Here is a 122925-nt window from a genome sequence, read left to right on the forward strand (position 1 = left end):
GGCGATCTGTTTCCTTATAAAAGACAGGGTCACGTTTGTTACTAATAATCCAACTCTTGTTTGTTTCTGCTAATACAATAAACTTTACTCTGAAAAAATATCTTTGATCGTCGTGATAATTAATAATCGTTGCCGCTCGTTTATCGTTCATGGTAGCATCGACGATTTTGTCGACACCATCGGTAATGCGTATGATTTTGAAAGTCGACCACACATCAGATGTACCATCCTTGCTAAATTCTTTTTTGGCGTCATGAATACTATTAATCAAACTTTTATTTGTCCGATCAACCACAGCTCGCACTGGTAAGTCAGAGGATATTCTGTAAAGATTAAATTTATTTTTAGAAGGCATAAGTTTAATCTGTCAATTCGTTCATAAGACAAGTATATATTTAAATTAATATTATACATACGATAGGCTCTACAACTCCATATTACAAAGATTGCGTAAACGAAGTCTGCGGATACCATTCACAAAGTGTACGGAGATGGAGTTTAGGACCTAAACCGTGTTTAAAATGTGGTGTTGGTGTTAGAGAAAAAACGCAGTTGTGTTTAGAATGTGGTGGTAAAAATTACAGAGAGCTCAAAAGATATCATGTTTAAAAAAATAACGAAAATAATGACAAAGCATAAGAAATGCAATAGACTATACGGATAGCTTTTCAAAATAATAATTTAGACAAATAGTCATTCAAACAAATGATATTAAATATATATATATATATATATATATATATATATATATATATATATATATATATATATATATATATATATATATATATATATATATATATATATATAAGAATTTGTGAGACATCCCATCATCAAGAATTATGAAGCATTTCGTAAGGGTGTAATCAGGAACTGTCGACTAAAACAGCCAGTCGATTTTGTTAATATTATTACTGGTTATGAAATGCTTCGTGTTGATGGATAGAAAAAGTATTACTCTCATAGATTTATTTTCGAATGTTTAAATGGATTAATCGAAGACGGTCTTGTGATCGAGCATACTGATTCAGATAAGAAAAATAATAATTAAGTAATTTGCGAGCTGTTACACAAAGTCGGAATTGCAGATTTGGAAATACTGTCTGTAATGATAAGAGTGCAAGATCAATTGTATTCGTCAATGTGGAGATAGGTGGAGAAATAATATTTCCATCGATAAATGCAGCTGGTAAATATTTCGATATTTGCAGGTCTTCAGTACATTATGTCGCAATTGATATAACCAGATCTGCTTTCTCTAAGAAATATAAACAAAAAAATAACATTTCATTATTGTTGAAGGGAGATATATGCCGCATGTTCTGATATTATCTTATTATTAATTTATTTAATTATTTGTGTTATCATTCAGTAATGAATTAATTATTCTTCATTCTGATGTTTATATCGTTAATGGAGAAACTTCGGTAATTACTATATATATTCAGGATGTTTTCCCAGTCACGTGATTAATCTATACTTCTATTGGTGTGACAAGTATAAAAATGCAGTATTATTGAAGGGAGATAATTCTGTCTCTATTGTAGAGTAATTCAGTAGTTACCTCGCTTGTTACTGCGAATGACCTCAAGAAAGGATATAAGTGGCGCTCTACAGTTTCGTATTTTGCATAGGATTAAAATTTTAAAGAAAAAGAATTTCCCCTGATTTCCTCAGTGGTTATACTGGCTATTTAAAAATAACCTTGCATATCTTAGATATAATTGAAAGAACCTTTAATTCCATTTATGTTGGTGTATGATTGATGGGTGTAATATGGGTTATAGAGTACACAGCTTGGGCTTATTCCAGATGTGTATCTTTCAAAAAAGTGCTAGCTCCAATTGGTCATTTTCACTTCCTGAACTTCAGAGGTAAATTGTATTTAAAAAAAGAGCCGATAACTTTTTATACATTTTATATATTTGGTAATTCATTCATTACACTTCAGAAGCTTGTACTGTCTAGTCTGGCAAATTCATTTTCCCTATTTTAATAGCTGCTATGGATAGTGTAGTTTAGACTAATTCAAGCTGATTTTTTAGCACAAGGGAGCAGTCATTTTAGTTAGCAGTGTACTTAGATCATGTACAATTTCCAAAAGTACAATATCCAAAGAAATATCATCCACATTACATTAATGTAGCATAGAGGTATGACAACATCCTCTCCACTGTGCATGTTTTAAGTGCCAACAACTTCACCTTACATACGTCATTCTTTCAAAAGTACATAATAACTGGTGAGCATCCCCACAACTCTGCAGCTTTCTTTCTCCGTTGAGCTTAATTTTTTTTCCTCATCGTGTTGTAAATATTATACCAAATCGGTATTTTCAAAGAAATACCAACAAAAGTGTCTTAACTCTATCGTAAGAGCAATTTTATGACTTCGACGATGATATACGTCAAGGGAGATAATTCTGTTAGAAAGGTAAAACCTGTAATCAAGCAAATTGTATTGACCAAAAAAGTTCTTTAGCTTGATTTTTTAAGAAACATTGTCCTTATTTTTCTGAATTTGTCAGGATTTTTGCTTCATCGAGATTTTATCGGCGATAGTAATAAAGAACAAAGAACAATAAATAAGCCACACGCCATTACATTAACTACTTTGAGATATATTTGTAATTTGGTATTTCATAACCTAAATGGCCTATTTTAAACTTGACTTTGTCAGTGCAGAAATAGAATTCACGCCGTAATTTTACTCATTACAGCAATTGGAATGGACTTGTATATGATAAAAATGGTACTGAAAATCAAGATAGAGGAGCAATCCAGCATAGGTAATTTTATAATTATTTATGAAACATATATCTGTAAGATATGTACAGTGATTCTCATACTCGAGGTCTGGCGATCGAAACCCGTGTTGGACATACTGCCGACATATCGCCATTTTTCTATATAAGATGGGGGTATCAGCCCGTGTACACTTCTCACCACGTCGAACAACGTGTATGAGTGCATTTTTGCACTCTCCGGGATTTGATATAGGGAGGTGTATGCATGAATTTGTGGAGCCTCCAAAAATAAACAGTAGCAATGATGAGCTCTCAGTCTCATTGAAGGGTATACCAATAAGGACATTCAGAAAGAATGTCGCCGGAAAGAAAAAGCCTCATGAAGGATGCCCCATACATCATTCAGAAAAATGAGGGATACCAATAGGGACATTCAGAAAGAATGTCGCCGGAAATAAAAAGTCCCATGAAAGATATCCCATACAACATTAAAAGAATGTCGGGACATAAAGAAAGGCCTTGTATAAAGGGATCTTTATGAAACGGCTAATACTGGCAATGAAGGATCCCCATAAAAAAGAATGTCGGGCCATGAGAAAGGCCTTGTATAAAGGGATCTTTATGGAACGGCTAATACTGGCAATGAAGAATCCCCATAAAAAAGAATGTCGGGCCATAAGAAAGGCCTTGTATGAATTGATCCTTTTGGAACAGCAAATACTGGTAATGAAGGATCCTCATAAAAAAGATTGTCGGACCTTGAGAAAGGCCTTGTATGAAGGGATCTTCATGGAACGGCAAATACTGGCAATGAAGGATACGTCATGGAATGATAACCGTTCATCATTGCTACTGTTGTTTGTTTTTTGGTTAAACATACAATTTTTCCTTATTATAATGATTTTTTTTCCTTATTATAATGATTTTTATTTTTTATTCATCCTAATGATTTTTCTTTATCTTTATTATAATGCTTTCTTATATATAATATAATGATTTTTATTTTTTTTATTATAATGATTTTTATTTTTTCTGAAATATTTTTATTATAATGATTTTTATTTTTTCTTTATTATAATGATTTTTACTTTTTATTATAATGATTTTAATTTTTTCTGACATATTTATATTATAATGATTTTTATTTTTTCTTTATTATGATTTTTATTTTTTGTATTATAATGATTTTTCTGAAATATATTTTTTTCTATTTTTTTCATGAAATTTAGTTAAAATTAATCATTTTTTTCACCATTTTTTAGTCATTTTTGTCATGGAAAATCTGTCAGATTTTGGAATTCATGACAGTGAAAACCCCAGCGATTCTCTAATTGGTTTTGACTATGTTTTGATAAATTTTTTAATTCGTCGTAATTATATTCTGGTATCATAGATGTTGGTAATTGTTCTTTTGTTATTTTATACTGATAGAGAAACAGTTGTCTAAGATTTTATATGTGTGATCTTAAAACAAAATTATGGTATTGTATCACTAGTCCAGTGATAGATTTATTAGTATGTTTAAGATGAGATGTAACCTGGTTTAGATGTTGTATCGTTTCAATAATCTGTTGTTTCACGTCGTTATTGTAATATTGTTTAATACTGGAAAATAAATTTTGTAGGTCGCCAAATACACGTGCATGTTCAAGTTTAATTACCTCGAAATGTGATTTCATAAATTCTTCATCGATACTTGTTGGCATATCATTATTGTCATATATGTTCCTGCATGCTAAGAAGTAATTCACCATCAAGAGAAAAAAATGTTATCGTGGACAACTTCCATGGAAATTTCTCGATATTTTGGAACGTTTATAAATTTTTCTCATCTGCTGTAAAATCAGCGAGTTTTGGTTCTGGTGGTCCTTTATACTCTGGTGTTATCTCAGGCCAACCTAACATGGATCTGATTGATGAAGAATAAATATCAACGGCGTAATCTGGTAAATATATTTCAATTGCAGCTGATAAAGTTGGTTCGTGCACTGTTATGGATTCTTTTCCTGCTATAGATTTTATTCTGCGCTGGAATTCACCACAGATTTGTTCGATTTGATAACTGCCTCTTGGAATTCCGACAACATTCCAGTTTGGTGTTCCATTATCTTTATTTTTGTTTGTAAATACAAGTGAATTATTCGCCTGCAATCCACCGAATGATTTTGATCTGATATTCGGCAAACTGTAATGTACTCGTAATTGTGCTGGAGCTATTTCTTTCGCTGAAATTGCAGTTGTAAAATTAACATTACATTCAGGATTAGTTAAGTTTACTGATATCAAAGTTGTTTTTGTTGTAGCTGTGTTCGTTACAATCTGCTGAGGTAGCTCGATCGGAGCTGACATTATTTAAATCCCGATTTTCTAAATCAATTACAGTCATTGTTTCTTCATAAATTTTAATCGTCTCCGTGAACTCAAAATCGGATATTTTCCCATCACTAAGACTTATTGATAATATCGAGGAAATTTGGAGTATTCTAGCATTGCTGTATGTCATTTTTTATATACAATCATGTAATTTTTTGTTTGTGCACGTGCATATTTTTTGCAACGATATTAAGAATACCGGCAATCTTTGTTGCAGCCAAATACAAATTATTACACCTGCTGATGCCATCGCTATTGTTGATAATAATACGCAGGTTCCGGCAATAACAGCAGATACTGAATAAACAATTATGTCAACGACAACTACACGTCTGCGATATTATTTTCCTTTTACTGTATAATCGTCAACGATATTTTTTAGTTTTGTTTGCCATTCACGTGCTTGATTATATCTATAATGTTGCGCTGCAGCATCACGTTGAGCGTTGATCGGAAGGCTCATTATATTTTATTTAGTAATCAGTTGAGGTGTTTCAGCGACAAATTCCAGACACCACCAGTAAGACGCTGCAGTTAATTTCTTATGAAATGATTCTAGTATAAATCTTTCTTCGTCTCTGCTATTTAACACGATAGACACGGTTCCAAGAAAAACTATCGGTTGAATGACGCCAAGGATACGTAGTAAATATACTAAATTTTGCACCGCTGTACACGGACAGCCTGTACACGCCAGTGACTTCTGTGGTATGTTTTAAAGTGTTATTTTGCTGTCACCATGTTGAGAATCCTGATAACACTGTGTATACTATGTTGGTAATCTGCTTGTGGGGAATTTAAATCAAAGTAATTGTATTAACGATATCAGGAATTCCACTTATAACATCTTTTAGTTTTGTTTTTTTTTTCTAGTCGTTTCAATATCTGATATAGCTGTTATAATATCGCAGAGTTTTACGTCGGCAGTCAACAGACTTCCAAAGAATTTATCTGCGATTTTATTGAGTTTTTGAAAGTTTCTACGAAGATTTAAAAACATATTTACGTGAGCGTCATACTCAGCTCGTATCCTGTTTAATGTAGTATCTACACTATTATAGTTATTATCTACAATTTTTTGTTGTTGCAGCATCTTCATCAGATGTTGGATCTCTTAAAACAACTATTTTATTTCCATTCATGCTGAGTTCACCTGTCATTATATCACCAGTATATCGTAAATGATTACCAACACTTTTTGCAATTTCATTTCAAATAGTTGCGATTGATATACTTGAGTCTCTGATTCTACCCCGTCAGTAAATACTGGAATATTATCAGTGGTAGCGCCGAGAACTCTACGAACAATGGCATTCCATTTAATATTACTCGTCTTTAAAATACCGAATTTATCCTGAAAAACAACAAATTCGTCGCGGTCAACTCCAGAGATTTTCATAATATCAGCGAGTTCATCTTTAGTCGCGTAATTTGGCAAATCAGTATCATCTTTTTTTCTTCTTGTCTTTGACAGAAGAAGATCTTCCGTAAATATCTACCATTATAATTTAAGATTTATTTAAATCGTCTACTTGTATGATCGTGAAAGAACCTTATGAGGTGGTAATGTTGATTATGATTTAGCGTTGAGTAGAGCAATTACTTCACGACCACATATTAGCGGATCTGTTATTGTTTGTGTTGGTAATGTTGAATACCAAGCTGGGGTTTTTATTGTTTTTCTATAATTTAAGAATTCCTTCACATCGGCTATTTCAGTACGAAGTTTTGCCAATACCCTCGAGTATTTCTTCATCCACAGGGGGAGGTTGTGCGGCAGCTATCTCAGTTGGAAGATCTCGTACAATATTTTTTGTTTGTTTAGTTCTTTTTGCTTTTTTTTTCAGTTTGCTCAGCACTTTGTCTTCCTGATGGAAGAAGACCCTCAGAAGCCTCTGCAACTCTTTCAGTAACTTTTGTAACAGGTTTAATTAACTGTTCTGTGCCTTCTGCAAATTCAACTTGAGATTCTCGACGTTCTTGTATTTTTGTCTAACAGAATCACGAACGGGAAGAATTTTTTTAATTGTTTCTAGTCTCTCTCGAGCTAATCAAGCTGTATAATACTCCATAGCTGGTGCCTTTATTGATATAGCAATGATTTAATTACAGCAGCAGAGAGGGTGCGACCTCAATGAGAAGTCACGCGGGTAAACTCAGCGCGTACTTGAAATAAAACACCGACGAAAAAAACCCAGTAACTTATAAAGTAACCCAATTAGAGAAACTCTCAGTCAGTCAGAGGCTTCGGTTTGACGTTATTGGCCTTATTTTTTTTACTTTTGTCGTAGGAAGTTTTATAATGACGTTTTGTTGAGGTCAGTTCACCCTCTCTGCTGCTCCTTAGGATATTAGAGAGATGCCAGATTTGGGAAATAATACCTTTGGGAGACGTTCCTTTCTTCGGCAGCGCCAAGCAATCATCAAGGTTATGATTAATCAAAGTACAAACGGATATGGTATGCGGCTGAAAAGAGGGTTGGTTTAATCTGGTACCAATTTATTTCCTTTGTGGTTCGGCGGGGAGGGGGATATTAAACGTCCAAGTCTATAACTAGTTGGAAATTATGTGGGTGACAGAAAATTCTTGCTAAACACCATTTGTCAGAGAATTCAGCGGGGTTGTATCGATGAAAGTCGGCTCTTATGCGACACTTTAATCTGGAGAGAAAGACAGATAATTGTGTGTTTGTGGTTACTATTTCTTTATGATGGTAAGATCTGACTCGTTTGAACCAAATTACTTATTATTCTGCTGTCAGCAGGAAGCATAGATTCTCAAACTCTGGCTCTGCGAAAGAAACCTCCTTTGGTAGGAGACTGAATTTCAGGAAAGTGTAAAAGGTGTTGAAGATGTTTCTTGAAAGCTTCTTGATCCACTTGATCACAAGATACTGAAAAGGGTGTATTAACGTACATTAAAAAAAGGAGGTGGTCGAGGGTTTCAATTTCGCCGCAGAAGGTGCACGTTTTAGATTGCGAAATTCTCTTCAGAAGCATATTGTAATTGATTGGAAGTATATCATGTATGACTTTGAAACAGACATCTCTGGTGATGGGGTCGATTAAATTGTTGTGGAGATTTCTCCACATGCTACAGAAGTCAATGTCGAATAATGCTTTAATCTTGGGTTCTAAAATAAAAAGTTTCAGGTCCAATTGATATATGATTTTGGTGGAGATTTTGCCGAAAGTGAGTCCTGGGTTGTTTTCTGTGAACCCTTTGAAAACTATCATGTATTTTGTATAGAATTTTGGGGCTTATAGGGTATGGGTATGCTTTTGTAGGCCTAAATTTGGGTTGAATCCCTTTAGTTGTTGACCAGTCCAATATCTTGCGAAAAGTTTCCATTTGGGGTGGTAATTTTTTAATGTGTTGAATTCTTAAGGCTCTTATTTTACATTCTACACTTGGAATGTCGAGGCAGCCCTCTTTCAAAGGGTTGTAGCATATAGCTCGTGAGAGTAGTCCGAATCTGGAATTACACAAAAATGTGAAAATGTTTCTGTTGATCAAGGTAGTGTAGTGAGGAGGTAGATCCATTGCACATGCCATGTACTAAATTTTGCTGAAAGATAAGAGCTTGATGATATTGGATTTTGAAACAAGAGATAGTTTCCTACTTTTGTAAAGGAATAGAGTGCGTTGAAGTTTTGTAACTTTTTGTTCCAATGATCGTCTGGCGTTAACCTGGTGCCGAAGAGAAAGCCGACCATTTTTTGTGTCTGTAGATCCAGGATATATCGAACGGATGATCAGTGCGGTTGCGCCATTTGCCCATAAACATGCTGTTTGATTTGCTGAAGTTCATTATGGCTCCCAATGTCTTTTCATATGCTTTTGCCCAGATTAAGTATTTCTTGATAGATTTGTCTGTGCCGTAGAAACCTGTACTATCATCCGCATAGAGGAAGATTGTACAGGCCTCTGCTACACATGGGGCTTGTATACCTATTATTTCGTTATTAGATCGAATTCTGACAGCAAAGGTTTCGTACACAAGTACATATAACGGAGGCGGGGGGGGGGATAGGCTACACATTTGTTTTACTCCCTTGAGAATTGAAAAGGGTTGCGAGATGAAATTGTTTACAAGAACGGACGAGGCTATATTGGTGTAAAATACTGAGACCCATTTAATGAAGTATGGGTGCAAACCAAAGGCTTTATTGTTTCCATCATAAAATTATAATTTACTCTGTCAACGGCTTTTTCTTGATCGAGGCAGATAAAAGCACATGGTAACTCTTCCTGCACTATAATATCGCATATATTTCTTATTAGGTGACCGTTGTCGAAGATGGAGCGACCTTTGACTCCGCAGGTTTGATCTGTGTGGACTAGTTTCGACATTACCTTTCTGAGTCTGTTAGTGATGATTTTAGACAGATTTTGTAATCTACACTGAGTAGAGAAATGGGTCTCCAGTTTTTCATATTTGCTAGGTTTTCAGAGTCTTTACAAAGGAGGGTGGTATACGAAAGTTTTTGGGTTTTATTAAGCGTATCAAGTTGAATATCTTGTTGTAGAGTTTTGTGATTGTGTCCCCGAGGACGTCGAAGAACGTCTTGTAGAACTCTTTCGACAGGCCATCGGGACCTGGGGATTTATTATTTTCCATACTATTGCTTGATTTCCAAACCTGTACCCCTACCGATTTCAGTAACGGAAATCTGTAATGTGATAAAAAGTGAACAGAACTTAGTAAATTTATTCATTGATTTATAATTTCTAGCCTGAATGTGACCAGAGTGGCCCTAACACGGCATTCTCTGCGTCTTTCGTGCTTAAACGACTTTTCATACTAACACGGCGCCATGCTGTGTGCACTATGGGCGAGTTTATGTCCTTGGATATTATTGTGACGTAGATCATCCTATTCGGTAACTGCCAGATAATTCCGTAAAATACCATAATGTTGAGAGTTTAGAGTTATATCCCTTGGCACACATGTACACAGAAATTACACCGCTTATTAAATCCATGTGAAAGGCACATTTGTAGCTGTCATTTATAGTTGTCATTCTTTTCACTTGCTTGATTCGACATTGTACATATTTGAAGCAGACAACATAGTATTTTCCTTCTATGTACATACATTGTAGTTGTCCTTACACACCTTCGCTGAAAATGGACTTTTCCAGGAACTGAAATTTCCGTTTGGAATGAAACGCACAGACGATAACGGTGTTAGGGTCCCACCTGGGTGTAATCAGGTTTGAAATTATTAATCAATAAATGTACTAAGTTTTGTGCATCTTTTATCTCATGTGTGCTTTTCGTTTTTTAAATCGGTAGGGGCATACAAACAAACGGGGAAGAATATCCAGACTATTGTAATAAAAACTTTTTTTAAAAAACAAACCAGTCAGACATTATGATGACAGTGATGTAACACTAATTTGATATTTATATATTTCACAAATAATTGCCAAATTCAGCGAGCGAAATGGTCAACAGAAATACAGTGCGCTGTATATCAATTGAGAGTTGCATACCTTGTTAGTATTACACATAGTGCAGGACTCAGAGTACTAATTCAGTTCCCATAGAAACCTATGCAAACACCATGATATTAAAAATTCATTAACTTAAAATTTTTGAGTGCTCATGATCAAACCTATATTTATCAGTATAGATGAAACATGGCTGTCAGCTTCTATGTAGAGGAAATGATATCAGCCGCGGCATATTCTGGACCTGCATGTGTTTGAAACATGTACTTTCAATTCCACAGCAAAGAGTCAGGTGCTAATTTTAGTAATGAGTGTTCCAAACTCAAGACTGTTAAAGGACTGAAATTCCATCAGTAAAACAATGTCTCTATTTTGTTTCACTTACAACTAGGATAAGTTCTCAAAAGATTCTTTTTCCTAAAACAAAACTTACATTATTACCCAATCCTGGTCAACCAAACCCATATATACTCTATTTTATGATCACCCATTTCCAGGCTGGTTCCCATTTTTCCATATCGTTAGTACGTGTGTCCTGCCGGTTCTAGCAGGTTCTAGCATAGTCGACCCTAGGTTATGTGTTCTAGATTTTTCAGGAAAATCGAAATAACGAATAAGATCATTTTAAAATTGAAAACAACCCAGTTAAATAAAGTATTGAATACTATATCTTTTGTGGAAATGAATCTCAAAAATGGAATGTCATATTTGTACAGATATCTGAAGAAAAATAAAACGTATTGAAAGCAACCACATGCGATTAAAAGTTAATGGAGACAATGACAACATAACGTATAAGGAAATTATAATCTTTCAGAGCTTAGAACCTCCTCGGTGTCTATAGAAGGTCACTTTTTCTCTCAGAAACTCAAATAACTCTTCTATCAAACTCCCTGGCACGGCCCTAGGACAAGGCGAACGAGGCAAATGCCTTGGGCCCCGCGCTTTCAGCCAGTGCAATTTTATTCCTTGGGCCCCGCGCTCATCGCTTGCTGCCTTGGATCAACTGTTTAATGTAAAACCAAAAATCACATATAAAGATGCAAAATATTTTTCAAAATACGTTGAAAATTTCTACATAAATAATTCAAAATTGAGACTTCGATACTTTATAAACCAGTATCAAAACAAGAAAACGCAAAAATTACATCCTATTTTTAACGTCTTTCAAGAAAAAAAGAATCAGAATGTATGAAGCCAAACTTTAAGCAGAATCACAACGAAAAGACAGAGATTTATTTCGTAAATCTTGAATAAGTACAGGTTTTACGGTGGAAAGCAAAACGTCACTTTCCACTGAATTAATAACTTGTCCTGTCTAGCTGTACGAAGTAGCAATACCCCGCTTTGAAGGTCCTATTTTTATTTTTTATTTTTTTGTCCTATGGAGATTCCGCTCTATAATAACTTGGTACATCGTATACGTATACATTTTGACAGTATTAGCATTAAACCCTATGGATACGTATACATGTTGACAGTGTTAGCATTGAACCCCATGAATGAATATACATTTTGGCATCTAGGACTAAATCTACAAAACAGTTGCAGTACGCCAATCCCTCTTCGATTTGTTTCGTCGGTCAGAAAATGCACAACTCAATACAGGTGCACAATGGTACGCATGACCCATGTGTTGTACCGTCACTATCATGCCAATAAATTAAGCCAACTCGGATCGTGCATACTGTAACTTAGGCAGTTTTTATAATTTTTTAAAAAATATTTATGTTGTTGTCCATTTACTTTTAAACTCGACACAGGCACTTACACCAGTACCTAAGTTTGCACCAAAATCTTCGTTGTGCATTTCCCCCTAATTAGCTTCCTGGGATTGCACTTTTCTCTGTCTGATGTATACTTTGCACCTTACAGTAATAGCTTACATATGGCAAAAATTTATATCAAAGGAATCCGGAGGTACTGTCGTTTTAGAGAAGAGTTAATTAGTAAACAGTCACGCGACTGTGTCTGGTCCCCATCAAAGCGTATATTTACGCTTTTTTTTCCATCTTTGTTTACGGTACTGTGCTTAATGCTATTGGTAATGCACAATTCAACACAGACTGGTTGGGGTACTCATATTGTGAAGAAATAGCTAAAAATTATGGTAATAGTGAAGTCAGATTTTTTTTAAAGTTAAGTATCTTGCAACACTTAGGAGTGCGTGTGTGAACAAATAATTTATAAACACAATTCCATACCTTTTTGTACACAGACTTTCATGCAGTGTAAATCAGTTTGGTCTTTGCATGTAATGAATATGAAATAGCCACTTACACTTATGAACAATCCACTGAGTGAGAAGGAAAAGTGGATTTTGAATAAAGCTTCAAGAAATTTAACATGAGCTGGAGTTTTTTCTGCACATACCGTTGGCAAATACAATGGATTCTAGTCAGTCCGGAACAACATTGTCAGTAGTTCCTAAAAAAAAGGTACGAAGGCCTGTATTGACCATAGGCAGCATTTTATGATAAAGACATTATTACAGTTCTCCAATAATAATAATAATAATAATAATGTCAAAATGCTAGTCCCAAACATTATGATGTTCAACAAAATTAAGAGTTAGAATATTCATCGTCGCTGCACACGTTTCTTTTTGTACCTGCTGAACTCGTAAATTAGTTTTCTAAACATCATTAATTCTTGAATTTTGGGTTGAAATCTCTGACCACTTTCTAATTATCCTGATAATGGGGTGAAGGTAAATTGTACGAAATATTTGTAAAGACAGCGAGTCATACCAAGGTTTCGTCTAGTATTTTCCCTTCATGCAGGCCACACGCCAGATTTAACTACTTCGTTTCTTCCTGGTGTCCATTGCTTATTATAGCTTACATAATAAATACATTGTCCGTAAACAGTTTGCTTCTAAACATTGGGCTGGCAGTTTGTTTTAAAGTTAATAATATATACCTTTAAACTAATTACGTACTATACGTGATATTTGACTATACGACACCCACCCACCTTTTAGACCAATTCGTGTTGCCAGTAGCCCTTAATAGAGAGAGTAATGGGGTTGGTGCGTTGTGGTAAGATAATGGGTGTCGAAAACTCGTAAAGCCTTGCTCCATCCTTATTAAGGATGAATATACGCCGACACATGGACGAATGAACATAAATACATACATACATACATACATACATACATACATACATACATACATTCATACATACATAATACGTGTTTAGGCGCTAATAAACAGTAACAAAGAAAAAGTGAAGACAACAAGCTTTTTAAAATTTAAAATATATTTATTCCCCTTGAAAAACAATGTAAAAATGAGGAAAAGAACTTACGGTTTTAAGAATCAAATCCAAAAACAATCCAAGAATAATCCAAGAATTAAAAATTAGAAGTCCTAATAATATAATATTCTAAAGAAATTTGAGTTTGAGTCCCGACGAAAATCCAAAATGGAAGACGCTAACGTATAATGTAGTCAGTATATCGCTGATGTGTTTACAGTTCTTTCTGAAACACAGAAAATAATATTCCAGTGTTTGAATTTCCAAATAAAATTTAAAGAAACGTCTTTGTCCAAGAATTATGTATGAGCACTCAAATATTTCCAGGAAAAAGAATGAATAATTCCAAAAACAACATTTCGACTCAACTGGTCACAACAAAACACCTCGACGGTAAAACGCCCAACTGACTAAATTCTCTATAGACATCGGTATAAAACCTGAATACTGCGCAAAACAGATGCCCGGATGAGGGTCAACCCTCCGGTAAAACCAGAATTTCTAGAACATCGTAGAAGTATTTACGTCTAAAGACACTTAGTCCCAGTCAGCCTCGATTTCACTATTATCAATTACACATTAAGAATGAATATTTAAAAAAAAAAGTTGTTTACTTGATCATCAATCAAGGTTAGGAACTAGGTCAGCATAAGGATACAACTTTTTTTTTTAAATAGGTGTTTTCGATAGAACAGTCAGGTCAAACTAATTTCTGTAAAATATCAAATTCCAGTAAACAAAATTACATTACTTTAACATGTAATATATTTTTTTAAACTTCCAGACAATTAGATTAAATCAAATATAAATTAAATCAAATATAAATAAAAATACACACATTGACACACATACACACACACACACACACACAGACAGACATACATACATACATACATACATACATACATACATACATACATACATACATACAACTTGACAATCATGACTACCGTTCAATAAATAAAGACAGCGAGTTAAACCAAACTGCTTTCTCTATCTATTCTTATTCTGAGCATCGATCGACTGATCAGACGCTATAGTCAGATTCATATAGGTCATGTAGTCGTTAAACTCCAATTATTTCAGTAATAGCCCATTTCATGCAGGCTTCGGTGAACTTCGTAATTTGCTCGGAATTTTAATCACGTGGCGGGTGGTCAGCTGACCGTAATAGGTGGTGGGCAAAATATGGCTAACGCTTCAGCATCTGCATCAAGTTCTGTAACTACTTCAACATCGTTTATCGAGTTGAAAAATGCATATTCAACAGCGATGCTGCCGCAGATATTGACGATATGTAATATTGGAACCATCCTTCTTATTTTCTGGAAACTAGGGCTGATTTTAAACCCATACGAGAGAGTAGCTTTGACCTGTTTACATCTGGACATGTACATGTAAGTTAGGAAACGGTGTCGAAGTAAATTTAATCCTGACAATCAAAGAGCAAGTTGTTCAAACTATTTCTGTGCATCCGAAACGTCACTATAATAAAATGCGTTTCATATGAGTTTATCAGATTTGTTTTTGGAAGTCTGTAGATAATTTACATATAAATTTCAATCATTTAATTAATTTTATTTCTGAAATATTTCTAAACAACAATGGACGTCATATTGTTATATACATGTGCCCACCAGCGTTTGATTGGCTGGAGTATAAAGTAACTCGGGAGGTTATTCGGATAATTACGGAGCAACTCGGTTAAATTCGGTATGAAATGGGCTATGGGTGTCCTTTAAAGAATTTGATTTTATATACCTTTAAATAGCAATTATTCACTTTATTTGGATCCTAATACATCAATATTCATTTGGAAGGCCATTATTTTAACGCCCCTTGAAGTAGATATGGTGACAGAGGCTCGTATTGTTGCGTAAAATTTACCTATCAGGCATACATATACTATATAATAATACAATAGAGGACATTTCTCTCCTTTCTCGCGCGACCTAATTAAGCATCAACTCTGGTATTTCAAACTATATTTCGCGTAGTGAAATAAATTTGGTACAGATGTTTAACACAGCCATCTGGCTTTGTAGGCCTATCCAAAGTTTGACTTACTTTCATACTTTTAAGGAATGCCAGACCATTTTCCCATGCTACCGCAGGCCAATGCCCATGTTAGCTAGCCAAGGTTCCAGAGTGATAATCCTAAGTACACTTTGGCGGATCGAGCAGATCTTTCTGTACTTCGGGTCTGTGAATTTCATTGGATGCGGCATCCAATCAAAATTAAGTTGTTCAAATTTGAACTCTGTTCCTACATGATCGATACATGGGGAGCATACGACTTGAATGGACCGATAAATAAGTAATTTTCCACTGCCGGTACGAGTTTGTGCAAATACATTTCACTCAAATAAATCTGTAATGATTTCCCTTTGGTATGTGGTCATACTTTTGATGTTAAACTTACACAGTATCCTTTAAAAATTAATTGCCTCTACCGTTTTTGGCTGATGCACATTGCACTGATGTTACAGACTATTGGTTAGTTGCTTGTATATACTAAGGGAGACAACTCACGAAATCCAATAGATGTCGCTAGGACAAAGTATTAAAATATAAGTTCGATTCGCAAAGGTGTATATAGGGTTATAATATCAGAACATTGGCCTGGGAAGATGAACAATGCCATGATCGCGCCCGTTTAATCTACAAGTGCAACGTGCTGAATGGAATACTGCCTTCTCATTCATCAACGAAAAATAAGTTATAAATGGGTGCAGTACTTCATCAGACATCATGAAGACATTCATTTAACACTAGTTTGATACTTTTAGACTTCAGAAATAATTGCCCAATTCATTGAACAAAATGATGAAGAGAGACAAGTCTCTTAGTGCGCTGTGTGTCTTATTAAGAGTTACGTACTTTCTTACTATTGCACATATTACCCGGCTCTAGCATAGTCGACCTTACATTATATATATACTTGATTTTTTTCATTAATAAAAGGAATATACTCATTGTAAAAGTAAAAACAACCCAGTTAAATAAAGTATTATTAGAATATCCTATGTTTAAAATAATTTAAAAAAAGGGAATGTATATTTTTACAGATATCTGAAGAAAATCAGAACGTATTTAAATGAACCACACATGACTGTGGAGACAAGAACAGGATAATTAATAAGCAAATTACGATCTATCAGAGCTCAGAACCTCCTCGCTTTTTATATGAGGTAAATTTCTTACAGAAACTCAAATAAACACTTCCGTCAAAAGAAATAGATACAAACTCCATAATAAGGAAAAGGTTTTAATGTGCAAAAGAAATATACAAAACATTCTTTAGAAGAAAGTTGCTTTGTGAACTCATGAAGTGCCATATTCAGTCAGAAATATTACAGGAGGGAGCTTGTCTTGTGTGGGGTTCATCCACAATAGCAGCGTGTCTCACTTTGAAAACTAAGCAAATGAAAGAAAGGCTGAAACCAAGACAAGAAATGCATTAATTACATCTACTTTTTAAAACGTCTTTCAAGAAGAAAATAATCAAAATGTATGAAGCCAAACTTTAGGCGGAATCCTAACAAAAAGAGATTAATTTAGCAAATCTTGAATAAATACAGATTTTGCAGTGGTAAGCACTCGAGAACTATACGAATTGTTTAAATACATTGAATAGTAAATCACCATTCCATTGGTTGGTTTTGTAAAAGTACAAGTAATCAGATTTATGAAGAGACCCATTCAAGATGTTAAGCACGTTGAGTATAGACATTTAAACCAAATAATAAAAGCATCTAAATATAATAAATGTAGGTAGAAGGAGTAATATCGCTGAACGTTTATTTGACATTCTCAGTTCCACATTATCCACAGGAAATAAGGACTAAACGGAAATTTGATAAGATAGAATATTTAACTTTGCACATAGATACCAGACGCTCATAAGAAACTTGGAAACGGATCCGTCTGAATTAGGTTAAGAAAAAAGAAAGCTTTATCTAACTGGAAAATGAAGACGAAACCATCAACCTTTATGTGATTATGTAAATAAACTTTCAAATAGTATTAAAATACAGTTTATGGTTTGAAGTCCTATAAAAATAAAACCCATTAAGAAAAATTTAAATAAATGATTTTGACATACCTGTAAATGTGTATAAAATATTGGATCGGTGAACCCACGATATGGATAAATATAATTTAAATATTTCAAAGTAACTTAAATAGAAAAATAAGGACATGTTAATTATATTTCAGTATCATGAACCTAATGAATATAAAGATGAAAGGCACCTTTTCTTAGAAATAAACGCTTTTGGAAAACAAAATATGTTTGAATTTGATCATTAAACCCCATAAAATTTTCCGTACACAAATAAGATGATACAATTTCGGTAATTAGATATATAGAATGCCTAAAGAGGGCTCGCAAGGTCGACATCAGAAAAGCGTTTGCCTATTTTTGCGATTTTGCTCTACCTGTGGATAACTCGTGCGCACCAACAACCTCAGAGCCCACGTTTGTCAAGGGAAGAAACGATGTAATTTTTGTCGCCAAATCGTCGACTTTGAACATGAATGTTACATTAAAAATATAATCCTGAACAGAAGGATGAAAAGATGAAAAGGACGCAAGTGGATTTCATCATTTTTTCTCGAATGTATGCAAGAGACCGGCATTCACATTCCTAATTTCTGCTTCACTCATCGAGCTTACGAGAAGTGCATTAAGGAACCCGTCTGTTATCATTATCACCACAGTAGTAAGATTCCAAGAAGACGTGAAAAAATCTTTCGAGGGTTCAATACGCTTCCCGATTTTGCCAAATTAATCTTAGAAGCTGTCGACTATACGTGGAATCAAGAATGCCATTACTATGCCACGGTGATGACTCACAATTTCTCGGGTTACGATGGACAATTTCTGCTGAAACTCATAACAAAGCACCCAATGATCTCAAGTCACCATGAACGGAGCTAAAATCATTCACATGCAAGTGGAATGATACAGTTAAAAGATTACTTGAGCTATTTGACCATGCATTTGAGTCAAATGCCTAAAACGTTTGGAATCACAGAAATGGCCAAAACGTATTTTCCACACTTTTTTCAATACCGAACCCAATCAAAACACAGTCCTACCGCATTTGCCCGAGGCTCACTATTAGGACCCCGACAGTATGCGCATCGAAGAAGGAGAAGCTTTCTATGCTTGGTACCCTCGCAAGCTTTTAGCCCCTTCTACTTTCAGGAAGAAAGTACTGTCTATCAGATACCGACATTTTTCACGGTTGCTGTGGAAAATTTCTACAACCGTTTATGGAGCAAGCCTCTACCAACGCCAAAGCATGTTCCTTAGTGTACCTCAGCTGATTCATGTTCGAGAACACACTTGCTATCGAACGCTCTCACACTTCTCGGTCTATCAAATGTTGAAACTCTGACAAAGCTATGCATTGGTTACATTACTTGTGCGGAAGACAAATTGATCCAACATGCTGAGATTTAGTCACCAAGAACGTCTACAAACTTCATGGATGCTTATTTCACGAATGCCCTACGTGTTACCCTAAATGAGACGCGAAAATAAACAATTCTCAGACGACACCTACTAACAACTGTACGAGAAAACTTACCAACGACGCTTGAGTTTAGAAAACAATGATACCCAGCGATAGAAATATGGGACCACGACTTCGATCGACGTTTCAAAACCGATCCCGAAATTAGGCGCAGCGTCGAAAGTTACGATGTCGCGACCATAGAATCTCTGAACCCCCCCCCCCCCAACAGTTTATTAGGGAAATGAACGAATGCCACACGCTTGCTTTAAGAATCTCAAGGAGAAAAAACTCAAATACCTCGACGTGTGTCCGCTGTATCCGTGGTTGTATAAATGTAGTCGCTTTCCAAAACGACACCCGGAAATGTTAACGGAATACATCCACGGAGATCACATTCGTCAGTCAACTGCAAAGTCGTACCTGCCATCGACTTGTACCATCCCGTTTTACTTTATCGTTGTATCATACCTGTGCCGAAATGTCTAACCGAAACCAGTATTATCAACATTGTCATCACACTCAGGAAGAAACGTGGAATTGTTTTGTGTTCTGGATCTGGGATACCAATTATTAAAAGTCTATGAAATTTACCACTTTACCAAAAAGGACGAAGGCTCACAGAAAGGCATTTAATCCAACTACGTCAATGCTATTGTGAAACTCAAACAAGAAGTCAGCGGCTGTCCATCCTGGTGTCAAACTCCTGAAGACCAAGAAAACTTTAAAGAATTCTGCCATTCCCTCGAAGGCGTCGCTTTATATCATGTAGAAAAGAACAAAGGAAGAGGTTCGTTTGCCAAAGTCATCCTGAATTGTTTGTGGGGAGAAATGGCACAACGACTGTATTTGACCAAGACGGAGTACTTTACAGATACCTCCCTCTACCATGCACTGGTGGACGACAAAGAAAAACGAATGAAATAAGTGGACGTCGCTCGCTACGATTTTATCTTGTCAGTTACAGAGAAGAACCAGAGTTTGTATCGGCCAACTTGTTTGTAATGTCATCATCGCAGCCTACGTGACCGATCATGCTCGCTTAAACTTGTACGAAGCCTTAGAACGTTTAGGAGAACGTGTCCTATACTTCAGATGCATTTAAATGCATCATAATAAGAAGCCTTACCTAGACATTGAAGGGGGCCGTTTAGGGACATGGACGGATGAACACCCGAAAAAGACAAGATTTTGAGTTTTGTTAGCGGCGGTCAAAAAAATTAGAGCTACCAATACCACGACCCCCAGCGCTAATTGGCACATCAAGTGCAAAGCCAAACGATTCGTGACGAATTACCGTACGAATCAAGTGACGAACTTTGACGTGCTGAATGGAGGTCCAAAGTCCGGAGAAGATCAAGACTTTAGCGTGGTCACCTTGAAGCCGCACAAAAATGTACGGTTACAAAACCACACAATCGTAAGTCGCTCCTTAGAGAAAAATCTATTAAATCGTGTACCAGAAATGAGTGCGATTTCCAACCCACAAAACGTTACCGCACAAATGAGCCCATATCGCCCGGTATAAAAAGGGAAGACTTCCAAGACCGACACTTCAATGCGTCTACATGCGCGTTTGTGTGTGTGTGTGTGTGTGTACGTGTGCGTTTGCGTATGTGATTTGGATTTTTAACGAAGCTTTATAAAAAAAATCAGTCACATCGCTACGATGTCTGCAGTGTGGCAGTTTATAGTGATGTCTAGCAATAGGGCATCATGCCGCAGGCATGTAGCATCATGTCCCACCAGTCACGTTATCCTGACACCAGGCCCATCAGTCATAACACTAACCTTTTAATGATGAATGTCTAACGAGGCAGCTGTTAGTACCATTTTTATAAGTCTTTGGTATGACTCGGCCGAGGTTCGAACCCGCAACCTGCCGCATCCGAGGCGGACGCTCTAACCACTAGGATACTGGAGCGGTCCGACTACACACGTCGAGCTAAAAATGAATCATTTCATACAAACACAAGCGAACGAGGGGATCAAGTTCAGTGATAGCTCGAGTAAACTGCTGTGCCTTGCTATCGAATTGATGCCGTACCCTGGATCAACATCGATGCAGCACGTCATGGCCACTTTACTACTACTACTACCACTATTACTACTACTACTAGTATCACCATAGAAAGTAATGGTGTGCATGTAGCACCATACGGATGCGAAAGCGATGACGTTCATTACCGTGTCTATTGCCTCTTTACTTGGTCGCATAGTCAATGTGATACCTTGCGTCTACCATCTTACATATCTCATCCATGTCGGTGCAAACAACTCGTAATGTTACCGTCTCCTCATCGAAATGCACCGGTGAAAGAAGAATACACGTTGCCTGTGGCTTTGCCTGGCTACTATGGCTTTGAAAGTCAATTCTAAACGTCCAACGGGAAGTGGCCACAACATCTGGCAGGACCTAGACCCTAACAATTAGTCAGAGCTGGATTTATCTGCTTGGGAGAAGAAAATTTGGTCAAGTGATTTAGTTATGGTGTGTCACTTCACTAATGGGAGCAGAAAGACTCGGCTTACCTGTTATATGCTCTATGATCTCCGCACTGTCAATACCTTTCTTTGGTGTGACCCAAGTAATATCTTCATGGATACTATAGAAGAGAACATTCGTGGTTTGCCTCTGGAGCTGAGAGAACGCATTTACGAAGACCTCGTCAAAATATAAGTGAAACTCAAGGAACAATTGCACCCCGTACGACATAAATGTTTCAACCATTGATCTCTGAATACTATAAGAACGCTAACTGTTTAAAATGTTTACAAATGGTCAGATAATCATTTACGTACATCCATTAAGGTTCTGAATGTCAAGACTTCAGCCTACAATGTGGCAGGAACACAAAGGATTTGATGGAATGAAATGCAAGGAAAGGTGAAAGAACTTAGAGGAATATAAAATAAACTTTTAAGATAAGTATCGCCTCAAGACGAAATTGCTTTGCGATGTGTGATGTCCGGTGAAATAGAGAGTGAAATTAAAATTTATTCGATATCCTTTATCGCTGGATTCCGTTTGGCAAATGTGTAAATATTTTGTCCAAAAAAGACATTCACGTGAAATGACGAGTTTAGCACATTCAGAATCTACCTCTGCAGCTAAGAAAACGTATTTACAAAGAGTTTGTCAAAATTCAAGTGAAACACAAACTCAGAACTATATCTCCATTTTCTTAAAACAAAATATTTTCCAGAGTAAAAAGACTGATTCTTGGAGGACACTTTCTATCACAAATAAAAAGGAGGTTATTGACCACTTCCCTGCTACGACGAGTAACAGAAGATTGATTCTTGTAGGACACTATTTCTATATTCAATATAAAACTAGGGTATACAAGCTTACCACTATGCAACGACCTTTGTCATTAGCTTGCAACAGATTCAGTGGAAGGAAGTTAATGACAGTATTCAGACCCTGAAGGATTACCAAACGTTTTACAATAGTTGCTTCCATTGAATTTTGAAAGACATGTGGTATATGTGTTAGTGACTACGTTTCTGGGATTTTTGTTTACTAGTAGATTCCTTATGGACTATTTACGAGCAGTTCCTGCAATGACATTTTGACCACTGCACCTTTAAATGTGCACAGACTCGTTCTGTTAAAAGCGTTAAGCTTTCATCTTGATACTTCTCTACCTCTGTGTGAAGATAAGATTCGTTATGTGTTATCAACTGTGGATGCTTACGAAGATGTATTTGTAGCTTGTTTGTTACACGAACTTTCTAAAGATGTAAGTGACTGGAAAAGTGTTGGCTTCGATGTTTGGACACAAGAAGTGGCTGACTATGCCAAAGTGAACATGGCATTTATACTCGTGTTAGAACCAGTGGCAGAAGAACCTGACACAGACGAAAATCCTTTATGGCAGGGAAAATTAGAGGCTGTGCATGGTGCAGAGAACATTTGAGCGTTTTTCCTTGAAATCCTGTGGTACACTTTGATCGAAAATGTTGTACATTGACTTCTGTGTATTCCGCTATGGTCAGCTTAATCTATATATATATTTTTTATCAACATATTTATTTGGCTCTTAGATATTTTTGTATGTGTTTGAAAACTCAGTAAACGTGTTCTCAAATTATGAAATTTCTTTTCTTGTCTATGTGCTTTTCAGAATTCTGAACACCTTCGCTATGGCTACATCTACCTCCTCTTCCTCTGCTCTCAAAGTCATTGACAGAACTTTAGATAATCCAAGTTGGGAAGTACTGTATCCTCGCCATTACTTTGACATGTTGATTATTGGATGGAATGTTTCAGGTAAAAACCCATGTGATCGATCGTCCACCCCAAAGAATCATGTGATATTACGAAGAGTGGCAATCGGTTTACATCCTCCTTCAAAAAGGTCAAGGAGAATCCATCGCCTTTTTGAAAGGCATTTCTCGCGGAAATGACGGGATCGTGTCTGTTGAGAGTCAAACACATCTGGTCATCTTCCATGACATGTTAGGAGAAGACGAAGAAAAAATGAAACTTTGGTTTACGTGCAAGGGCATCATCGTAATGCCAGTATCAATTACATTACCCACAGTAAAGCCCATCGTACCATCAGTCTCAATGCCCATTACATGGTCTTCTTTAAATGTCCCAGTGATAAATCGCAAGTGCAAGTTTTAGCCAAACAATAAGGAACTCCTTGGCTGACGTACGCCACTCAAACACCTAATGCCTATTTACGCGTCGATTTCCTTAAGAAATTATCGATACCATGTGTGAATGTTGTTTGATTGTCTTGAAAGAAACGGTACTTTTGTCGAAACATCAGAAAGAACGCTTAGGAAAACATCGGAACGCTCTTCCTCAAATGTTCTAAAAGAAAATATCCATCAGTCAAAAAGAAGATATTGGTGTAACTCGGAGGAATTCTACCCATGCTGGTAGGAGCCTTGCTCAAAGGAATGGTGCTCCCTTGTTTGTTCGAGGGATTATTGGACAAGTTTTAACAAGCACCAAGAGATAAGAGGAAGAAGATAAAAAAAAATCCCCTTTTCTGGAAAGAACTCATGCGTGTACTTTGGAATCTCTTGGAAGGACGAAAGCTGACTTTAGTGCACTACAAATGGTGGATGGAAGTCCATCATTGGCACGAACAGAACCCTCATTTACCTCCCAAACCAAAAATGACCGAGATGTTGCAGTTACAACAAGACTTACAATCGTTGATGAATCGCTCGCACCGATTTGTCAGAAACGGAAAAATACTACGGTACCGCCAAGTCTTGCAAGGTCTTCAGCTCTTTCTCCTGAAACAAACGAAACAGTAAAACCGACTCAGAAAGATTTCAAAGCGATGATGAAAAACGAAGCACCCAACGTGATCAAAGCAGTCGACAAATAACGTGACAAATAATTAAATTGAAATAAATATATATTAAATCAGATATAATTAAATCAAATATACATAACAGTATCAAACAACCGTTTTCTTCGGCAGAATAAAACAGAACAGAAGACAGAAGTGACAAAATATATCAAAATAAAAGAAACTCCTTTGCAACCACCCTCGCCTCCTACACCTAAGGCTCATTGGACACGCCAAGATACCTCATAATCATACGAAACTAAGATTAGTTTCTGTCAACAGTGGGTGACTTATTATACAGAGCCATAATGGAGAATCTTTCAGGCAGCATTTACTACAATCCTGTATATCCTGCGGTTACTACGGAGTTCAAAAATTGTATCGTGCTGAAAAACCCAATGGAAAAGTGTACATTTACCCCTGGTGCAACGATAGTTGCAAGAGAAAGCAATGTACACATTACACAAACCCATTCAACGAAAATTTTCCAGAAGTCAAACCAAAGTGGAGGGCATCGATCATCAATGAGAAGGCGATTTAGCCTATGTCTCTCATTTTGCCACGAACAAATGTGACTACAAAGATTTGATTTGTGTTATCGACGTCTCTTCCAAATTTGCCTGGGTCTAGCCTTTAACTTTCAAAACCAGCTCTGAGTAAGTGAAAGCCTTAATATTGGTGTTGAAACAAAGCGGTCGTCACCCACTCCGATGGCAAACAGACAAAGGCACCGAACTTTTTAACCAAGCTTTCCAAAAAGGAAATGAAGAAAATAGATGTCCTTCTTTTCAGCGCCGAGAATCCCGAAGCCCTAAATTCAAAAACATCAATATCATTGAGCGATTTTACAATTATTTTCGTTACTCTTTGGAACTGAATGAAGGAATGAATTTGATCTTCGTGTTTTCCGATGTATTGGAGTGAATGAATTTGTACATTATCACTATTTGACTGTCAGAAAGTCGTATATGGCTGTGTTAACATTGGTATAAAAGGAGATGTGGTACAAAATATTCCATTCTCGAAAGGACAAATCATGGTAGAACTACATGTTTGAAAAAGATTCTCTATCGACTTGTAAGTCATGTATCCTGTGTACCGAGGAGTCACTCAATTTAAGAGTACGTGGTTTTAGAAGATATGCTCAAATCTGCGTTTGTTACGGTGACTCAGTCTTACAACCGAGGATGTCCCGATGATTACACGCTTTGAATGATGCCGTTTTGACACAAGGAAAAGAATTTCCCCAAAAATTTATCATCAACAAACAAAATCCCAAAGAAACCTTCGTGAGAACATGCGAAAATATGTTGCTTCATACTGGAAAAGACCTTTTGGCACGTCGAGAGACCCTATAAATGATATGGAAGAAGGAGACTCCGTCACCCGTTCCGAGCTCATAAACACGTTGTGAGAAAGACTAAGAAAAAAAGAACAATAAGCAAATTAGACGTCTTTGATTACTAAGAAAATTATGTTCCGAGATTCTTGCAAATGTTCCAGGTCAGAACTGGATCTGCTTGCCATGACCCCAACCAAGATGACGAAGCAAGAATACAAATGAGTAAAATTTCATCCCTTCTCGTCTTTAACTACCTCAGCTCCTATCGAATTTGAAATCAAAGGACAGGCAGAAGATTACATTGGTCTGAATAGCAGTTACTTGTACCTGAAAGTCAATGTTCTGTAAACGGAAAATACCGTTCCAGGAGCAGCAGAGAGGGCGAACAGACCAAATGATTCCGACAAACAAATAAAACAAACAAAAAATAAAATCTGTAGAAAGGTCCAGATTTTCACAAATAAACGTTTCCTGGAGATGATTTTATTTTTTGTTGAAACCAACCCCATCAATAAAACCTAGTTCGAAAAGGTAGCTGAAAAATAAAGTACTCTACGTGTTTATTTATTTTTTTTTGTTTAATTACTGGACGACCAACATTGGTAGGCGCCCTCTCTGCTGCTATTAATTAAAAATTTTTATCAAGACCCACACGATATCTTGTTCTTGGATCATGTAAATTTATTGTTATAAACCCATGCGGAGTAGCTTGCGCTCGTGAGAAGAAATTTCTGAATTTAATTATATCCATGTCACCACCACACCAAGTTTGATGAATATTTCGCAGCGTGTGTGTGTCTACGCCATTAAACACAACTAAAATATTGCAGTTGTCCCTGATTACTTTCGGAATTTGTGTATATCGTTGAGTAACATAGATCACATCTGTATTTTTATGTCTACCTCGGGAAAATATTCTAGCTGGATTTGATTGTTTATCTAGCATCACATCGTCGTATACAACTAAATTATTGATAAATCCGTCTAAAACATCTACGGACGGTACTTCATCAATATCGGTTATAAACTCTATAACATCATTACCCTCGTCCAGTAATCGCGCGTTTTCACTGAAATCTTTAAGTACATCATAACATCGTTGATCATCAGCGGATGGTGCTACTAAATACAGTTTATCCCATTTCAACCATCTCATTATTAAATTAAGTAATAACTGCGTCTTGACCGATCCAGATGGTCCTATGATAATCATTCTGATGGAGTTCGGTAGCGCAGGATGATGTTTAACTGGCTCTCGTTTTCTTGTCGCTGAGAAATCAATTATATCCATATATATTATATCATGAATTTATATTGTTTGCGCTGTAGAGTTAAAACTCCAACTGTTGATTTAGCTACGGTTACAACAAAAAATAAAAAAATAGCGTATGGTGGAAAATGTTCTGTATGTGGTAGGAAGAAATTTTCGTTTTTACCTAATAAGCGCGGTGGTGATGTTGCTAATTTGATGTCAAAGTTTCCAGGTGCTCCATGGGCTAAATACAGCGGAGAAAAACATCTACCAGGATATAATTATTGCGGTCCTGGTACCAGACTTGATATCAGGCTCGATAATCAAGATCAACCAAAACCAGGCGAGGAACCAATAAGCGCTATTGATCGAGCTTGTCACGCTCATGATGTTGCGTATAAAAGTAAAAATCTACAAGATAGACATATTGCGGATGTGAAATTAATTCACGCGCTAGATTCTATAAAAAATAAAAATATCAAAGAAAAATTAGCTAATTGGTTAGTAAGATCCGCGATGAAAAGTAAATTAGCGCTTGGGGCTGGTAATATATAAATGGAATCGATTTATTATTCACCGAGAGGATACTGGAGAGGCAAAGCAGCAATTGGTAAACTTGCTGATGCAGCAGCGGTTAAACATTCTACTGCTAAAACGTGGTTATCTAAACAAGCAATATGGCAAATTTATCTACCACGTCCTAAACAAATTCAGTACGCGTATTTCGATGTCAGTGTTCCCAATGAAGTTCATCAAGCTGATATTCTGTTTTTACCGCATGATACTGTGCGTGGAAAAACGTACAAGTACGCGTTAACCGTAGTTGATGTTGCAAGTAGATATAAAGAAGCAGAACCGTTAACGACGAAAACATCATCTGAAGTAGCCGATGCGTTCGAGCGAATTTATCAACGAGGTGGTGGACCACGAGGTGGTCTACGATGGCCACAGCTACTACAGGTTGATCCTGGTAAGGAATTTCTTGGTCCAGTATCATCGTTGATGAAACAACATAATACCAAAATACGACGAGGGCATACTGCAATTCACCGTGATCAGGCAATTGTTGAGCGATTTAATCGAACACTTGCCGAGCGGTTATTTGGATACCAATACGCGAGGGAATTTATTCAGGATAAAAGATCTCGCGAATGGGTTGCAAGATTACCAAATGTGATAGCTGTATTAAATAGCGAGATCACAAGAACAACCAACATGAAACCCATTAATGCAATTACGAAAAAAAATATACCAACACAACGAAAAGATGTTGAAAAACAAAAAATATTGGGTGATGTCACAGTCAGATATTTATATGAGCCTGGTGAACTTGAAGGTGGTAAAGCGAGAGCGACTGATCCTATTTGGAGTGTTACCACACACAAAATATCCACCGTGACAAGATCCTCAGGTAGACCTGCAATCTACAGATTAGATTCGGCTGCTCCTCAACGCGGATTTGTACGTGAACAATTACAAATAATCCCCACGGATACACAATTACCACCGCGATCACTTAACTAGCGCCGCGACGTCGATTACATTCGAGACAGGTCAGCATGGTATTTTCTCGTGTATGACCGCGACCATTATCTTTTCGGTCTACGGTAAATTGTCTTGAATCATTACTCGAATACCGCCATAACATTATACAATTGCAACTTGTGCAATGATTATTCTGCTGCTGTTTTAACTCAATAATAAATTCAACATCAAGATGAAAGTCACGTTTATTTTTTTTATCAGATTGTTTATATCCGATTAATTTTTTTTTATTATATCATCATCGATGATGTTAAATTTATCAACGATTTCAGGAATTATAATTCTACGTAATTGAGATATCCTTCTGACCCTCGATACCGTTAAATAGACTAAATTTGACCACTCGATACGATCGTCCACAATCCAGACTCGTGTGTCAGAAATAGTTAATCCCTGAGACGAGTGGATCGTCATAGCGTATCCCAACACCCATGGAGATTTGTCAGCGCGTAATGCATCTTCGACCACACTGATATCGACGGCGACAATATCATTTAATACGAGATTCTGTTTTTCAGTCTGCCCTGGAATATCAACATTAATATTTTGTTTTCGTGTATCTGATGGTCTATAACACAACGGTACGGGTAATTCTGAATATTTTTCTTTATGTAGTTGAAATAACTGCTGTTGTAAATCGTCTCTGATTATTTTTCTGCTTGCTACTATCAAATCGGTGGGTATCCATAAATTTAAAAAATCACTCATTGAGGTCTCTGAGATCACTCCACGTATTATTTCACACTGAATTTTGTTTGATTGTAATCTGATTAATTTTTTAAACTCCTTCAAATTTGCATCGAGAGCTCTATGATCATCATCTATTTCTTCATAATAATCAACGAAATTTTTTAACCAATCGTGTGGAGATGGTCCAACAAAAGGCGGCGGCTGACCATGATCGCCACACATTATTATAGCGGTATTTTTCGTCAACAACCAATCAAGAAACGTTTTTAATGTATCTAATGACACCGTACATATCTCATCCCAAATAATTATTTTAGGTATATATTTTTCTCCCATTCGTTCAGGAGTCCATGTATCCCCGCGCCACCGAAAGAAACTATGATACGTGCACGATTGTACTTGCCGTTGTTTCATCTCGCGTGCAAGTCTATGTGTGGGTGTCAGCACGATCATATCTGAATTTCTAAAAACATTAATTGCTCGAGTCGTTTTGCCGCATCCACCAGGTCCATTGAGATATACTGTCTTATATCTGGTTATTGGATCACTCACCGGCGGCGCTTTCGACATTTCTGATATTTTATCACCCTTACGATAAAAATCTCTCATTGGAACATCTGCTGATTCTGTGTAATTGTGTAATATTTCTTTTTTTATTCTCCACGACCCATCGTTCATCATTACTTGTAAATTTCATAACAGATTTTAAATATTTACTCGAAATATAAAACGAATCTGTTGCGACTCTGACTGCGGTCTTGGGAAATCTATTAATCATCGATAATAAATTTATAGAAACATAAGCCAACATGGAAGATCTTAGATGAGTATACTGTGGGGAGACGTCATTTATGTAACTAACGATCGTGCCCAATTTTGTTCCGTCGGATAAATAAACATTTTCTCGATTTACAAATATATTTCTCGCTGTTGTATCAGCGATTATAAAATCGTACTCGGCATCATCTAAAATTAATCGTGTGTGATGTCTTTTATGATCATATGCACCACCTTGGGTAAATTTACCTATAATTCTTCTACCGAGATCTTTTGCGGTTTTAAGTTTAATCTCGAGAATTTTAGGAGCTTCTTTGATAATATCATCTTCGGAAACATCAGGACATTTTTCCTTAAACTCGCTAATAACTTCATCGAGATTAATATAATCTGGCATGGGTAACCAAACTTCGGTCTGTGCACGATATGATATAATTGCCTCACTGACCACCAACGATGTCAGTATCGCACAATCTAGCATATATCGTAACAAAACTATAGGTGCCCAAAGTTTTTCACAAAAATGTCTGCCAAACCAAACATAACAAATCTTGTGAAGATTTTCGTTAAACTCGAATGATTCAACACAAGCAAATCCAGTCAGATCAAAATCAGGTAATGGTCCATTAATTGCCACTCGCGTCATCTCGTTTGTAGGGTGACCGAATCTTTTAAAGTATACGGAACAATCTCCGTATCCTAGAAAACTTCCTGGATAACATGCAACCATATCAACCGAAATAACATCATCGTAATTATATTTGGTATTCCACAATCCACTGTGTCCGTATTCGACGCAACTTGCGCGTACGTCCTCGAGTAAATCAAATCGTGTTGGTTTCCATGAATTTCGTTCTCTGGCGAAATAAGCCGCAACAGATGGAACGGTAAAGCAATTAGTTAGTAATTTGTCAGTATTTTCCGCGTGTTTGCACTCTAAAAACCTATCCGCGAGATTTTTCATCTCGTCATGGAGAGATTCTGTTCGATATATTTCACCATTTGGTCTAACAAACTGATCAAATTCACCTTCCTCATTACTTTTAAATAACCATACCGATACAGGATCGTTTTTACTTATTTCGTCGATAAAATCAAACATACTGTCTGGGGGTAAAATCTAACAGTTCGATCACGTGGAATTATTGTTACTGCGCTGGTCCATGCATGCGCGTTGTGATCAATAATATTTATTGAAGCTCCCTTCGATTTATATTTAGATTCGTACAGTACCTCCCCCGTTATTGTCGCTACAGTTATTGGAAATTTTAATAGTTTTCCTAACTCAGCAACATCTTTTATTGCGGCACCTGTATCCTTAACTGAATCAGCCCACGAGTTTATTTTTTTACGTCTTAAATCAGTTAATCCATTTCCACGCATCGCGTTTGTGAAGTGTTCTATTACTCGTTCGGCTACACAATTTAACCTTGAAAATTTCATTGGTGCCAGTTTATCAACGTTGGTTTTCTTTATTTATCTCATAAATTCCATAAATAACCGCTGTTACAGGATACGCTCGCTCATAATACGGTTTGTCAATACCCGTCAATAGACCCGGTCTGGAATTTTTACTTAATATGACAGTTTTATTATTACCAAGGACAGGATCATATTTGTCACGGATAATCCAACTACCTGTTTCTGTTAATACAATAAATTTTACTTTGAGGAAATATTTTTGATTGCCCTCGTATTCATTTATGTAGTTAATGATAGTTGCCGCTCGCTTGTCATTCATTGTGGCGTCCTTGACAGTATTGCGAATAATCTTGAACGTTGACCAGGTGTGAGATGCACCATCTGTGTAAAATTCCTTCTTGGCGTCGTGAATTTTCGAGATCAGACTTTTATTTTTCGGATCAACCAGATCTCGTACTGGCAAGTCAGAAGATAATCTGTCGAGGTTGAATTTATGCTTAACAGGCCTAGCTTGGGATAATTTCTCAAAATCGTTCATATAATTAAAACAAATATTTAAATAAAAAATATTATATATACAATGTCTCAATGCAGATGGTTGATGATCGGTTCAGTAAATCGATGCAATAAATCCTGTAGAGGTGAATTTTGTTGGATGCACTTACAGGGTATACGGCGAGGAAGTCTAGGACCAATACCGTGTCTGCGGTGTGGTGTTGGAGTGCGAGGCAAAACAAAATTATGTGGAAAGTGCGGAGGAAAACGGTTCAGAGAGCTTAAAAGATATTATGACAAAAAAGATAATAATGGTGAAAACGCTATAAAATCCGTGGAGGATTATATATCAAGATTTCAGACAAACGATGATTTAAACAAATAATATTGTTATAATGGAGCAAAATATATTCGTCCCACATCCCACAATAACAAACTATGAATCAGATATTAATGGTGTGATCAGAAATTGCAGGTTGAAGAGACCAGTTGGTTATATTACTAATGCTGGTTATCTAATGTTCACATACAATGGAGAAAAGAAACATTATCTGTGTCATAGATTTACGTACGAGTGTTTCTTCGGAGTGATCAATGACGGTCTTGTGATCGATCACATTGACGGGAACACTCAAAACAATAATTTATCCAATTTACAAGCTATCTCACAGAGCGAGAATAATACACGTGGTAATACTGGAAGATGTAAGACAGTTTCTAGAAGGGCGGTAAATTCCACAAACACAGAAACTGGCAAAGTAATTATATTTCGTTCGATGTGTGCTGCTGCGAAATATTTTGATATTCACTCACATTCAGTACAAAAAGTAGCAGAAAATATATATAAAACCGCTTTCTCAAAGAAATATAAACAGAAAATCATCTTCCAGTATCAATAATTATCATCACCACATTATTAACTATCATCACCACATTGAATTAATTTTTTTAATTTATGTCACAGTATTGCCTCCATACACTACTGAATTTTTGATTATATAAGGGGGAGATTACTTTGTAATATATAGTTTTCTTCGTAGATTTTTTATTTTTTATGATCGTAATTAGTCAGTTTAACTAATTACGTCGTAATTAATTACTCGTAGAAGCATAATTATGGTTTTTAAATATTTCCCATCATACAACATTACGAGAAATCAGGGCAATTTTACAACCGCTGTTATTGATCCGCAGGTAGCTGTATACAATCAGCTTAGAAACCGTTGTTAGTGTACAGGTGTATTTCACAATCCGTTATTGATTTCGCAGGTATTTGCAGTCTGCATAATACAGATATATTCAGAAACCGCTGTTATAATTCAGAAACCGTTGTTATAATTCAGAAACCGTTATTTTAATGCAGGGTAGTTATTTAAATGTAGAAATTATCATTATTCAGAAACCGCTATTTCAGTGTAAATATATTTGAAATTAGTTCCTTAGTTATATATTAACTTCCGAAACATATGTTTCTAACAAGATTTGATAGCTCAATCAGTATCGTATTGGACTGTGACGCTCGCGGTCCAAGATCGAATCCCATGACTGACAATTGGTCGGGTGGTTACGCATATTAGCGATTTTTATAATTAATTGGGGCACCGCCAGCCCTCTCCGCTGTCAGAACACCATCCTATCATGTCAAACGTGGTAGATACATGTTTTTGTATTTCCCACGGGTTGATTATTGTGGGTGGGTGTTCTGTTGAGCGGAGAAAATGGCCTCATTTCATTCATTACATCTCATTTCATTCATTACATCTCATTATATATATTTCATTTCATTACATCTCATTACATACTTAATGAACCTGCTAAAAGACTCGAATAGAGGTTCCATTTCATAATATATGTTTGTGTCGTCATTCATTGCATAAACCTGCTAAAAGACTCGAATAGAGGTTCCATTTCATAATATATGTTTGTGCCGTCATTCATTCCTTCATTGCATAATGAACCTGCTAGAAGACTCGAATAGAGGTTCCATTTCATAATATATGTGCCGTCCATGCATAATCTGAGCTCGCTAAAAACTCGATAGGGGCTCTTCATTCATTAAATGTTCTGTGTGCCTGGTGAACTTGGTAGAATGCGAAGGCAATCTGCGAGTTCTTGGCTGTACTGTCCTTGAAACATCCCGACGAACTCTCTAAAGACTCGATAGGGGTTCTAGGGATAATTTTTTTTATTTTAAAGATTTATATATTATATAATGAACCATGAAAATATCAATGACATTATTTCTGCTATCAAAAAACTAGAAGAAAACGGAATTAATATATCTGATGAACTAAATCCTGAAAAAATAATATCTGATTTGGAAACGTTAGAAGAGCTTAAGAACGAAAATAAGTACGTTTTATCATCTCAGTATAAGTTCATAAAGCGGATTCAGTCAGCTATGTTTCAGTCACTGGCTATGGTGAGCGATGATCAAGTAAATAAATTTGTTCCTCTTTCTGTCGCAGTAGAAAAGGTCAGATCGGGATTATCCAGCGAGTATCAAACGAAAAAGATAATCAGTACCCGCATAAGATACTTAAGAAAAATTATGTCAGCGGGTAACGACCAAAGCAACTCTGTCTGAATTATTATTTATTTATTCTGGGATTATTTTTATTCTGAAATATTTTATTTATTTCTGAAATATTTTATTTATTTCTGAATTATTATTTATTTATTCTGAATTATTATTTATTTATTCTGAGATTATATTTATTCTGAGATTATATTCTGAAATATTATATTCTGAAATATTATATTTATTCTGAAATATTGTATTTATTCTGAGATTATATTCTGAAATATTATATTTATTCTGAAATATTGTATTTATTCTGAGATTATATTCTGAAATATTATATTTATTCTGAAATATTATATTTATTCTGAAATATTGTATTTATTCTGAGATTATATTCTGAAATATTATATTTATTCTGAAATATTGTATTTATTCTGAGATTATATTTATTCTGACATTATATTCTGAAATATTATATTTATTCTGACATTATATTCTGAAATATTATATTTATTCTGAAATATTGTATTTATTCTGAGATTATATTCTGAAATATTATATTTATTCTGAAATATTGTATTTATTCTGAGATTATATTCTGAAATATTATATTTATTCTGAAATATTATATTTATTCTGAAATATTATATTTATTCTGACATTATATTCTGAAATATTATATTTATTCTGAAATATTATATTTATTCTGAAATATTATATTTATTCTGACATTATATTCTGAAATATTATATTTATTCTGAAATATTGTATTTATTCTGAAATATTATATTTATTCTGACATTATATTCTGAAATATTATATTTATTCTGACATTATATTCTGAAATATTGTATTTATTCTGACATTATATTCTGAAATATTATATTTATTCTGAAATATTATATTTATTCTGAAATATTATATTTATTCTGACATTATATTCTGAAATATTATATTTATTCTGACAATATATTCTGAAATATTATATTTATTCTGAAATATTGTATTTATTCTGAGATTATATTCTGAAATATTATATTTATTCTGAAATATTGTATTTATTCTGAAATATTATATTTATTCTGAAATATTGTATTTATTCTGACATTATATTCTGAAATATTATATTTATTCTGAAATATTGTATTTATTCTGAGATTATATTCTGAAATATTGTATTTATTCTGACATTATATTCTGAAATATTATATTTATTCTGAAATATTGTATTTATTCTGAGATTATATTCTGAAATATTATATTTATTCTGAAATATTGTATTTATTCTGAAATATTGTATTTATTCTGAAATATTATATTTATTCTGAAATATTGTATTTATTCTGAGATTATATTCTGAAATATTATATTTATTCTGAGATTATATTCTGAAATATTATATTTATTCTGAAATATTGTATTTATTCTGACATTATATTCTGAAATATTATATTTATTCTGAAATATTGTATTTATTCTGAAATATTGTATTTATTCTGAAATATTATATTTATTCTGAGATTATATTCTGAAATATTATATTTATTCTGAAATATTTTATTTTTTTCTGAAATTGATGGGCTAGTTGGTACTCAGATTTATGTAAAATGATCAAATTTGCAATTTTGATGGGTTAGTTGGTACTCAGATTTATGTAAAATGATCAATTTCGTAATTTTGATGGGTTAGTTGGTACTCAGATTTATTATTTATTTTATTTTCTGAATTATACATCAGATCGTAGGGGTAAGTTGCTTGATTCTCTAATTGATTTCAATTGAATAAAATACCAAAACCAACAAAAATCAGTAAAATTAGCTCAAATATCAGTAAAATTAGCTCAAATATCAGTAAAATTATCTAAAAAAATATGTAATTTTTTACTGATTTACTGGTTTTTACTGTTTTTGATATTTTATTCAATTGAAATCAATTAGAGAATCAAGCAACTTACCCCTACGATCTAATGGACAAAATCACCCAAAATGGGTAAAATACCCATCAAAAACACAAAATTTTTTGATTTTTCACTGAAATTCAGAAAAAAATAAAATATTTCTAATAAAATAAAATAAAATAAAATAAAATAAAATATTTCTTAATCCGCTCCTTATTTTATTCATTCTGGAATATTATTTTTTTAAGTTGATCGACTTTAATGCAGGAGTGTGCATAATTTAGAATCTGATCTCTGCTACAAATGATCTCGATAATATGTTTTTGACGGAGCTCATCTAACTGTTCTTGTGTTAATAAGAAATCCTCACTTCCGTATTCATCAATAACTAAATTAACGTTAAATTGCTCCAAGTTTTGTGAAAACGCTGTTCTGATGGCGTTTTCAAGTACTTCTTTGTCGTGTATAAAAACCCTCACGTGTTGGTACATTATATAATATTTACTTGATTAATTAAGATTTCACATACAGATTTATCACGAGCTCTTCTCCACGTACGTCAATTAAGGGATTGAGGTGGTCTGTGAGTTTAAAATTTATTCGTGTTAACATATTATTGTGACACCGCAGATAAACAGGATTAGTTGGTTCTTGCACGATTAAACTTCCGGGGGAAACTTGTGGTGTAAATGTATATAAAATGTATCCTTCTTGAGCCTGATTTGATCTTCCGAGATCTATTTGATAGCTGCCATCGACTACGTCACAAACCAAATTGACCACGATAGTGCTGGTTATATTAAGGATTCCCGGAGAAACGTGTCTGCCGCCGCCATGTGGATCATTATTATGTCTGAGAACAGATGCTAGTGGTGCTAGTTTTCTCCATGCGTCGAGTATTTTAGGATAAAATTCATCAATGACATCATTGACAGATTTTCTTAATTTATCTGGATTATAATCAGGAAACTTAAACGTTACAATGTCAGCTTCGGGTATTTTGTATTTGGTTGCGAAAAATCTTCTATGATCGCCCAATGATTCAAAAACCAGGCTTATGATTCTATTATGAAAATATTCAATAGTATCAGCTACATTATTTAAAATTTCTACTCGCTTAATAATTTCTTCACGCGTAGATGTCAAATCAGACAAATATTCTCGAAAACTATTACGTAAATTGTCTAGTTGTTCTTCGTGATCTGAATTTAGGATACTGATGACATTATTGATATCACTGGTCAACAGTGAAATCATTACTGACTTGAAAAGGCCCTAATCTGTAGTATTTTGGTGTGCCGAACACGAATATAACCGTGAAAAATTTGTATTGGCTCTCGTTTTGAAGATATTCATATACTTCATTTTCTATGTTTCACTGTGTAAATTTCTCCAGTAGGACTGCAGCAACATCCGGAATAATGATGTAACATTGCATAATACCATCATGCTCACATCATCCACAGTTGATTGCATCATTTTCTGATGCAATGCAATACTAATGCCATGAGGCTGCTGAAGTAAGTTGACGTCAGCAGTGTACTATACATGTGTAGGCCTATTATACTAATGCCAGGCGGCTGCTGAAGCTGACGTAAGCAGTGTACTATATAAAGCCCAATCAGATAGGTTCAGCATTTAAAATATTTTAGACGTTGTGCGAGACAGTTCAAGCTACTGTTACATAAAACTTATTATTTTATCCATTTACGTACAATAAAGAACATTAATGCCTCGAAAGTGTGTTAATACCGCGGACAATTTTTGCTATATTTGTGGGGAAGTGACATTTGCCAACCAGAAGAAAAGTATCAATTCTCAAGTGAAGAAGGCATATCATCTTTACTTCGGATGCAAGGTTGGTGACCAAGACAAGCCTTGGGCTCCGCATATATGCTGTGCTACATGTACAACACAGCTTTCACAGTGGTTGAATTGCAAAAGGTCATCAATGCCGTTTGCAGTCCCAATGGTGTGGAGAGAGCCAAGCAACCACCTAAATGACTGTTACTTCTGCTTGGTTCCTCCTCTTTCCGGCGGAATAACGAAGCGAAAGAAGTCGAGAATAGTCTACCCAAACATTCCGTCTGCATTGAGACCAGTTCCACATGGTGAGGGACTTCCTATTCCAGAACCTCCAGCAGAATATTCTCTTGATTCATCTGACGAAGACAAAGGTGAGTCGACCTGTTCTTCTCCTGGTCCATCAGCATGCAGTGATCCAGATTTTCACTGTGGTGCATCATCAACCCCACACAGAATAACACAGGAAGAACTAAATGACCTGATTCGTGATTTGGACTTATCAAAGAACAAGGCAGAATTGCTAGGATCAAGACTCCAACAATGGAATCTTCTAGAAGAAGATGTCACAATTACTGCATATCGAAAGCGCCACCAGCAATTGGAGCCTTTCTTTAGAAAGGAAAGTAATCTGATATTCTGTTCCGATATTGAGGGCCTCATGAATGCTTTAAAAATCACTCATGACCCACAAGAATGGAGACTATTTGTGGACTCTTCGAAACTGAGTCTCAAGGCTGTGCTTTTGCACAATGGAAACATTCTTCCATCTATTCCAGTAGCGTATGCTGTCCACATGAAAGAGACATACGATAACTTAAGGCAGCTACTGAATTCCATTGAGTATAACAAGTACAGCTGGCACCTCTGTGGTGATTTGAAGGTAGTTGCCCTTTTAATGGGACTGCAGCAAGGATATACAAAATACATGTGTTTCTTATGCGAGTGGGATAGCCGAGCAAGGGAAATGCACTACATGAGGAAGGAATGGACTCACAGGCAGAATGTAGCCATTGGAGAGAAGAATATCCAACACCCAGCTCTGGTTGAGGCTCAGAAAATCTTGCTACCACCCCTTCACATCAAACTAGGTTTGATGAAGAACTTCGTGAAAGCCATTGACCGGACTTTGCCAGCATTCCGATACCTGCATGAAAAATTCCCTCGACTCAGCGAAGCAAAGATTAAAGAGGGAGTTTTTGTGGGTCCTCAGATTCGAGAGCTTTTCAAAGATGACCGGTTCAACAACTTGCTGGAAGGTGACGCGAAACAAGCATGGAATGCTTTTCGCCTAGTTTCTACAAACTTCCTCGGAAATGTTAGGGCAGAAAACTATAAGGAACTAGTAGAAGACATGTTGATGAAGTATAAGAAACTTGGCTGCAATATGTCTCTAAAGATTCACTTCCTTCATTCCCATTTGGATTTCTTTCCTAGCAACTGTGGTATTGTTAGTGATGAACACGGCGAACGTTTTCATCAAGATATCGCAACAATGGAACAAAGATACCAGGGAAAATGGTCCACTACAATGCTGGCTGACTACTGCTGGACACTCCTCAGAGATGCTCCCGAACAGCTGTACAAGAGACAGGCGAAGAAATCTAAGATGTAGTCAATGACTTGATTTTTTATAGGTAGGCTATTACAGTTGACCTTTTACTATTGGAATGCATTTCGTTATGTAAACATTAATTTCTTGCAGATTACAAAAAACTAGAGCCAATTTTGCAATTTGACTGTCATATTCGTGTTCAGCACATAAAAATTGATATGAATTGACTAATTTTATTTCAGTAACATGACTTTTGTAAAAATTTGTTGTCCAGTGTATTTATATCGTAAAATGAATTACCACCATCAACGTTGTGTAAGAGCCAGTAGTATTCACCAGTTCGCTCGAGACGAAATTGATCCCGTTTGTCCCATACACGTTTTTCTATGTTCCACCAGAAACTTGTATAATTCATTTTAATATTATGATGAAAACTTTTCGATGATGTAAAATCATCCCGAGTTGGTTCTGGTGGTCCTTCATACACCGGGGGAATTTCAGGCCAACCTAGTACGGATCTTATCGTGGATTGATAAATATCGACGACGTAATCAGGAGAATGTATCTCAACCGTTGAAGATAGCGTCGGTTCATGAACGTTAATTGATATTTTTGCTTCTTTTCCGGTTATTGATTTTATTCTACGTTGAAATTCCTCACTGATATCTTCAATCTCATAACTACCAGTGGGTATTCCAACATCTATCCAGTCAGGAGTACCATCTGGTTTGTTCTTGTTAGCAAATACAAGCAAATTATTTGCTGGTTTACCATGAAATGATTTTGATCTGATATTTGGCCAGCTGTAATATACCCGTAATTGAGCTAACGCTATTTCTTTTACTGGAATTGCAGTAGGAAAATTAATACTAAATTCAGGATTAGATGAACTTACCGAGATCATCGTTATCTTTGGCGGAGTTGTGTTAGTCACGATCTGCTGGAGTAATTCTGTCATTATTAATATTTGTATCTTTAATACCGATATCTTCGTCGTATATTTTAGTCATCATTGAAAACTCGAAATCAGATATAATTCCATCACCGAGACTCGCTGATAACAACGAGGATAATTTCGAGTATGCTACCGTCGCTGTGTGTAATTTTATTATGTAATCGGATAATTTTTCGTTCGTGCAAGTACATACTTTTTTGCGATGATATTAAGCACACCTGCAATCGTTGTTGCCGCTGAAATACAAATAGTCACAGCTACTGGTGCCATCATTGTCACCGCTGATAATATAACACCCGTTTCAGCAACAACAGCGGATACTGAATAAACAATTACATCAACGATAACTAATCGTCGTCGATATTGTTTTACTTTTACTGTATATTGTTCGACTTGATCTTTTAGCGCCGCCTGCCATTCACGCGCTTGATTGTACCTGTATTGTGCACCGTCCATATATTTTTAAGCAGTAACCAATTGAGGTGTTTCAGCTACAAATTCCAAACACCACCAGTAAGATGTTGCGGTTAATTTCTTATCAGCTGCTTCCAGAATAAATATTTCTTCAGTTCCGTTATTTAATATAACAGATACAACCCCGGAAAACCTGTCGGTGGAATGACGCCATGGAAACGTTGTAAATATTTCAAATCGCGCAGCACTGAACACGGACAACCTTTACAAAGCCAGTGACTGTTGCGGTATATTTGATTGTATTATTTTGCTGCGACCATGTTGCAAATCCGGATGATACTGTGTATACGATGTTTGTGATATGTCCGGGAGTTATTCCGGTTGGAATTTTGATCAGACCGGTTTTGTTAACGATCTCAGGAATACCCGCTACGATGTTTTGTTGTGTTTGTTTAATCGTGTCAATGTTGGTCTTGATATCTTGCTGTGTTTGTTTGATCGTGTCAATGTTGGTTTTGATATCAACGAGTTTTATGTCAACGGAGTGCGGAGAACCAAAAAAATCTTCAGCGGTTTTTTGATGGTTTCTGCGAAATCTTCCAAAAGCGCCCACGTGAACATCATACTCAGCCCGTAACGTGGATAATTTATTATCTACGGTACCATAGCTAATGTCAACATACTTTTTCGTTGCAGCATCTTCACCGGATGTTGGATCTCTTAAAACTACTATTTTATTTCCGTTCATGCTGAGTTCACCCGTCATTGTGTCGCCGGTGTTTCTCACACGATTAGCAACGCTTCTTCCAATTTCATCTCTGATGGTTGTAAATGATACACTTGAATCTCTGATTCTGCCGCCGTCAGTGAACACAGGAATATTATCTGTAACTGCACCGAGTACTCGTCGAACTATATCATTCCATTTAATATTGCTCGTTTTTAGTTTACCATATCGATCTTGAAAAATAACAACTTCATCTGGGTCAACTCCAGCCAGGTTCATAATATCAGCGAGGTCATCCTTCGTCGCATTCTTCGACAGATCAACATCGCCGGATGTTCTCCTAGCACGCGAGAATCTTCTTCCGTAAAAATCAACCATTATAATAAGATATGTTGTTTAAAACGCTTTACGCGAAACGAATCGGTTGCTTGTATAATCATGCACGACTTTATGTGGTGGTTTGGATGATTTTGATATAGCGTCGAGTACATTAATTACTTCACGGCCGCATATTGGCGGATCTGTCATTGTTTGTGTGGGTAGTGTTGAATATCAAACTTTCGCGTGGAGTGGTGCGACATACTTGATAAATTCAGCAGGTGGAGCTAACCCGTACGAATCAAAATAAACGATTCCACGTGGATCAACCGCGTATGATACCCAATGAGTACCGGGTCCAGAACGTTCATCGAGATTAATAATACCCGTTTCGAGTTTATTCGGTTGTTTTGGTAATTGATCTCGCATAAAAACACCTCTAAAGGCTTTTATTTTTAATTTTTTAGCAGCATCAAGTAAATCAAAATTTGATGCTGAAGTATCTAACGTGGAAGCCTCAGACCTCTTCCCCAACGAGATCCCGGTAATCTTAGACCGCGTCCTTTTTTTTTGTATCCACTTCCAGTTGCTTTCTTTAGAGCCATTCCAGCAGCTGTTCCAACAGCACCTAACGCGGCTGCTTTTGCTACGGCTGGAGCAGCAGCAGCTATTAACGCTGGAATAGCCGCAAGAAGTGGAAACATACCACCGGTTTTAAACATATCTTTGATGGCGCTCGGGGAAAGATGAAATTGAACTCCAGTTTTTGATTCCAGGGCTTTATTGAAATGTTTAATCTGATTATTTGTCAGCGATAATTTGTTTGGACCACCACCAATCTGATCTCGTTTTAGTGATATTTTAGTTCCGCATTTGTTGGCGGTTTTTGATTGAAGCTTTTTTACCTGACCAGGAGTCAGAGTAACATTAACATGACCATACGACATTTTTATATAAAATATATTTTTCTAAATAACATGATTAAATATTTTCCACCGGTGCATCAACGACCCTCATTCGACCACTACCGCCTTCAAGTAACATGGCTTTATCGCTAAGTATGACCGCGATTGCTCTATAATCAACACCACCTGTATTCAATGTTGCTTTAAGATGTATATCAACGACAGATTGTTTTGATAGATCAAGGTGCTCCAATGAAAAATAATAAATCGGATATAAAGTTCTGAAATCTAATTGTGATATTTGCAACCCAGTATCTATATTTTGATCACGTCCCATGAATGACATTAAACGATGATATGCACGCGCTATGTGATTTTGTTCATAATTTAGTTGTATATTCTGTGTTGGTTCTTGTTGTCCGTTTATCCGTAAAGAAATATCTGTGACACCTAATTTACCAAATATCATATGAGAGCGAACTTGTGAACCTAATCGATTAGTTTCCTGAAACGCAATAAAATATGTCGCGGTGCAGAAACACCCTGTTGTGATGCTATATGCCATGTAAACTGACCGTTAACGTTAGTTTGCATACTGTCTGTGCTTGTTGTTAACCATGACAACAAGGATTTACCACCAGTGTCCATGAAAGAAATTAATTTTTGTTCTACTGCGATCGTTGGAGTCATTACCGGCATCCATAGTGAAAGTTTAGACAATATTACTTTACCAGCATCACCAGCAGGTCTCCACAGAGCATCGTTATCATCACCTTTTCGCACAAGAACAACCGTGTGTCTAGCTCCAAAAATAACCTTCCTAAAATTTCTACAAAATCCAAAAATATGCGATAGTGGAAATTGCACATGAGAATCTTCTATTGCCAGTAGACAACATATTTCTACGTGCTGCAAATCCCAAGTTGAAATTTTCGCCAGAACCATGAACCACTGGCCACACATCAGCATCAGCGTTATCGGCAAAATTTCTTGGTCGTCTCGTATTATACGGATCGCTTTCAGGGTGATTGGAGTTATCTTTCACAAACATCATTGTAGGGCCTGCGGATCTTGTATAATCATCAGAATATCTTGCTAATCCTATTATTGTTGTAGCAACGTCGACATCTTTCTGAATCGATTCGATATTTTTTCCATCGATCATATAAGTGGCGCTATCAAACAGTGCCATGATCCCGTTGTTGACAAAACCAATTTTTACTGCATCTGCATAATTAGTGTCATCCGTTTTTATAATTGTACCTTCTACCTCAAGAAAAGCCTCAGCGGGTAAAAAGTATCTACTTGTATCATGAACTTGTAGTTCAATTCTTCCACGTTGATTTGGTATTCGTGCTTCATAAGAATAAAACTGATAATCACGTACCGATTCATCTTTAAGGACAGGTGCTTCCATGTCAAATGCTGTGTCTGATTCACGCTTAAACATTTTATTATAATTATTTTCGTCTAACACGAAAACCGGGTTTAGAAATTCCACTCCCTGATATCAAACTTGAAATATTATTCCCTGATTCACCGGGTCCTTGATCTGCTATCAAATTTCTTTCTGCTTCTTCAGATATCGCCGCTAGTTTTTGATTTGCAGCCTGATTTATTATTTTACTTACGTCTGCTGGCATCACCTCAGTACTTGCCAGTTTCACCGGTGGTTGTTGTTTTCGTCGCAATAATCGTGCTAGTCTTTCTTTGATTGCCGAGAACGCCTTACCAGCAACATTGACAATTGCACCAGGCGCTTTATCACGAACAATATCAATAGCTTTCATCGATAATTGTTTTGCAAGGGTGCTACTTTTGGGGCTATCCTTGTAAATAATCCCTGAATAACATCACCAAGTCCATCTCCGTAAGTAGCTCTGTAGATTGGTAATCGTGAGTTTACCGCTCTGACCTGCATGGGTTTACGATGATTATTATGTATGATCATCTTATTTTTATTTACCATTTATTTAACAACTAGTCATCAACAAGTTCATCGATAAGTTCTCGGTAAACGCCGATATCCATGATACCACCTTGAAATAATCGCCGACAAATATCAGATGCTTCATTAATTATTTCTGGTGAATTATTTCCCGCACGTTTTCCTCCTATGAGAACCTCTAACCGTGACACATCATTAATGATATTATCAGGACAAATAAAATTATTTCCCACACCACTGCCAGTAGCTCCTTCGTCTGATTTCTTAGATGGTGTCGTTCTAAACATTTCTTTAAGTTTCGACAGCGATGAAGAAGATTGTTGTTGTTCTATTTGTCGCATAGGTGGAGGAAGCTGAAGCTGGGAGAGTTGTTTTTGTTGTTTCAGCCCCCTTCTAAGTTTTTCTACTTCTTCTTTAATACTTTCGTATTCTGGACCTCTAGCTTGTTTTTTGTTGTAATATACGCGATATATATATTTAATAAGATTATCATCTTTTATTTTTTCATGATGGGGTTTTAAAATACTAGATTTATTAAATATGCTATTTAATATTACCTCGGGTAATAGTTCTTCTTTAGTATTTCTAATTTCTTCAACAATTCCTTCATTAAATTTTGCAATCAATTCCACGTTTACTTCTGCTGGTTCGGGTTTACGTGCACGCTCTTTTTGCACGTCGGCGACTTCAGTACGAAGTTTTCCAATTTCTTCAAGTATTTCCTCACCAATAGGCGGAGGTTGAGCCGCAGCTATTTCCCTGGCTATGCCAGGTGGAAGATCTCGTAAAATCTTCTTTGTTTGTTTAGTTCTTCTTGCTATTTTTTCGGTTTGTTCTGCTGTTTGTTTTGATACCGGAAGAAGATCCTCTTTGATGACTGTTGTAACTTGTTCAGTAGCTGCAGTGACGGGCTTAAACAGTTTTTTAGTGTCTTCTTCGTACTCAACTTGTGCTTCTTGTTGCGCTTGTAGATTTTTTCTAAATGAATCTCGCACGGGAAGAAATTTTTTAATTGCTTCTAATCGTTCTCGTGCTGTTCTTGCAGTATGAGATTCTGGATGTACCATTATTTTTTAATATAACAATTTTTTAATTAATAGCAGCAGAGAGGGCGCCTACCAATGTTGGTCGTCCAGTAATTAAACAAAAAAATAAATAAACACGTAGAGTACTTTATTTTTCAGCTACCTTTTCGAACTAGGTTTTATTGATGGGGTTGGTTTCAACAAAAAATAAAATCATCTCCAGGAAACGTTTATTTGTGAAAATCTGGACCTTTCTACAGATTTTATTTTTTGTTTGTTTTATTTGTTTGTCGGAATCATTTGGTCTGTTCGCCCTCTCTGCTGCTCCAGGTGCTGATGCCAGAGTAGCTCCCGTCCACAATATCGGCGAGTGGATTTGTGTTTGAATAACAAACTGGTCAGCAACAGCATGGATACTTACCCTTACCTAGCGTACGTAGAAAATATATTGACGTACGGAGAAGAAGCAATCAACACCGATCTGGATGCTTCCATGGTATGGAAACATGACACGTTGGATAAGTTCAACGATACAACTGTGACAGAAGATGACAATCCTCATAATGTGGGATGTAACGATCGTCGAAAGAAAATCCAAGAAGTGCGCAATTTAAAACTGATGGATCGTTTGTATTTCGACATGTGGTTGCAGGACACGTGTCTGTTGAACGGAGTGGATGTCCGCCTGACACTCAATCGAAGCAGTACCGTTGTCCATTTGATGGCCAATGCTAACGAGTAGAAAACCATCGTCCAAGAAGCCCAGCTCTAAAATGCAGCGTGGAAGTGTTACCCAAAAGCGGGAAACGACATCAGTCACACTTTGAGCAGAACGACTGCCAAGTATCCGATACAACGGATTGAAGTGAAACCCTTCACCATTTCCGCTGGACTACGATCAAAGATTGAAGATCATCTTTACCAAAGAGTAACGTGTAATCATTAGCATCGCATAAATGAATCCCTCAACGGAGTCATCACTCAAAATCCTATAGAGTTTAAGCACACAAAGTGACCAAGGTAAAGTCAGTTGAGATGGCCAGCCCTTGTGTACCAGACCCTTCGAACCTAACTTTGAGCAGAAAAATTACTTGAGATCTTACTTGTCCCTGTATGAAGCCACGGGACAGTTTGGCACCAACATCAGTCTGGGCATTTCGTACGACGATTGTGCAGGAGCCTATGCTCTGTGAGCGTTTGGTTTCATTCCTGACCAAGGCGGCGATGAGGGCCATTTCCACCCTATAACATCTGCACAACTTCGTATAGAATTTCAGTTTGCAGATTCTCTAACCAACACGGTGAACGTCATATTTTATTCAGGTTTTGATAATGTTCTAGAAATCAACAGCTTGAGAGAGGTTTATAATATACTATGATAAGCAATGGAAGAATACGAACCTTCTTTGGACTACGAAACCTCTTTGTAGAGGCGGGACTATATGTCTTTAGAGCCCGAAAAAGAACAAGAAGACGAAAAGAAAAGCAAAACTTACAGAAGAGAAAGAAACAGTAATGAATTAGAGATGACCGGAGCAAGAAGAACATTCAGTCTCCTGTTTTATCAAGCACCTTGCTGACAGAATTACAGCTTTGACCTATGAACATTGTTTTTGGTTGTCAAAACGATCATCCCAGTCAGCCTCAATGCGACAAATGTATGATGAGTCAAGAAGAAAAATTGGAATGATATCTTGAAAACGCTTGTAGTTTCAAATCCGAAGAAAAATTGTTGCATCATTGGTATAAAGAATTGCGTGACTCTTCCTCCCTTTATCGTCTCTTAAGATCCAATGCATCGAAACTATTTTTCCACAGAGTAAAGAGACGTAGGGCTACTTACTTGACATGCATTTTCAAAGAAAAAGTCAGGATTGAATCGATGATTTATTATTACCTGTGAATGAAAACATGGATGCGTGGGAATTTCATTACATTCTGACGCACAGTTCGTAGACACTTTCTTGGAATCATGTGATGTGTACTAAAGATAAACTTCCTCATCGCAAACCTAAAGACATTCAAGCCTATTTCATCAACAATAACGATAGTCATCAACCAGGAACTCAATGAGTAGCCGTCTACTTTCTCAGCGATCACAGTGTAGACTATTTTGATGATTATGGATCCCCGCCTTTGGAAGAATACATCATTGATTTTATAAGAAGAAATGCAGAATCTACTCGAGTCAATAATTTACGATTACGAGGAACAATTCCATGGTGTGTGGACAATGCTGTGTGTATTTTCTTCATCAATGCAGTCTTGGATTTCCCTTAGAACATTTAATGACTTGTTTTGATAGAGGATGCTGGAACGATGATAAAGTAGAAAGATGATTTTGTGAACCTTATGGTTATCTTTTGTCTTTAGCAAGGAAACGTAGTGTGCGTCGATGGCAAAATGATAAGTGGAAGTCAAGTTTGACTCCACAACATTGTCAACTTTCTAAATATGTTTATGTTTCAAAAAATGTGGAGTTGTTGAAGCTTCTTGTTGTGATTAAAAATGTTAACTTTTTAAAGAATGGTGTTATGTTATTTTTTAACTGTATTAGTACGTTTCGGAGCCCGTAACTTTAGTTTGGTGCAACACAGAAAATTAATCATAGCTTGATTAATAGAAAAATATCTCAGGGGTAAAACATGTCAAGCTTGTGGTCTTGAGTCTTCTAAGACTGAAAAAAGCAGGAGATCGATCATATAGTATAGAGTCAATCTAATTAAAATCAGATCTCTAATGTCTTACGTGAACAAAAACGTTTATGTAAACAGCAATCTGTATAAAATCATACCCACTGTTCTACGTAAAGATCTGACAACGCCCGCTTAGGGGTCATGTTCTGGTGACCTATGTTTTTACCTTAACCGATAATTTGATCAGCCAATCAGATGAAGTTTTTATATCATCGCGTTTGGGAGACTGAGCAGTGTGGCAAAAGATCACCAATGTATACAGATGATTCACTTTCAAATTCCTGAAAGTTGCATTTCCATTGGCTAATTCAAAGCTCACCAGAGCATGGTCCGTAAGCATTTGCTTAGGTCACCAGAACATGAAACATTATGAGGGCATTGTCAGATCTTCACGTAGGACAGTGGATATCGTATTTTAATCAGATTGCTGTTTACATAAACATATAAGTTTTTGTTCCGTTCATTCAGTGATATTGATTATGTTAACGTCTTCAACGCACGAAATTCTAATATTCACTTAACAGTGATGTCCACGAACATAAATATATGAAGACATGACAATATACCGTCCAATAAAACGTACGAATTTGAAATGTTAAACAGGCATGAATATATGAATATACAAAAATATTCCGTCCAGAAACGATATGAAGAAGAAACGTTATGATGGTTACATAAACATGAAATTACGACTATGCACCGTACAGGAACCGATATCAAGCCACCCTATTCACACTAATGCTTCATACTTTTTTGTGTGTTTTTTTAAAGTGACAAGACAAAATACTAGATATGAAAGATGAAAGAATGATACACTTATTTATAAATGTATGTGCATATGGTAACAATACTACGCTAATATATGACAATGTAAAAAAATATATTTCGATTTAGAATTTCACATCGAACGACAATTCGTCCGTACATGCATCAAATATTACCATATAAATGTCACGTTTATTAAAAATGTATACAGAATTCTTTTCTACACGTTGCCCAGTTCACTATCCACATTTCCTCCTGCGTATTGCAAACATGGATGGTTATATTCTGTTTACATCATCTGATTAAAGTCGTATCTCCGGTGTCCTTCGTTAAGATCTGACAGCATCCGCTTAGGGGTCATGTTCTGGTGAACTCTGAATTAGCAAATGGAAATGCAGCTTTAAAAATCTGAAATAGATTCATCTGCATACATTGATGCTCTTTGGCCACATTGTTCAGTCTCACAAAGCGAAGATATAAAACTTCATCTAACTGGCTGATAAAATTAGTGGTCAAGGTAACAACATAGGTCACCATAATAGGACAGTGGATATCGTATTTTAATCAGATTGCTGTTTACATAAACAGATAAGTGTTTGTTCCGTTCATTCAATGATAATGGGAGCATGGTGGCGTCTTGCACGTACGAATTTCTGATATTCACTTAAATGTTATGTCCACAAACATAAATGTACGAAGACATGAGAATATACCATCCAATAAAAAGTACGAATTTGAAATGTTAAACAGGCATGAATATATGAATATATAAAAATATTCCATCCAACAATTTATATGAAGATGAAACGTTATGTTTATCACAAAAACATGAAATTACGACGATGCACCGTACAGGAACCGATGTGAAGTCACCCTATTTTACTCTAATATGGTGTACAAAACAAAATGCTTTCGTATATCACATCCCCTTTCTGTCTTTTGAAGGATCCACCGAAAACCTTACTTCCGCGCCGAGATGACACGTTGGAACAGGAGTCCTTGACCTCTCAAATATCAGAGTTGAACCAAAACTGAGAACAACAATATGAAACAACATGATTTTGCGTGAATCTATCTACAACAACAACAACAATAATAATAATAATAATAATAATAATAATAATAATAATAATAATAATAATAATAATTCTTAGAAGCTGTAAGCAATATTACATCTTTGTTGGTATATTCGAAAATGCCAAAACTTCAGAATCAATATGGCACTCTCTCATTTACAGGAAGCAACTGTCTGCGTAAATGATGGGATCCAGAGAGAACTGAAAAAGGAAGAAAATACTATGATAAAAACTTGAAATATTTTCATAAAGAACCTGCAGCGATAAATGAAAACAACAAAAGCAGCGAATTGCTTGGAGAAAAAAAAAGATTGAAAGAAGAAGAGTTGGTGACAGAACATATATAACTTGAGATGATGCTTTTGATCTATATATTCATAACCCCATGATAATGATCTATCAACTGCCTTCCATGGCTGCACAAAATTGCCACGTATTTTTATTTTGAAAATAGCATAACTCGAGTGCCGTGTACGGCATTACCAATAGTGTATATCTTTTTTGTTTGTTTGTTTTTCCTTCTGGCAAACGAATGCGACTTGATAAGATTTACTCGTACAATCGACTTACTGCGGCATGTAAGTCGGATTGTCTGCAGTCGGAATTCATTTACCACATGTTCCCCGGTCTATGGTTTTCTTAGCTACGATGTCGTAGCCTCAACTTGATTTGTTGTGGTTGAGGCTACGAACTGATCCCCTATCATGTAATGGAGCACACGAAAAAAATCATCACTTAAGGTGGCGCTCACCAGATAATATGTACTTTTGAGAGAGTGACGTATGTAAGGTGAAGTAGTTCGCATTTAAAACATGCACAGTGGAGAGAATGTTTGCATATCTCTATGCTACATTAATGTAATGTGGATGATATTTCTTTTGGATATTGTACTTTTGGAAATTTTACACGATTTAAGCACACTGCTAACTAAAATGACTGCTCCCTTGTGTTAAAAAATCAGTCTGAATTAGTCTAAAGTACACTATACATAGCAGCTATTAAAATAGGGAAAATGAATTTTGCCAGACTAGACAATACCAGCTTCTGAAAGTGCAATGAATGAATTACCAAATATATAAAATGTAAAAAAAGTTATCGGCTCTTTTTTATACAACTGACCTCTGAAGTTCAGGAAGTGAAAATGACCAAGTAGAGCTAGCACTTTTTTGAAAGGTGCACATTTGAAGTAAAGCCAAGCTGTATACTCTATAACCCATAGTACACCCATCAATCATACACCAAAATAAAGGGAATTAAAGGTTCTTTGCATTATACCTAAGATATACAAGGTCTTTTTTAAATAGCCAGTATAACCAGTGAGGAAAGCCGGGGACATTCTTTTTCTTTAAATTCCTAACCCTATGCAAAATGCGAAACTGTATAGCGCCACCTTAAAGAAAATAAAAAAATGTTTGCAATTATTTTTTTTTATTTTCATATAATTATGTATGATGTTCTGAATAAAATGGTACATTCATATTGCATTTAAGCATGAAAATAAGCTAATTATGATCATTTTTCTCTTGCTTACATAATTTGCCATGAGGTATGTTTGTGTGAGTAGTGACCTTAATTATGGGGAAATTAGAAGACTTAGAATATAGGAATAGAGTCAACTTAAATTTAAAACTGTTGCAATAAGTGACAGAAATATATGTTGAAAATGTTTCTTTTCATTTATTTGCAATGAAATAAAAAAATAAATGAAGAGAAAGCGAATTCGCTTCTTCCATATTAAACAATAGGCAAATATTTTACACTTTGACCTTTGACCTTTATGAAGCTGATGAGTTACCTCCCTTTTCTAATTGTAAAATTCATTGTTGATATCTCAGAAATAATTCTGGCCAGTTTCATGTTCCTGTCATTCAGCATAACATTGGTTGCTATGTTTACAAAATGTAATGTGCATTCTTAAAATAGCTCACTTTTATCATGGGGGGGGGGAGGCTGGACTTGTTAGAGACTCTGACACTCATAAATACTGTTCTGTGGGGAAAAATGCAGGAGAATAATTCATAAGGATCGTTTTGATGCTTGCGACTTAAATGTTTCAGCCATATAAACATAATTAAATCATACAAAAATAATACCTACATCTTCTTTATGGTGGCGCTCACCAGATAATATGTACTTTTGAGAGAGTGACGTATGTAAGGTGAAGTAGTTCGCATTTAAAACATGCACAGTGGAGAGAATGTTTGCATATCTCTATGCTACATTAATGTAATGTGGATGATATTTCTTTTGGATATTGTACTTTTGGAAATTTTACACGATTTAAGCACACTGCTAACTAAAATGACTGCTCCCTTGTGTTAAAAAATCAGTCTGAATTAGTCTAAAGTACACTATACATAGCAGCTATTAAAATAGGGAAAATGAATTTTGCCAGACTAGACAATACCAGCTTCTGAAAGTGCAATGAATGAATTACCAAATATATAAAATGTAAAAAAAGTTATCGGCTCTTTTTTATACAACTGACCTCTGAAGTTCAGGAAGTGAAAATGACCAAGTAGAGCTAGCACTTTTTTGAAAGGTGCACATTTGAAGTAAGGCCAAGCTGTATACTCTATAACCCATAGTACACCCATCAATCATACACCAAAATAAAGGGAATTAAAGGTTCTTTGCATTATACCTAAGATATACAAGGTCTTTTTTAAATAGCCAGTATAACCAGTGAGGAAAGCCGGGGACATTCTTTTTCTTTAAATTCCTAACCCTATGCAAAATGCGAAACTGTATAGCGCCACCTAAGTCAGAAAAACAAACAGTGTAGAAATCTACTACATAAGTATAATCATGTTACGAAAGAAGCTTGGCTTATTTTGAATTTGTTAAGCCCTTACACGATAAAATAAACTGGCATGGTTACACTAACCTCACCGTTTCCGCTATGACAGATAACTCGAGACTCTGGTGGTGATCCCTTTTCTATATAAGGCTTGCGAGACCCTATTTGGATATTCTACGCTATGTTATTAATTGCTGAATGACAGAACGAATGAAGACGGAGAATGGATACTTGCATTAGTTGCGAAAACCAGTTATTGTTGAGAAAAGCTAAAGTCAATGACTTTTGAAATCCAGTGTGTAGCAGGACAAATATATAAGTTTTATCAATCAAGAGGCGAATAATGGCTTCGTGGTGGAATTTTAAAGTTACCGACTGACCGTATTTACTTTTAATGCGCAGAATTTCTTTCTCAGACAGCGCCATATTTTTACTACTATTTGTTTACGTTTATAAATAATGCCTCTGTGTCCTTATATGGTACACAAACAAATGAGGCTGAGAACGGAAGTAATCATTATTTAAACTAATATGGCGGACGTTGAAAACGAAAATATCGGATAAGAAAGGTAAACGAGATTTTACAACTATTTCTGCAATGATTTGTCATACTCCCGGTATTAAATAAGAGGACTACTCAATTTATTTCATTATATGCAAGGAACATGTTCAGATAGTTGATAAAAAAAAAAAGCGCCGGGTGTAAATCACACCCGGCTTGCTCCATTGACACACATAGGCTCATGTTAGTACTCCGTCTACGAGGTAGGAGTAGGGTACTAATATTAGTACCAAATGGGCGGTAGCTATTTAGGGGATGGAAACCAAGTAGTCCTACGTGTACATTTGACATACAGTGATAAAAGTTCAAGTTCTGGTGACCTTTGGAATTTTCATTCCACTGATGTTTAGTGTCCTATCAGATAAAGCACTGAACGTTCGATTTAGGGGGGTTATTGTTTGTAATTATATGTTCCGAATGACGTGCGTAGCATAACAGAAAGTTTCAAATTGTGATTTGACTAGTGAACCGCAAGATCAACATAACATAATCCCTTACTGGCGTCTGTCAGATCTATAAGTATTACTATGAAGATCTGATTTTAATCACATTGGAAACCTGGTTACCATTCAACGGCTTGGCCTCGTGTGCGAAGGATCATGGGAGGCCAGGTACAAGGCTACGTTCAAATGCTTTAAAATGTCGTCGGGTACTCTGCTGTTCTTCACATCGTTGCGATAATTAAAGAAGAGCAGGATACCAGAATATGTTAATCTATGTTCTTCTTCTTAGTATTGTGTGTGCTTTCTCTTTCCTTGTTTCAGTTATTTCACATGAAAAGTTACAATATATTGAGGACTGTACTACGGGGTGGATACAAAGCTGGAGAAAGACAAACTCGTAAGAGGAGTACATAAGGAAGATTTGAGACTCCCTATGAGAAACTAATTGTCTAGAGTGTTTAAACAAACGTTTGAACTTTGCACGATCTGATTAAAATGAGATCTTCACTGTCCTACGTGAAAATCTGACAGCGACCACTTAATGGTCATGTTCTAGTGACCTTTGAATTAGACAGTGGAAATGCAGATTTCGGATATCTAAAAGTGAATCAAATGGTTCGGCATACATTGATCCTCTTCAGCCATACTGCTCAGTCTCCCAAGTACGAAGGAATAAGACTTTATCTGACTGGCTGATAAAATTAGCGATTATGGTAACGACAGGTCACCAGAACATGACCCCTAAGCGGTCACTGCCAGATGTTCACGTAAGACAGTGGAGATAACATTTTAATCAGATTGAAACCTGTAAACCGTTTTATTGTCGTTGTTTTTAAAGCATTAATCATTAGATTAATGTGTATTGAAAGAAAGCCTTCTAAAACCTATTCGCTTATAAAGTTATATGTGCCGTGAGTTTCAAGGGATGTAATAGTGTCAACAAATGCGTATTTTAGTCCCATACAAATGTTATGAATGTTTAATTGTTGGTGAACAGGGAATCAGAACAAATGACAATTAGTACGAAGAAAGAAAACTCACTGAGGCCTTGACTTTATTCGATAGGTCAATGGATGCAGCTTCATGAACGACAGCATCGCGTGATGAAATTCAAACATTTTCTTCGAACAGATATGTGCCTTAGGATTTCACTAGTGTAGATGATATGTCAGAGGATAATATGTAACAACTTTATTTCTAGAAAATTACGTTTTTAAATGTTTGAAATTATGTGGGAACTTTTTTGTTAAAATAAGTAGGCTAATTTTAAATATATATTTTCTTTTTACAGATGGGATATCGCCACCATGGTGATAACAGTTATCACATTTATTTATCACATTTATTTATCATATATATATATATATATATATATATATATATATATATATATATATATATATATATATATATATATATATATATATATATATATATGTATATTAGAGACATCTATAGATCAGAGACCTCTTTAAATTTGTTCACCTCTGTAATCGTAACCTATATAAAAGAATTAGAAACATCTCGAATTAAAATGCGTTTCTGCCCCCCCCCCCCCAGTTCAGTAATCCTTAATCAGATAACAATGTATCCCTCTCCAGCATCGAAACATCTTGGGTATTTACGCAACACTTTTGGTGATTACTTCAAATGACCCGAATGAGCGTCACAAGAGTAAACAAAACTGGTCCAGCAAATAATAGAAATATATAGTTATACAGCAATGAATGATACCAATTAAATCTCACTAAACTGTGAAAAAAATAATCTTGAAATCAAATAAGCACTAAAATTGGATTAAGTCCCTGATTGGACGTAGCAAATATTTTATCCTAACATATATATTTTAGTCTCAGCAAATATGCAAAACAAATTAACTGTCAATCCTTTCAAGACCGATGATCGATTGGTCATGTTCGATCAGATTGTCAGTTCCTTAAAGACTGATGGTCGATTGGTCATGTTCGATTAGATTGTTAATCCCTTCAGAACTGATGGTCATGTTCCAAAGAATTTATAATCAAACTTGGGGATATTCTTGTAATACCTACTATAAGACAACCAGCGAGAGTGGCCAAGCACATGCATACCCTTTCACTTTTGAGACTCAGACAAATGCCACTTCTTGTAAATATTTTTTTCCTGTAGCCATTGTATAGAAAAACACCCACAAAATATCTTTGTCATGCCCAAGCTAAATTACCCTAAATTAAGTTTTGTGATTTAATTTTATCATTATATACCCTAAATAATAAATAAATAAAAGGGTAGACCATTGTTTTCTTTCGCCTTGGTCACCCCAATCCCACACCCAACCCCAAAAAATTTCAACATTTAACGCCCTGATACTTTTGTTTTAATCATTCTACCCTGAATCTATGTACCCTGCTAATATGCAAATGGTACAAGCAACAAATTTCAGAGAGCATAATGAGATAGCGCTCGCGCACACTCAAACACACACACACACGCACACGCACCCACTGTTACTTCCGATTTGCAAAACCTGATAAACTTACCAAAAACATCTAATTACATATATTAGCTTTGTTTTACAATAATTTCTGTAACACTAATGAAAACCCATTATACATGCTTTACATTTCAATCCAGTGCTGTTGTCACACATGCGAATCAAAAAGCCTCTTTCTTAACTTAGCCATATGTCTGTAAGAACTATATAACGTATATGTGCCAATTTTGGTGGTGATCTTAGCGCTATGCTAAATATTCCTCAATGCGATGATTATTTACAGCGCTTCATATTTTATAAAACTTTAGCTTGTATCAGGATAATATAATTTCTCTAAATTATAATGGCGTCAAATAATGAAATTCATACATATAGGCTAAAAAAGTACATTTACAGCACATTTTAGCTTGTAGTCTCAGCAATTTATCATCATCAGAAAGCAGCAGAACAAGACAGCCTAACTGTATTAGTCACAATTTTTCATTTTCGCTTCCAGTAATAATTATGATTTAATATGGCTTAACGTTTTAGCTCACCTGAACGTATGACCAAATGAGCTTATTATATGGCCCTGCTTCAGTCGTCAGTCATGCATCAACAAATTTGCCATTTTAAACTACTTGTATAAAAACACAAGACAAATTATATACAAATTATAAATACAGTTGGTTGAAAGCTTTCTGGCACGAAGAGCTATCAAGTTTATTCCAGTGGTGCAGATCTGCTATCAATATGGGTTTTAGCATTATTATGTCAGTCATATGTTCTGCATTCAGTGATGTCACAATCAAGTGAATCTATTTACCTGGTTTATTTCCTTAAGTTGTAGGCCAAAGATGCCATTTTTCTGCATGACTGGTCGCCCAACTTGATTTCTTTTTTTTTTTTTAGTTATGCAGTCATGTTTGTTAATAGCGATAGCGGAATCCTATAGAAAATTAGTGTAAACTCAAGCGCGATAAAAATAATAAAGAGAACAGGTATTATTTCAGTTAAGAAAATTGGGCTTGGATGCCTGAAGAAACTATTCAGAGTCCTCTTCTAATGGATAAGAAAGTTTTGTAATAGAAATAAAGAGATCTCTACTTCTATTACAGACGCATTTCATTAATTTCTTTGATTTGTTGAACCAATTCAGAATCAGAGCGGTCGTAAATTTTATTAGATATCTATACAATTGAGTTAATAATCTGCCATCGTCATTTGCAGAGGTCTCAATTGAATCCGAGAGCTCTACATTTCAGTTATAGACATTTGGGACAGTAATTGAATTAGAGGCCTCTAATTGGTCCTCAGAGATCTCTAATTGATGTACATATACCGTCGGTTTCATTGAAGAATTATCTAATAAGTCAGGAAAACTCTCTATAAAAGAAACAGATAGCTCTGTATTGTATTGCATATATGTAAAAACGGACTCCCATATATACATGCTAACTTTGCGAAGATACGGCAAGGACGATGACTCCATTTAATTAAAACCTGATCGTGACAACAGCTAACTGTACCACGTGTGGGCACGAAATGCCAACAGCAATTGTTTCCAAGTGGCATGTGAGATTCCGATATTTGACAACAGCTTAAGAGACAAAATCAGATTCCTCAAAGTAGCTGGAACTTATTGGAATGTTTAAAAACATAAATTTCATTTTGGAAACTACTCAAACAGTTCACATACAGAAATATTTCATATTGAAAGAGGTCGATGAAGGAACCATAGTAAGTACGTGTAAATAAAGAAAATAAAAGAAACAAAAGTGGGATTGCTACATTAATTGTTGTGACTATCGCTATTTGTAACTTTGTAATATGACTACTATCTCGGTTTGTACAGAAGGATTCAGTGGGATTTAGACTCTGGATAACGTATTTCTACAATATTTTGTGCATTTATTGCTTCTAAACTTTTTTTTATTGGCTCAGCATAAATATTTTGACAGATGTCCCTTTTAGAAAAATGAAAGAAAATTCAAAGGCTGCCATGTTTGAAATAAATCTAGAATAACTTTGTCTCAAGATGCAGAACATCAACAAAAATATACGCAATGTAACAGAGATATTAAAGTCATGTTAGACTTAATTCACTAGGTACAAGCTTAAGAATCATTTTATTTTGAAAATTAATATGTTAATAAGCGAAATTTAAATATTCCCCAATTCTTAAAATATCATGTTAGTCTGAAAGAATCGCTCTCCTTTGAATAGTTTACATTAGGCCGTACTGTGATTGGCTTATCTGAAAATTACATTTAACGGTCAGTATTCAATACGTTAATGTATTTTCTGCCCACGCTTTTAAGTATAACAACTATTTTTGTCCCGCCTCGGATGCGGAAGGTCGCCGGTTCGAACCACGGCCGAGTCATACCAAAGACATAAAAATGATACTAACAGGTGCCTCGTTAGGAGCTCAGCATTAGATTAGAGGTTAGTGTTTGGACTGGTCGGTCTGGTGTCTGGATAATGTGACTGGGTGGGACATCATGCTACATGTCTGCAGCATGATGCTATATTGCTAGACATCACTATAAATTGACTGAAGCATTATTAAAGCTACAATGAAAATCATAATTACACACACACATACACACACTATTTTTGTCCATTAATTAATGTCTTGAAGCTTGCCGTAAACGGATAGCCGATTTATTTACGAACAGACCTCTATCGTCATGTCACTAATTGCATTAAATTAAGTTAAAATTCATCTTGCACACATTTTTCGTGGTCAGTATTTCTCAAAGAATATTATTATATTTTATATATTCAATCTTATCACACACACACACACACACACACAAAGCGTTTTTTATATTTGTATGTGTGGGAGTGGATGTGGTTTTAATAAAAGCAAATTGTACCGTCCGGTACATCGATAATAAAAATGTGAGGAGTAAACGAAACAATTACAGCTGAAATACCCCGTAAGCACCATACCGGAAGTCAAATTCGGGTGAGAGTAAAGCTGTATTGCTTCATCTTAGAATTTTTTTAGTTTCAGCTATTTATGAGGGCCTTTTATTTAGAAATCTATGTGGATGGTACTGCTTGTGCTTTTGCGTCATTGTGGACCGATTTGCACAGTCACAGCTTCTATCGCGACAGATAACCTTATTTATCACCTTTTGTTTGAGATTGACAATAATCCATCCCCTTTTATCTTTAATATGTTCTAGTCACCCTTGTGCAACAAAGACTTGATGATACTGGCATCAATGGGGATGTCTATCTTGGATAATTATGATAAACACTGGACGAATTCAGTGTCCTAAACTTAAGAGTCTTTATCTACAGACATTTGTTTGACTTGGATTAGAGAGGTAATTCGTCCCAGCTAAAGCATCTAAATCTACACTACAACACCAATTAATCCAATTACCTAACCATGAAATAAAAGAGTTGGAGTGGTCTTAAATTAATTGTCACGGTCATTAAGCTTGCACCAAAAATGGAACATTATTCGAGTAGAGGTTAGCCACATAACTTCTGAAATTTCTTAGACACGTGTGAAACCTTGATATTCGTCCTGATAATTTTACCCATATGCATGTGCATCATCGGTGTAGAAATGTTTTCTACATGTAGATTGCTTATAAAATATATGTGTATTATGTAGATAAGTATGTAGGTGTCAATATTCATTTCCAAACGATGATGCAGAAAACTGCGATTTTTTTCAGATGGAGGTCAAACGTGGAATAAAATAAACCACCCACACAGCCTCATTCACGCTTAGTCGACTTCTTCCTTTGTGTACTCAAATAATTTATGACAAAATTAGCAATTACCTAATTTCGGTATAATACATGTATCACGGTCGCAAATACTATTACATTACAAAATGATGGAATGGGGAATAAAAACTTGCGAATAATATAACTTTAGGAAAATAATGTGGATTATGACATGAGATGTGCCTCGGCACAAGATACATGCAATTGTAATGAAATGTTGACTGACGGATTTGAATATGGAAAAACAAGTTTAAATATTGAGCAATAAACTACGATGAATAATAAAGACTTCTTTTTTTAAAAAAAAATTCCACGTCTCACTGTTTGGCTGCCTCCACTCTACCTGTTCCCAATTGTGATGAATGGTATCTAAAATCTAAAAGAAGTTTTAAATGTCTAGCGACTATGAATGAATTATATTCCATACGCTGAATTTAAAGTGTTGTGCATGGAGTGATCAATAGTTTTATTGTATTTTGCTCGAATTAAATGACTTACTGAGGTACAGAAATATATATACTGTGTGCACAGTCATCGTAAATACAGCAACTAAGAATTACGCGTGCTCTATATATTGAAGCGATGCCACTAAGCGTTGAAGATCATCGTTGACACCCACACCATGACATAAACAGCTATTAACCACAGCGCTTGGATCTATCACGTTTGATAGTCATCCTGATTCGTAGTTATTTCCCACTTGTGGTCCGGCCACATTTATAAATTGCGCCAGTTCGGTGTATAACTTCTTATTTTGTCTCAGTTCTGAAAACTTGATATGCTATCACTATTATCGATTCATTTCTATGTTGCATTCCACTTTATCCCGGTTTAAACCAGTGCTCGTACGCAAGATGTTCTGACGTAAACCAACATAGGGTATATATAGGGAACGATGGACTTTGGTTTTGTATTGTGTTATTCCACGAGGAGAGAGAAACAACAACAACAACAACGTGATAGAGGTAGTATATACTAAACAGTTCAGCACAAAGAGCAACAAAGCACTGCTCTGTTGTTTTCTGTTAGCAATCCTTACATAATTTAATTCAAGGAACTGTAATATGCATAAATTATTTGATCAGTCTCGACAAACAGCTTTGGATTTTGGGATTGATACTTACCAATATAATCCAGGGCCGGACTGGAGGGGGATAGATAGTTCCCTTGGATAAAGCTTAGCCTGATATAGCTATAATAATTATACAGTTTAAGGAATGCTTTCAGGGTGTATTTGGAGATATATCAGGACTCCCCATCTTATGTGCCCAGAGCCCACAAAGCCTTAATACGGCTTTGCTATGATCCTTGTCAAGGTTACTTAGAATACCAGATCATAATTATTTTCTGGTATTAAATGCAGCAAAGTTCGGGATTGAAATCTGTTCCGTTTAAAAACTTTGAATTAAATGTTGAAGCTTTGTGTATGAATTACAAGTTACATTTATGGGTATGAATTCATGAGATATCAAAATTAGATGTTGTTATGCTTTAAGCACAGTATATTTTACGTCTAATTTCTGCTGATTTCAACCATAGGCAAAAACATATTCAAATATTCTTTATCTGTCAATATATGCTACCAGTTAATGCTGCCTTTCCCCTTAAAAAAAAAAAACAAATACTAAAACCGAAACAATGTTATTGTTAAATATAGGTATGTATGATATTACGTCCAAAAACAACTCATTTATTCCAGTCTGTTTTTCGTTGAGTAGGATTTCCACATGCTGCTTCTTAAAAAGTTCGTTTCATAATCATAACCGACGTCTGTTTGGGGTTTTCAATGTTTACCACATATATTGCGACAGAAAAGGCAGATATTGCTTCTGTTGTGAATGTGTCTGCTTTTGCCTCAGTAATGAACCATGACATCAAAACTTGTTTCTAATATAGTTCTCAATGGCGTGGGAGGTTTCTTCTTCGGCTTGACGAAAAGACTAAGGATATTCAGACTGCGGTTTAAATTGAACTCGACGGTGTGCATGTGCTCTCGTGTACCTTTAAATAAGCTATTTCACAACAGTCTTAAAATGTTTCCGACTGTCATTTTCTGGTGAAGTTTTAGAAACTATATATAAATTATTTAAGTGGTAGTTGATTAAATATTTTTACGTGTTCGCAATCACATTACTGTGATCGCGGTACTCTATCAAGTTAAAAATAATTACAATGTATAGTTTTTGCTGTGCTGAAGTAAAGTCACATGGCCAAAATACATGATCGAGAAGGGCAAATAACCCGGAAAAAAAACTAGCATACTCATCCAAATACAATACAACAAATTCAGGATGTCGCTTTTCTTTCAGAATCGTCTGCTGTATAAAATGGATAAATTGAACGTCAACATACAGCGACCTGTGCTGTCGGAACCAAAATTTGAGGAGTTATTCTCGAAACCAGACGTTGGAAGTTATTCACTAGTAGATTCTGCACGGAAAGTCTGCTCTCGATGCACGTGCAGCTCGAAATGTGCCAAATCATTTCTGATGGAAACGTTCCCATTTGTAAGAATCATGAGAAAGTACAGCTTGAAGAATGATTTAATCAGTGACATCATTTCCGGTCTCACAGTGGGAGTCATGAATCTTCCTCAAGGTAACTTGGCATATCATCAAGCATGATATGCATGCTATAATTTAACCACATGTTGATAATATATGTGCATGGTTCATTAAACACACACACACACACACACACACATGAGAGAGAGAGAGTGTGTGAGAGAGAAAGACCCTGACAATTACCATGCAATGAAACCTATCAAGACCGAAACCCCGCAGGACCCAAAACACAATTACGGTTTTAGAGATTTTTGGTTTACTAAGGTTCTGATTTCATTTAAGAATGAGTTGTCATCATTTTACTTCCATATATATATATATATATATATATATATATATATATATATATATATATATATATATATATATATATATATACGCTTACACACACACACACACACACACACACACACACACACACACATATATATATATATATATATATATATATATATATATATATATATATATATATATATATAAACACCATTATTTTTGCCTGCTTTGTTTTTTTCTATGCCATCTGTGCTGTAAACAAATGTGTTTGAATGAATGCTTGTCCTTCTATCTTTTTTTTTTTGTTGTTGTTCTAGGGTTTAACGCCATTTTTCAGCACAGGATAGGCCACACATGGCGGCCAGTATAACTGGTGGAGGAAGAACCCTGGAAAACCCAGGGAAGAACCACCGACCCACGAGAAGCTACTGGCAGTCTTTCCCACGTACCCACGCTAGCCGAGCCTTGGACTCGAACTCACGCAGACAGAGGTGAGATGGCAGTGATCCGGAACGGTGAGCGCTTTAGACCACTCGGCCACTCGGGGCCCTCCTTCTATCTAAAGTATACGTGTATTTTAGCATATTGCTGGACTAATGGCTGATCCAATGGTGGTAAATTCATTTCGGTTTTTATGGTGTTCATTGTAGTGTGAAAATGAAGCTTCATGCGTAGATTTTATATCCGTTTGTTGAGTAGAGAGGTTTCGGTTTACAAAGACAATTTTATTGACAGTTAATAAGTGAAAAATTGAGACTTGAAGAATATTTCAGTTTTTAACGGGAATTCGGTCTACTGAGGTTTCTGACTTGAGAAGTTTCATGGTACGTTTTGCTTGTCTGCTTAACGTTGCTATGATAAATAATTTAAATTACAAAAAAAAAAAAAAAACACAAAAAACTCTCTACTTCGAAAATGCCAGTCATGCATATTAATACTTCTGCAATGAACGCCATTATCAGAACAACAATATTGGTTGCTTAGAAAATCTGTTTCTGTATGTACAATAGAACTTGTAGGTACACTAAGTTCCTTTTCCAATGCAATTTAAACGACCACTCCGGTGGCCTAGTGGTTAGTGTCTGCCTCGGATGCGGGAGGTCGTGGGTTCGATCCCCAGCCGAGTCCTACCAAAGACTTACAAAAATGGTACTAACAGCTGCCTCGCTTGGCGCTGAGCATTAAGAGGTTAGTGTTAGGACTGGTCGGCCTGGTGTCAGGATAATCTGACTGGGTGGGACATCATGCTACATGTCTGTGGCATGATGCCCCAGTTGGACATCACTATAAACTGTCGCACCGCAGACATCGTAGCATAATGACTGAAAAATTGTTAAAGCTACGTTAAAAAGTCAAAATCACACACACACACACACACACACACACACACAAATCACACGCAATTTAAACGTCTTTGCAGCAGAAAGTCCTTGTTGAGAATAAGCATGGAAGATATGCTGTTACCCATGGTAGATGCAAACTTAATTTAACTCCCACAATATCGTCGCCCAATGCACATTTTATATTCAAACCTCATCTTTTACCTGACAAGTATGCAGGGGTATTGGTAGTCCATCGTTACTTTATTTTTATTTTGATGCTTTATTTGATCAGACAATCATACATCAAAAATTAAACCTTTAAATAATAATAATAATAATAATAATTATAATAATAATGAGGACTTTGTATAGTGCCTAATCTTTAGAAGCTCTAAGCGCTTTACAACATTAGACAACATCTATAAGACAAGAAACATAATAATATTATTACAAAAACAAACAACATGAAATTAGAAAACATTAAAAAATAAAAAATAAAAAACATGCTGAGAATATTTCAGGTAGGAAACATTATTAGGTCTTTAAGTTTGTTCTTGCAGTCGAAATAAGTGAGTTTTGAGAGCCCTCTTGAATGTGATCACTGTGTCTTTGTGTCTAAGTTCAGTGGGCAATTCATTCCACATTGCTGGGCCCTGGTATGCAAAAGAACGCTGTCCATATGACTTTGTTTTGATAGTGGGAATAATGAGTATACGATTGTCAGAAGAGGAGCTTAAGTATCTTGCTGGTGTGTACACATGGGTGAGGTCAGATAGGTATGTTGGACTGGAGTCCGACAGTGAAATTTAGCACAGAGAACAAATTTTGTGTTTGATTCTGGATCAAATGGATAGCCAGTATAGGGTACAGAGCAGCGGGGAGGTGTGCTCTGATCGTCGTACTCTAAGTATGATCCGAGCAGCTGTGTTTTGAACTTTTTGAAGTTTCTGGAGTAGATATTGAGATGAACCAGACAAAACTGAGTTACAATAGTCCAGTCTTGAAAGTACTAATGAACACGCAAGTGTTTTAGTGGCATCAACTGAAAGATATTTGCGAATGGAGCTGATGCGTCTCAGCTCAAGATATGCAGCCTTGCATATGTTCATGACATGTTGGTGCAGTGTGAGAGTACTGTCCAGAGTAACACCTAGGTTTCTTACTGATTGTGTGAATTTAATGTTGGCGTTGCTGATATTTATTGTTTGAGGTAAAGGATGTGAATGAGAAAGTCTTTGTGTTGTGATCAGAATGGCCTCAGTTTTATCATCATTCATCTGCATCTTGTTACAAGTCATCCATGATTTCACATCAGAAATGCACCTCTCTACACCTTGGATGGTAGCATCAACATCAGTTGGGTGGCTAGATTTGTATATTTGGGTGTCATCAGCGTACAATTGGTGAGACACTGGATGATGATCTATGACACTTGAGAGCGAATGAGTGTACAGAATGAAGAGAACAGGTCCAAGAACAGACCCCTGTGGAACACCACAACATAGATCGACTGGGCTGGAGTGTATTGAATTTGCAGATACAATTTGTGTCCTGTTGACCAAGTAGGACTTGAACCACAGTAAGGCTGTATCATGAATGACAAATACATGCTAGTGACGGTGAAGTAATATATCATGGTCTATTGTGTCAAATGCTACAGACAGATCAAGGAAGGTGAGGACTGTAATCTTTCCGCTATCCAACGCAGAGAGAATGTCATTAACTACTTTTAGAAGAGTAGTTTCAGTACTGTGGCAAGGGCGATATGCACATTGTACATTGCTAAAAAGACTATTTGGATTTAGATAAGATACAAGCTGGGATAGAACAACCTTTTCTAAGATTTTTTAAATGAATGGGATATTAGAAACTGGGCGGTAGTTCTTTAAATCATTATGGTCTAGTGTTGGTTTCTTCAGCAGAGGCTTTACAATGGCAGTTTTGAAAAATGATGGGAATTCCCATGATGAGAGAGAGGTATTAATAACATCAGTTAGTGAAGGCAATACTGGATCTAAGCACACAAGCAGCAGTGATGTTGGAATTGAATCAAGTTCACATGACTTTGGTGCACTCTTCATCACGATCGTACGTACGAAATCCATAGAGACAGGTTCAAACGCTGCTAATGGTTGCCGCTCAAATTCTCTATCCCAACTGTATGGTGACGAAGAGTCAGTTGAAATTGGGGTGTCAAGCTTATCTCTAATGGTTTGTACTTTGTCACGGAAGAAATTTGCAAACATGTCCGGAAGGTCGACTGGAGAGAAGGTAGTTGGAAGTTGTGTAGATTTGTTCTTTGACATTAGCTTGTTAGTAATCTCGAAGAGCTCTTTGCAGCTGGAACTTTCCATGATCTTAGTAGTGTAGTGGGCTGATTTCGCTGCATGGACTATATTTGTGACATTCTTTTTAGCGACTTCATAGATTTGCTTATGAATAGTGAGTCTGGTGGAAAGCCAGAGCCTCTCAGCTTTACGGCGGTCTCTTTTAGCAGTAGGAAGCTGGTCCCTAACACTGCTATACCATGGAGAACACTTTTGAATTGATACTTTGCACTTGGTAGCTGGGGCATGTTTGTCAAGTAATGAACGCAGACAGTTATGGAGTTGTTCTGCGGTAGGAGGTAAGCAAGTTGTTAGGTTAGCTTGGATGTCGTGCATTAGTTTGGTTCTATTTATCATACGGAGGTTTCTCTTAGTAGCAGATAAAGGTGGAGGGTTAGGGACTGATACGTCAAGATGGCATATAACGCAGAGGTGATCTGATGCAAGGTCATGGGATACCAGGGAGGACCGTAGAATGTTATCATCAGGTCTATGAAGAATCCAGTCTAAAATGTGACCATGTTTATGGGTGGGTTGGTTAACTGACTGTTTGAGGTTGAAAACATTAATGGAATCTATGAGTTTTGATGTATTTGAGTTTCCGGGACAGTCAAAGAGAAAGTTGAAATCTCAAAGAATAATCAGGTTACCACCTATCGAATTTCCATAGTCCAGGAGATTCGTAAACTGCTCCAAAAAGAGAGAAAATAAGACCTTGACAAAAAGTTATAATTTTATATTAATCAAGGCGGGTCAGTAAATCATTATATTACTATCAGAACTTAATCTATAAATGTTGATATGCAATGTATATGTCCCGTTTCCATGTACAACAAAGCAGCGTACTGGCCGCTTTACCAGAACCACTTTATTATATGTTGTATTCACGTTACTTCACCCCAAATGTATGCATTAGAAGTATATCTGAACAGATTCATTTTGAAGAGGCGCATGGATAAGTCAGCTCAGCTGCAACAGTCTTTTATAGACCTTTCAAGGGGCAAACGGGCCCCGCTGGGGGAGCTCACAGCGTTTCCCCAAACCCCTTAGTTGGGCGCCGTTTATGCCACTGGCTCCGGGCGTCATTTACCCTCAGTAAAACTACTGTTCTGTTCCCACGGAATGAGGACGTCAACTCTACTTTACACAAAACCCATTAAAAACACCGGCATATTGATCTGCCTTAGCAACGGCAAGTAGATCAAAAGCCTTTCTTAAGGCGTGAGGTATACATCTCTTTTCATGACTATGAATAAAGTATATAAAATAGTTGAAAGTATGCCATGCATACTGTATCGTCTGACTTTAGATTTGTATTTTTGGATATATCTAATTCTTTCGACTTTCTGAAAGTTTGCAGATAATTACAGAGTGTTTCACACAACTACCTTGTTCTAAAGGAATACTTTAAGGCAGCTAGTGGAGTTATTTCAAACCATAAATCTTCATACTCAAAATTTATTTAAGTTGCGCTTTTTTCTCACTTTCTAGCTACGTGCGCACACATCTCTTTATCTTGACAAATTGTCATCTGTTGTGGTAATACACCACTACGCATGGTCTGATTGAGAGCTAGCATTTTTTCATTACTGTAAAGTTCCGAATTAATTTTCACACACACACACACACACACACACAGGCACATACATGCGTATCAGGCTGAGTTGAAATTGTTAGTGAGTTTTGTGTTTTTTCTTTCTGAAATGAGTTTTGTCATTGTTCATTATTTATCCTAAAAGTCAACTGTTCCGCCATCATATTGGACGGCAGAAATAATTCACGCACTGAAGTAAATAACTTTTTTGCTGACACATCCGAATCTATAGTTGATATTATATTAAATCTTGTTGTTAAACTCGTGATAACAGTAATCTCAGACACTTTCCTACATGTTAGACCGTGTCTGTCTTTACATTGGTACGTTCCTAATTACACACAAGTATTCATTAAAAAAAAAAAAACATTTTGGTCGTCGCTAAGCGATCACATGTGGTTCTTTGACAACATCCTTTACGTGCAGATGAGTCAGTCATTTGCCAGTCAGTATGTCCTATGTTTGGTGCATCTGGGAGATTTGTTGTTACAGTTGTTTGTAATCCTAGTGTTATGATAAAGCTTTTGATCATAACCTTTTCTCACTTTTTGAGAAGGAATTACTCATAAGTTAAGAAATGTCTTGGCCCATGGTTAGAGAGAGAGAGAGAGAGAGAGAGAGAGAGAGCTGAAAGAGTTCAGGCTCTCTTAACAAAAGGGATTGTCATTCCTAACGGTGTAGATAAAAGCTACATCTTGGGGAATAGGGTAAGCGGACGTACGACGGAAATGACTAAAAGGAGAGACAGAGCCTTCAGATTCTCAGTAAACGAACTGATTTTGCCAACTTGTTCTCAATTTATACGCAGTTTTGAACGTATGCTTATGGCCAGATATGGACATTCGTCTAGGTACTTGTGTTCGTTCATTTCGAATCAAAACGAGGCTCTTCTCTCTTTTCACTGATGTAACTCTGCGTCTTGTGTAGAGAATACTGCTGCATTGGCTTATTCGTTTCCATAAACAAGTGAACCTTCTAGCTTACTCAGTCAAAGGGAATTTCAGGAATTTGCTTGTTCAGTAACTTACAACCGAGCCTAAAATTAGCTGACTTTTGGATACAAGAGAAATGTATAGTACAAAGGGGTTTTGCACATGTTCGTAAAGGCGCAATCGTTATTAAAATAGTATACATTTATAGTACAGACGTGAATAGAATTAGTCTCAATATATTTTAGTGGAAAATTGCTTTCAATATAATATAATGAAAAATTACTTTTAATACAGTATAGAGAAAATTTAAATCTTAATAATTTTACTAAAAAATTATGTCATAATACTAGCTTTGTATCTGAAGAGATTGCTTCCGTCGGTGACGTTAGTTTTGTTATCGTCGGGTCTATTGTTTTGTTCTTGTAACCGCCTTTTAAAAGCGCTCTGTGAATTCTGAATGTATTTTGTTGGGTGTCTCCTCTTTGAGCAGATATGTATTATGGGAATGCACGGATCGAACGGGAGATGTATGTTTGATTATGTAGCTAGATTTACAATACAAGTCACTTTCAGTATTTGCATCTTGTAATATGAATCGGATAACCATTAATATATTTGACTTGTCTGATGATTCCAGCATGAATTGGATGGTAAGAAGCAAATTATTAGTAGATGCAGTTGCTCCTGTATTCCTACCAATTTCCTCGTCAATAAATCTACACCAGCTTAGGTGTTTGTGGAATGCTTAATTCATACGTGTTTGCTCTAGCCTCTCTATAAATATGTTGGTGGATGTGTGTGGCATATTTGGTGAATATTGACTTATCATTGGCTTGAAGATCATTCTGATCGTTAAACACAAGGCTGTTCATCTGTAAAGCAACGTTTGAAGCTTGTCAAAGTTTTATTCTGGTGTGGTGTGGGCTATAATGGTATGAAAATCCCACTCATCCTTGCAAAATTGTATAACTTCATTATATTCTATGTTTGTTTAGAGGGAGTAAACATCAATAATGACGAGGGTTGCATTATTTTACGGAACACAACAAAAGAAGGACACATAAGAAAGTAATGTCGTCGCCTTTAATTGAGGAGATTCGTTTAAATTTTGTTGGATCTTTGCTTCTGTGGGTCAAAGATGGAAGTTGATGATTTTCTTATGTATTTAGGGTTCGGCGTTCGGTGGGAATCAGATGAGTGCGGGTCTTTTGTTTATATGTCTTGTTTCATACACATTTATACGTTTCTGATGTAAGATTGCTGCGTGTTTTCTGTCCGATTTGTTTTATATCAATAGGACATTTCATCTGACAGTTGTTCATTACAGTATAGGAGGACCACTTATTAGCTGGTTTCATAACGATACCCTCCATCTCCATCAAAAATATTTGGTTGGATTGTCCATTTTATTATGTTTGTGTGCTGGCTGCGACGTCAATCTGAGTAGCAGACAATAAAGATATTTCATTTGCAGGTGGAATATATCTGCTTTGGGGATAAAATCTTGTTTGCTTAACCTTTGTCAAATTTGAATTGTCAGCAAGATCACAAAGTTTAATTCAGTCTTGTTTTGTGATCAAACTTCTCGAAATCGTTTAAGTGGAGAAAGCGCAGGTTTGGGGGTGCAAATATTAATGCCTTTGCAGAAATGACTGATATGCGACCCTAACAGTTCTACTGAGGATAAGTATACTTTGTTATTGACATTTAATTTTTAGGAAGTTACGATTTCTGCTAACGTTTTGTTCCTTTTCTTATTGGCACGGTTGGGGGATCTGAATAAAAACATTTTGTTGTTTTAAGGGGCCCCGAGTGGCCGAGTGGTCTAAAGCGCTCTCCGTTACGGATCACTGCCATCTCACCTCTGTCTGCGTGGGTTCGAGTCTAGGATTCGACCAATGTGGGTATGTGAGAAAGCTTGCCAGTAGCTTCTCGTGAGTCGGTAGTTCTTCCTGGGGTTTTCCCGGGTTCTTCCTCCACCATTAATACTGGCCGCCATACATAGCCTATCGTGTGCTGAAAAATGGCGTTAAACCCCACAACAACAACAACAACATTTTGCTGTTTTACGATATCCCAAGACAATTTGTTTGTTGGTATATCGAGTACGTTGTATTCAGAGTGTGGATGGAAAAGATTATAACTTATATTATATCCTTGACAAATGTTCTTGTCACAGTTCTTCTTCAGAATTTATGTATGCGACTGGAAGAGATTGTTCTATTCTCTGACTTGCTGAATATCTTTGGATCTCGGAAGATGGAAGCGATTGGTAGATGAAGTTTGTAAAACTGAGTCTTTTCTTTTAAGAAAAAAAAGCTGGGTGAATATCCAATCATTCGTGGTGTCAACTGATTTTATTAATGAGATCGGGTGATATTATTTTCACTGCAGTATAAGTAATCCATGGTGTTCAGTCTTCACTTCCATTTTGCTCATAGATCTAAGAGTACAAAAGAAAAATGTAATTTCCATGCAGACACCTAAGTGTGGAAAAGCGTTATGTAATTTCCATACATACAGCTAAGTGTGGAAAAGCGTTATGTAATTTCCATACAGACACCTAAGTGAAGAAACGAGATCTTTATGTTCCACACAGACACATAACTGTAGAGAAAATAGATTTATGTACGATACAGACACCGGATTGTGGAAAAGAGACATTTATGTTCCATACAAACACTTAAGTGTGGAAAAGAGACATTTATGTTCCATACAGACACCTTAATGCGGAAAAGAGAGAGTCATGTTCCATACAAAGACCTCAGTTTAGAAAATAGAGCTTTATGTTCCATACGGAGACTTGCGTGTAGAAAAGAGAGATTTGATTTTCACACAGAGATCTAAATATAGAAAATAGAAATTTGTGTTCCATATTGAACCGAGAAAAAAAATGAATACAGAAAAAGTGACAAAACGATAATGACGAAAACATGAACAAGGTTCAGAACAGGTCTGATGACCTGGTGGGCAACTAAAATAACACTAGACAATACAAATTAATTATTGCAACCAATATATATATATATATATATATATATATATATATATATATATATATATATATATATATATATATATATATATATTAAAAATCAGAGGTGTAGATCAATGAGATTGTGCTTCTACGGAACAAAATAAAACTCCCTATATTTGACCAATGATACGGACTATGTGATTCAGTTGGACTATCGACGTTATTCTATCCGATTCGACTGACATCAACCCTACAAACCTTCGGCAATAATCTTTATATTGTTATTCGTGAATGAAACAAAATATACAATATCGAAGTTTTCTTGTACATTTTTTTGCAACTGAAAAATTTGTCATAGATTTTGGAACAGTCTTTTATATCTTCGGATTACTGGTTGATAAATAAATTAAATAACGTAGCATGCGATAAAACAGAGCTTTTAGTGGGAATGTCAAGCGATATTTTCAGAAAACAGAGCGGGAAAAAATTAAATGTGATGAGATATCGTTCAATCACATTGACTTTTTTTAAAATAACGTTTATACTTACTCGCTTATAAATCTAATCTAACTGCAGACATCGTAAACTCTAATCTGCTCTCGCATAATATACCGGCAAATCAGGGCCTATGTTGTTTTGTTCTAATGATTACTCCTAACAAACTACATTTACCCAGACCTATCGGCTCATTACGCGACGGCAGATCTGGATTTGCAGTTGGACCAGACTTACAAGCGAGTATATACTCTATGTTAGGTTTTTAATAACCTAATCACAATGTAGAAGAAGCAATAGATTGTGCGACACTTCTATTCAACTCCAGGGATTTCAAACCTGGTCGAAGAGCTCCAAAATGTTTCGCAGGGTTGAAGGCAGTGACCATAAAGGTAGTTACTTGCTATATTACAATGCACAAAAGTTTATGAACGCGTTGAGATGGTTTATCGCAGAAAGATTTGATATCATTGACACTTCATACAAGTGGTACAGATAATTTTGCTTTCTTCACGTCATGGAATCATTTGCATATACATTGATGTCACTAAGCCTACAAGTCTCCTTTTATTCATTTCATTGTTATTTATTTATTTATTTATTTTATTTAATTTATTTATTTTTTTATTTATTTATTTATTTATTTTATAGGAATGGCGTACGGGTTGCTTGCATCCTTGACACCAGTGCACGGTTTGTACACGTCTTTCTTCCCGGTATTAGTGTACTTCTTCTTTGGCTCATCAAAGCATGTCGCAATGGGTAAATATCTTTTTAAACATGTGCTTCATTTTCTTTATTTTTTCTTGAATAAAAGGAAAAAACCGAAAATCAGGACAATTATAAAGTATGCTTAGAAAACTCAGACCAGCCCTGTTTTGCAAAGTTTGATCGGCGTTATTTAAACCTTACCTGAAAAGAAGCAATTGAATTACATATGCTGTAAACGACAGTCATCGCATTGATTTTATGCACATTTGTATATTAATTTTATTAATGCGACAGAACTTACATTATACCAGTGTTACTTTTATCAACGGCATACCACGATCAAATATTTTTATTTACATTCCAAACTTCGGAATCAATCCAACTGACCATATCTGAAATGTATTTAGAGATCTGTCATACGGACTACCTCTGCTCTTTGCGAAAGAATAATTGACCGAGGAGCTGCGAATGCGTCCAACTGCTTTTTGTTATTCGCAACTTCTCGCTCAGTTCGACGGACCATCCAGTCGCTGAAATAGAACATGTGGTCCAAATATATTGCGGTTTCTAGTTTGCGAAGACATTTCTGGCAACCAAAATATATGTTTTTCTTTTATGTAAATTATTGCGTTGACATATACATCCGGTGCACAGTTTGACTCATAGAACCGATGCTCCGAGTGCTTCCTTTGATTACTTCAAATCATTTATAAATAAGATAGGCACTGAACATCCTGCAAATATATTTTACTTGTACAGGAACATGGGCTGTAACATCTCTTATGATTGCGTCTGCCTTAGGTGAGCACGTCGAAAATCCATCTACTATAGTTACAGTAAATGGAACAAATGGCTCGTCAGTTGAAATACGATCAGACAAAGAGGCAGTTATGATGTTAAAAGTAAGCCTTGCAACGGCCTTGACCTTCTGTGCTGGAATATTTCAGGTTGGTAAAGCTACACACAAAGTCACAAAAAGACACGGAACGCACACTTAATATACATTTTTTTTAAAGCAAATAAAAGATGTGATAGTTAGCACGAAATGTGCAGATAACAAACCGACCGTGTAAAGATGAGGTATTTAGACCCCGAGCCTTGGCTTCGTGTTGCAACCAGATTTTCTCGACCATTAGTAATCGCCTTCAAAAAGAGAATAATTACAAATCATTGAGAACTGTTTTGCGGATCCTCTTATTTTAATTCTTTCCCTAAATTATGTTTGTCTATGGGGGAAAGAATGTTCACGTGCCTTAACACTTCGCGAGATATCTAATAGGTCGCATATGTTTGCGAAAAAAAGAAGTTTTTTTGCATGAAAGGATGCTGCACTTACATGTTGGTTTTTTTTTTTAAAACTACTTCACTGTAATTGTATTTCAGCTATTATCTCTAGTGGTAGCCACGATCGCATGACCTGTTTCACTTTACTTCGCTTAGCTATAAAGACCCTATGTTAGACCTAGGAGGCAAAACCGGAAGTAAAACAAGAGCAAAACACAACAAAACAATGGGCGCATTAAATTCCAAAGGAGCTAGAGGGCGCTGTAAACGTAAACGAAAGTACATCAACCAGTTAAATCAGGGGTGTCCAAACTTTTTGCAATGAGGGCCAGTTTTGATAAAGTGAAGATGCCCGGGGGCCAATACTTCCTTCTGATGTTTTTTAACCACAAAAGTTACATGCAAATATACACTGTATAGAACAATAAATAAATTTAAAAAAAAAACAAATAAACAATAAATAAATAAAACAATTTTCATTGTCATAATTATTTTTATTTTTCAAATGGCAATGTAACTAAATATAAGTCACTCAGGCAGACATGAACAACTCTAAAAACACAATTCTGCCTTTCATTCATATCTGGGCCATAAATAATACATTATATGACCGAAGCTGCGGGCCGTATGAAATCTTACCGCGGGCCGTGATTGGCTCGCAGGCCGGACTTTGGACACCCCTGAGTTAAATCAAATAAGTATGACAACTAATATTTTCATGGCTGGCAATAGGGAAATGCATATTTTCAGAAATAAAGATGCTAGATTAAGTAAGTCGTAAATTGGCTCGACATCGCATGATATTATGATTTTGTGTTATGCAAAGAATGATATTTTAAAAAATTGCTGGAAGCAAATGAATGTAATGTTTATGTAGACTACTGGCGACATCATGATTACGGCGATAACTGATCACGTCTCTTCTGAAATACGAAAATGTAAAAATATATAAGGTATTTAGATAAAATGAAACCGTACAAAATATTACAGTGTTAACCTTTACATTTAGGGTTTACTAGGAGTACTGCGGTTGGGTTTCATCACTATCTACCTTACGGATGCCTTAGTGGGCGGGTTTACAACAGGTGCAGCTGTGCACGTGTTCACCAGCCAGATTCAGGCCGTGATTCAGGTCAAGGCGGACAGATACAGTGGCGCATTTAAGCTAATCTATGTAAGTCTTTTCCACTTTGAAAAACCTTTAAAACCTTGGTCTAATGCCAACATTTTCACCAAAATAAAATAGATATAATTCCACAATGTGACAAAAAGGTATCTCAACCAAATAGTACAATTATAATTTTCTCTGACTTTTACAAAGCATAAAAATGCATGCGGTTCATGATTTTCTTGTTCTGCTTTCTAATGATATTGTAAATTATCCATCCACCCACCCACCCCAACCTAAAGTCATTAGTAAATTAGGACACTCCAGGTTTAAATTTATCAGAAAATAGAACACAGACAACACTAAAAGATAGTATATTAAATTTAAAATGAATGAAAGCATTTAAAGTATTTCAACTGAACACGCCATTCACTATGCGTTCAACATTAAAATAACTGAACTATGTACCATTCTATAATTCCATGAGGAATTTTAATGATGGGAAAGCATTTTGTAATACCATGGGGAATTTTAATGATGGGAAAGCATTGTATATTTCCATGGGGCATTTTAATGATGGGAAACCATTATATTATTCCATGGAGCATTTTAATGATGGGAAAACGTTGTATAATTCCATGGGGAATTTTAATGATTGGAAAGCATTGTATAATCCCATGGGGTATTTTAATGATGGGAAAGCATTGTATATTTCCATGGGGCATTTTAATGATGGGAAACCATTATATTATTCCATGGGACATTTTAATGATGGGAAAACATTGTATAATTCCATGGGACATTTTAATGATGGGAAACCATTATATTATTACATGGGACATTTTAATGATTGGAAAGCATTATATAATTCCATGAGATATTTCAATGATGGGAAACCATTGTATAATTCCATGGGGCATTTTAATGGTGGGAAAGCATCGTATAATTCCACGGAGCATTTTAATGATGGGAAACCATTGTATAATTAATTCCATGAGACATTTCAATGATGGGAAACCATTGTATAATTCCATGGGGCATTTTAATGATGGAAAACCATCGTATATTTCCACGGAGCTTTTTAATGATTGGAAAGCATCGTATAATTCCATGGGACATTTTAATGATGGGAATCCATTGTATAATTCCGTGGGAAATTTTAATGATGGGAAATCATTGTATAATCCCATTTTAATGATGGGAAAGCATAGTATAATTCCATGAGACATTTTAATGATGGGAAAGCATTGTTTACATTCCTAGGGACATTTTAATGATTGGAAAGCATTGTATAATTTCATGGGGCATTTTAATGATGGGAAAGCATCGTATAATTCCAAGGGGCGTTTTAATGATGGGAAAGCATTGCATAATTCCATTGGGGCATTTTAAAGATGAGAAATTATCGTACAATTCCATGGGGCATTTTAATGATGGAAAATCATCGTGTAATTCCTTGGGGTATTTTAATGATGGAAACCATTGTACAATTCCATGGGGCATTTTAATGATGGAAAAGCATCGTGTAATTCCTTGGGGTATTTTAATGATGGAAACCATTGTATAATTCCATGTGGCATTTTAATGAAGGGAGAGAAGTGATTTGATTGGGAAACGCACTCCTCAGACTATACATAGGTTCATTCTAACTGTGGCCGTGTCAGTTTATAAGTATACAAAGTAAACAGGAATGTGTTATCCTGACGGTCAAAGTGTTGCTATGGTCTTTGAACGACACAACAAAGTAACCCCATTAATCTTGTCCTTTGATCCTTACAGCACCCACTGCTATGAGTGTTTCATTCATTTGTTACACTTCTCTGCAAAATCTGATGACAATTCGTTTATGGAAACTGAAGATATGTCCAGTTCATAAAAGTTTAAAACATTTACTTCATAGGTTAAATACAGTTCATGTTGTGACCTTGACTTTTGAACCGTTTGGACTTATTTGGTCTGACATTCCTGAAGATGCTCCAGACGCATAGTGAATCAGGTTCCGAATATGATGCCTATTTATAGACACATGATATAACTTATTTTTAATAAATGGGCTTCTGACCACGGTCACCTTGACCGTCAACCTTTTGACATTAAAGACCTCTAGAGATATTATGTAAAAGAAAATAGTAAACTTCTTTGCAACGTCTGGTAACATTTTTGTTCACCGCAACGGTAGACACTGCCAGATCCAAAAACTTAATCCATAGACATCTCTGTAACAAATACACTATTGCATAGTGACCTCAAATTCCACTGAGACAATAAGAGGATATTAACCTTGAGAAAAGGGAAGAAATAAACATGAATCAAAACTTGACAGTGGAAGTACGGTCAAACGATTGATGGACATTCGTAGCAGGTGAGACGAAAGTGTCTTGCAAGCTGTGTATCATCTGAAAAGAGAGGACGATGACAGATTAACAACAGCCTCTCATAAAGGTTCACATACAACTTAACCCAACGTGAAGACGACGTCGACAACGACCACACGCTAATTGCCATGTTGTTTTCTTTTGCAGGAAGGATAACAATAACTACCTATTCTTACTGGTGGAATAACCTTACTCATTTCAGACGTACCGTGATTTCTTCGAAAGAATCTCTACCATCAACTGGGCGACGGTCATTACCTCTCTCATCTGCATTATCGTCTTGCACATCGTCTCCAATTACGTCAATCCCAGTGAGAAATTCAAAAAGATATCAAAAGTTCCGGTACCAATAGAACTGATTGTGGTGAGTTTACTTGACCAGTGTTGAGTACATTACTTCACAAAAGACGACTAGAATTATTTCATCATTTTTTCTAACAGGTAGGCTTGTCATTTTGTAAGACTCTTACATAGAAATATGTTAGGTTACTATTCCTTTGTATGACTTCGTCAACAGAGGACGATGTCTGAATAAGTTGAGAGACCAAAATCAAAATGCACATAAAAACACATGAAGATACAAATTCACAGAACAGCATTTATTTCCCGGTGAAGTTTAAGCGACCGTAGTTGAGATGTCGAGAAGGTTTGCTGGTAAAATCAGAAGACACGGAACTGAATACATACCGAGGCAATTTAATTTTCTTTTCTTTTTTTATTGCAAAATGAAATACCAAAAGATTGCAAGAAGGAAAAAGAACAGCAGCAATAACAACAATAATGGCTGTGCCTCATTGTTCAGCGTTGCCAGAAGTAAAACCATTGGAATAATAGGACCGACTGTCAAAGCTAATCCTACCCCATGAAGACGTAACGCATACACCTACTATGGAAAGGCTTTGACGTGGACAGGAAGTAGAAAGAACATACTAAAGTTCATGATATCTAGAAAAAGTGACCACTGCCACTGTTAAAATCCTAAATGTGTCACTTTTATCGATGTGAAATATTTTACTGTTTTCTAGTAACCATTATATAAGTAATAGGTTGCCGTTTACCTGACGTCGCACGCAAAGTATAATTACATGTTGTACACAGTGAAATAGGCTGCCATTTCACCTGACGACACGAAAAGATAATCACATGTACACATCTGATTTAAAAATATTCTCTATACTCACAATACTTCAGAATTTATGAACTGATTATTATTATTATTATTATTATTATTTTGTAACTTCACGCTGTTAAAGAAATTTCAGCAAACATTGATTTTGGTCTGACGACTTTATGATTTTCTTAAATTGAAAGCTAATAACTACGGTGATTAGATTGGTTTCTAAAAATAGTGGTGCTTGACCAAATACTAGTAAAACAGCGACGATATTTTAGATAATTTGGTGAATATTTGTATTTGCAGGTAATTTTCGGAACTGTAGCTTCCTATTTCATCCAGCTAGAGAAGGGGTTTGGTGTTCGTGTTGTCGGTGATATTCCTCGAGGGTAGGTAATATGGAGGAAAGGATAGCTGAAGCAAAGAAAAAAAGAGGCATCACACATCCACATATAAAACTACTAAAGTAATTAAAAAAGGCATGAACGACCGAGGCCGTTATTGACGAACCGCCAGAACTAAGATAACCACGTGCACTTGTTAGTAAAACATTTTCTGTAAAACCAACGTTTCTTTTTTGAAAATGTTTTCACTTTATTAAAGATATATTTTCGATCGATAATGCACAACAGGTGTCCTTAAATAATGATTTATACGTTGTCCAGGACAAGATTGGCTTGCATCCCATTACAGTGTTTAATAAATAACAATTGAAGAGCAGCTTTGGTGGGTATGTGGCGTTCGGGGATTCGTCAACTGGGATAACGCTAGTACTAATATTAGTACCCCTACTCCTACCTCGTGGACGGGGTACTAACATGAGCATATACGTGTCAATGGAGTAAGCCGGGTGTGATTCACACCCGGCGCTATTTTAGTATAATATCAACAATTTGAACATATTCCTTGCATATAATGCAATAAATTGAGTAGTCCTCTTATTTAATACTGGAAGTATCGCAAATCATTGTAGAAATAGTTGTAAAATCTCGTGTACCTTTTGTATCCGATATTTTCGTTTAGATCGTCCGCCATATTAGTTAAAATAATGATTACTTCCGTTCTCAGCCTCGTTTGTTTGTGTGCCATATAAGGACATTGAGGCCTTATTTGGAAACGTTAAGAAATTAGGGACGGTTCATTATACGGAACTATTCCACAATACCATAAAGTCATGTGAATAATGTACAATATGACGTGTACTCGTAGTAACTAGAACTCGCCAACTTCTAGGTTTGAGAAATATGTTCCCAACACCGACTCGCCATAATAGAAACAACAACAGTCACTAAAATTTAATAAAGCTAGAAACTGGGACGCAAATAAAAATACTATGTATCTTAGACTTGTTACATTATTTATGTATTTTTTTTTCTCTCTCCATTGTACTCCCATGTTTCATTCTGCAGACTTCCAGCACCGTCGGTTACTCAGCTGGTCCATATTCCTGATGTTATCGAGGATGCCATTATAATTGCCATCGTTGTGTACGCTGTGTCCATTTCCATGGCAAAGATTTTAGCGGAGAAAAACGACTATACAATTAATCCTAACCAAGTGAGTACCTGTCTTTCTTTAAAACTAATATGTGTTTGCTAGTAAATACGTACATAAGTACTTGAATGAGGAAATGTAATATATAGATATAGATGCATGGTATGGTGATTTTGAAGATATACGAATACATAAATATAATTGATATTACATTGGTCAATTAGAAAATTAAAACATTACGTACAGAGACATACACAAGTTAAACAGAGTAATGCACATTCTGATATTTAATGCAGATGATTCCTTAATTCTGTTAAATCAATTCCCAAAGTCAAACTTTTACATGTACTAGATAAAACACCATGTATATTTTACCCGACTTTAATTATCACACACTGATTTTCAAATAAAATACAAAAGCTTTTATGGCAAGTCAGCTGATCGATAATTTAAAAACCTGTCGTTACCAACTAGCATTAGATGCCACTATTACATCTAAGCAAAAATAACTTAAGTATCTTTCTTTATTTTAGGAACTAGTAGCCAACGCATTCTGTAACATCATCTCGTCCTTTTTCTCTTGTTTCGTCTGCGCTGCATCTCTTTCCCGAAGTCTTGTACAAGAACGTGTAGGTGGTAAAACACAGGTAGGTCGCGTGTGCATTATACAATATCATATCGTCCTTTTTCTCTTGTTTCGTCTGCGCTGCATCCTTGTCCCGAAGACTTGTACAAGAACGTGTAGGTGGTAAAACACAGGTAGGTCTCGTGTACATTAAATCATATTACACTTCAAAATTATTCGAATCAAAATGTTCACGTTGAAAAAAAAATTGTCATAAAAAGTGAAATATATCTACTATGAAAGAATATTAGTCAAGACTGTCTTGGTATAAATCTCGGTGACAAAAACATAAAATAACCATGAATTTCCTAACTTGATCACGCATGATTTGCATATGGGAAATCCTGATCTTGTTGAGAATACCTTGGAACATTTATCCATGTAGAGCCAACCTGCGAGCAGGGGAGACTCTTAATTTCGATGCACATAACTTGCAATCGTTTGTAGAACTCGTCTCGTTCAGCAAAACTCTTGCTTGGTTTCGTGAGATCTCACAGAACCAAGCGAGATGCCTGGCTGAACGAGACTAAAGTAGAACATTATGCGACAGCAGGTGTGGATTTATTCTGTTCGCAATGCGTGTATCCACAGGTAAATGCAATACTTTAATATCTTCCCAATCAAAGTGAAGTACTTTCTTCTCTCTTAATAATGATAACTAGCAGTTTATTATTGATCATCTTCGCTGGCTATCTACATCTTGGCGGATCAATTCGATATTTCAGCGCTTCGGATCTGTGAATTTCATTAGAATCAGTGGCAAGCCACCGCATCCAGTCAAACAAATTGTGCAAACTTGAATACTGTTCTTACATGATCGAGAAAAGAGGAGAACACAACTGGAATGGACTCATAAATAATCAATTTTCCACTGCCGGTCTGTGTTTGCACAAATACTTCCTTTCCCTCAAATACATCTTTAATGGCTTCTCTTTGGTACGTAGTCAGACTTTCAGTGCTAAACTTACAAAGAATCCTGTTGAAGTCACATGCCTCCACCATTTTCGGTGGATGTATAATGCACAGCTGTTGCACGAAATCGGTTAGTTGACTTTATATACTAAAGGAAGCAGGTAATGATAATATCCAATAGATGTCGTTAGTGCAAAGCACTGAAATATCGGATCGATCCACCAAGGTGTAGCTATGTTAACATATTGGAACCATGGCTAGCGAAGATGATTATTAATGCGAGGCAATAAGTTATTTAAGTTAAAATGTATGCTTACAGAATGTTTTTATTTCAGGTAGCTGCCTTAGTTTCGTGTTTACTGGTGCTGGTTGTTCTTCTGGCGTTGGGACCACTCTTTTATGCACTGCCGCAGGTGAGATGAAAACCGTTAACATTTTTCAATGTTGATAAATCGTCATAAGCTCAAGCCTATTCCTATAATAAATTATAGCACGCGCTATGCGTGAATCGGTGAATCGTTGTGTAATCGCACCTGTAGCGATGATAATACGTATCTCCATATATTTTTGCCCCATGCCTTAATAAGTTTCTATCCATGAAATTTCCTTCTGAATGGTCGTACTTGTATATTTCAGTGTGTGCTCTCCGCCATCATTATTGTGGCGTTGAAAGGGATGTTTATGCAAGTGTTACAGTTAAAATCTCTGTGGAGCATTTCTAAAATTGACTTTGTAAGTTTATCTTTTTTACATTATTCGATGTAAGATAAGAAAGTTTAGTTTAAAACAATGTGATTTTCATTATGTCGCTACATTTACATTCTTGTTATATGGTCATGCGTTCAGAATCATATAATATAGCTCCTATAGGTCTACAATATTAAAAATATACATCGATTGCTATGTAATGTTACAAAATGAATAATAGTATCGAAATAATCAGAAAAATGACCAGTCACGAGAAATGCGTGGGTTTTACACATAGATTACTAGTGTGTGTAAAGTGTGAACCCAGAGCATGAAGGTAGTTTTGAAGACGACCAACGGATTCCATAGGATTCCATAACTGAAAATAACCCAATTTATCTCCACATTAGAGTCTACGCCCCCTTATCCCTGGACAAGAAAATAAAACAAAAATTAAAGTGTATATATATATATATATATATATATATATATATATATATATATATATATATATAAATGTGATAACTGTTATCACCTTTGTGGCGATATCCCATCTAGAGCTAAATTGTTTTCACGTTTAGAAAATATATTTGCTATCATGTATGTTATTTTTCTATATTTAGGCCTAATTTATGTTTTTATTTCTTCTTCTACATTATGATAAAGAGACATTAAAATCACGTCAAACACTTGACATTTAGGTAAGGCACGAGGAGGTACCATGAAATAATTGTCAACAGAAAATTCCAAAACAACAAATTGGTTTCATGTATCAACAAACTTGTGCATGAATGTTGCAAACGATGATAGACTGAACTTAGATGGCGCGTTTTCTATTGCACACTCAGTGCCATCGATCTTGTTACACTCTACGAAGAACGGTAAAGTGTTTTTAGGACAAAACTCTGGATTAAATATGATACTGATGATTGTTTTATTAGCGATTTTAACTCTCAGCAAACACATAATCATATCTGAAAACGATGGAGATAGAGGTGATTGACGAGTGCTGATTGCAAACCGAAATTAAGTGACCATCAAAATTTGGAAGCAGCGTGTTATTGAACTAGACTGCAAGCTTCCGATCTAAAGCTTGAAGATGTTACCATCAGACATTTTGGCAAATCTGCGACATAGCTACCACTACCCTAATAGCGCTCAATCCGCGAAAGCAAAGTGTTAAAGAAAATAAAAATCGTTTCGTTTTTCGGACGAAAAAGAGCGATTCGTCTGACAAAATACACGTTATATTTTGGAACTAAATCTGAAAAACAAAACCAGTCCCAAATTATTGTAACATTTTGAACTTCTTTTTATACATGTAATGGTACGTCTTTTTCATTAGCAGTATTAGCACACAATGGAAAAAATATCAAAGTCTTATGTGTTTCGGTTCGATATGTGAAGTGACAATATAATACTTTATTTCACTCGTGAAATATTTCCTTATATATACTCAAAATATTTATATACTCTATTTAAATGTATGTAAATTTGCATATCATCTACATGTATGTCTCCATCCATTGTTACACGACCTGTTGGAATACTGATAAACCTTGCCTTCTTGTCAACAGACGATATGGCTGGTCACATTCATGGGAACCGTTGTCCTGGATGTTGATTTGGGCCTTGGAGTTGGTTTTATAATGGTCATCCTGTCCATCATTTACCGGAATCAAATGTAAGGGGATATAACTCTCTTTTACTTTAAACCAGTGTTCTGACCTCCCAAACTCTATACTGTTCATTTTAAACGGCATTTATAAGGAAACAAACTCACCCACCCCCACCCCCGGCCAGAATGGGCAGTTCTATTCTTATCCTAAATGTATCAGTTAGTTTAATTTATAGACATGAAAATGGTGAAAACATTTACACTATAAGTTGTGTATCGGTACTGTAGAAGGTAGTGAAGATGGGGATCGATTTAACGCAGGGGTGTCAAACGCAATCGCTCAGCGGGCCAAAACTCAAATCACACGTAAGGTTGCGGGCCGAACAGGATAAACATTCAATAAGCGGAAAATTAAACCTTTTTTAAACATTGATATAAATTAAAACAGAAAAAAAGTTTTAATAATAAAAAAATCATTTGCATACCCATTTTCGCTCTTATGCCAATTTGTCAGAGCTGGATGTTTGGCAAGGCTGCTAATTAGGGAATTTGATTTGCACTTTATATCGCAGGGCCATTAAAAATATTTTTGCCTAAAATTCTCTCTCGGGCCGGATATAATTCTACGCCGGGCCTGATGTGGCCCGCGGACCTTGAGTTTGACACATGTGATTTAACGGATCTATTGCATATATTCCAGTGTGTCACGATTTCTTCCGTTTGTGAACGCACGAAACGGATACCTAAAGTAAACGCTGCAAAGTACATCTTGATAAAATCTGTTAATACTTACATATAAACAGTGGGATATAGTCTTCAACCTTCTCGTTTAGCTCACTATTTCGTAGATGAATATACCTCTATACGGTAGCATTGTTACGTGTATTGTCATTCAGAGGTGCGGAAGACAGAATAGCTGTCTCACGGTGTTTCTTTAGGTCGTCTTAGTATGCATGTATCGAAACTTGTCAAGTATAAAATATACAAATTGTATTAATTATTGTTTTAATTGATTTGGACGACTTAAATATGTTATGGTGAGTTATTACCTTTTTTTTTTTTGTCAGCCAAGTTAGTACCATATTAGGCAATCTCCCGGGTACGGAGCTATACAGGGATGTCAGGTCGCAGAACCAGGTAAGGGGCTTTCCATGCTTTTCCATACCAAGAACTTTTGTATTCAATAACATGTATCGATTTAACCGATTCCTCAAAATTAATGAAGTGCTTTGATTGTAGGGTGTTTGTGAATGTGTGTGTGTGCGTGCGCGCGTGCGTGCGTGTGTGCGTGTGTGTGTGCAGGGGGATGAAGAAAATTTCAATGACAAAAGACTAATCCTGTTTTGTATTTTTGCTGAAATATCAGGAAAGTACGTTTCTCTTAGTTCTGTGAAAATCAGGACAAGAATCTGTATTTACCAAACTACAATATAGTATATATACATCATGTAAATAATGGCTGTTAGTTATGTATTTAAAGATCAATTTATAAATTATTCAAATTAAACACAACCAATATATTATACATGTAGGATAAAAATGTGTTCATCATTCTTAGATATAAAAAATCACCACATTTATTTACTAAGTTCTTAACAGATTGCACGATTCGATCATCCATTTTAACATCCTATCTTTGTCGTTTACTAGGCAAGAGAGATACCTGGGATGAAAATTTTCCATTTTCCACAATCACTGTACTTCGTTAACGCAGAGACTTTCCGCTCAAGCATCTATCAGGATACGAAAAGTCCGAAATCAATAAAATCTGCAAAATTAAAGGAAAAACATGCCTATGACAACACTCGGATGACCGAAATAATGGTGGATCCTCCAGAAAAGGTAATCAGCAATCAATGTATTCTCGTTTATTCAGCAACATTTGCTGCACTAAAAATCTTAAAATTAACTTCACTGTGGGATTAATAAATAAATATAGACTCAAGGTCTTGTACCGTACATACATGTATATTTAGCAGAAGCCTTATCAGAGGTGGAGGAAGAAATGAAGAGAGAGAGAGAGAGAGAGAGAGAGAGAGACGTCAACCTAATAAGGAAAACTCCAGAATATGTATATGTTAATTATAAAATTATAAGCATAAACTGTGATTGAAAAATATTATATAATATTTACAATCAAATATATTTTATACAAAGGATATTAAGTATGTACAAGAGTTCTCATGCACGAACGGAATAGTCAGTCTACAATAAGTAACTTGTGCACTTACAATGTTCCTTTCTCATCGATTAATTTGGCATGTATTCAGTGCCGGCTTAAACCCTGTGGAGGCCCTTAGGCAGTCGACATCTTGTCCCCCCCCCCCCGCTCCTACGTTATAATAGTATCTACGGATTCTTTAATGTAAAGTTTTCGTTTCTTTGATTCATTTTTTTCCTATCTTTTGGAAACAGTTTAAGAAAGCTTGATTGTAATTTTCTTTCAAGATCAAATTAGTATTATTTTGATCCGTTATCGCGGAGCCCCTAAAAGGCGTGATGCCCATATGCCGATGCCTTTTCTGCCTATTTGGTAATCCGGCACTGCATGTATTGAGCGATGATTCGACACATTGTAGGCCTACTCTCCGGATTTGACTGGCTACCCATGTACTGGGAAAGGACGGATTTTGGTGTGGGCACCATAGTGGTCCAGTGTGGTTGAAGGTAAAGTTGGTTACATAGTGACACAAAATGAAGGACGAATTTTATACCAATGTAGAGACAGTCACTAGGTTAGACGGACAAACATGCCTATTTACAGACGATCACATATAGAAAGGCTAACACTCATCCTTACAAGCGAACACACATTTTTACAAACCAACACTTATGCATAAAGACCAACACATGTTCGTACAAACGAATATCCGTACTTATAGATAAACTCCCACCCAAACGACCGGCACTTATCCTTAAAGACAATCACACATTCTTACAGACCAGCGCTAGTATTTGCAAACACTCATCATAACAAACAAACGACCATTATTTACAGTATAACTATAATTGAAAGAGGATTATGAAACGATATGATGGTAATTTATTTTCTTGTATAATTCTTTTCAGTAATTAGAAAATAGCCCTGAAGTGGGCACGTTGGTTTGCTCTGAGAAGAGTCTTTGCTTACTGACGTCGGTAGTGTCACCTCTCAGACTGAACTCCACAACATCTATAGCTGTTTGACCACATATCTTGTGATCAGGAGCTGGCCAAGACCGAGAGCCTACAGTAAGGATCGCTGGCTTCAGCGTCCCAGTCCTCTTTCTGATCTTATGCAGTTTGGCGGTAGTAGTTCTCCTTCTGCCCCTGTTCTTTTTCCCGCTCTTACTTTCAACACTTCACCTTCGGCTGTCTGTCTTTCCAGCGTTTATTGGAAGGCGGCTCTGGTTTGTTCTTTCCTCTGCCTCACCCGCTGTCTCTTGTCTTCCAGAAGTTCAGAGACGATTTCTTGGGCTATTCGGAAGTGGACATTTCCTCTCTGGACCTCCCTTTTCCTGTGTGGCACGAAGTCCTCACCTGGTGCAGGAGGGTAGCTTCCCTGTTCAGATATGTCTATTCTCTTTCTGAAGACCGGGTTATCTTGTCAGCAATGGATCGCAAAAGTAACGAAGAAGCCGCCTTATATGCTTGATGCGTGGACTGATGTGAACATTTCATTGCCTTGGTACACGAAAGTGGTGGAAACGTTTATATATAGACTGACAAATAGATAGATAATGTGTGCATTGTATGGTAGGGATTTTTTATATATAAAGAAAACACATCTACGAAACTATATTTCTTTATTTTTCGAATCAACGCTTTAATATGCTCCACGCAAGTTCTAGGACGGTTCCACACATATTACTGTACAACGCCTAAGACGTCAGAGAAAATGGAGATACAATTCACAGTATAATGTTTGAAACCCCTACCTTAGGAGAACTACTGTTACCTCGCAAATCCAGCCCTCCCTTCCGCTCCAGTAGTAACTTACAGGTTCATGGGTTTTGCCGCCAATCCTTATACCTAAGTGGAGATCACTCTGCCCAACAACGCCACTAAGGTCGGCAGACAACTTTTAGCTCCCTTTAGCTAAAAGTAGTATATTTTACTATGAAATATTGGTTTCTTTGCATAAAATGTACGATAACGTAATTGTCCAGAGGTAATCTGTAATATAAGTAGTATGGACTGGAGGGCAACCCAATGTTTACCCGGTCGATTTCTGATGCCCTTGTTGATCACAAAATCTTTGGATTTTCGAAGAATGAGTTCGTATTTGGCGCAGACGACTGGGTTGACGTTGCCGTGTATGAAACGTATATGATCAGGTACTGAAAATCCCAATGTATCCATTCACATGTAATAATAGGCCAGGATGTTAAAATTGAATTTTTCGTTAAACATGTCTGTGAAGAAGGAGACCGGGCGCCCGCACATAGCTGCAATGGGTGGTGGGGGTGGGACGTTTGCCCCTCCCCCCTCCCGATTTAACCCATAAAATGTTTTGGCCCACATCCATACAAGTTAATAGCTGTCCACTACATGTCTGCCCACCCACCCACCTACCTCGAAAATAATTATGGGGGCGCCCCTGGGAAGGAGAAAAGACTCGTGCCCCGATGCAGAAGAGCTTCGATAAGTTCTGTGTCCGTGCGTGTTAGTGGTGGTTTAGAATGTTGTAGGAAGTCTTTATTTCACTCGTTCGGGATGTTCTTTTCTTGTTTTAGAGTCCAATCTTCATCAAGAAGATACATACCATTCCCATATTGGCTACTCATTAATCTTGCTGTGTTGTACTTGACTGGGATGATCGACTTCACATCAGTATCATTGCTATATCGTCATTATCAGGATTCTGTTGGTTAGGTGTTTGGTAAAATATTTCAATACGATTTTATTCTTGTTCTGACCATCGTACCACTACTTTGTCTTCCTCTCCTCGTCCTTGATATCGAACTTGATTGGAGCCGTCATGGCCATGGACGACACTGCATGGTATTCTATCCACTGTGAGTATTGATTGCATGCTCAGCATCGTGGATGGTACAGAAAACGGCTCGAGTTCTGTCTCTGAACACGTGTAAGAATCTTGGCACATCATCTTGTTTTAATAAGCAACGAAAATGTATATGTCTCTTACGTTTTCGCGTCTCTTTGCTGTCGTGTCCGCGTTGTCTTTGTGCTTTTCTACGTATCATCTTGCTGCTTCAATATGTGCTTCTGTATGTCTATTATCACGTTTTTAATGAGTTTGGTGTTTTTAAACCGTGAATGCATTCTTACAATGTTAATGTTAATGTTGTTGCTGCTGTTGTTCTTCTTCTTGTTGATGATGATGATAATGGTGTTGATGGTGAGACACTTGCTTCCCCTCTTTCTTTCATTCAACCGAGTTGATGTAGTGAAAGTGCAGAGACCATCTTGCAGGTTCGTCGTATTCCGAATCTGTATATTCACATTCATTTTGTTTCATTCCACAACTAAAATACTACACTTTTTCCCCTTCATCAAAATACGCAAATCCAACTCTGGCAAAGTCATGGGTTTGGATTCATGAAGATATTTCGGTCATCTCACTTGCTGAATCTGGACACAGCCCCACGATATCTCAGCAGGGCCACGGTGATTTTGTATTTTGATTTTATTCATTATTCTCCCTAATCACGAGCGGTTCTATAACGACTGGTTCACCTTAGTCTTGGGTGTGGGTTGCAGCAGAAATGGACTGCTACAAAAATTATTACATGGTAACAGCATCACCGTCCTCGATACAAGTGCTGCATCACATATATCGGAAAGCACATCAGGTGTTTATTCTGAATAGGAAGGATCTTAAGACGACGATTGTTTTTATTCGTCGAAGTCTATAGGAAAGAACGATATAAGGAATCTCCCCTTCAATTCTGCTTTTTATACTCGACGCTAGCCTACTGCACGGTGTTTGAAACGAGCCTTGTAGTGAGGACCCGTGGTGTGAATCGTTCTCCATTCCTGCAGAATCCAGAGGTGTTCGTTTCGATACAACGATGCTGCCAACTGCAAGATTCTTTTCAGAACTATTCCAGTTTGATCAAGAAAAAAGCATCATAATTGCCATCTTTGTTTCGTTTTATTTTCTTAAAAGATTAATGTAGAACAAGAAGTGGCATCATATCATACCATAACCCCCTTCCCACTTATAATTTGCTGGCAAAAAGATGGGTGTTTGTCTGTCTGCCTGAAAGTACAAGTGTTGGCTAGTAAAAATGTGCGACTCAACGTGACCCCGTACTCCTCCCTATACTACATTAAACTCTCAAAGAAATATATTCTTTTAAAAGAATATGCGAACTGTTGCATGATATTTCGTTGGGTGGAAACTCGATGGACGGTAAAGAGGAGTGATGAAGTTGTGAAAATAGGACTGAGACCGAAAAAAAATCACGCCTGATTGCAAATGTATGTTGATTATACGAGTGTTACAACGAATGCATAACCGGATATGCCTTGCTTGCGAAAAGATGGTGACCTTTGGTCAAAGCAAGCAGAGAATTGATTTCATAGAATAATCTATTGAATCCATTTCAATTAACACTATCTATACCTTTTTTAATGAATAAAATTTTAACAAATGAAATATAATTCATTCGTATAATTTTTTCCCGGTGAAGACGTTTATTAGTATTTCTCTGTATGCATTAGAGACTCCCAAATTTTTAATTTTACACCCAGTTCTGACCCCAAGAGGAGTTCTGACTCAATCTTACACCCCGTATGGGTACCTTGCTCGATTTTTACCCATCCAGCTTTACCACGTTTGATAACCGAACACAGTGCTGAGAAAACTTTTAAATGGACAATTAAGTCTTAATTCTTTGCGCCTAATAATGTAAACCGATAGACTTACCACTAAAATTCCCCCACTTAAAAACGCCCCAACTTATCTGAAAGCTCATTATTTTATGCCCCTGAATGTCCTCTTTTGCTTGACTCGGGTGTCAGTGTTCAAAATATTTTCACCACACTTCATTGGAAGAGCCTAAAATCATGTGACGCCATTATCAATGTTTTCGATCTTCGAGAAAATATCGCTTTAAGTCAAATTACGATTTTCTAATAAAATGGTTTCATATTTAGCTTAAATACATAATAATAAATAAACCCAGTATTTGTAATGCATACACTGACACATTCTCGATTCGTCTTTCTTAATGCTGAAACATCGGTACGGAAAATGCATTTTTTTTCTCATTTGACTCATAAGCGACAAAAACGGTAGCAGCGTGGGTTATGAACAAGAGAAATTGTTGTGTATTGACTCCAGTAATCTAGTTGATATTATTTAGATAATCTTGTTTTAAGTTCCATCCATCATAAAGCCAGTACATCACGTGATGAAATCTACTGACCTTATCAGAGAATTACGTAAATACTATGACGACGCCGTGTCCGCCGTCCTAGGTACAGTTGTCTTGGCTTTAGAATGACGTATGGACAATGATACTATTGTGCAGTGATGTACACAGACCTGGACAGTACTAGTGTGAACTGGGTTATCAAATTGACCAACTTATCGCATATGAAAGGACTTAAGGATAGTTAGAGCCGCTGTCATGTGTCATGACCTACTGGAACATTTTCGGTCCTCACCTTTGCGGGCAAATAGCATGTGATCGGATAGGAACTAGAAATGCTATATTGACGTCATCGTGTGCGCTACACAAATACTATGTATTTCTGAGAGAGTGACAGATGTAAGGTGTTGTTAGCACAGCGGAGAGAATTTTGTTATACATCAGTGTTGCTTTCATGTAATGTGACATAATTTTTTAAAAATTGTATATATGATAATTGCCCATGTTCTAAGCACACAGCTAACCAAAGTTATTGCTCCCATGTACTCGAAAAAAATGAGACTGAATTAGTCTGAAGTACACTTTCTTTAGCAGTGGTTAAAATAGGAAACTGATTTTGCCAGACTAGGCAAGAACAGCTTCTGAAAGTGAAAATAAATTAATTAAAAGTATATAAAAAGTAAAAAGGTTATCCACTCTTGCTCTTTTCTTCTTTTTGTTGCATTTTACCATTTACCTTTGATGCCCAGGAATTGAAAATGACCACGCCTCATACAAATCAAACTCTAACATAGTAACACAATTACTAACACTATGAATTAGCCACAGCCCTGAACAAGGCAAAGTTAAAATTATTTTTTTGCAATCAAACGAATCCCAGTGTTCTAATACAACAAACGTTTAATGAAACTCGTTAAATATGATTAACATAACATAAAGTGATTACGGTGTTATTTAGGTTCACATACGATATTATAATTATTCTACATGTAATCCGTACGAGGCTTATACAAAAGGTTCTGAATATTAATGCACTGTACAACAAAGTTCTTTATTAGCGAACATTACGTAAGTGCATCCAATCAAAGTACACCCCATGCACCTCAACACACTTTATCAACCTGATTATCCAACCATTTAATGCCATTCTATATTCACTTTTTGGTATATATTTTAATACACAGGAAAACTGCATGGCGGCTTTGAAATCCTTGAAGAGTCCATGATACCGGGATTCACTAAAAAATTACTTCTAGCTAAATCGTGGCTGTATGGAGGATGTTGCAAAGTCTGGATGTTGTGCACAACACTATTCTGCAGCGTTGTGTAGCAGGATCGGTAATTTTCGTCAAGGCTCGCAATTAATTCTTATGTAACTACACAGTCATTCCGGATTCCTTTCCTAATTAATTAAGTACTAGGTCGGCGTGCAAGTGTGTCTGCTACGCAAAAGTGCATATACTACCGACTTTGTAGCATCAATTTGGTGATGTGTGCGTAGTCGTTATGGTATATGGATTGGTGCGTGCAGGCAAGGCGATAGGTTTACCCGCGTACCTGCGTTCGAATCTCCATAGAGTACGCAGTAAAAATTCTCTAATCTGTTGTTGTTGTGGAGTTTAACGCCATTTTTCAGCACAAGATAGGATATACACGGCGGCCAGTATTAATGGTGGAAAAAGAAACCGGGAAAACCCCGGAAAGAACCACCGACCCACGAGAAGCTACTGGCAAGCTTTCTCACATACCCACATAGTCCGTACCCGAGACTCGAACCCACGCAGACAGAGGTGAGATGGCAGTGATCCGTAACAGTGAGCACTTTAGACCCCTCGGCCACTTGGGGCCCCCTCTCTAACCTATATGATAGTAACATATATATAGAGAGAGAGAGAGAATTCTGACTTCTCTTTCAAAGTTTCTGTAAACGCAAGCTTTCATATACAGATAGGATGAAAACTTGTTGGATATTTTTCTGTTTATTTTACTGAAAATTTTGGACGGCTATGCTGGCCCAAGAATATTTTCATCTATAACACAACCTGGAGAAGGAATATATATATATCCTTTTTCCTGCATTCTGTTGAAGGTAAACGGCCAGGAAAACGGTGTGCAGACCCTAGTCTACGTGGAACCCTGTTCTTACACGTCATTCCGGGTCATTATAATTGATTGCTCAGCTTGGAGTTTTATAGACCCTAAGGGAATAAAGACACTCACATCGGTAAGATGTTTAAGCATTACTAAAATTTGAAACTTGACTTAATATTATTGTGTATGAATGAAATTTTTTATTTCTTCTGTGAACATATTAAAACTTATTATTAAAAAATGTGAAAATTCCAACTCCATCTAACAGTTAAAAATGGTTTTCTAGATGTTTTAAATGCATTTGATATTTACAGTTTGTTAACCAGTAATTAAAAAAAGTCATGCAAATACCTGATACGGGAAAGAATTTTACATTGCAAAGAAGAGTTTAGAGGAACCTGGTAAAATCTGCGCTGCAGTGAAAAATATCTATTCAATCGGTATGTGTGTGTGTGTGATTAGGATTTTTAACGTAACTTTAAAAAAAATTCAGTCATATCGCTACGATGTCTGCAATGTGGCAGTTTATAGTGATGTTTAGCACTGGGGCATCATGCCGCAGACATGTAGCATGATGTCCCACCCAGTCACATTATCCTGACGCCAGACCGACCAGTCCTAACACTAAAATCTTAATGCTGAGCGCCTAGCGAGGCAGCTGTTAGTGCCATTTTTGTAAGTCTTTGGTATGACTCGGCCGGGGTTCGAACCCACGACCTCCCGCTTCCGAGGTGGACGCTCTAACCACTAGGGCATCGGAGCGGTTTATTCGATCAGTATAATTTAGAGGAAAGAAAAACATTAAACACAGGGCATAGGTATTTTGATGAAAGTCTTTTCTTAAGCATGAATAGCTGGCTATAGGAAGGACATCATTGTTAGTAGAAGATGATTACAGGGCGATTGTGATTGAAATTAGTAGGGACGATACACAATTAATCATTGCAGTCATGAAAATACTTGAAGCTTTACAAAAAGAATACCATTTCCATTAGGCGTTATTCTACATAGATTCTTCAATTATCCTCACTATTATCATCTGAAATACTTATCCCCTTTTCCCATTGATGTACTCACTCCAAAATAATTGTCTGTGCACAGTCTAACTACAACTTCCAATAGGCTACCAATTTGCATTGAGGGGAACCATGGCCAAGTATGTTCTTTCAGCCTTCATTACCCCTTCTAATCGTACTGAACTAATCACATTATCTGAGATCCAATGTGCCATAGATTAAAAACAGAAGGTAAATGTCCAGGATCAGATTTTTTTATATGTAGAAATTTTACATTTTTAAATAGTCGACTTCATGTCCTTTTTAATGATTTTATGCTTATTCATAACTTTGTTCCTAATGGTTTTTTAAACAAAAAAGACAATTATCCTGAAAAGTAAAACTGGTAACCTGAAAAAATAATTATAGACCTTTAGCTCTTACAAATGTCTGAATATATTGTTATGCAAAAGTGAAATCACAATCTCTAATAATCAGTTTGGTTTTCTCAAAGCATTATCCAACAGACTTGTGCTTCTATGTCTTCAAGGAAACAGTCGACTATTATGCAAAACATGGCAGCCCTGTGTTTTCATGTTATTTACATGATGTCATGACATTTGATAGAGTCAATCATTGGACACCCTTTAAACAATTGCTTGATATACAAATACCTTAGTGAACTGGTACGGCAAACAGTTAAACTATGTGAGTTGGGAATGTGTAGTATCAAGCTCCTTCCGTGTAACAGTGGGGTGAGGCAATAAGGTGTTAATTCCCTTTGTTATTTTATACATAGATGAGTTAAATTGTAAATTGGGTAAATGTCACATGGGGTTACATCTGACACCAAATGTGTCATTTCTTACAAATTTTAGTTTTGTTCATATGTCATTGAGAAGTCCTTCTATTGCACATTTAAGGAAATTAAAGATATGTGAACAAATCGCTTTTGAGAATGACAACATCATGTATAATACATATAAAATCTGTACATCTTAATGGCCATTCTCTTACATATGTCAACAGTTACACAAAGTTTAGTCATCCTTTAAAATCCAATCGGTCAGATGATGAAGATATAAGACATATATTTGTATAGTCAAACACATAGGTTCCTTTTTAAATTTAGAAACTATTCTTTGAATATCAAAATTAGATTATTAAAATCTTATTGCTGCACAAAAATTTGCATTCCTTTGTGGACAAACTTTATTGATGAAACGAAAATGAGTTAATGGTCTTTGTCTTCTGTTAAACCTTCCAAGAGGGAACAGTGCCTCGGACATGTTTGTAAACTAAAATGTATTCAGCTTTGAAGAAGTAATGAGAAAGTACTTGTTTTCATTGATGACAAGAATATTTAATAGTAAGTACTGTATCTTGTAATCTCTGTGGAACTATGTCAGTCACAAATATGATTGTATTAATTATAGATGGAAAAAATTACTCTTTAAATGTCTCACATAAGTTCATTTTAATACTGGACACAGTCCATCATTGTAAATGTGTCTGTATAGTTGTACAAGAGACACAGAACAAAAATCACTCTGGATTTACAATGCTTTTCAAAACAGTAACATAATTTTGATTTTCCCTCTTATCGGAAGGCATAGCCGACATTTATTAAATACACAAAACATTTTTAATTGGCCATAATAAATAATATCGACCCAAGTCATTGTACTCGCACTTTACACTAGCTCATTTTGTTTCAGATCATACAAGAATACCAGGATGCTGAAGTTGAGATATGGCTCGCCTCATGCTCAAGTAAGCTTGCTTGCTTACTTAAGTTCCTTTATGATGATGATGATGACGATAAGATATATTTAACCTCTTGTTCAAGTAAACTTTCAAACTTGAGATCCTTGATGATGAGGATGATGATGCCTTGCATCTGGCTTAAGTTTGTGTGTATTTGGGATTTTTAACGTAACTTTAAAAAAATTCAGTCTTATCGCTATGAGGTCTGCAGTGTGACAATTTAAAGTGATGTCTAGCACTTGGGCATCATGCTGCAGACATGTAGCATGATGTCCCACCCAGTCCCATTATCCTGACACCAGGCTAACCAGTCCTAACACTAACCTCTTAATGCTGAGCACGAAGCGAGGCAGCTGCAAGTACCATTTTTATAAGTATTTGGTATGACTCAGCCGGGGTTCGAACTGGCAGCCTCCTACATCCAAAGCGTATGCTCCAACCACTAGGCCACTGGAGCGATTTCTTGCTGAAGTATACTCATGATTCTCGAAGATATGATATTGAGCTATGGCTTTTATCTTGCTCAAGTGAACTTAGGATCCTTGATAATTATAATGAGGATGCTGTTGGGATATGGCTTTTATCTTGTTCAAGTAAACCTACTCAAGATTTTCTATGATGAGTATTACTTTAAGCATAGGTTTGTCTCTTGCTCAAGTAAACCTACTCAAGATTTTCTATGATGATTATTACTTTAAGCATAGGTTTGTCTCTTGCTCAAGTAAACCTACTCAAGATTTTCTATGATGATTATTACTTTAAGCATAGGTTTGTCTCTTGCTCAAGTAAACCTACTCAAGATTTTCTATGATGAGTATTACTTTAAGCATAGGTTTGTCTCTTGCTCAAGTAAACCTACTCAAGATTTTCTATGATGAGTATTACTTTAAGCATAGGTTTGTCTCTTGCTCAAGTAAACCTACTCAAGATTTTCTATGATGAGTATTACTTTAAGCATAGGTTTGTCTCTTGCTCAAGTAAACCTACTCAAGATACTTATGATGATGATAATGGTGATGATGATGATGATGATAATGTTGAACTGTGGCATGCTTCATGGTCATGTAAACTTCAGATTCTTGATGATGATGATGATGATGATGATAATGATGATGATGAGCTATTGCTTGCCTCTTGCTCAAGTAAAGCTATTCGAAATGTTTGACGATGATAATGGTGTCGATGATTATACTGATATTGAGATCTGGCCTGAATCTTGGTAAAGTAAACTTAAAATTCTGATAAGTTAATGATGACTGGCCTTAATTAGTACCAGCATAAAATCAAATATTGGCGTCATTAGCTACTGTGTGAGCAGAGTATGTTGAGCCGAATCTTGGAAGCTAAAGCAAATAAGCAGATTTCAACATCTAGTCAGCATGCAGAGTATAATTATGAATACATACAAGGATTCTTTTTGCAATATTTCTAATAGATGTGTCCTCTTCACTGTAAATCATAATAGTGTACATAACATCAGGAAGGTAATATTTCTAAAATTGACATAGAAGTACTTTAAACATTGTGCCCCTTTGTCATTGAAATATGATGCAATATGTTATGCTAATTGCAGGTAATGTGCAGGAAATGTTTGAAAAAATGAACTTTTATAAGACGTTGGGAAGAGATAAAATTTTCGCTACCATTCATGATGCAGTCATTCATTGGAAGTGCAGAAATGCCAGACGGGAATCAAAGGTGATTACAAAGTCCTCCAACTTACCCACCCTCTTTGTATGGGTAAATGCTGTACAAAAATTAACTGCTAATCCAAACAGAAATGCCTGTCTGTCTCTATCAATCTAGGATTTCAAGATTTCTCATATCAAATACAAAATTGATTATGACCATGATTCAAATTTCTTAAAAATATTCAATAACCATATTAAAATACTTTTTGAGTTTCTGATAAATTACAAACTTGTAAACATCTGAAATTAAATCACTTTGAAATGCTTGCAGAAAAAATCATATCATCACAAAAAAGCCATTATTGTTTTTAATCCCTGCTCACATATTTTTTTTTTTTTTTGTATTTAAGTTCATGTGAATTAAATTGTTGATGGTTGGCTCAATCACCTTTGTATGTAGATAAACCTGGCAAGAACAATCTGTTCTAGTCTACTATAACCTACATTGCATATTTTAGTGACTTTAAGGAGACTGGACATCTGTGCTTTCAGTCTCTTTTTCACTAATTCTACTGCTTACTTTGTTTTGCAGGTCGAGTCAGTCACAAAGTTGTAGGACATAGTGGAAATTACATAACTGTCTTCAGGTGAAGGCAGGAACATCTGGTTCCAACAACCTGTGAAGCCACCAAAATCATTGCAAGTTGAAAATCGATAACTTTCCAGCTACTACTTGGTAACCATAGTGATACAAGATGTGTGTTGTGTATTAAGAACTATTTATTATTCCTTTTGCTTTCTTTGAAAGCTTTGTTGTCTTGTGTGAGCAATTATTTGTTGGTGCCAAAAATTACCTTTTCCAAAGTAAATATACATTCTTTGTTATGTACAATGTTGGATACAAGATACTCAAGTATTAAAATACATTGTAATGTGCCAAAATAAATGTAAACAAAGTATTTATCAAATCTCTGTTAAGTTTTCAGAGGCTAGAAAAGACTACTGGATAGACATAAAACTGTGATTTTGAACATGCAAAGTGACACCGAACGTGTTTTAAGCAAAATGACTAGGATGCATTGATGATGTCTAATATATAAATGAAGTCAAAACTACTCAACTAACTTAATCGATGCAGTTGTCAAGCTTTTTTTCAAAGCAAACCAGCTGCAATACAAGCTGTTCAGGGTATACCTTAAAATTAATAGTACCATACTGTTATGCATAATTTTGGAGTTGACCTTGTCCAAAATCAAGTTTTCTGTGTTCCTGACTTGAGACACTGATGATGTTTTTATTTTGGCAAACAATTATACATAGCTAATATTTTCTCTATGAATGTGGGTTAAATATTAGGATCATTAGCAATAGAATTAAACATTTATTTAGGTCTGGGTCATGGTTATTGGAATTCCCCTATAAAAATACCTTGCCTACCTGATGTTTACCACATTCTATACTATAATTCCAGTAACAGATTGTTCTAGAATGGAAACTTCCATTAAATCATAGTATTTCCAGAAAATAATAATTGTGACCTTGGTCAATTAGAGGGCTTTACAATTTTGTTTATCTAAAAATTATTCATTCTTGCTTTAAAATCTTTAGGTAGAATTCGTCTTATTATTGTGTTTGGTATTAAATTCGGGCAAGAATTCATTTATTTAAATTATTTATTCGCTAGAAATACAAAGTGGTCATCAGTAATATTCTTCGGCAGAGACATCAACTGGGAATTATAGTAAATTCAAACAAGGACATCTTGGATTATATTGCTATGATTTATCAAAAGACTTTTCACATCACTACATCAGTCCTCTACAGGCACATCAACACCTTCAGTGCTGGATTTTATTTCAAACACCACTGTAATTTAATTAGAACTTTATTAATTAGGACTGGTAATAGAACTTTCTGGACTATTTGGGATTTAATTCTCAATATTGTATATTCTTTTTAAATTTTCACTACGTATTCTGGGGAAATAAATTATTTGTTGAATTTTACAAAATTTGTTGGTTTTCGCTCTTGTCTATTATTTTGTTCAATACCACAGAGTCCTAATAATATATACTTGCTGATTAGTCCAACTGCAAAATGCAGTCAGATCTGTATTTGCATAATGCACCAGCAGATCAAGGTCTGTGCAGATTGTTAGGAGTCATCAGTTGATCAAACAACACAGACCCTCATCTTCCACTGCATTATGAGATGGCAGATCAGAGTCCGTGTTGTTTGCAGTTGGACAACTTGTGAGTATATATGGTACTAATAAAAACACACATGTGCATGTGAATTTTACATCAGAATAAGCAGATAAGAAGGTTAGGGTCTGCAATTTCAAAACCCACAATCCAAGCATTGCCAAAGAACATGTCACCTTGACCCCACAATCCAAGCAATGCCAAAGTACATGCACATGTCACCTTGACCCCACAATCCAAGCAATGCCAAAGTACATGCACATGTCACCTTGACCCCACAATCAAAGCATTGCCATAGAACATGTCACCTTGATTCCACCAATTAAAAGGTTGAAATCATGTCATGGAATGAATTGTCAGCTTCACAATGGTTCATCCTGATAATGAAGAAAATCCAGAAAGTGGTTTAGGATATATATGTAAATGAAAAACTTTAAAACATTAACTGTCGGTGATGATGTGCTACCAGAAAAATGACTTATGTCCCACTTCTCACTAACATAGGCTTGATAAAAAAAAAAGTTTTCTGTATGAGAATGGCTGACACCATCTTTGGTATTGCTTGAAATAATGTAGTCCAGAAATAATCAGACATTTTGAAATATTTTCAAATATTTATACTTGTATGTTTTGAAAGAAAACAGTACAAATTTTTCATAAAAACATACTTTATTTTATGATCCACTAGCTAGCACAGCTAGTTGGCAATACGATTTAATACCTGTTAGTAACAAGCTTAATCTCCTGAGAAAAATATCTTCATATAAAATAGGTAAAATCACAATCAGAGTATACACTTAACAATCACAATATTACATCTTGCACAATCCATAACTGCTCTATGACAATACAGCTGTGCAACACATGTTTCTTCCTACAATATTTATAAATTGTATACACAATACATATAGTGTTAAAGTCATCAACTGACTAAAGGAAGGAAGACTACCATGTAACAGTAAGGTTAAAGGTCAAGTGGAATAGTCAGTGTGTGCAAACATACATGCATAGAGGTTATCCTTGAATTTGCATGTGAAACGCATAATAAAAGTTATGTACTGTTTGCAAACTTAGATGTTCCCAGAAATACTATCAACCCATCAGGGAAACCTATGGCTTAAAACTATTCTGAAAGTGATAAAATAAATTATGAAGTTTGCAAACCAGATTTCGATATGTTATTCTGCATGATAATCCTTGTGCATTCCCTTAAATGGCAGCTTTTGTCAACATGAAACTGTGCTTAATCAGTGTATACAATTGAAATATTCAAATATCTAAAAACATACAAAAAAATCATACACTTCAAACCAGCTGTAAATGACTCAGTTATGTTAAGTCCATCATATTTACCAAAGAGTAAATACCTGTGTGTACATAATGTAATAGCAGATCAGGGTTTATCATCTTCAATTAAAATTACAAGATGAAATGAAGAGCACAAACAATTGGCGTGTTATGCAAAGATACATCTGGACTGTGGTGTTTGCAGTTATGGGTGGACTATAGCAAACTGCAATTTACCCTAAACAAGGAATGCCAGTTGCAGTCATACTATCACAACTCTGGTGGCTGCTAGACAGTTCTCCCAATGGCTTATATTCAGTGTTAGGCTAGTACAGTATTGGAGGGTAGTCAGGACAGATGATTTGTCTGTTACCACATGTGATACACTCTGGTGTCATTTACGCACACCCCTCACTTAAAAAATGGGCTCAATCACTTGACCTATATTAATGCTATCATAATGTAACCAGATATACATTCATATATTGCTAAACATCTGAGTGTACACAGAGGCAATGATAAATTATACAATATTACAAATTCAGTTAAAACACTCAAAAGAAATACATACAAAATAAGCAAATTCCTGTCCATTTCTACTTTGCAGAAATTAAAATAAGTGTATTTTTTTAAGCAATAATGCAAACTAGCATATGGACAAATAAGCAAAACAAAATTATATATGCCAGTAAGTTATTTGCTCCAAGCAGTGTATTTACATATTTATTTTAATTATTTCCATCAAACAAATCACAGTTTAATTTAGTTTGTCACAATTTATATATTAAATCTCAGGGATCTTAGATATACTCTCATGTTTAAACAAACATTGTTTTACTTGGATTTTCCAACTCTGAACCAGAAAAGAACCCAAACATTTAATCAATGTTCTTTATTTAAATTCTGCACAGAGAAGTAAATTTTTCTCTTGTATAAATTACAAGATGTACAATTTTAACATTAATTTGTAATCAGCAATACAAGTGCTTGCTTGCAAGAGTACTTGCTTGTCAGAAAAGTGTTTACCTGGGTGTATAGTTTATACAATCCAATTCTGAAAACTTTTTTCCTTTGAATAAATATATCCCTCAAGTTATTTGTCTGATGCATAATTCTCACAGCTGTTGCTATGTTATTCCCTTTGTCACTGTTTTGCCAAAAAGTCAGGTTATGTGATTTTCCAATTTTCTCATGACAGGCTATGAACACAACCGATGAAAGATAGCTGAACGGTTTGTGAACTCATTGAAATTTAAAAATGTTGTACACTTGAGTTTCCTCTGTCCTGAAACTTGCATTTATTGTTTTGTCTCTGTCTGTTAATTTTTAAAAAACTCTGCATCAAATGTTTATGTCAACATACCACTCCGGTGGCCTAGGGGTTAGAGCATCCACCTTGGATGCAAGAGGTCATGGGTTCGAACCCCAGCCAAGTCATATCAAAGACTTACAAAAATGGTACTTACAGCTGCCTCGCTAGGTGCTCAGCTTTAAGAGGTTAGTGTCAGGACTGGTCAGCCTGGTATCAGGATAATGTTACTGGGTGGGACATCATGCTACATGTCTGTGGCATGATGCCCCAGTGCTAGACATCACTATAAACTGCCACACTGCAGACATCGTAGCAATATGAGTCTTATGACTGAAAAATTGTTAAAGCTACGTTAAAAATTCTAATCACACACACACACTCATCTTCCAACATCTTTTCATTGCAGGAGTTTTCTAAAGCTTTCCACCATTAAAACAAAATACACTATATTACATCTGTGTTTGAGGCATCCATTCTCACCCACATAAAGCTATCATTACAGTCATTAATGATTTTTGTCATCGACACTGTCTTTTTTCTTGGTTATACCAACTGTATTGCAAATTTTTAAGGGCTTTTAGCATCTTAAATATTCTACCACTGTGAATGGCTTGCACAGTCGACATGGTTCACTTTCTTGCATATATGAATCCTCCAGCCAATTTGGGAACGAAGAACAAGCCCATATGTGCCCCCCCATGTGATATAAATGGCAACTAATCAAGAACTTATTTGCCATGGGATGAGTTCCATATGATGTTCCATCTGCCCTTTTTTTTATTCATCTTTGATTTGTATGCCTTGGCCTTTTTAAAAGAGTGCAGTTTATGTTGAAAAATGTTAACCTTGCATTTCTATGGACATTATCTGATTTTGCTTTATCTTTGTTTTGTATAGCTTTCTGGGGAGTTTTTGCAACATCTGTACCTTTTCCTTTATCTTTGTTTTGTATGTATTTCTGGGAAGTTTTGGCCAAACTACCTTTTATCTTGATTGATAACACATATTTATTTTTGGCTGGAGATTCTGACAAGGGGTTTTCCTTTACCTATTTTTTTGCTCTAAGTTTTTCTGGCAATATATAGCCAAAATTGTGCTAATGTACAATTAAACTGTGCATACTGTATTTGAAATGGCTTCCTATAAACAGTCAAAAACACTGGAGGTGACCAACAAAAAAAACCGAACATATTCACAATGTATGACTGATTAAAATTTTACACAGAAATAACCAAATATTAAAAGGAAGCCCATTCTAGGTGACAAAATCAAATAAACTTACAATAATGATTACCAAAACACAATAAAAATTCAACAAAGCTCTGAACAACTGATCAATGAAAAGTAATAAAAAAAACTGAATTTCTTCATTGGCAATAGTGCCCAAAAAAGAACAAAAAAATCAAAATAGTCACAACAAAAAAATTAGGTCAAATTACCCATCTTATCAGTAAAGTTCATTTTTAGTCAAGATATATTAACAAAGAATGTTTCATATATCTAAACAAGTGACAGTAACTAGGGACCTACATATATGAAAGACAACTATGCCCATCCTTTGTGCCCACCAGTCATATGAAAGACAACTATGCCCATCTTTTAAGCCCAGTCTGCCTCCGAAGCTCACGATCACAGCATTTGTGTAAAATGTGTGACCTTGGGATGAGACAAGCATGTCACAAAATGAATCGCCTAAGCTTTATGATGTTTCATCCAAAAATCCATTGAGTTTTAGGAAATATAAGAACACAATTTTTTTTGGGACCAAAACCTCAACACAAATTTACCAAAACTGCATACATGATGCCAAATTTAACAGGGCAAGAGTGCATGTTGCTCAATGAACCGAATCAGTTTCTTATGAAGAATATCTATCAAGAGGTTTATAAGCAAATAAAAAGAAACATTAACCAAAACCTTAATACAAATTTTCTAATGACTGACCTAGACTACAAGACAATACATGCAAGTAAGCATGTTGTAAAACAAATTTTAATAGCTTCATAACAATTAAAATATATATATATATATATATATATATATATATATATATATATATATATATATATATATATATATATATGAGAATCTATCATTGGGTTAACAAAATGTTAATAAATGATTTTGTTAAAAACCAGACCTTCATGCAAATTTGTTATGACAGTCACTAACCACAAGGTAAAAGGGATGAGTGAGCATATCACAGAATGAAATTCCTTAGTTTCTTAAAGATTTATGGAAAAATTGAACCAAAAGCTTAAGTGTTGACAATGGCAATGGTGGCTGAAAAGTGAGTGTTATGTCCCAATTCCCACTCATGAGCTCAACAAAAATGGTGAAGAATGTGTGTGTGTGTGTGTATATATATATCTAAATATATATATATATATATATATATATATATATATATATATATATATATATATATATATATATATATATATATATATGAATAACTATAGTATTTTTAAAGCAGCACTGTACTTGCATGTGTTTATTAGTATAATGTTTAAGATTATGATGTTGTTAATATAGGATACTGTTTAATGCATTCCATCTACAGCAAAAGGAATTACAAATAATGACTGGGGAAAGCATAAGAATTTGAAGAGAAAAACAAAACCACGCAGATATTTTTTGTGAAAAAATTATATCAATGCAAAACTCTGCCCAACATCAAATATTTATGTATGTAAAAAAAAAAAAAAATTCTGAATACTCCATACAACTCTGATATGCTGAGTAGCATGATGAATCTATCAGGGTCTATGCTAGGGGCAGTTACGACAAAATAGTTGCAGCTGGGTCGTTAATTTCACTTTAAAAAGCCCAAAACATGAAGTTTACTTCATCTTGCCTTGATTTCATACAATTTCCCCCCAGCCTCATTTGTTTTAATAAAATGCACATAATTAAGAAAGTTAAGTTTTTAATCAATTTACCCTTCAAAAAGGAAGATGGACAGATGGCCCATTTATAAAACTAAATTTTATTTGCTCTATAGTCAATTTTGGTGCAAATTTGATGATACCAGAAATTGCATTACTATCTACAGAATTCTTACCAGAAATTGACACATGATCCTTGAAAAAAAATTTGTGCAAAGTTGAATTTTTGTAGCAAATTATAATTCAGTAGAATATAACAAGGAAGTTCAGTAAATTTTTGTGTCCTATATACCATGGTGATGTCATCATCCTTTCATCTCAAAAGACATAAGCATTATAAAACAGAAAGGGAAAGACTGAAACTTAGTATAATGAGCTGTAACCTTAATCATGGATAGCACCCTGATGTGTTCTGTAACACACCTTCAACACACATGTGCAAGAGTACCAAATTTAATTTCATAATCACTTCAACTTTATAGGAAATGTCTGATGAAAACATACAATACTGGCTTTCACCATGACCCTTAAGACATTTGCAGCTTTTTTTCCTTTTCTGCAATTAATATGTATAATAAAGAAAGATTTTGAGTTGTAATAAAAACAGAATTAAAGTTTTAAAAAAGTATATGCATCTGAACGTAATATTAGTAATGTGGCACTGAAAGAAGTCTACAGTATTCTGAAGTTGATTAAAAATAACAGGAATCTTTACATTTTAAGAAGAGTCCCATTAGGTGCATAGTAGCTTAATCCCTGTTGAGGAAATTTTACTTAAGGAATCCACCTGCAACATCCAGTACAATTCATTTGTGTTATAAACAGGGAACTCCATAAATAGTTTGTAAATATATTTTCAAAACAGCAAAGGAAACACCAGTAGCGTACTCCATAAACTTATCATGGCACTGCTCCCCACCTCCTTAATGTCATGAGTATCTGGCATAATTTAATGTCTGCGTGAATGAAAATTTTTTACAAAAATTATCAGACATAGCATAATTAAATAATATGGGAATGAAAATGTAACATGAATTTTATCAATTACTTGAGATATATTTATATGCCATTACCCTGTGTAACCTGTACAAATGATGTAGCCTTCTGTGGGTTGTATTTCAAGCAATATATTTGTTAAACTCCTTAGCATGCACAAACTTTGAGTATTGTTTTACATTCTTCTGTCAAACATAATAAATTTGGTGGTCACTGTTTTTACCAGAATTTACCATACTTTAGAAAATGAAATCCAATTAATCTACAGCTTTTTATAAAGTTCATAACAATCATTATCAAATGTTTTTTTTACTGACCTAATTCTACCATACATATTTGTAAGCTGAGTCCAACTGCAAACTGCACAGACTCAAATCTGCTGAAACATAATGCTTTGGCTGATCTGGGTCTATGCAGATTGTTTGGCATAATCAGTAAAACAAACAACACAGACCCTGATCTGTTGGTGCATGATTCAACAGCAAATCCAAGTCTGTGCAGTTTTAGTTGGATTTGACTTAAAAATGCATATATCTGGTACATATAATTTCAGTAAAGAAATGGATTCATGAACATTCCTAACTGATAACAGAAATGGTGTTTTAATGAAGGTCCACATGGTAATACTTACTTACAGGCATGGACCATACCACAAGTTCACCTGGCAATTAAAATCTCTTGATTCTGCATAATCTGACAATTTCTGAATTGACATAAAATATTTAGAACTCAGGAAATCAATGTCAAATAGTTGCTTCTCCATCAACACAAATTGTAAGGCTAATAATTACTGTACATTTCTGTAAATAAAAACGTCTCAGGTATCCATTTTATAATATAAATAACACAAAATAGTCAACCAAGTAATATTTACAGGTTTTAAACAGGAATTAACAAATTAACAACTAGTGAAAAGCTGATGAACACCTGCTCTTTGGAAATCATATCCAATTCAGATTACAATCAATCTGAAGTGCTGCATCATTGGTTTGCCATCTGCAGATCACCCAAACTAGTGCCCCTGTCATCAACCCCCAGCCCACTCCCCCTCCTTACCCTTAGGCAGTTATAGTGGCCAAAATCAAAACAAGAGTATCATAAACAGTACCTTATATGACCATCCTATTTATTATCCCCTATGCTAGTAGTTAACACACTAAATTTAATGTGCACAAATCATTATCTTATTGGTAGACTAACCATCAGTGATCTCTAGCCTGTTCACCTACAAAATTTGTTATCACACTAAATGTAAGCCATCCACAAACTCTGATCAGATAATATACTCTAGAAAAAAGTTATTCTGCCAAGTCCAATTCTTTTGGTCATAATGACCCTGACATTTAACCTCCAAACCAACAGGCCTCTTCCATACCAAAAGTTCAAGCCCTCAACAGCCTGTGTTCAAGGTATGTGGTCCAGAACCAAAGTTATTCAATCTTTCAGTCAAGAACCTTGACAATTGACCTTTTTACCCCCAAACCATAGGCTACTTCATTACCTTAAGTGTAAGCCATTCCCAAGTGCAAACTATTGACAAAGTCTGCTAACTGTACGTGGTAGACAACATGAATTACTTAGCAGAAACAAAATCAACTGACATCATAACATTAACATGCTCTACCTTACGGCAGGCATATAACAATACAAATATGACATACTTTCTGGAATATCTCTCCATGTACAAACTTTGATAAAATAAAATAAAAAATGTCAATCTTAATAGCATCACCAGCACCATGACATATTCCTTAGATATTCTACATTCCTGCCTTTCCTCCTTAGCAAGAATTCAAAGATTAAAATTCATTCCATGCAGAGTAGTATCAAAGACTTTTGAGTTCACACTATCATGACATACCCAGGTTCTCTGGGGTCAAAAAGCTTTATATTTCTGGACTTATTTTAGAACTGTACCAAAAGCACAATAAAAAATAGACCTCGACTCTACTGTCTAAACAGAATTTCCAGGAATTTAGGATAAGACCATTTCTTCTTTTTAACTACAAATCTTGAAACCATTTCTGATAATCTTGAGCAGTAAGATTTTCTAATTAGCCACTGAGGCAACCAGATCAACACTATTCAGGACCAACTAGTCTTCTGGTAAAAACCCCATATCATTTTGAAGGAGAAGCAATGACAAGATTTCCTTCATAGCTGTCAAGGTGGCCACATCAGTGTCTGATTGACACCTTCTTGATCTAGTACAAGCTAAACATTACAACAGTCTTTTGGTGAAAAACCACTGTTAATATAATTTTCCATCTAGGAGCAGCTACCATGGTGGTCATATTGGTTGTTGTTGTTGTTGTTGTGGGGTTTAACGCCATTTTTCAGCACGATAGGCTATACATGGCGGCCAGTATTAATGGTGGAGGAAGAACCCGGAAAACCCCGGAAAGAACCACCGACCCACGAGAAGCTACTGGCAAGCTTTCTCACATGCCCACATTGGGTGAATCTTAGACTCGAACTGCCGCAGACAGAGGTGAGATGGCAGTGATCCATAACGAAGAGCGCTTTAGACCACTCGGCCACTCGGGGCCCCGGATATCAGATCAGCATAATTCTCATTTTTAAACCAACTAGATACCAAAAAATTTCTTCCACTGAAATCCCTATGTTGATATTACTTTTCCTTTATCAGAAGGAAACAATTTTCAAGATGACTGCCATGGCAGCCATATTGGACATCAGATTGGTACCATTTTAAGACAAATAAGACATCAAGAAAGTCTATTAGCAAAAATCCCATGTTGATATGATGATCCAAGATTTTCAAGATGGCTACTGTCATGGCCATACTGAATGTCCAAGTGGGACCATTTTCATTCTGGACCAAATACACATCATAATAAGCCTTCCAGTGAAAACCCCATGTCAAAATAAATTCTTTTCAGGGGCATCAGCAATAACAAGGTTTCCAAATGGCTGCCATGCCAGTCATATGGAGGTTAGATCAGCACCATTTTCATTAAGAACCGACTAGATGCCATTTATCTTTTAGTGAAAATCTCATGCTGATATAACCAACCACCCAGGGGAAGTAGCAATAACCAGATTTTCAATATGGCTGCTGTAGGAGCCATATTAGATGTCTAAGTAGCACCATTTTCATTAGAGACCAACTAAGCTTTGGGATAAATGAGTGTCAAGTTTCATGGCAATCCTCCACTCAGTTTAGAAGAAGCAGCAATATAATACACTTGTGCTAATGGATGGACATCAGACACTGGACACTGGATAGATGACAGACAATGGCTGAGAGAAAATTGCCCACCACAAAAGCTCTTCGATTCTATGGAGAGTGGAAATAAAAATTTAACAGATAAAGAATAGAGATGCAAGTTTCATCTCAGAGGCTCTGAAAGGGAAGGGGTGGAGATGGGGTTAGGGAGACTGAAGTTGCAACGAAATGTGAGAAACCTACAGGCAAGCAACATATTGGGAAATCTCTTAAAGAGTTTAAAAGCTGTGTCATTACAAAAAAAAAATGCAGTTACAAATGTTTCAAAAGCCTTCAATTTAATACCAATGGTACAGTGGTTTGGTGCCAACCTATTTTATGACCTTTTCACCTCTGACAGCCCCAGGGGCCACTGAGGGGATTAGAATCCATTATGTGCAATTCTTCACCCACTGATTCCTTTACACCCCTCCGCACAGTAAATACCAATTAAAGAACTGTAAGCAATAGAATTTTATGTATTTTTACCGTCCAACCCTACACTAGGGCCCCTAAGTCACAAAGAACTTCCAAAACCATACTGCAAATTTAGACCCTATGGGTAACTTATTAGCAAAGTTTGACTGTGGTATCATGAACAGTCAATAAGTTTCTGTGTTGACTACATGATGGCATGTACATACAGAGAGACACTGTGATGGCAACTAATGTACTTTCCAATAAGAATACATAACGAATACTGGTCTCAAGCATTCTTTCCAAGTGAAATAAAACATTTTTCCAACTGCCAGAAAAAAACTCTACCAAACAATACTTTTAAGAACATATAAAAGGGTCATCATACAGCACATGGCAATTTACTCCAAACAACCAATGCCGGACACAATCATAATATCACAACAACAGGATGTAAATTACAACAACTCCATTGGCTTACAAATGCTATTGTCAATTTGGAAATGTACCATGCCTGTCTTCCTATGTAAGCATGTGAAATGTGTCATGAAAATAAAAGGGACGAAGAAAAAAAAAAATGCACCAAAATGTGTCCCGAGTGTAATTCTTGACCTCATGGCACCAACTAGGGACAGGAGTGATACTAAAAGAGGAATATTTGCAGGGTCCATATTGAGAGGTGAATCAGGTGAAACAGCTATCACTGAGTCTTTCATTTCACCTAAACCACAAGTTCGATTTGCCTCACTTTGATTTCTCACTATTCCCCTATCCCCTTTCCTTTCAATATGATGCATTAATAATGAAAGTGTCAACTTTTGTTTTAGTTTTCTGTTCAGCGAGTCAATGAGGAAGTTGGAAAGTTAGAAAAGATGTTTTATGCCCTATGGTTAATGTTTGGTGCTAACTGATGATCATAAATGCCAAAAATTACATTGCTATCAAAGAATTCCCATTGAAAATTTACTCAAAACCCTGAAAACTTGAAATTTTGTAGCTCAATCAAAAGCATATTATGACTGAATATTTCCAGGTCCATTGCAAATGATAAATATTTTATCCAATAAACGTATGGAAAGATCAGTTCTAAAACAGAAACAGTTCCTGTGATTTTACTGGAACCTAATTTCAAGTGTGCCATAACTGTTTTACAATACATGTGGTAAATCAAAATAAGTTATAATTTTTATAAAGCTTTAAAAGTATTTCATCAGAATTTCAATGTGACATGAAAATTTGCACAAAATTGTTTAAAGGGACTATTGTGAACATTATAAATTTCGAACTTTCTACATTCACTTCTCCCTATTCTAGCCAACTTTACCCTCTACAGGTTGGAGAGGTCATTTTGTCCACCTGGACCCAGATATGTGATGACAATATATTCCAAACGAGACATTGAGTCACAGGATAAGGAAAAATAAGTGTTTTAAAGAAAAGCTTTAAATACATAAACCAAGATGTGTCCACAATTTTATTCTTGACCCCATGGTCTCAATCAGGGACAAATGTTTTTGTTGATGTTTTTTGGGTTTAGTGCCGTTTTTCACCACATGATAGGGCTATACCTGGCAGCCTGTATATCTAGTGGAGGAAGAACCTGGGAAAAACCCCCAAGAAGAACCAATGAACCACAGGAGGCTACTGGCCCAAGACTCACCACATGACCACACTGGAGGCTACTGGCCCAAGGCTCAAACCCAGACAGGTGAGAGGTTAGTGATCAGTACAGGCAAGCACTTTCTACCGCTTGGCCACCCAGGGTCCCTCAGTAGTGCTGAGGGAATGGGAAGTATATGATTATGATAGGTTCCAAATATGAAGTAAATTGGGCAATGGCTTACTGACTTTAAGCAAGACTGTCCACAGACACATGCTCCCAAACACTGATTTATGCATAACCCCAACATGTACAACCCAAATGAAGATGCCCCAAAAAGGGGTATCAGAAGAAGAAAAAAGAACTGGAACCTTTACAATTATTGGATGTCAAAAACAAAAAATTAGATTGAGCACTTGTAAAGGCCAACAATTGGTTATAATTGTAACTGGAAACACGACCGCATCAAGCCATTACTGAATGAATGTTCTCAGTCAACAGCCAGCATCTCCAGATATGGATTGCATGATAATGCCTTGTTCATAGTAAATTGCTTTATGCTATGCATGGTCTTATTGGTTCATGTTCCTTATTTCTGAGAAAAGCATCTAACAAAATCAACATTAATTAACAACCTTAACACAAGTAGCATTCAACTATTCTGCCCAGGTACAAAAAAAAGCTTCAAACTTGGACAAGAACTAAAACAGGAGAAGCCAGTAAATACTACTAAAAGTGTTTCAGAAATGGACACTTTTCTGTAAACCATTGTGGCTACAAATCGAAATAATTTTTAAACAAAAAAATGATAACATGGTATCAATAATAACAGAATGTCAATTACTTCACCATTCTACTCATTCAGAATAATGCAGATCCCCTTGGCCTTCGCTTTGTTTAGATATCACCATGTATTAAATGTTTTGAAATTATCCTGACTGATGAGCATTTCTGGATGGATCAGTGCAACTGACATTTAACAATGTTTGTGAAATAAATTATCACACTGGGATAAAAATATATCACACTGTTGCCAAGTAACCATATTCAACCACTGTCATCCTGTCAGGGGTCGAAGGTCAACTCTCACTTTTTCACAACTACTGAGCATGCCCACTGTTGGGTAGAAACCACCTTTAGGAATCCGCACTTGCCTCTGACCAATTATTTTACCATTTCTTGTGAAGAATATCTATAAATAAAAAAATACATACACAATAGAGTTAATTCCATCTGTTAAATACTACTGGGTACTTTTACCTTAAAACAATTTACCTAAAAGGGAATATTTGTGATAAATGAAGCCAAAGTAGCCTAGATGCCTGCTTTTTGTTAAGCTTATAATAATTGGTATCAGTAACCTACATTCAATACTCGCTTATATCAGTACATGGCTCTGTATGCCTTTATGTCTGGTATTGTTATTCTGAATGATATCTATCTGCATTTGCAACTCAGTGAATTTTCAGGTTAGCATAATTAAATGCACCTAAAAGTAACTAATTCGTTTCATGAGTGATTTCAACACTGTTCAAATCAACATAGAGTGCAACACATCTCGTTAAATGTATGCTAAAACAGGGTGGTCTGTTTACATCAATTTTTTTTTTATGCTCCCATGACCTGTGGATGGGTCAATTTGTCTATTAAGAAGTCACCAGCTTTCCTTTTCAGGTATATCTGTCCATAATGTATTTGCCCCTCATTGATTTTTTTGCAGTATCAAAAATGGACTCTTCCAGAACTCAGGATGAACTTAGCAGATTACATATACACCAACATGTCTTTCTCAGCATGATTCAAATTAATGGTGATGCATTGTTATGTCAAAACGAATTATTTTTAAATCATTCATGCATGAAATGAACTTGGTAATTTTAGCTACATTTCGAAACACTGACCTGAAAGGTCAATGGGAAGTAGACTCAGTATAGTGGACCCTAACAACCCAGACTGCAAGCCTATTGACAGCTGTGATGCTATGACTTATCAACTGCTTGTTTGTCCATGCTCATGGAACTGACACCTGGACATTTCTGCTCATATGTCTAATTTAAAGTTGCTATTTGCTATAAAAAAATTTGTTTGCCCAATTTGACAATTCTTTTTATATAGTAATCCACCATTGCTGGTAATATAAATTATGCAAATTTTAACAAAAATCTTTAGACTGCTCTGGTGGCCTAGTGGTTAGAGCATCCGCCTCGGATGTGGGAGGTCATGGGATCGATCCCGACCGAGTCATACCAAAGACTTACAAAAATGGTACTAACAGCTGCCTCGCTTCATGCTCAGCATTAAGAGGTTAGTGTTAGTACTGGTCGGCCTGGTGTCAGGATAATGTGACTGGGTGGGACATCATGCTACATGGTTGCAGCAGGATGCCCCAGTGCTAGACATCACTGTAAACTGCCACACTGCAGACATCATAGCAATATGACTGAAAATTTGTTAAAGCTACATTAAAAATCCAAATCACACACACACACACACACACACAAATCTTTAGAGAAGCTGATATGCTAACGATAGGCAGAATGCAGTCAACAGGTCAATTACTGGGCCACTTGACAAAATTAGTAAACCAAGATTAAATTCAGACACTCACCTGTACTTTAAGACCTCCTTCTTCCTCTTCCCCATTCTTTTCATTTTGATCTTCCTCATCTGTGTCAGATCCCTGGTAGCCATCCTCCCCCTCCCCACCATCATGAGATCCATCCCCATCCTCAGGAAAGAGGTCACAATCCGCCTCGCTGTCATAGTCTGCGGGGAACAGGATCCCACAACCCATTATGTCACCTAAACACACAAGATCTGATTTTTCAAACACAAAGATCACTGAACCTATGACTAAATCTCAAGCATTTCCAAATGCACTAAGAATCACAACTAACATCTTTGAAGGAAGCAAGCAAAGTGGGATGAAATGTGCTCAGAATCATGGATTCATGAACATATAGATCACAGTGACCTACTTTTGATGACTTAGTCTTCAATATAATGGAAACAAAAACAAAACCACACATGATTACACTCAAAGTTGTATGAAACACTGACCAGGGCAAAAGTCAATGATATGTGAAATGTGGGTCATGATAATCTGTTGGCATGACAATTTAGTTCTCTCTGAGCGATTCCACACACTAAACCACATGATCCTATAAATCAAAGCACCTGAAAAATTTACCTAATTTAATGAAAACAAAACCCAGAAATGATTGGGAGAAGGAAAGAAAGATGGATAGATAAACAGGCAAATGAGGTCAATACTTAATGCATCCATATTTATTTAAAATGTTTTGTGTCCTCAGAAAACAATCATAACATTGGCTTAAGGTAACAAGAAAGATAATGTTGGCTTAAAGTAACAAGAAAGATAACACTGGCTTAAGGTAACAAGAAAGATAACATTGGCTAAAGGTAACAAGAAAGATAACATTGGCTAAAGGTAACAAGAAAGAAAACATTGGCTAAAGGTAACAAGAAAGATAACACTGGCTTAAGGTAACAAGAAAGATAACATTAGCTAAAGGTAACAAGAAAGATAACACTGGCTTAAGGTAACAAGAAAGATAACATTGGCTAAAGGTAACAAGAAAGATAACGTTGGCTAAAGGTAACAAGAAAGATAACACTGGCTTAAGGTAACAAGAAAGATAACACTGGCTTAAGGTAACAAGAAAGATAACATTGGCTAAAGGTAACAAGAAAGATAACACTGGCTTAAGGTAACAAGAAAGATAACATTGGCTAAAGGTAACAAGAAAGATAACACTGGCTTAAGGTAACAAGAAATATAACATTGGCTAAAGGTAACAAGAAAGATAACATTGGCTAAAGATAACAGGAAATATAACACTGGCTTAAGGTAACAAGAAAGATAACATTGGCTAAAGGTAACAAGAAAGATAACGTTGGCTAAAGGTAACAAGAAAGATAACACTGGCTTAAGGTAACAAGAAAGATAACACTGGCTTAAGGTAACAAGAAAGATAACATTGGCTAAAGGTAACAAGAAAGATAACACTGGCTTAAGGTAACAAGAAAGATAACATTGGCTAAAGGTAACAAGAAAGATAACACTGGCTTAAGGTAACAAGAAAGATAACATTGGCTAAAGGTAACAAGAAAGATAACATTGGCTAAAGGTAACAAGAAAGATAACACTGGCTTAAGGTAACAAGAAAGATAACATTGGCTAAAGGTAACAAGAAAGATAACACTGGCATAAGGTAACAAGAAAGATAATGTTGGCTAAAGGTAACAAGAAAGATAACACTGGCTTAAGGTAACAAGAAAGATAACATTGGCTAAAGGTAGCAAGAAAGATATCGTTGGCTTAAGGTAACAAGATATTTCAAAACTCTGACCTGATACAGCAAACGTTAAACAAAAACTTTAATCTCACATTTTTCATTATAAATAAAAAAATTTTAAAATACAAAATGGCTAGAAAATGATTCTAAATACATACAAGTGAAATTGAAATGCACAGTTCCTACCTACAAGCTGTGAAAGAAACCATAAACACAAACTTTAACCAAAAATCTTCCCATGTAAATAGCAAAACAAAATGGGTAAAATTTGATAACAAGTAAATCATCAGGTTATTTAACAGTTTATGGCTTCCTACTAGTCATAAACAAGACCATAAACAAAACCTCCTGATGCTCCTGTGATCATAGGGCAATGCACAATTAAACCTCAAACCTTGCCCAATAAATTAGTAACAATGGGTAAGAAAGCATTAATTAAGACAGGCATATGCTAACACACAGCAGCAAAATTTAAATGCAGTTCCTTTATATGAGCTGTCATCCAGACCTTACCCATAAGCAATCTACTGCAACTTTGTATAGGCATGCTTTTTGTATGAGATCAAGTATGCTCAAAATATTATCAGAAATGAAGCCTCAAGTGTTGACAGACATATGGACAAATGATTACATACGATGGCATGACAAGTAATGGATGCAGAGCCATACCAGCTCACTTGAAATGGCAAGCTAAAAATTGAATTGTGGAAATGAGTACAACAATGCCCACAAAATTTTGTTTGTTTGCCTTATTTGGTTTCAACTTAATCATGCTAAATGTTTTGGTTTTTTTATATAAAAAAGTCAAAGTAAAAGAAATTCAAAAAATGATTGGGAAAGTTTAAACGTGAAAACAGGGCATATAAATATTAATACAAATATGCATAATAAATTTAAGTTTTTAAATTTTCCTATCTCAAGTGATTTTGCTTAAATATTACTGTGGAAATACAGAAATTCAGACTGAAATAAATTCTTGAACAACATGACACATTACCTTTGTTGATGAACAAATGACAACAACCTTGCTGATAAACAAGTGACACATTACCTTGGTTGATAAACATGACACATTACCTTTCTTGATCAACAGGTGACACATTACCTTTCTTGGTCAACATCTGACACATTACCTTTCTTGATGAACCAGTGTCACATTACCTTTCTTGATAAACTACATTACCTTTCTTGATAAATGTATTACACATTACCTTTCTTAATAAACAGGTGACACATTACCTATCTTAATAAAAAAAAGGGGACACATTACCTTTCTTGATAAACAGGTGACACATTACCTATCTTAATAAAAAAAAGGGGACACATTACCTTTCTTGATAAACATGACACATTACCTTTCTGGATAAACATGACACATTTTCTTTCTTGACAAACATGTTACACATTACCTTTGTTGCACCTTGGGCCAAAGGGATTTCCAACACCAGAACCAATAAATATTTTCCCGTCATCTGTTAAAAAAAAGTAAAAAGAAATGAAACAGAATAATACTTGCTTTTTCACAGAGTAACATATTAAAAATCTGCTTAACATTTTAGCCAAACACAAAAAGAAAATTGGATTTTTTTAAAGGGATTCTGAGCAATAAAAGCTTGTGGTAACAACAGCATTACTGGGGTTCTAGCCACATCTCCCACTACCTTTTCCACCCCACCCACCCCCAAACAGCTACCAAATGGCTAGCCTCCATGTTTTTAAATGGTCCATTCTCTTCTTCTAATTCAAGGAGTTCTCAACGAGTTATTATTAAGTTATTAAATACTTCTACTGATGGTTTATATCTGGGTGTAGGTCAAAATCCACCCCAGCAAAAAATGAAGGATAGGGCATACTGCATCCCCAATAATACTAATAATGGCATCAACTTTACCATTTGCAGTCTCTCTCAGGAGTGACCCATGCAGAACTCACATGCATGTACACCTGAGTGCTGCATCACAGGATGGTGGTGAATATGAGCGATGAACATGCATGAAGGCCATAGTTGTACTCTCCATGGATGATGATGCCAAGAGTGCTGCATTTGAGTGCGATACGGAAAACATCTACAACCACTTTATTAACTTGGTGTCTGTGACAACTGAGGGCATTCCAAATCAGATCTATGCTTGTTGATAGTTGAGATACCAGCAGTTGGAAAAGCCCCTAAAACAGTGGTAAGGGAATCTATCTAGGACAAAGTTGCTTTCAATTCCATTGGTGCCTTTAATCAAAACTGGTTTGCCACAAGATCCACAGTTCATGAAGACACACTGAAATTGCAATCAAAGGCATAATTCTGCAAACAGAAAAGTGATGAAGATATAGCAACTACCTATGCCATATAGAGGCTAAACTGGGGGCCAGAATGACTGTTGCACTACAGCTGTCTTTGCTCAGACTGTAAACAGTAGCTGTAGGCCACGTTATGCTTAAAGATAACTGCAAACATCCTTTGAGTGATTTAAAGTATGATCCAATCATCCAGACCTCTCTCTCAAAAATCAGCATCCACCTTTACTCTAGGTATAATGTAGTTCTAGCATACACTGCAGCTGGCATGATTACATATGAAATGTCAATTTTTAAAAGAGTGTGAGTGTGTGTGTGTGATTTGGATTTTTAACGTAGCTTTAACAATTTTTTCAGTCATATCACTATGATGTCTGCAGTGTAATGTTATAGTGATGTGTAGCACTGGGGCATCATGCTGCAGACATGTAGCATGATGTCCCACCCAGTCACATTATCCTGACACCAGGCCAACCAGTCCTAACACTAACCTCTTAAAGCTGAGCGCCAAGCAAGGCAGCTGTTAGTACCATTTTTGTAAGTATTTGGTATGACTTGGCAATAGGCACAAAAGATGATAGATATGACAGCAGAATCGACAAAGGATACATCAAAAGAACCGAGGATATATGCATCAGCAGGACAATCTCAGGAAGAGACACAGGTTACCAGGCTAAACACACAGGCAGTTTTGCTGCTGTTAAAAAAAATTCAGGTGATGAACAAGGCCAGGCTGAAGATTCAAAAAAAAGGATACAGACGACACATACAGCACTAATGTATGGACAAGGAATGATGGCTCAAGAGAAACTGCAGGTGATATGTTATTTGTTCTCTTGGGTGGCCTTTGCTTTGCCAGCTGGTCTTCTTTATACCTTGTCTCACATGCTAGCACATGTTCATGCAGTGCAGGTACAAGAACAGCCAGCCCTGTCAGAATAACAGCAAAAAGCAACCTGAGGGGGTTTGTCAGAACAACAAGCATCGAAGGTACTGGCAGCAATATCAGACACATTCCTGATATTTTTATTATGCAACAGTAGTGTGTGTTGCACTTAAAACAAAGTAAACCTATTAATTGTGAAACACTGAAAAGATGTCTACATCACCATATGCCAGGGACCCCAGAAACCACATTTACCATAGAGCAGTACTCAATGGCTTTGAAGTTGGGTATTCCATGAATGCCATATGCTTACTAAATAGATTCCATTGACCTTGGTTGCCTAGATTTCATTCATGCAGCAAAGGCCGTAACCATCATGGCAATAAGCCTCTGGATGCAAAACTCCTTATTAAACAAGGCATCATTCCTGCCAATGTCATCAAATCCATAATGGCCACTGCTGCTCTCATGAACACCTTTGCACTGACTGGCTCAAACTCCCATGAACACCCTTGCAATGACTGGCTCAAACTCCCATGAACACCCTTGCACTGACTGACTCAAACTCTCATGAACAACCTTGCATTGACTGACTCAAACTCTCATGAACACCCTTGCACTGACTAGCTCAAACTCCCACGAACACCTATGCACTGACTGGCTCAAACTCCCATGAACACCCTTGCACTGACTGGCTCAAACTCCCATGAACACCCTTGCACTGACTGGCTCAAACTCCCATGAACACCCCTGCACTGACTGACTCATACTCTCATGAACACCCTTGCACTGACTGACTCAAACTCTCATGAACACCCTTGCACTGACTGACTCAGACTCCCATGAACACCCTTGCATTGACTGGCTCAAACTCCCATGAACACCCTTGCATTGACTGGCTCAAACTTTCTCTTCTCTACAGTGCAACCAGGGGCCAGTGCCAAATGCATGTTATTACAAGGCTACGTAAGAACTTTAAGATGTACAAGCCGAGTATGAATGTAAGCTCAATGAGCATCTTAATGAAGGAAACCAAAACACACAGCATGCCAAAAAGACTTACCAAGACATGAATTAATCTGCATGTTGAGTTCTACCGGATGATTGACAGAATATTGGATGACTGTTCGCAGGTCAGCAATTAGCCCAAGCTTTCAGATTTTTACATGCTCTCATCCGATATGTTCGTCACCTGAGGGCTCAAGTGCAGATTTTTGTGCTGTTGAGTTATAATGAAAGCTGCTCATTTTTATATTAACAGATGTTAGAATGACAAAGCACAGCAAACAGCTAAACTTGTCAAAACCAATGATCTAGCCAGGACATGACCCCAAGAAGAAGGGTATCTGGTAGATTTACATTTCAGCACTGTACAAAATCCTCAAGCTGTGCTTTGATGTTCCAACCTCTAAAGAGGTGCACCAGGCTAACCTCTTATTTCTGCTGCATGACAAGGTTAGGTGACACATACATGGATGCACTGACCAGGGTTGTTATTACCATCCATTTCAAGGAGGCTAAGCCATTGGTAACAAAGGAGGCTTCTAAAGTTCCTAACACTTTGTCACACATCTACAGGAAGGGACTGGTAAAGTTGCCCCGTTTACTGCAGGTTAACCCTGGTTAGGAGTTTATGAGTGCTGCATCACAACTCAGCCAAGCACAGCAGGTAGGTAAGGTGGGGTAAGGCAGGGCAGTATGGAATAGTTCAACCATACCCTGACCAAGTGGTGTTTTGGGTACCAGTACATGTAGGAAACTGCTTGCCACTGATGAAATGCCTGGAGCTGATGCAGTGCTATGCAGCTTCTAGGTATGGGGTTGAACACCCACCCCATAATTTTGTTGTATTATTCATGCAATATAGGAGGCTTGCTGTGTACAAGTTTATTTCCAAGTTTTTGTAAGTTGTATTTCCACCTCTATTGCTGCAAGCCACAGAAATTTGTTGAACAGCCGAGATTTTTTTCTATCCTAAAATGTGCACATCAAGTCTCTGAGTCAAAACCACTACAAAGTGCACAATACAGTGTGTCTAAACCATAATACCACCATATTGCCCAATTTTCTATACACAGCTGGAGCATGTCTCTAAATGGAATGTGAAAACACTCTAAAGAGACAGGATCAGCCTTATGCACACTCCAAAGATAAGCATTTTTCTGAGAATGCCTTATTTTTGTATTCCTGCTGGAGGATGCGGCTGCCCATTTTAAAAAAATGGAAGCTTGCCATTTGCTGGTAGTTTCTGGGGCATGCAAAAGGCAATTGGAGGCATAGCAGATGGCAGCAAGCCCCCAGTAATCTACTATGCTCAGTATCACTTTTGCGAAGATAATTAAAAACATTTATATAATATTTCCAGCCAAAAATCAAGTCATAATGACTTCAAATAACGGTAATAAATCAAATTAGTAATGTGAAAAAAGATTATTAAATGTGCTTTCAATTTAT

At 36.1% G+C, this 122925-nt stretch overlaps 2 protein-coding genes across 2 annotated transcripts; one reads left to right on the forward strand and one right to left on the reverse strand.

The window, feature by feature from the left end:
* Positions 1–61715: 61715 nt before the first annotated feature.
* LOC149770737 (prestin-like) lies at positions 61716–101766 on the forward strand. Its single transcript, XM_089949179.1, has 18 exons — positions 61716–61785; positions 63130–63418; positions 73959–74069; positions 74778–74965; positions 76312–76476; positions 78988–79149; positions 80206–80288; positions 81309–81456; positions 81927–82040; positions 83266–83343; positions 83567–83662; positions 85195–85301; positions 86303–86372; positions 86886–87077; positions 94647–94781; positions 97362–97416; positions 98984–99108; positions 99634–101766. The coding sequence occupies exons 2-18, from the start codon at positions 63148–63150 to the stop codon at positions 99655–99657; spliced, it is 2124 nt and encodes a 707-aa protein (XP_089805305.1). The 5' UTR covers positions 61716–61785; positions 63130–63147; the 3' UTR covers positions 99658–101766.
* Positions 101767–101895: 129 nt separating this feature from the next.
* Positions 101896–118784, reverse strand: LOC149770738 (SPRY domain-containing protein 3-like). Its single transcript, XM_089949180.1, has 3 exons — positions 118703–118784; positions 115583–115776; positions 101896–114166 (listed from the first exon to the last, which is right to left on the reverse strand). The coding sequence occupies exons 2-3, from the start codon at positions 115766–115768 to the stop codon at positions 114032–114034; spliced, it is 321 nt and encodes a 106-aa protein (XP_089805306.1). The 5' UTR covers positions 115769–115776; positions 118703–118784; the 3' UTR covers positions 101896–114031.
* Positions 118785–122925: the final 4141 nt, after the last annotated feature.

Source organism: Sinohyriopsis cumingii, unplaced genomic scaffold, assembly GCF_028554795.1.
Source record: "Sinohyriopsis cumingii isolate HCF-2022 unplaced genomic scaffold, ASM2855479v2 utg002433l, whole genome shotgun sequence".
NCBI classification, from domain to species: Eukaryota; Metazoa; Mollusca; class Bivalvia; order Unionida; family Unionidae; genus Sinohyriopsis; species Sinohyriopsis cumingii.

Excerpts from the sequence above, each read along its gene's own strand:
- LOC149770738 (XM_089949180.1), bottom strand. The coding sequence starts at position 115,768 with ATGGGTTGTGGGATCCTGTTCCCCGCAGACTATGACAGCGAGGCGGAT. Across the intron at positions 114,167-115,582 it reads AAGGAGGTCTTAAAGTACAG|ATATTCTTCACAAGAAATGG; the intron begins GTGAGTGTCTGA and ends TTTTATTTATAG.
- LOC149770737 (XM_089949179.1), top strand. The coding sequence starts at position 63,148 with ATGGATAAATTGAACGTCAACATACAGCGACCTGTGCTGTCGGAACCA. Across the intron at positions 63,419-73,958 it reads AGTCATGAATCTTCCTCAAG|GAATGGCGTACGGGTTGCTT; the intron begins GTAACTTGGCAT and ends TTTATTTTATAG. Across the intron at positions 99,109-99,633 it reads ATGCCAGACGGGAATCAAAG|GTCGAGTCAGTCACAAAGTT; the intron begins GTGATTACAAAG and ends TTTGTTTTGCAG.